The sequence below is a fragment of the Phodopus roborovskii genome, unplaced genomic scaffold, assembly GCF_943737965.1.
Source record: "Phodopus roborovskii unplaced genomic scaffold, PHOROB, whole genome shotgun sequence".
NCBI lineage: Eukaryota > Metazoa > Chordata > Mammalia > Rodentia > Cricetidae > Phodopus > Phodopus roborovskii.
This window is the reverse complement of record NW_026126480.1, coordinates 48,665,510-48,804,236: the sequence shown is the minus strand read 5'-3', so window position 1 is coordinate 48,804,236 and position 138,727 is coordinate 48,665,510. Positions and strand designations below refer to the sequence as shown.

The following is a 138,727-nucleotide window of genomic DNA, read 5'->3' as shown; positions in this document are numbered from 1 at the left end:
AAGTGATCAGGAGTTGTAAGACATGTTAAGTATAAAGTCTTTTTTAAAAACTTATTAATTTCAGGTGGGCAGTGGTGGAGCATGCCTTTAGTCTCAGCATTTAGGAGACAGAGGCAGGTGGATCTCTGAGTTCAAGGCTAGCCTAGTCTACAGAGAGTGCCAGGATAGGCTCTAAAGCTACACAGAGAAACCGTGTCTCAAAAAAAAAAAAAAAAAAAAGATTATTTAATTTTTATTTCCTTATTTTTTTATATGCATTGGTGTTTTGCCTGTAGGTACCTCTGTGTGAATGTCAGATCTTGGAGTTACAGTGTTGAATTGCATATGGGTGCTAGGATTTGAACCAGGGACCATCTGAAAGAGCAATCAGAGCTCTTAATACTGGGCTATCTCTCCATGCCCATAAAAAGTCTTTTCAAACAAGATTTATTTTTATGTGAATGGGTGTTTTGCCTGCATGTATGTCTGTGTATCACATGCATGCCTGGTGGCCATGGGAGTCAGAAAAGAGTGTCTGTAACTGTGTTACAGAGAGTTGTGAGCCACCAGATGGGTCCTGGGAATTGAACCTACGTCCTCTGGAAGAGCAGCCAGTGCTGTTAACCACTGAGCAATCTTTCTAGCCCCTTACATATGAGTATTTTCTTTCAAATATTGTAAAACTCGTGTGTAGGACAAGGAATTCAAATCTTTTACTCCCCACACTACCACCTTCTAAGACTTTTATGCAAATGTTTGAATACCTCCTTCCTGTGAAAACTTTGTTTACACAAAAGCCCCAGCCCATTCCAGGGATTTAATGGTTTGGAGCAGTGACCCCTTTCCCATTCCTGTCTTCAAACTCTTTTCAGACTAGCCCATCAAATAAGACTGTGAAGTGGGATCCTAGCCAGTGGGGAGAAGACAAGGTCACCCTTTGAGTTAGAATTAAAAAAAAAAAAAAAAATGCACTCTGTGTCAGCTCTTCTAAGCACACCCTTTTGATTGAGTGAGGCTGTCCTAGGACTCTCTCGTAAACCAGGCTGGCCTTGAACTCAGAGATCCAATTGCCTCTGCCTCCCAAGTGCTAGAATTAAAAGGTGTGCACCACCACCACCTCCCAGCCAGCAGCCCCAAACATTTCTAACGGAGATAAGCTCCTTCTGACTGGCACCTGGGCCCAGACTTTTTCTTCTCCCACCTTGGGATTCTAGGGGAAATGCCAGTTTCTTGGAGCCCACTGTTTCAATAGTGTAATAGACAAACGGGTAGACACAGGTATCCTTTTACAAATCTTCATTCTTTTCAGGGTGGTTATACCCTGTCCTTTAGTCTGTCTTCAGAGTGCTGATAGGAGCTTTAGGCTTTTAATCTCTGTCACTGTCATTCAAGGAGGGGACTAACCAGGTTCTGTAAGAAAGTCTGTGGTTCACGCCTTTAGTCCCAGCACTCTGGAGGCAGAGGCAGGTGGATCTCTGTGAGTTTGAGACCAACCTGGTCTTCAAGAGCTAGTTCCAGGACAGCCACAGAGGGACCCTGTCTTGAAAAACCAAAAAAAAAAAAAAAAAAAAAAAAAAAAAGGGGGGGGGGGCTGAGGAGATGGATCAGAGGTTAAGAGCATTGGCTGTGGGTTCAAATCCCAGTACCCACATGGCAGCTCACAACTGTCTGTAACTCCAAAAAAAACAAAACAAAAAAAGTCTGTCTCAGTTTGAACCTTGTCCTGCTGCGTACGGCTCCACCCCCATCCCGTTGTGCTTATTGTGTCCTCAGGCTGGCTGTTGCCTGAGAGGTCCTTTCAGTCCTAAGCGAAGGATTTTTTTTTAATCAGTCGGTTAGTCCTGAAATATCCAGAGTGACTCATGAGGAAGCATCATTCAGGACAATGGCTTCCACCTTGAAGAGGGATGGGGCATGTCAGGGACAGTCCCTTGTGATTAACAAGCCTGTGCAGAGACCAGCAGGAGTCTGAGTCAATGTTAAGAAGCCAGACACAAAATGAAGGTGGAATTGTAACCAGGCGCTTTGATCGGTAAATCCCATTGCCTTACTTTCCTTTAATTATGTAGGGAGGCTGAGGAGAGCAAGGAGGCACACGTGTGGGGAGGCCAGAAGTCAACTTGGAGTGTGTGCCTGGTGCAGTGAAGAATCTGCTGAACTGAAGGTGCCCTTAGGGGAAGGTTTTCACTGTGGGCTAGAGAGAGAATATCCAGAGGCCAGAGCAGAGGGAAGGGAAGACTGGTCACAGCCAGGGCTGTGTGAGAGCAGAGAAGAGCAAGAACAATGAGGACAGCTGGAGAGCGCAGGATGGAGAGATCGTGCCAGTTACAAGTGTCAGATCCAAAGGAAACTCCAATTCCCCAAACTCCAAAAGGCACTCCAAATATCCAGATGAGCCCAGTGCACACTCACTGTAGGAAGATTTCTGGTGGTTAGATAAAAGCCAGCATTCTTCAGGGATTTGTGAGACTGATTCCCATCTACGGAAAGTCAGTTCCCATAGCCTGGCAGAAGGGACAAATGGCTACCTGTGGTGCCTATCGGCACATGCTGGCTCCCTCAGTATCACAAACACCGTTACACACTTCATAGTCCTGCTAACATCCCTGTCATTCTCACCTCCTCCCTACCCTAAACCCCCTCCAGCTCATAGGCTTCCCTCCCCTTTCCAGCTACCTACGCCTTTTAAAAGGCTGCTATCTCAGCCGCTCCCTGCCCTCCTGCTTCTACTTCAGCTGCGCTGTTGGCCACTCCTGCTTCTTTCATTGTTTTCTCCTCTATTCTCTGTCCCCTGCTGATCTCTCCTCTCCCCTGGTCTAGTCTGCTGATCATGTTTGTCTCCCTCTCTTTCTCCCTAGACCCTGTCCCCTCAGAAGAAAGCCTGCCAAACAGGGGCCCCTCCCCTCAGAAGCTCACCAAGTGTTGACACACACACACCCAGAGATGCTCAAGACCTCTCCCACAGGGTATTTAAACTTGCCCCCAGAAAACAGACCTGTGCTTTTCTGGTCTCTCTGGTCTTTTTCCTGTCTCCTCTCTGGAGGCTGGAAGGCCTTCCGGGAGTGTTGTATCCATTAAACATGGGCTTTTTAATTGGGTTTGATTGGGTCTGATTTGGATTGCTGCATTGATGTAGAGGCTTATCGGGGGTACAGAAATTTTTCAATAAGGACTAGTATTCGGGGGAGGATTTTTTTTCGGGGATGGAAACCCCATTTCCCAAGTTACTGAGAAATGCTGGTTTTATCTAACGACCAGAAATCCTTTTATAGTCCAGCTTTAGTTTATTCCTAGACATAGCTTGGTCTATAGAACTAGTTGCAGGACATCCAGAGTTACATAAAGAGAAACCCTGTCTTGAAATAAACAACAAAAAAGATCTGATCATTTCTTTGTTACTACTAAAGACTTTTTTTTCCTAGACAGTGTTTCTCTGTGTAACCTTGGCTGTCCTGGAACTTGCTCTGTAAACCAGACTAGCCTGGAATGCACAGAGATCTGCCTGCCTCTGCCTCTTTAGTGCTGGGATTAAAGGTGTGTGCCACCACCACCTGGCTCTAAAGACTTACTTTTGATTGGATTTAGCAGTAAAAGTTCTCAGCCTACTTCTGTCTTTTGTCAGTCTGTTCCTGATGTTTCAAAATTTTAGCATATTCTGCAGCCTTCACCATATTTTTCTTAGTACATTTCTTCTCACTGGTATTTTTTGCATGATCTGTGAACTAACAGAATGAGGAGCCTTGAGTGTGCTGGAAACAGGCCAAAGCACCTTGTTCTAAGTTCTGCCATTTTGATTTCAGACTCCAATTTACCTCTAAGGTGAAACACAGTTCAAGTTCCCAGGCACTGGTATCCTTGTAGCTCAAATGGAAAGGTATCCTGACAATCAGGAGCCAAGGAATACCACAAAGTCACTGTAGGTATAGGGGCTTACACCCTGCTCCAGGGTAAGATTTCTCCAGTGCAAATGTAATAGGGCTGCCCGATGCAAATGTAGCAATGCTACCACAGGGGAGGACTTCCACACAGAAGCTCAAGAAGCCTGAGAACCTAGAGGAGAGTAAGACTGCAGGGGAGTGCTACTGCCACTGTGTGGCCCTTCAGGAGGATCTGGTATCTAGTTGATGATGTAGTGTTCAAAGCCAGCCTAGGCTACATGAGACCTGAGACAGAAAAAGCATGGCTGTTTCTTTTTTCTGTCTATCTTTTATATTCTGCCAGAACCTAATTATGTTTTTCCCTCTGATTCTGTGGGCTTCCTGACTACCTCTCAAACTTCTGTACTAGCCATGGGTCTGACCTCTTCTCCTCTACCCTCCTCCAGACAGCTGCTGAGGTTTGCAGCTGGCCTGCCCTGGTGTTTTTCTCTTAAGCTCTAATAAAGTTATTCCTGAGCTTCTGTGTGAGTCCATTCTTTTTGTTTGTTTTGTTTTCAAGAGACAGGGTTTCTTTGTTTAGCTCTGCATGTCCTGGAACTCATTCTGTAGACCAGGCTGGCCTTGAACTCACGGAGATCTGCCTGCCTCTTCCTGAGTGCTGGGACTAAAGGCATGAGACACCTGAAGGAAGGGTTTAAATGAATTCACCAGACCCAAGATAAGTGACAAATAGATGTTTTATTGGAGATGAACTTACACAGGTAACAGTAAGTAACTGTTGCGGTGTCCCTGCTCGAAGGATGCAGACCTTACTTCTCTGATGCTCTCCATGACCTAGGGGGGCTTCCATCCCCAGCTTCTCTACCTTAAAAGGGAAACATCCACAACTGAAACCACTCCCAAAGGGTATGGGCACTGTTACACTTTCACAGACAAGATGCAGTTACAGCCACCACTATCCAGTGTGAGTCCATTCTTAAATTCTTTTATTGAGACTAAGAGGAGCCCAAGAGGGGGCTCTGATTTCTCCTGTGCCATCTGTGTAAGATACCGAATGTGAACTAACCTCTGGTCTATGTATATACATTCAAGCAAACCCATATTGCACAACTGTGTACACACATACACAAACACATGAACACCATTCATACATACAAAGTAAATAAAATAAAATTCTGGTAGAGAGGATCAACAAAAAACAAATTATGTTTGAAAGTACCATAGTGAAGTCAATAACTTTACATAAAATACTAAATAAATAAAACTATTTTTAAAAAGATTTATTTATTATGTATACAGTGTTCTGTCTGCATGTGTGCCTGCAGGCCAGACAAGGACACCAGATCTTGTTATAGAAGGTTGTGAGCCATCATGTGGTTGCTGGGAATTGAACTCAGGACCTCTGGAAGAGTAGCCATCTCTCCAGCCCTAAATAAAAATATTTTTAAAAGGTCTTAATTTTTGATGGATTGTCTCAGGGGTCTTCCATGAAATATTCTTATGACTTGAACAGAGAATTGAGGCATGACATAGAATAACTATGAAAAGTGAAGGTGTGACAGGGCAAAAAAGTGCAGCGGTTCCTGTTTGGTTGGAGCTTTTTCAAGGGCCATTCCAGAAAGCATCACTTCTGCCTCTCTCTCCAAACCCCACCACCTCAGAGAGTCTCCAAACAAAAGGAAGGCACCATAAGTCCCATTCTGTATTCTTGGTGACTCCTGCAACTTCCTTCCCTGATGACACTAGCTTCACAAAGTCCCTGACCAAGCACTCAGCTTTTGGCCATACTTGTGTACAAACCCAGTTTGTGTCAAGTATGTTGTCACTACTGGACTACAATCTATAAACTCTCCCTGCCTTAGTTCAGCATGCAACTTCTCTGGCCTCAATCTCTGAGACCAGTGAATCTGTCCAGGAGTTGCTTTGCTCAATACACCTGTTGTTATAGTTTTCCAGTTTGGTTTGATCTGGGTTATTGCATTAGAGGAGAAACTAACTGGGGAGAAGGGGGCAGAAAACCTATTAGTCCCTCTGTGGTGATATATTGTTTATGACTTATTAAAGCCACTGGAAATCAAAATAGCAAAGCAGCCACACTAATTATAGAAGCTGTGGGAATTAGACCTTGGCTGAGAATTCACTTCCCTCTGCTGCCCTCAGGGCAAGCAGCTGTAACTGCAGAGAAACATGTTTACTAAGGCAAAATGTTCCTTTGGTTTCCAGAATCCTGGGACAGGCCCCTGAGAACCCCCTAACCGTTCCTTGAAACCTGAGATGACTAGCCGCCCTCCTCTGCTTCCTCCTCTTCCATCTGGTGCCAGGGTATAAAAAATAGCCCCAAGAGCAAAATAAAGAACCTTCTTAATATCAAGTAAAATTCCTGTGTTGTTAATCCTGACACTCTCTGCAGATTTTCAGTCCCAGGCCATGAAGGTGTGGCAATTGGAGGTCCCACCAAGACCTGAAAGCGAGGTAAGTGGACAGGGTTGTCCCTTGTGCCGGCCAGGACATATTGGGGTAAATAGTAAAAAGAGAGATGGGGAATTCACCCGGAAAAGTCGATTTAGAATTTAAATTAAAGGAATTCATAGAGGAACAGGAAACTGCAGTAAAGACAAAAACTCTTGAAGGCTTTTTAAAATCCATTCAACAGGGCTAGTCCATGGTTCATTATAGGCAGAGGCCTAAATGTGCCTGATTGGGAGGAGGTCTGATGCAACCTGCAGAAATTGCTAGAGAAAGAGGGGCCTGACAGTTTGCCCCTCTGCACCTTCTCCTTATGGAGACTGGTAAAGGATGCACTTCTAACAGATAAGGTCCCCCTGAGACAGGTGGTACAAGCCAGTAAAGAGATTTTAAAAGAGATATAGGAGACAGAGACTCGGCAGTCATGTTCTGAGTTGGAAAGTGAGGATTATGAGCCCAAGAGGCTTTCCAAGAAACCACAGGGTGCCTGTACAGATCAGAGAAAGACCCTATCTTCAGGGGAGGACAGGGCCTTTCATAAGGACCTTGGAGAGCGGCCCAAGGAGAGGCGCCCTCCCGAAAGCTGCCTATACCCCTCCTTGTCAGATATAAAAAATGAAAGTAATTAAGATCCCGACTCAGAGTCGGAGGAAGAACAATTGCTCGTGGAGATCTCTGCTCTTAAAAAGGAATTGAGGAAGGCCAGAATCAGAAATCGGACAAAATGGGTAGAGTCCCCCTCCATACTCAGAACAGAGAGACCCCTCCTACCCCATGGACCAGTCCCTCCCACGCCCTGAAGGGAGGCCTAGGGGAGGAGTTCAATGCCGCCTAGTAGTGGCTCCAGTAATGGAGGTTCCAAACCCAAACAACCCTGGGCAGGTTATCCACCAACACGATCCTCTTAGTTTCAAAGACATGAAACAACTTAAGGAGGCCACCCTGAATTATGGGTCACAAGCTCCTTTCACTGTGTCTTTGGTGGAGTCCTTTATGGTTCTTAATCTGACACCCAGTGATTGGCAACAGCTTTGCCACGCAGCTCTTTCTGGGGGGGGGGATTACTTGATTTGGCGAGGAGAGTTTCAAGAGAGATGTTCCCAAATAGCACAGAGAAATGCACAGGCAGGACAACTCCAGAGAAATCTTTACATGCTCACCGGGAGCGGACAATATGCCACCATCCAGCAAAAGATTCAATATGATATTGCTGTTTATGCCCAGTAGCCACTGCGGCACTTGGCGCCTGGAAGGCACTACCCTCTAAAGAAGGGGAGGAGGGGGGGACCAATTGTCCAAAATTATCCAGGGGGCTTCTGAACCCTTCCATAAGTTTGTAGATCGTCTTACCCAGGTGACAGAGAGGATTTTTGGAGGATTTGGTCGTACAATGCCTATGATCAAACAGATGGCCTTTAAAAATGCTAACAAATATTGTAAGAAGGTCCTTCGCTCTCAGCATAATAAAAGTCTAAATGATTACATTCGCATGTGCAGGGACATTGATGGCAACTTCATATAGGGGCAAATACTGGCTGCTGCTATTAGACCCCCAAGAGGGAAAGGGAAAATCCAGCCAGAGGGAGGGAACAAGGACATTTTCTGGCTGTGGGAAGGAGAGACATTTCCGTAGGGAATGCCCTCAAAATAATATCACCGGTCCTAAGAGACCAGGACTATGTCTCCGCTGTCAGCGGGGGCACCATTGGGCCAATGACTGTCGTTCCAAAACTGATTCGGAGGGCAATTCTCTTCCCCCCAATGCCAACCAGGGAAACTGGAGAAGGGCCCTGCCTCAGGACCCCAAAGCCAATGTGTATGGGGCAATGACCCCGGCCCCAGGCAGTGGCAGGATTCTTTTCCTTCCTCAAAGCAAACCCTTCACCTCTCAGTCCTCCTCAGAGCCACTCCAGGGAGCGCAGGATCGGACCTCGGTCCCTCCTCCCGAGCGATTTAACACCCAAGATGAGGGTTCAGGCCCTCCCTACAGGGATATATGGGTCTTTGCCTCAAGGCGCGGTCGGATTAATCTTGGGGTGCTCTAGTACCCCAAGTACTCTGTGGCATCCAGCTACATCCTGGAGTTATAGATCAGGATAGTGAGGGGGAGATTAAGATAATGACATCAGTGGCCCACGGAGTTGTTGCCATACCAGCCAGGGAACGAATTGCTCAACTGCTCCTCCTCCCTGTGGTTCCACATGAGGCTCAAAGCATTAGAGAAAAAAAGGGAAACCAGGGCTCCGGTCAAGCTGTTTTCTTGGGTTGCTTCTATGATGGACCACCCCCAACTTACACTAAAAATAGAGGATAAAACCTTTAAAGGTTTATTGGACATTGGGGCAGATGTTTCTGTCCTCTTGGAGAATTTCTGGCCCTCGACCTGGCCTAAGCAGAGCAAAACTGCCACCCTTCAGGGGATTGGACAAGCAATCCCTCAAAAGAGCCTAAAAAATTTAAAATGGAGGGACACTGAGGGACATTCAGGTTACTCCCAGCCCAATATCCTGGCCGGTCTCCCCACTAATTTATGGGGACGAGATCTCTTATAAGAGATGGGAGTTGTCCTTACTACCCAAAACCTTGCCCAAGGCACTCAGCCAAAAAACAAAGCTCTCCAAATGATGGATAAAATGGGCTGGGGCAAGGGACGAGGACTAGGTAAGCTGGAGCAAGGAGAAGTTCGCCCTGTGGCCACTCTCCCATTAGATACCTGGGCTCTAGGGGATATAAAAGGATTTAGACATTTTTAATGAGGGTCGCTGTTGCGCCGCCAGCCCCCATTCCCATTACATGGCTTTCTGATGATCCAATATGGGTGGAACAGTGGCCCTTACCAGCAGAGAAGCTTCAGGCATCTCACCAACTAGTACAAGAGCAATTGGAGGCAGGACATGTGATCCCCTCCACCTCCCCCTGGAACACTCTATATTTATGATTAAAAAGGCTTCAGGGAAATGGAGATTGCTCCAGGATTTGAAGGCCATTAATGCAACAATGCAGCCTATGGGAACTCTTCAGCCAGGCTTGCCCTCACCCGTGGCTATCCCTAAAAATTGGCATCTAATTGTTATTGATTTGAAGGTTGCTTCTTCTCCATTCCGCTGCATTCCCGAGATAGCCCCAGGTTTGCATTTAGCCTTCCTTCGATTAATTTTTGGGAACCCGCCCTTGGCTTTTAATGGGTGGTGCTCACCCAGGGAATGGCTAATAGTTCCACAATATGCCAGGCTTATGTGGCTGTCTGCCTGGATCCTATAAGGCACAAGTTTTCTGATCTCTACATTATCCATTATATGGACGATATTCTATTGGCAGCACCCACTGAGGAGAGATGTCTTAAAGCGTTTGCTACATTACAGGAGCTTCTGGAGGTTCACGGATTTATTTTGGCCCCCAAAAAGGTTCAAAAAAACCTCCTTACACCTACCGGGGCCATCAAATCCAAAAGACTGGCCTCCAGCCTCAAAGGCTCCAAATTGATTGTTTAAATTTAAAATCTCTTCATGATTGGCAAAAGTTTTTGGGAGATGTTCAATGGACCAGTCCCTCTCTTTCCATTAAAACAGGAGAGCTTAGATCCTTTTATGATAATCTTCTGGGGGATCCAGCTCAAACCTCTCCCAGACAGACTACCCCGGAGGCCAGCGAGGCCATCCAATTCTTCCCTTTGATAAGAAAGAGGTTAAACATTTACAGACCTCTCATGATGGATGGATGCTCTTTATCACATCTATGGGAACTGAATTTGATAACCACTACCCAAATAGCCCATTGCTGTCCTTTTTTAGGTAGCACCCCGTAATTTTTCCCAGGATTATAAAGGAGGCCCCCCCTTCAAGGGGCATGCTCAGTGTTTACAGATGGGTCCTCTAAAGGTTTTGCGGTGGTGGTTTCTTCCCAACTACAAAGGAAATTATCTATGGGGCAAGTATCTGCACAAGCTGTCAAATTAATGGCTTGCCTAATGGTCTTTCAGTTGTTTGATAAATAACCTTTTAATCTATATACTGATAACATTTTTGTTGCTAATATTGTAAAGCCATTAGAGACTTTTCCATATGTTCTTCCCACCTCTCAAGTTCATTCTCTTCTAGTTAAGTTTCAACATCTTATTTGGCAGCAGATACACCCTGCATTTGTGGGGTATGTACATGCCCATACAGGCCTCCCAGGACCCCTTGCCCAGGGCAATCAACTTGCTGATTCCTTAACTCGACCCCCAATAGTCATGTTCACAGAGGAACAACACACTCCCCAGCTTCATGAGTGGTATCACCTGAATGCATGCTCTCTTGAGTTTCATACTAATTCCTCTACCGCCCAAGAAGGGACTTTGGTATTACTACTGTAGGAATTAAGACCTTGACTAGGAATTCACTCCCCCTCCTGCTGCCCTCAGGGCAGTCAACTGTAACTGCTGGAAAACAGGAGACATGCTTTCTAATGCAAACTACTAATGCTCTTTTGGCTCTAGCAGCCCTGAAAGCACCCTAACCGGTCCTTGGAACCTGAGATGACTAACCGCCCCCTCTGCTTCCCCTCCTCCATCTGGTGCTGGGGTATATAAGCTAGCCCCCGGAGTAAAGGAGGATATATAATAAAGAGCCTTCTTAATATCAAGCAAGAGTCCTGTGTTATTAATCTCGACACCCTCCGCAGTTTCTCGGGCTTCTACAGCAGCGCAGGCACCGCAACTACTGCCATCATTTCTGCCATCGCTGCGTCAGTGACTGCTGCCGCTGTTGCAGGGATTGCTGTCGCTCAGTCTGCCACCAACGCAGAGACTGTTAACCAGCTGGCAGGCAGAATCAGTGAAGCTCTAGCTACGCAGAATGCACTGCCTGAATGCTCATATTCAGTTTGGACTCCTTAACTTACATCAGCAAACTGCCTTACTTCAAGAACAAATTAATGTATTATGGTTGGTGCAGCAGGCCTCCTGTTCACAGTTATCATTCCTCTTGTGTCACCTTGTTTGAAATGCAAATGTCTCTGTAGGGGTCAACTGCCTCAATGCATACTTGGTGGGGCCTTGGAATTCTTTTGTAAACTTTACCAATGTTTTGGCTCACCAGATAGTAGAGGTCAATAAGACTCAAGTTGCTCCTAATTCAGCAGAAGGCTGATAGAATGCCATGTCCCAGATCGGAGGTTGGATACAGCGTTGGGGTGTCTCTAGGGGTCTTGGGACTGGTAGCTTCTGGGGCAGGGATTCTTGAGCTATGCAAGATCCAACAGACCTTTTCACAAAAGGAACAGTTACATAGACTAGTGCTGCTCAGTCTGGCCCATGGCTCTCCAGGTAGTCATGAGGTCTGGTTACAGATGCTGCAGAAATGAGGATCTGTTAAATGAGCTTTTGTTAGACTGCCTGCTTGCACAAACCTTTCCTTGCAGAGGCTGAGGGAGATTCCAGGATATGGTTTTTAACTTTAAAAGCCTCTTGGTCTAAATGCTTGGGGTTACACTCAGATCCCAAATACCTGAGTATAAGCTAGGATAAAGACTTTGGTTGGTTGGTTGGTTTTTTGAGACAGGGTCTCTCTGTGTAGCCCTTGCTGTCCTAAAACTTGCTCCGTTGTCCAGGTTAGCTTCAAATTCAGAGATCCACCTTTTTCTGCCTCCCAAGTGCTGGGATTAAAGTTATATACCACCACCGCCCTGTGTGAAATTTATTCTTAATTATAAATAGATACTCTGGCTTGCAAAAATTTAACAGGAATTCTTCCTTCCTTCCTTCCTTCCTTCCTTCCTTCCTTCCTTCCTTCCTTCCTCTCTCTCTCTTTTTTTAAACAGTTCTAGCTGTCCTGGAACTTGGTTTGCAGACCAGCCTGTCCCTGAACTCACTGAGATCTTCCTGCCTCTGCCTCCCAAGAGCTGGGCTGAAAGACATGTGCCACCACTGCCCTGCTCAGGCTCAGAAACTTATTCTTTTTTTTTTTTTTTTTTTCAAGACAGGTTTCTCTATATTGCTTCGGAGCCTGTCCTGGAACTAGCTCTGTAGACCAGGCTGAACTCGAACTCACAGAGATCTGCCTGCCTTTGCTTCCTGAGTGCTGGGACTAAAGGCATGCACCACCAAGGCCTGGCTCAGAAATTTATTCTTAACTGTTTTATCTGCAAGCAGAACCCTTAACCTGCAAGGTGTATTGTTCCTGTTTTGGTCTCACATCCTCCCCCATCAATCACTAATATAGAAAATGCTCTTTGACGACTTGCCTACAGCCCCATGTTATTGAGGTATTTTCTCAATGGAGGCTCCCTCCTTTCAGATAACTATGCCTTGTATCAAGTTGACATAAGACTAGCCAGATCATGGCCCAGGGAACCTAAGGGAACCTCTGAAGTCCTGGTGTTAATCAGAGTGGAAGAGGTTCTCTGTCTTTCAGGAAGAGATTTCTACAGTTCTGACAATTTCTCAGACCATAGTTTGAACATAAACCTCCAGTCAGTTCCCTGAAGATGAAGATAGACTTGAGGGTCACTGATCTGCTTTACTTACAATTCTTAATGTAGCCATACTGAATTAAATCTCCTTTATCTGCTTTTTAACTAGTATTGTCTCTTTAATTGGTATATTTAGGTTCAGTGTCCAGGTCCAGCTTGTTGGGGCCAAGGCTCAGGCTTTGACCCTAAACATCCCAGTAACAAGGAAGCAAAACAGAGTTAAATAGTTGTTTTGAATTTACATTCCTTGCAAGCATACAGAGAAACTGGAGGCTTCCAGTTACTTTTGTGCAAGAGCCATCTTCCTCTTCCTGCCCCAGAGTTGGCCTGACTGGTAGTGCAACCAACTTTCTCTGATCCTGGTTCCTAACAGGCCCAATGTGAACATTAGCTAAGTGGGCACATTTGAACATTTAGCTTGGTTTCTTGCAGCCCAGTGTAGGATGTTTTCCCCCATCACTGTCCTATTCTTTGTTGTGTTTACTAGGAGGAAAAGCCTAGGGCTGTAGGAAGCAGGGAGCTATGTTGAGGAGGAAGGAGGAAGGGAGGGAGGGAGAACCGAGGACTTGCCTGCCTGACCTGTGTCCTTGATCACAGATGCTGCAATATGCTCTGCTCAGCCTGCCCACGTACCATCTCCTTCAGGGCACCTTAAACTTCAACCTTGGCTGCTAGTTCATTGAATAGCTGGGACTTTATTACATAAGTCAGCTGGGAGGTCACATAAGGAATGAGAAGCCTCAGAAGTTGAGAGGACTGTCCTGGTGGGCAGATGGGCAGGCAGAGGGAGGGTTATCCAGTTTCAAGAGCCCAAGATGTTGTCTACCTTCAGGAATGCACAGGGGCCCCCATCCTGACAAGAGTTCTGACTGGGCTGAGGATGTAGCTCAGTTGGTAGAGTGCCTGCTTAGCATGCAGGATGACTTGGGTTTGAGCTGCAGAATTCACAAAATCCATGAGGACCCAAGTTCTGATCCTTAGCATCCATGTAAAAACCTGGCGAGGCAGCAGCCAGGCATGGTGGCGCATGCCTTTAACTCCAGCACTCTGGAGGCAGAAGCAAGCAGATTTCTGTGAATTCAAGGCCAGCCTGGTCTACAAAGTGAGTTCCAGGACAGTCAGAGATACACAGAGAAACCCTGTTTCAAAACACCAAACCAAAACAGAACGGAGGAGGCATCTGTAACCAGGGCTTACCTGTAAGTCCAGGAAGGGGATGGTGGATCCCAAGGTAAGTGGACCCCAAGGGCTCATTGCCTATCCAATAGCCAACAAAATGAGTTTTAGTGAGAGATCCAAACTCAAAAGAAAAGAAAAGAGGTCTGGGGAGAGTTCTGAATTAGTGTGTTAGGTTTATTTTTTTTTAATATTTTTATTTATTTATTATGTATACAGTATTATGTCTGCATATTTGCCTGCAGGCCAGAAGAGGGTGCCAGATCTCATTACAGATGCTAGTGAGTCACCATGTGTTTTCTGTGAACTGAACTCAGGACCTCTAGGAAGAGCCGCCAAAGCTCTTATCTTAACTGCTGAGCCATCTTCCCAGCCCATGCCTTGGGTTTCTAACTGCTGTGATAAAACATCATGACCAAAAGCAACTTCAATAGGAGAGGGCGAAATTGGCTTCCAGGTTATGATCCATGATCAGGGTAGCTAAGTGTCTTTTGTTGTTTTTAGTTTTTCCAGATAGGATTTCTCTGTGTAACAGCTCTGGCTGTCCTAGAACTAGCTCTGCAATCCAGGCTGGCCTTGAATTTACAGAAATCTACCTGCTCTGCCTCCTAAGTGTTGGTATTAAAGGCGTGGACCACCATACCCTGCCACAACAACTCTTATAAAGGAAAAAATGTAATTGGGGCTGGCTTACAGTTTCAGAAGTTTAGTCCATTAGCTTCATGGCAGGAAGTATGGTCCTCCACAGCAGCTGGGTCTGGATGTCACCACGGCCCCACTAGCAGTATGACCCTAAGACACTAACATAGCCTTTGTCTCTCTCAGGTGTCCGTATGACATTCCATGGTAACGGGTGCATCAGACATCAGCAGAGACCCTGGCTGCAGTAGGGCCATGGACCCTGACATGGCTCTCAGCTGCAGCTCTGGCCCAGATGTCACCATGGCATTGAGTAGCAGTGTAGGTCACTTAGATCTGGATGCATCCTGGCCCTTGGACACCAACCTGGACTCAGGTGGCTGATCTGACCCAGGGCATCCTCATGGTTCATGGTGGCAACAGGAGCCACATAAGTCAATCTGGATCCTGGCTGCTATAGGACATCCAGAAGACACCATGGCCCCAGGTGGCAGCACAGGTCACAGGATATCCCAGAGAAATTCAGCTGAGGATTCAGTAATGGTGGTATACCAGAAACCAGAGTCCTTGAACCAGATCAATGACTCATTGCAATTGAACATTTGCCAGTAAGACTGATGGGACAAAGGTATATTTGTACATCACACTGAAGCCTCCATTACCACAAGGACTAATGAAGAAGTGTTGGAGAAGTAGGAAAGGAAAAGCAAAGAGATTTATCTATTATAGTTTTTGTTTTGCTTTGGTTTTGGGTTTTTGTTGTTTTGCTTTTGTTTGCTTGCTTGCTTACTTTGATATGTTTCCAATTGGGGGCAGGATAAGGGTAGGGTATGGGAGAGTAGGAGGTGAGAATTGGGGTGCATGATGTGAAACTCCCAAAGAGTTAAAAGAAAGAAGTTAAATATAAAAAAGAAAAAAAAATCCCATCAGTGGTGGGACATTTTTATCCGTACTAGAGAGGCAGAGGCCGGCAGATATCTGTGAATTCAAGGCCAACCTGGTCTATAGAGCGAGTTCTAGGATAGCCAGACATTACACAGAGAAACGGTCTCAAAAAACCAGCCCTCCCCGAAGAAAATTAAAAAAGAAGAAGAAGGAAGAAAGAAAAGAAAGAAAGGAAAGGAAAGGGAAGGAAAGAAAAGGGAAGAAAGGAAGTGTCTTACAAGATTGCCTACAGGCCAACCTGGTGGAGCACTTTCTCAATTGAGGTTTTATCTTCCCAAATGACTCTAGCTGTGGTCAACTTGACAAAAAAAGGCTAAGTAGTCACTTAGTGTGCACAAGGGCCTAGGTTCAATCTCCAGTGCCATTGCCACAAATGTAAGATAGAAGAAATCAATGACCTCTGCTTCCACATGTGAGCTTCACACACACACACACACACACACACACCTATGTTGCACTCATAGCAGGAAGATGGTTTCAAAAACTTTGGGAAGTTATAGGAAGTTGCTCGTTTTTGTTTTTGAGGCAGTTGTGAGCTGCCATGTGGGTGCTGGAAACTGAACCTGGATCCTCTGGAAGAACAGCCAATGCTCTCAACCACTGAGCCATCTCTCCAGCCCCTCCGAATGTTCTTGTTGAGGACCTGTAGGTGAATAGCTAAGCAGGGCTCCCTGAGTTTTGAAACTCACTTTATTTATGTGCCCATTGTACATGAACAAATTGTGCTTCCTATATGCTTAGTCCTGACCAAGCAAACAAAAATCTTCCTTGAACTAGACTTCACCCTTCTCCACCTCCACTACTTCCCATTCCTTTAAACCCTGAAGAAACTCTTTAAGCAGATATGTTCCCAAAATACCAGCCACAGCGAAGTGTGCATTCCAGGCCACTCAGTGGGTAATCTGTCTCTTGATAGCACTTGAAGGAATGGTGATTAACAAAAGTTTATGTTTTGGTTGTTTTTAAAGATTTTCATTTTATTTCATGTGTGTTGGTGTTTTGCCTGCATGTGCATCTGTGTGAGTGTGCAGGAACCCCTGGGACTGGAGTTATAGACAATTGTGAGCTGCCACATGGATGCTGGGAATAGTACCTGGGTCCTCTGGAAGAGTAGCCAGTGTTCTTAACTTCTGAGCCATCTCTCCAGCCCCTGGTTTAAGGTTGGTTTTTGAGGCAGGGTATCACTACAAGCCCTTGCTGGCCTCAAATTCATGGTAAACCTTTTGCTTCAGCATGCCACGTGCTAAAATTACAGGTGTGTGTCACCATGCCTAGTAAAGGACTCTATTTTTGTTCAGAGCTGTACAGCTTACTTATAGTGCCTGTAGTGTCACTTTGGCTAAGCATCACTGTCCTCAGGTGACATATACATTGTGTGCTGGCTCATGAAGGGCATCTCACTTTCTGTGGCATTTCCCCAAATATATATCTTGAGAAGGCAAAGGCAACTTTTTTTTTTTTTTTAGATAGCCTTGTGTAATAGCCCTGGAGAGGAGGTAACTATTTTATAATTCATTTTCTAAGAAAGAAGAGAAAAGCCCTTTCTGAGTGGTGTGGGAAGCCCGGTGTCTTGAATGGCTTCAGTGGCCACAGGCATCCATGGCCTGCTGTGGGTGGTTGGGGGTTGGTAGATCACAAAGACATGCTTGTCCCTGGACAGACACAGGCCTTGTTTTTGGAAATACGTGCTGGTGGTGGAGCTAGGCACAGAGCAGTAGCTACCAGCAGCCTCATACAGACAGCTTATTGGCTGAGTAGCTCAGAAACAAACTGTCCCTGGGTCTTTTTTTTTTTTTTTTTTTTTTTTTTGTAGAGACAGGGTTTCTGTGTAGTTCTGGAGGCTGCCCTCAAACTCACAGAGATCCACCTGCCTCTGCCTCCCGAATGTTGGGATCAAAGGCATGCACCTCCACGTTCAGGCTGGCTTTGGGAGTCTTAAGTTCATTCCCCAACCTATTGCCATCTTCAGCTGGGATCCCACAGGGAGTACCAACCTTCCTTCTCCCCTGCTGACTTGTTGGATAGGGATCAGGGTATGTTACAATTAGGAAGGTTGCACTTGAACCCAGAGGCTTGAGCAGGCTGTCTAGTTGGGGCCAGAGCACATGGGAGTGAGGAGCTGGCAGCTTCTGGGGCAGGAGGCTGCTTTAGAGGTCTGGGCCTCTTCAGCTATCCAGAAGCAGCATTAAATGGCGGAGGAGGAGAGGTGCCTTAGGGATGGGGAAATAGGGCTAGCTGAGGAGGTAGATACAGGATCTGGAGACCCCCAAGGGTGGCACCAACCAACTTGAAGGCAAGACTGTTGGAAAGCATGGTTGTGAGCGTGTCTGAGCTGAGCGGCCAAGCCCGGCTGGGTGGTGGACTAGCTGAAGAACAGTCTCCACAGCTCAGTCTCTGCACAGTGCACTGAGGACTCAGATGACCCTGGTTAGGGTTTGGTTCACCTGCAGTATTGGAACACAGAACAATCCCCACACCAGGTGCCAGGTACCCAGCAGTCACCCAAAGATGCATAAACAGCTGCCAGCAGATGGCACCAAAAGCCTGCTCCAAAGGCTGGTCCCTGGCCAGTCAGGCAGGTGCCCTTAAAGAGCAAACACGGGAGTAGCCTGATGTCCCCACTAACTTGCCAGTGGGGTCTTTCAGGGCCAAGCCCTCCTTTTGGCACCTCCTTCATCTTGGAGCAAAGTTCTCTGAATTGTGCCTCTACTTCCCCTCTGGCTTGTGCTCGCTCCCAGGTGTGTTGGATGTTGCTTCTGTTCAGAACAGGCTCCTTGAAAGCCAGCTGATTGGAAGACTTTGGGCCATCTAGATACCCTCTGGAGTCTCTCTCAGAAACACCCTTAGGGCCATTTTGGGTGAGTGTGGAGGTGAGAGGTGCACCCTGGCTTGGCTACAGCGCCACCTGTGGGTGGACTACTCTCTTCGAGACAGGGCTCTGAAGGGCCATGCCAGGCTTGGTGATATACACATGGAAGCCCATCACAGGAGGCTGTGGCAGGGTGACTCAGCGTTCAAGGCCAATGCACTATCTCAGAAGAGGAGGAGGAAGGAGAGGCAGTGTGAGGCCTGGGGTCAGAGCACTGCTACCCCAAGAGACAGACATGTGAGTTGCTAGGAGACAACTGGTTTATTGATATAGCTGTGGAGTCCCCACTCTCATCTCTGGGTCTGAGGCTTCATCCAGCGCTGGGAACCTCACCAGCCACCAGCACAGAGGCTGGTGGAAACAGCCAGAAACAACTGTTGACCCAGGCTCTTTAGGTGGGATGGGACATCTGAAGTCAGTACCTACGTCTAGTCCATTCTTACATCTTGAAAGAATAAAGAATACAGCATACTCTACACCAGCAGGGCACCCAAAGCCTCCTGCCCTGGAGCCCCTGACCAGGTGGTTCTTGGGGTGCAGTGTGAAGGGAGTGGGCAAGGTCATCAAGCTGGCCGGCCGGGAGTTCAGGCCCATCCTGCAGGTGGTGCACAGTGGATGCAGGGGCACGAGAATGTTGAAGCCAGTAACACAAGGGAGAGGTGTGGAGTTGGGCCCAGAATCATGGGACAGGAGCCCCAGTGTGCATAGGGAAGGCCAGGAAAGAGGCCTTGCCCACCTGGAGAGTCTTGGGGCCTTGGCAGCAGGTTGAGGGGGGACTGGCACTGCCAGGTACAGGTTTGGCTGAGGCTGGCCTTGGTTTGGAGAGGAGAGTATGGGTTGGGGCTGGGGTTGTGGTGGCAAAGGAGCCACCCACAGGTGTAGCTGGGCCCATGCACAGGACCCTGCCTGGAGGCAGGTGAGCCAGCTACACTCAGCCCATCCGTGTCCTTGGTATAAAATAATACACATATAAAAATAATACTCCATGCATTAGGGTTGGGCCTGCTACAGATGCAGCCTCCCCTCTGCCTCTGGTGAAGTGTGCAGGTTGGTCTAGCTGTCCTCTGCCCTCTTCTGGTTCTTGGGATGAATCTTGTTCATAAGCTCCTCCAGCTCCGACTCACTTTGCTGTTTTTAGGAAAGAGATTTTGCACCTCAGCGGGGAGGTGGGGGGATAGGGTGTATAGGTCAGGGCTGTGACCCCAGTGACCGAAGAAGGAAATGAGGAGGCTAGAGCTGCTCACCTCCAGGAAGGCCCTCTGAACCATGAGCTGGCTGTACACACGGCTGCCCTCTTCTCCACACACCTTCTTCAGCTCCTCCTTGTTGAGGGAGAAGAGCTGGGGCCCATTCAAGACTCCCAGGTTCTCCACAATCCTAGGGGCAGGGGGGTATGAGGGCAGGGCCGAGGGTCTGGTAGTATCCTGGCCCTGCCCGGCTGGCTGTGTATACCGGGCTCACCTGCTGCTGAAGCCCTTGGCTGCCAGCCAGGCACGGACTTCCTCAGGCTCTGACTGGAAGGTGAGCGGCAGGTGCACCGGCTGGCTGCGCTCCACGCGGAAGTGGCGCTGCGGCTGTCCCTTGTTGTGGGTGATCTTTTTTATGAGTTCCTCGTTGACTTCGTCCATTTGTTGGATTAGCTCTATGGGGCACATGCTCTCAGTCCCTCCAGATATTCTCACCTCTCCACAACCCCTGCACTGACCCCAAAATGGTTCTACTTACCTTCCTTGTTCCCTGCGAAAATTGGGGGCACTTTGTGGGTGGGGCTGGTAGGACCCCAATATTTCTGGCCAGACTGCAAAGGGTGGGGAAGAAGTGAGGGGTAAGGTGAGGGGCTATTAGGGCTAACCCAAGACCCCAGGTGTGTGGGCCAGCCCTTCCTTCCCTGAGTCAGGCCCCAGGAGCCCACACCAGCCCTGGGCCCAGCTTGGGGGCAGCAGGTTAGCAGGTTTCCAGGGCTCAGGTTCAGATGTCACATTGAGACCAGAGCACCTGACCTTAGGGGCTCTGGCTGTATTGCAGACAGAATGGAGCCATGACAGGAGATCACCTGTTCCAAGGAGGCACCCATGTCCTCCAGCCGAGCCTCAGTCAGGATGTTACAAGGCACATAGCCAGCCTGGCCACTGCGATTTCGAAGCTTCCACCACTGCCGGTCATCCTCCAGCACCTGCCAAGGTATCAAAATGACTGTGACACCCACCAACACCCTTGCACAGACCTCCAGGGTCAGAGGCTGGGACCACTGGCCAAACCCTTTACAGAGGGGCAGAGTCCTCCAGGTGTCTCCTCAAGCCCATCTCTCCATCCTCTGGGCACCGTCTTGGCCTAGTGGGCTACCCATTGCCTGCCTGGCCTCCCCAGTCCTGGGGATAGGGTGCCTCTTAACCTGATTCTGAATGTAGATCTTCCCTCATCCTGCTCCACTTTCTGTCCCTCAGTGGTTGGCCTGGATTCAGGTTTGGCACAAAGAAGCTGGTCTAGGGTAGTGGTCCTGGGTAGGCATGAGTGACAAGACCCTGCTGGCTTTTATTGCAAGGCCACCCACCATTGTAGACCTTCATGGATTCCCCAGACATCAGAAGGCAGTTTAGTGGCTCAGACAGACTGTGGTGGGGGTCAGAGAGGCCCCTGTGGGCCCAGGCCAAGCACCCTGGGAAGATGGGTGGATTATACAACCTGGCCCCAGCACACACCCCACTTCCCCTGGAGAGTAGCCCAAGTCCTCACCTCCAGGACCTCATCCTTGAGCACGGACAGCTCATTGGCGTTGTGTGCTGTGAAGTCATAGAGGATCTTCACATATTTGGCCATGGGTGGTGTCGGCTGGTAGCCCCTGCAGGACCAGAAGGGTTGAAGCCCAGGGCTGGACTGGGGTCTCTTCCTGCTTTCCAGCTGAGCTGCCTCTCGCTCTGCTGCCCAGGTTGCAGTGGAGAGAGGCTGTGCTCATCAGCTGGGAATGGAAACTGTGACACCCCAGCAGGCAGGAGGGGGCAGAACAGACTCCAAGAGGCTGGCCCAGCCCAAACTGTCTCAGGGAGTCTCTTGCCCTGCTCCTCAGAGCCAGAGGTGTGCCTGGGGAGTAACAGGGTCATACTTTCCCAGCTAACCACAAGACTAAAGGATATTTTCAGAGTCATAGCCTCTTAGAGGCAACTAACTATGTGTCCCCTGGAAGCCCCTCAGCATTCCTGGAGCAGGTGTGAACTCTGGCTATTAGTTTACCCCCCAAACCAGGTAACATTCCTGGTTAGTATGGCCCTGATACAGGGCAATGCCCTATTCAGGAGCACTGGAGAGGGAGGAGGAATGGGGGTCTAGGTGTGTGCCCTGTGTACTGACAGGCTGAGAATGATCTTTAAATGTGGTCCTAGTAGGGACACTGGGTACCAAGTTAAAGAAGGCCAAGGAAAGGGGCTTGCTTGCTGGAAATTTTTGTGTCTAGCCCTTGAAAGGGAGCCCTAGGATCGATCACCAGGTAGACCCTGGATAGGAGAATGAAGCAGAGGAGGGAGAAACAGGAGGGGCATCCCCATTTCTTGGGCTTGTGTTTTATTCACTGTGAGATGTAGGTTGCACAGCATGGAGGGGCCAGCCTGGGACCCCTGATCTCATCCCAGCAGCACCACAGTGCCAGTGCTTGGTAGAGCTGCTGGTATTCAGTACATTTGTTTGTTTCGTTTCTTTTTTGGTCCAGTAAGTTTCTAACCTTGATTCTAATTAATTTGTTTGAGACAGAAAGTCTCACTATGCAGCCATTGGCTGCCTGGGACTCACAGAGAGTCCCACTACCTACCTCTGCCTCTGAGTGCTGTGACTAAAGGTGTGCACCATCATGCCTGGTCTGTATTTAGGGGAGGAAAGGACAGGCCTTGGAGTCTGAGCAATTCTCTTGCTTCAGTCTGCCAAATATCAGGAACAGTCATCACACCTGGCTTTTTTGCTATTTGTTTTTTGAGACAGGGTCTCATAAAGTAGCCTTGGCTGGCCTGGAGCTCACTATGTAGACTCAGAAATCTGCCTGCTTCTGCTTTTCGAGTGCTGGGACTAAAGGTATACATCAACACACCCAGCCTCTATCCCTTTCTAACCTTGATTGTAAAACAAGAAAGAACTGATGTGTATTAATGTTGTAAAAGTATATTTAACTTGAATTTTTTTTCTTCAATTGTATGTTACAAAGTTAAGAAGAAAATTGGTGGCTAACACAAAACAAACTCAGTGGTAGTTTTGGAGGGGTTTTGTTATGTAAGGCTTTGCCTGTTTTTTGTTTGCTTTTTTAACCTTACAAGTCTTTTGCTTATGTATTATGGTTTCCGATTTTGTGTTTTTATGGGATTTCTGTGTGTGTGAGTTTGTGTGTTTCTGTGTCTGTATGTTTCTTCTTGTGCCTTTTCTTTTTCCTGCCCATTTCTTTGCTTTGTCCTACTCTGGTTTGTTTGTGTTTGTTGTTGTTGTTACAAGAGAGAGAAATAAGGTTATGGATTTGGGTGCATGGGGAGGATCTGAGAAGAATTAGGGGAGGGGAAATCATGATCAGAATACGTTAAAATTATATATAAAAAGAATAACATTGGATTCTTATTTGGAAAATAACTATTTTACATGAGAACAAGGCATTTGCCACACTTGCCACCGCATGTGGCTCTCACTCTGTAGGACTTACCTGTTAGTATGTGGGGAGCTGCCTGGTGGTACAATGTCTTCTGGGGCTGAGGACTCAGAAGAGAGGCTGTGCTTCGGGGAGTTTCGTATGGATAGTCGGCTCTTGGGGGTCAGCTGTGGGGAAAACAGGGAGCTTGGGCTTGATGTGGGATGCAGACTGGGCTAGAGGGACCATGATGAGCCTCAGGACAAGGGACACAGGGGAGACACTTAGTGAATGTGTTGTGACCTAATTGTGACCTAGGACAAAGGGTCAAATACCTAGGTGAGCCAAAGTGGCCTGGCATTGCAGGGTAGACTGTACTGTTGCTTTAGGGGCCTTGAAGGCGGTAGCCTAGGTGGGCCAGAGAGGTGAGCTCTGGGGAGGGGTGGACATGGGCTGGGCTGAGGCTGGGCTGGAGGTCTGACCTGATCGCTGGGCACAGATGCTAGTCCCTCTACTTCCCAGGGAGCTTCTTGTAGGACATCCAGAGGTGGTTCCCAGCCGCTGTGGAACTTAGGTACATAAAGCGGTACCTGTGGCTCCCGGGGCCACTCAGAGCTGTGGTTGGGAGTCCAGAAGGTCAATCACATACCCTGCTGGAACCAACCCACCAGAGCTCTCCATCTTAGTTTATATCTAGTCCCTCCTCCATACCGAGGCCTCATCCAGGTCTCCCCCAATGATTCCCACAGTGTCATCTCTTTGGGGACCAGGTGGCCACGCAGGAAGCCCACAGCTTCAGTGGACAGCAAAGGGCTGGAGACAGAGCGTGCAATGTCTGGGCCACCACAGGTGTTGACAATCTAGACACATAGTGAATTTCAGTGGGGGGCTCAGCCTACCAAACCCACCAAATCCAGCTTACCACCCACCTACCACAGCTCTACAGGCTGGCCCTCAGGGAGGGAACCTAGAATAGCCTAAATATGCTAAGGTGGGCACTTGTTTCCACCACCCCAAACCCATGGTGTGTCCTTCTGTTTTTCCTGATCCCACCCTGCCCCAGCCCTAGTCACCAGATCCAGAGGCCCGAAGAGGAAGTGCACCAGCTCAGCCGCACTGGGGTTTTGGATATGCTTCTGTAGCTTTGCCTGGGGGTGGGAAGAACAAGCAGGTGACAGATGGCGTGTGCATGTGTGAGCCTGTGTGACAAGCCACCCTTACTACCAGCACAGGGCAGGGCTGACTCACCAGCAGGTTGATGGCTAGCTTGGTTTTTTGGAAACAGTCAACAAACTCTCCTTCTGAGGGGGGGCGTGCTCGAAGCGTGAGGACACCCTCTGGCAAAAAGTAGAAAGCTGTGAGCCTTGGAGCCCACTGAGTGGCTGATGGGTCCCGCCTGGTGTTAGACTTGCCATGTCTTGGGTTGTCCATCCCTTCCCTCTGATTCCTGTCAGTACCTGCCGGCCCCTTCTTGTTCTTCTTCTTCCCCTTCTTCCGCTGGTTCAATTGCTTGAAGGCCTCAGCTGCCTTCTGCAGCCGAGCCACAAACCATTCAATGTCATCCAAGGCACAGTTGAGGATTTGCTGAGGTTAGAAGGGGGATCAGGGATCAACCATTGTCATCCCCACCTGCTCTGGGGACACTTTGGCAACAGAAGGGGCCAAGCCCAGTGCCAACGGGAAGCGGGCAAGGATGGAAAGGGGTCTTGGAAAGCTGGCCACCCACCGTTTCCTTTTCTATTCTCTGAGCCAGCACGGCCCGTGGCTCCTCATCCTGGGATTCCCGACGGCGATAACCTACTGGGGGACAGAGCAGCTGCTGAAGGGTTCTCCATAAACCCCTAGGGGAGTCCCCACCCACCCCTCAGCCTACCTGGCTCACTGAATGGCATTGGCACTGGCAGGCCTACCCGGTTCTTGGCCTGAGGGGAATCTCCAGGCTGTCGCTGGAAGGGAATGGGGGCTGGGCTCTGAGGAGGAGGCAGGATAGACTGCCGCTGACGGATCTTTTCCTGGTGTCCCCTAGACGGGAGAGGAAGGTACAGCTCAGCCTGGCCATGGCTCTCCTGCTGGGTGCTGGCACCCTGCAGCCCTCACTATCCATACTATATGCCCCAAGCAAAAGGGCAAGACCCCTCACTTTCCACACCCCGAGGGCAGGGCCCTACTTTAAGGTCTGTGGCCGCATCTTCTTCCCCAGCCGGTGGTCAGCCAGGGCACTCTCAATGTCCTCGTGTACCAGCTCTGCCTGGGGACACAGTGGTGTCAAGTCAGCTTGGCAAGCTGGCATCACGCCCACGCCTGGCTATCTGTCTGCCTTACCTCCACCTCATCGCAGTGGAAGAAGTGAATATCAGGCTTGCTCTGGTCCGAGTCCTGGCACACCAGCAGCAACACAGAGGGGTAGCGGAGCTGGTTTAGCACTGTCTGGCTGTGCTGCACAGTGGGCAGTGGGAAGTTCTCCAGCTCCTCCTGTGGGAGGGTATTTGAGGGGTCAGCCATGCTGGATGGGCCATGGATATGGATGCAGGCTGCCATTATGAGCATAGATAACACCATGCATTCAGCAGAGAAATGCCATGTATGACACCCCAGCCATGCATAGACAGTTCTGGCCATGGTATGTGGAATATGCTCCACAGATAGGAACACGTGTGTAACTCACGGGTGCAAAACAGGGCTCATAGGCAGGGACTAGACACTAATGAGGATACCCCAGAGCACAGGCCCCTGGGGCACAGCCAGGTCTGGTTGGATATAGATGGCCAGGCTCTTGCAGAGAACAGTGCTGCCCTGGGTGCTCAGCAACTTAGCAGGTGCAGATCAAAGCCAGCCTAGGTTGCCAAAAGTAGCCCAGAGTCTCAGCTAGATCCATTTTTTTCCCTACTCATCCTTGGCTCCATTCCCTTCCACAGACCAGCATGGCCACACAGATCTGGCCCTGCCAGTGCCCATCAAATCCCTGCACCTGCTGTTGCCAACTGGTACCTGAGACTCCACATCCAGAAGACGCAGTGACTTGTCGTTCACCTGCAGCAGCACTTCCTGGGCCCAGACCTTCTCCTTGGAGCTCAGCTGCACCAGCTTCCGGATAGCATCATCCACTGTTGAAATAGCCTCACTCTTGTCCATGATGAATGTGGCCAGGTGCTAAGGAAAGGGCCAGAGGTCATCGCTGGGCACAGCCCTTCTATTACTTAAACTCTGGGCGGAAGAGAAGGCCTCAGCCAACTAGGGATCCTGAGGAGTCACAGCTACACCTTCTGCTCTTGTGTGTGTCTTTGTTGCTGACTAAATTCATGATTGCTGAATAAAGTCCTCAAAAACTTTCAGACTGGGGCAGAGAGATTGCTCAGTGGTTAAGAACAATAGCTGCTCTTCCCAGGAGACTGGGGTTCAATTCTCAGCACCCACATGGCTGTTCACAACCCTCTGTAACTCCAGTTCCAGGGGCTCTGATGCCCTCTTTAAACCTCTAAAGCTATGAGTCACACATGTGGTGTACAGGCACATACATGCAGGCAAAACACATGAAAAAAAAATAAAATTAAATCATTTTCCAGACTGTCTGGATATGGTGATACATGCTTTTAATCCCAGCACTCAGAAGTAGAGGCAGGCAGATAGATCTTTGTGAGGTTGAGGCCAGACTGGTCAACAAAGCAAGTTTCAGCCACCCACAGTGAGACCCTGCCTCAAAAAACATACATAAACAAACAAACTATTGCATAGCCTTTGTATCTCCACATTTTTGATACCATGGTACAGGGACAGTGGCATTTAGGAGCCTCGGCCTTTACCCCACTGTCCTGGCCAGCCTCCCTTCCTTGACAGATGTCACTTTTCCTGCTGCTTTTGTTTTTATTTCTTGTCTTTTTGAGACAAGGTATGATTTATCCCAGGCTGCTCTCAAACTGAAACTTGCTATGTAGTTTAGGATGACACTGAACTCCTGATTCTCCTACCCCTATCTCCCAAGTGCTGTGATTGTAGGTTTGTGCTACTGTATCTGTGTGAATCTGTGGTGCCAAGGTTCAAACCCAAGCCTTTGTGCTTAACACACTGAGCCACACCCCCCAAGCTCCTCATCTTTTTTTTTAAACTTCCTGAGTGCTGGGATCACAAACCTGTGGCACTTCTTGCTTTTGGCTAGTTTCATTTTATTTTATGTATATGTTGTGCCTGTATGTATGTATGTATGTATGTATGTATGTATGTGTACCATGTAAGTACCCGGTGTCAGAGGAACCCAGAAGAGGGTGGCAGAGCCCATAGAGCTGGAGTTACAGGGCGTTGTGAGCTGCCTGATGTGGGTGCTGGGGACCAAACTTGGGTCCTCTGTAAAAGCCATTTCTTCATCCCCTGCTTAGTTTTCTTTATATACATAAAGAGTAGTGGGGCATGCCTTTGATCCCAGCACTTGGGAGGCAGAGGCAGGCAGATCTCTGTGAGTTTGAGGCCAGCCTGGTCTACAGATCAAGTTTCAGGTCCCCACCCCCCCACACACACACACACAAAAAAAAAAACCCTCTAAAAGCCAAAAAAGATAACACCCAACCAAACAACCAAGGAAGGACAGGAGCACAAAGTCTATGGAAAAATAAACTTCTTTTTAGTTTTGTTACAGGCTTGTTGCTGAGATTACAGGGTCTCATTTGCCCTGGCTAGCCTGGAACTCAGAGATCCATGTGCCTCTGCCTGCCAGTGCTGGAATGAAAGGTGTGTACCACCACACCCAGTTATTTTATTTTATTTAGTTTTGGAGACAGAGTGTCACTATGTACCTCTGGCTTTCCTGGAATCCATTATATAGACCAAGCTGGCCTTGAACTCACAGAGATCTGCCTGCTTCTGCCTATGGAGCTCTGGGATTAAACGTATGTAACACCATGCCAAGCCTTATTTTTTATTTTTACTTTTCAGCAGAATGAATGGAGCTTTACTAAGGGAAAGTGAGAAAAAAAATTCTGGTTCTAAAGAAGAAATAATCTCTTTTTTGTTGTTTTTGATTGTTTTGACAGGGTGTTGCTATGTAGTCCAGGCTAGCTTAACTCTTAACTCTTATTTTCCAAGTGCTGCTGGCATGAGACACAACATACACACATACATGCTATGTGTGTGTATATATATGTTCGTGTTACAGACATACGACACAACACTATTTGTATACATATATATGCACACATATATAATGTATGAGTGCAGTGCCTGCTGCCCATGGATTTCAGAAGACAGCATCAGATCTCCTGGAAGTAGAATTAGGGTAGTTGCAAATCACCATGTGAATACTGGGAATCAAACCCAGGTCCTCTATAAGAGAGAAGGCTCTTAACTCTAAGCCATCTCTCCAGTCCCTGATGTAACTTAAAAAAAAATTGTGTGAGTGTTTTTCTGGACATGTGTGTGTGCATAGTGTGCATGCGGTGCCCGAAGAGTTTAGAGGAGGGCACCTGATCCCCCAGAACTGGCTCACAGTGTGCGTGCTGGGAATCAAACCTGAGTCCCTTTATTTTTCTTTTCTGAGACAGGGTTTCTCTGTAGCTTTTGGAGCCTGTCCTGGAATTTGCTCTGTAGACCAGGTTGACCTCCAACTCACAGAGACCTGACTGCCTCTGCCTCCAAGTGCTGAGATTAAAAGTATGTGACACCACCAGCTGGCTAAACTTGAGTCCTTTTCAAGAGTAGCCAGTGCTCTTAACTAATGAACTGTTTCTCTAGTCCCTCAACGTAACTTTTTTGTTGTTGTTCTGTTTTTCAATACATGCTTTCTCCTTACAACCCTGCTGTCCAGGAACTAGCTCTGAAGACCAGGCTAGCCTTGAACTCACAAAGATCCTCCTGCCTCTGTCCCCACTCCTCTAGTGCTAGGATTAAAGGCATGTGCCACCGCTCCCCAACCCAATGCTATTTTTTTAAAAAGTGAACTAGATGAAGTCTGACTACATTAAAAAATGCCAATTGACACTCTTAAGAAACTATTACTTCAGGAATGAGATGACTATTGACTTTTACCTATTTCACTGGCTGACGCTGAAAGTCCCTGGGAGCTACACTTGTTCCTTCAGACACAGAGAACCAGTCACTCTCATCCTGCCAAGCCTCTCTACTGACAAGTTGGTGACACCTTGAAAAGCATATATTTGCATCTTCCCCACCCAAGTCTATTGCAGGTAACCGGTACAGATACAAGATTCAGTTCAGGCTGGTGGCTGCAGACAGGTTCAACAATGACTGAGCAGCAACAGTGGATAGGAGACAAGCCTTCCATTTCTGTGAAGCAGGGTAAACACAGAAACAAAATGCCACACAACTAACCAAACAAAATCATGCTTCTAGGTGATGAAGCAAGACTCAGGAAACGCCAGAAGACTGAAACCACAGAGTCCATTGACCTCAAGGAAATGACAGTAGAAATCAGGACAGAAACTTAGTAGGGTGTGGTGGTATAAGGCTGTAGTCTCAACCTTTGGGAGGTACAGGACAGGAGAAGCAGGGGTCAAGGTCCGCTTCATCTGCATAGTATTCAAGGCTAACTGGTCTCAAAACAAGCAAATAAATTCAAACTGAGCTGGGCATGGTGATAGATTCCAGTAATCCCAGCACTTGAGAAGTAGAAGCAGGGGGATAGGAGTTTCAGGCCAGCCTGGGATACAGAGTGAAACCCTGCCTCAAAACATATGAACGAATAAATACATCAGTGACCTATAATAAATAACTTACAGGTCAAAAATGAAGCCACACCCAGGCAAATGGCAGTGGCTCACACCTTTAATCCCAGTACTCAGAAGGCAAAGGGAGGTGGCTCTCTGTGAATTCCAGGCCAGCCTGGTCTATGAGTTGCAGGTCAGCCAGGGATACAAAGTATGACATTGTCTTAAAAATAAAAAAGAAAAACAAAGAAGAAAAGAGAGAGAGAGAGAGAGAGAGAAACAAACAAAACCAAAAATAAAGTCAAAGAGAAAATATAAAAAGATTAAAAATTATTTGGAGCTGAATAAAAAATTTACATATCACAATTTGTAAGATAAACTCATATTTCAGCAAATTTTTTAGCTTTCAATGAATATATTAGTCTTCTTTTTTTAAAAAGTACTTAAGATCAATTATCTAAGCTTTTACCTTAATAAGCTAGAAAAACCTGCTGGGTGTGTGGGTCAGAATCTTGTCTAGCATGTACACGGCCCTGGTTCCCATCACTAGCACTGAAACTAAACAAACAAAGCTAGCAAAACATAATACAAGACCCAAAGTATATAGAAGGAAATGAAGGACAAAAATCTACAAACTAGAAAGAAGTTAAAAATGTAATAAAGCCCAAAGTTAACCCCTCAGCAAGGGTTATGAGAGGCAATTCTGATAGCTGAGTGGGATGTGGTGGTGGTGTATGCCTAAAAAACAGCACTATGGGAACTGCCATGTGGGTGCTGGGAATTGAACCCAGGTCCTCTACAAGAGCAGCCAGTGCTCTTAACCACGGAGCCATCACTCTCAGCCCATTTTTAAAGATTTTTAAAATTATTTTTAATTATGTGTGGGTATGTGTGCCTGCATGTGTGTCTGTGTGCAGGTGCCTGTGGGGGCTGTAATTAAAGTTAGCTGGCCTTGAACTCCTAATTTGCCCATTTCTACCTGCTAAGTGCTAAATGCTAAGAGATTATAGGCTTGTGCCACCATATCCAGTAGTAAACATTTTGTTTGCTTCTTCTCCTCCTTCGAAGAGACAAGGTCTCTCTGTATAGCCCAAGCTGTCATGAAACTCACTATGTGGGCCCGGCTGGCCTTGAACTCACAGAAATCCTCCTACCTCTTCCTCCTAAGTGAGCCACCATACCCAGCTATTTGTTCATTTATTATTTGTTTATTTGTTTTTTTGAGACAGGATTTCTCTGTGTAGACTTAGCTGTCCTGAAACTTGCTCTGTAGACCAGGCTAGCCTGGAACTCAAAGATTAAAGGTGTGCACCACCACCTTCTGGCAAATTTGCTTCATTTTTTGAGACAGGTTTTTTTTCTATAATCTAGGCTGGCCTGGAACTTGCTATGTAGCTTTATATTTGTGGTGATCCTTCTGGCTCTGCCTCTGAGTGCTGGGTAATAATTGTGTGTCAATGCACCTGGAAGATACCTCAGATAAATGAATGTATCCCAGATATCAAAGTTTATTCAGCATTAAAAAAAAAATGAGTGTGGTTCTTTACATTACCAGTAGTAAACAAATCAAAATAGCTTCAGAAAAAACATTTGACAGAATCCCATTTGTGATAAAGGGAATGTCTCCAAAAGTATATGATAGATAAACTATGGAATAATTTTTCTTTAATTGGATGTAAGGCAGGGGACATGTATTCTCTTATTTCATTCAGCATTGTGCTGGTTGTCTTAACCAGAGAATGGAGACAAGAAAAATAAATGACACAAAAATAAGAAATAAAGAATGGGCTTTCATTCATTTAATAATACATTTATTCACTAATATATTTTTTGACTTATTTGTTTTTCTCAAGACAGAATTTCTCAGTGTAGCCTTGGCTGTTCTGGAACTAGCTCTGTAGGAGAGACTGGCCTCGACCTCAAAGAGATCCGTCTGCCTCTGCCTCTGAGTGCTGGGATTAAAGGCATGTGCTACCACAGCTGGCTTTCTAAAAATCTGTGTGCTGTGGAGCAATCCCTTTCCTACACTGTGAATATGTATTATTCTCATTGGTTAATAAAATGCTGACAGGCCAGTAGCTGAGCAGGAAGTTAAGTGGGAAAGCCAAACTGAGGGTGGAGTGAGAGGAGATGCCAGCCAGCTGCTCAGGAAGCAATACATGCCAGAGGACAGGTAAAGCCACAAGCCACCTGGCAATACATAGATTAGTAGAAATGGGTTAATTTAAATGTAAGAGTTAGCTAGTAACAAGCCTGAGCTATCAGCCCAGCATTTGTAATTAACATAAGCCTCTGTGTGGTAATTTGGGAAGTGGCTGCTGGGTATTTGGGAACAGGTGGTTGGGAATGGAAACATTAATTTTACATGTGTGTGATGCATGTTGTTAATCCCAGCCCTTGGGAGGCAGGAAAACCTCTGAGTTGGAAGCCAGCTTGGTCGACAGAGTGAATTCCAAAACAGCTAGGACTGTTACACAGAGAAACCCTGTCTTGAAAAGTAAAAACAACAAAAAGAAAGGGAGGGAGGGAAGGAGGAAGGAAGGAAGGAAGAAGAAAGTCTTGTCTACAAGGGAATCTCTAAATTCATCAAAGTCAGTACATTTTGACAACCATACTAAAATTCCATTCTTTATATAAGCAGCAGATAATTGGAAGACAAATTTTCCATGTGAAGTGTACATTCCTTGGTGGCCACCAAAGTTCTCTACTCAGACTTAAAAGATCCTATTAGCATGAGGAAAATCATGGGTAGTGAAAACCTAACCATTTACCTAGGACTAGTAAAGTCATGGATCTTGGAGGAGAAACTACAGCTGCCACTTTATATTACATCAGCATAATCCTTTATTACATTCTAAATATTTGTCCTTATACCCACAGATAAGTGTACTCCTCGCCCTACAATGAGGAAAATTCTCTTTGCAACAAAAGGAGACCATTACGGAAAACCACAACCAATCAAAATGCAGAGCTGTGGCGCTCGGTCCAGTGACACATCTACAGAATAACCCCCACATCTAAAGCTCAGGGACCATTGCAGAAGAAGGGGTAGAAAGATTGAATAAGAGCTGGAAGATCAAGGAGTTTGCTCTTGTTTCCTAGGAATGTCAGAAGCTATACTCCTAAAGTCTCACCAACATGACTGCCCAAGCATGAGCTAAACAAGGATGACAAGAGTAACATGCTAAAGTAGATGGGGGGAGCCCATGAGACCAACCTCAATCCTACACAAAGAACTGCAGGCAACTGAGGAAAGCTGAGAATAGGAGAAATAGCCTTCCTCAGGGAAGAACAACCAACTGGCTATCCAACACTGAAATCCTACATACAAGTAACATTGTACAGACTGAGCAGGTCTTATATTTAGGTATATATATGCATATACATGTGAAAAAAAGTCCTGAATTTGAAAGAGAGCTAGAAGGGGTATATGAGAAAGTTTGGAGGAAGGGGAAGGGGGAAATGATGTAATTACATTATAATTTCAAAATATAAAAGAGGCTGGCGCGATTGCTCAGTTATTGAGGGTACTGTTTGTTCTTGCAGAGGACCCTGGTTCAGTTCCCAGCACCCAGGGCAGCTCACAACTGTCTGAAACTACAGTCCTAGGGAATTTGACACCCTCCAATGGGTGTCATATACAAACACAGGCAAAACACTCATAAAAAAATATAAAAAATTAAAACAACAAAAAAGTTAAAAACAAAACAAAATAAATAATACCACTTGTGCCAGATGTGGTGGCACATGCCTTCTAACCCAGCACTAGGAGAGCTGAGCAAGGTGGATCTCTATAAAAAACCACCATGGTCTGAATAACAAGCTCCAGATCAATCAGGGCTATATAGTGAAACCCTGTTCCAAACCAAACCAAAACAACAATAAAACCCCACAGGACAATTTATGTGGTGAACCATTGCACTGGGGAAGCCTCTCACAATACCATTTGTAAACCAAAAATAATTTAAAAACAAATATGACATCCACAATGAAAGCCATAAAACATTGTTAAAAAACAAAACAAAACAAATATGGAACACTCCTTTAATCCTAATACTCAGAGGCAGAAGCAGGCAGATCTCTGAGATCAAGACCAGCCTGGTCTACAGAGTGAGTTTCAGGACAGCCAGGGCTGTTACACAGAGAAATCCTGTCTTGAAAAAATGAAAAAAAAAAAAATTAAAGATACCTTAATAAATGGAGAAACAAGCCAGGCATTGGTAGTGCATGCCTTTAATCTCAGCACTCAGGAGACAGAAGCAGGTGGATCTCTGTGAGTTCAAGGCCAGCCTGGTTTACAGTGCTAGTTCCAGGACAGGCTCCAAAGCAATACAGAGAAACCCTGTCTCAAAAAACAAACAAAACAAAACAAACAAACAAAAATGGAGAAACATCCCATGTTTGTGGATGGGAACTCAGGGTGGTGGTGGCTCATGGGTGGCTCATCCCAGCACTTGGGAGGCAGAGACAGGCAGACCTCTGTGTCTTCGAGGCCAGCCTAGTCCTTAGCCAGGGCTACACAGAGAAATCATATCTCAAAAAACAAAAACAAACAAACAAAAGATGGCAATTCTCCCTAAACTGAAAATAGATTTGACTCAATGCCAATCAAATGCTAGCAATGTACCTATTTATTGAGACAGGGTCTCAAAAATTAAAATAAATCTGATCATGAGCCTAGATGCAAAAGGCCACCCTACCATGAAAACACAGGAAATTTTCTTCATTGTTAAGCAACAACTTCTTGGAGGTTAAAAAATAACCAGAAAAGAAAAATGGGCATATGACTAGATGTCTCCCAAATCAAATATGTCTACCCATCAAAAGACAATGATACACATTAGCTAACAAATTACCTAATACAGGAAGTTTTTTTGTTTCATTTTTTGAGACAGGGTCTCTCTATGTAAGCCTGGCTGTTCTGGAACTCTCTGTGTAAATCAGGCTGGTCTTGAACTCACAGCAATCCCACTGCCTCTGCCTCCCAAAGGCTGAGATTAAAGGCATGTGCCACTATGCCCAGCATAGAAGAAGTTATTTCTAATCTACATGCTAGCCATATGCACAAAATACTTCTATAAAGCCAGGGAACCCCAGTATAACTGAAGAGGAAAGCCTGAATTGGGCTGTGGAAGAGATGATTGGAAAGTCCTAGCGTCCTCTGTACATGGTTTTCTTAAAATAAGCTCATGAGGCAAGAAACAAAGGTGGCCACAAACTGCAGTATCTCCCGTATAGGACAATAGTCTCAAAAAGACAAGTAAGTGTTGGGGATGCTAGATGGACCAGCATTTGCTACTTACATCCGAGTTTGGGAACTGCCCTATGTTCTACTATGATAGCAACAGAGTTGCACCTCACTTTAATTTATGGTGTAAAAAGTCAAAAGCAAGCACAACCTGAGTGTCCCCTACTGTTTCTCAGTCTTCTTCCCCCCTTCTCTCTTGTCTCTCTCTCTGTCTGGGTCTCAGTCTTTTCATCAGAAAGGGGGCAGAAACACCTTAGTGATAGCCCTGCTCCACTGGTCTCTGAGCAGGCAGGAAAGGACCCTACAACAGCTGGGCAGAGTTAAGCAGTATGGACCAAAGTCCAGGAGCCAGGCTGGATGCCCCAGGCAGTTCCTCACTAAGGAGGGCAAAGTTCCACTTCTGAGAAGGGCGGTACACTGTCTGCAAAGGAAGAGGTCAGAGGTGACCCATCTGTGCCTCCATGCCCTGTCCTTGGAACCTGAGTTGCTGTGATCACCATGTCATGACCCATTGGTCCATTTGGGTGATCAGAACCTTGACCACCCAAGATAGTAGGATTGAGGAGCCATGGGGATTCCTGATGGTTCTTATGGTCCATTCTACAGACAAGGAGGCAAGGTTCTGAGGATAGCAACTTGCCTCATTTCTGGGGTTTGAGTCTCGTGTGGTGAGGAGACAGGAGAGAGTCGGCAACACAGGGGACCCACTGCCAGTGCTGGCTACTCAGGGGATCCTCCTTGTACTTGTCTATCATTCTTAAACATTGTCTTACAAGCTCAGCTAAGTCTATGGCTAGGATATTTTAAAAGAAAGGTTTTGAATTCTCAGTGCAAATTAAAAGTGGCTAGGAGAAGGGCCACTCTGGCAGCTGGTCAAAGGGCACAGGTTATGTCTAGACTCAGCAGTGCCATCCAAGCTCCCTGTAGCTCTCAATAAAGGGTGTCTTTGTTCCAACATGTTCCTCCCAGTGCAGTTCCTTGTTTTAGGGCCAAGATGACAACTTCCTTCCATGGTCTTTTCTGAGCTACACAGTGACATGGGTGGTGTGGGCCATGGGCACCATCTTCCAGCGCAGGCTCCACGTAGGCCCCACTGTGAACTCCTTAAGCCTTGAGGAGAGCTGTTTCCCCACTGTCGCTGTGTCCAAGACCAGCATGGGGCAGTCCTTTGCTCTCCCTTCCCACTTCTTCCCGAGCCTCAGCTTCTCTACCTGTCCCTGGAACAAAGGGAAGAGGGACGAGTTTCCTGGTCCTCACCTGGACATGGTACTGTGATGTCTCATGCATGATGATGTTGGAGTTGGAGTACTTCTTCCTCTGCTCTGGATGGAGAGATAGATGTCATGCACTCCAAAGAGTAAAACCCAGTCTAGTGGGACTTGAACCCCAGGGGCCACAGAGGAGAGGAGAATTGAGATTAGGGTTCTGCTCTCTGAACCCCTCACAGCCATTAGGGAGGACGGCAGGCTGGAAAGTAGCAAGGAAGCTCCTGTGGAGACAAGAGGGAACCACGAGGAGGCCCTCTGGCTTGGTCCTATGACCGCCCCCACTGGCGACCTGTGGCTCCAGAAGATAGAGTCTTATTCAGAGTGTGTTGAGGGCGGGCAGCCCCTCACTGAGGGTTTGTTTGGGTAGGAGCAGGAAACTCAAGCTTACACAATGGAGGCTGCCCACTTCCCTAGGGAAGGAGACCAGGCCAGGGCTTTCCTATCCTTCAAGCTACTACAGCAGAAATATGCCCATTCTCTGGAACTCTTGCTTTCCAGGCCTCCAGCTTCTAGCATCTAGCCCCCAGCCTCCAGAGGCACAAAGGAGGGGCATGGCTGGAAGGGGTATGGCTGGGCAGAAGGAGCCTGGTCCCCTGGAGCAGATACCTGGCAGCTGGGTCCCATCTGACCCCACCTACTCGATCAGGTTGCAGGGCTGCACAGAAGAATCAATATTAATGCTCCTTGAATTATTCGTAAAGGCCTCTCCCCTTACAGCATAACAGAGAGCAGTCAGTGGCCAGGGAGCTTTGCAGATAGACATCCAAAGTTCTCAATGGATTAGGGTCCAAAGGCCTCCTCTGGGCACTTTGAACTATGCCAGGCTAGAGCTTGGCCTTGGGGCAAGCAGGGATGAAATCACCATGGTCCCATTCATCTTCCTTAAGTCTATACCATTCTTAAAACTTCACTCACCAAACAAGTCCTTTGCGCTCATCTTGGGCACACCGTCAGACCGGCCCAGGCTGCCACTGGAGGGGGAGAGGCAGGTGAGAGCAAGGCTCAAGTCACCAACCTCTCTGTGTGTATGTGTGTGTGTGTGGGGGGGGTGGGACTTGATGGGAGGGACAGCACTTACTTGGCAGCTCCTGGGCAGCAGCTCATGGACCCTGATTGGCTCATGCTGTCCCCAGTGGTGGCCAGCGTCAAGTAGGACAGACCTCAGTCTGGCTGGAGTCTAGGGCCCAGTGCCTGGTTTCCACCTAAGGACAGAGGAGCCCAGCTGACACATTCTCCTGGCCAGGCTATGCCTTGGGCTCCTCTCTTATTCCTGGTCCAGGGCCTAGAACCTTAGTGTGTGGTCAGTCCCATGCTGTTGCTGGTGGCAATGGAGTCCCCATCTGGCCTCTGACCTTTGCTTCTCTGCAGGGATGCTCCTAGAAGTTGTCAGGGAGGCTTTGAAGGAGGGACTGGGTAAAGAGTACTCTGAGGAGAGAGGACAGCTCCCTCAAAAACCCTGAGGCAGTGAGACAAGTCAGCAGCAGAGGGTAAGGCTGGAGATCTAGGGGGGCACAGAGTTTAGAGGGACCCCAATACTCCTTTCCTACCCCCAGCTTCACTCCATGGTATCTCTACATGTACATATGGACATGCCCACAGAGGGGCCGGCTCCTCTACATCCAGCAAGGAGTCCAACTCTTAGCTCCCTCTTGGGAGATCCTGTAAAGGGTGGGTGGTTATGGGGCAGAGGTTTTGGGGGTGTTTGGCTCAGTACAAACACAGGTGACCATATGCAAGGCCCCTCCACAAATAGGCTTCCCAGCCATGACCTCCCTGAGCTACATTTTAGAGAAATTGAGGCATGGCCATCAATGTGGTCAAACTTTCCTTACAGCCTAGACCTGCACCCTTCTCTGACTATTACAGAAGCTGGTGACCTGGGCCAGCCTGACATCAAATGAGGGCTGGAGAAACCTTCAGTGATAGGCTGCATTCGTGGCCCTGGAGAGACAGGTAGACAGCATTTCTGGCTGTCCGTCTGGGGCTCTGTAGCCAGCTCTCCCTGAGGTCTTGGGTCTACATACCATCTACCTCTGGCTGATGTTATTAATAAGACCACCATTTCTCCTAACTTTAGCATTTGAGTATGCTAGGGTAAGGCCACAAGCCAGGGTGCTGGTATGAAAGTTCAGGCATAGGCCTGTAATATTCTAGTGCTTTCTGGTTTGAGCAGGTCTTGAGGGGTGGGCTCCCAGGAGGTAAGGCCTTAGCTATTACCTTGACCAGCTCTCCTACTGCACTCCTACCCTTCACCCCAGGTTCTGGCTTGTGAGAAGAGGCTGGGCCAGATTTTTAGGTCCACCTATCCATGGAGAATGTCCGGAATGCTCATGACCTCAGTAGGTGAGTCCTGGTGTTTGCTTAATGTGATTCCTGGCTAGCTCAGCCAAGGGCGCCAGGCACGTGGGGCCAGGAATACACACACCAGGGCAAAACAAACTGCTAGAGACCCAGGCCTGAAGGCACACAGACTCTGAACAGGCTTGGACATGCAGCCCTGCCCTTGGGGAAATCTAGGCCAGGACCTTAGGCCTAGGTAGGAGGGATGACACTGGGGCTACCTCTAGCCTGCAAAAGGCTCACTCCCAGGAGGCTCCTACAGCTGAAGGGGGGTAAGGAGCAGGAATCTATAGAATCCATTGCTGGTGGAACACCCAGGCTCAGTAGGTGATTTACTGTAGCCATTTTCCGGGTTGAAGGGAGGCCCAGCATGCTAGTGTTTGGTAGGTTTGGTAGTGGAAGGGGAGGAGGCCCTGGCAGGACAAGGAGGGCGGAAGAACTGGCTCCAAGTTCAAATTCCAGCTCTACATGCTGAGTGACCCTGGGAGGGGTCAGCTTAATCACCTGGGCTCTTAGCTGTCCTCGTGGGAGCTGGGTGTGGCCCTGGGATGGGATGGGGGAGTCCCTTGGGTCCTGGCTAGGTCCTACTCTGGGAGCAAAGTTCAGGGATCATGCTGTGGGAGCAATAGAGGCTGAGATGAGCTGGAAAGCTATTGGTGAGAGGGATGGGTTCACCTGAAGAGACCCAGGCAGGCTGGGTGGGCATGATGGGCTAACCAGCCCTGGATAACAGACAGGTCTAGTAGAGGTCTATGTACAGGTAGGGCCGCATAGTCTAGGGTGGGAGGGGCTCCTGCAGTGTCCTGCCTCCCTCAACAGCTAAGGAAGGCTGCACAGGGAGACAGTTCAGACATGCCTACCTTCATGTAGTAGCACAAACTTGTCAGTCCTAGGGACCTCGGACAACTAAGCTGTGGATGTCAGTAGGCCCTTCCATTAGCTGATCTCCCTCAACTATAGATCTACTTCCAGCTTCTACCGGTTCCTCCACACCCCAGCTTTGACCTAGAGACTGACCCAGCCTGATGTTTCCCTGGCTCTGGGTTTCTTTTGGGCTCAGACGGGCAGGAAACGCCAACCTTCAGGCATTGGGTGGTATGCCCATGGTAGTTAGAGTCAGACCCTGAAGGAGGTCCAGCCTGCTGCATGGAATGACAGCCCTCCCTTCCTCACAACCTCTCTTGTCAACTGCCAGGTTCCCCTCGTCCGCCCCAGGGCTGGGAGGGGGCCGGGACTGGGGCGAGTGAGTCACACACACCACTGGCTTAAAAATATCACTGAACACTGACCGCCGCCCGCTGGACCGACGGGGCCCTCAGCTGAGCGGTTCTTGGGCTAAAAGTCCAAGGAAAGCTCAGGCCAGGCCTCTCTCCCAAGTTCCTACGCCCCACGCCCCACCCGCAGCCCCCAAACTCCGGCTTAGTTGTCTCCAGAGTCCCATGATCTACATCATCCCAAATCTCACACTCAGCGGTGCTGGTTGCCCTCCAAACCCAGCGTCTGACCCAGAGTCTCAGGCCAGAGATCTGCATCCCATGGCTACTCTGGGAAACTGAGGCCCAGATTGGCAAACTCCCTGGCTGAAGCGCTCACCTGCTCTCCGGCAGCCAGCGACTGCGCTTGGCTAGTCCCCTAGGTCAGTTTGTCCGCCTGGCCGTCTGTCAGAGCCTCAGCGGCTGTGGAGCTCCCTCTCCCCGGACAGGCGGGACCTCTGCTGGACCGGATAGGCCGGGGCGGGGCTGTGAGAGGAGGAACCTGAGCGACAGGTTACCGAGTCACCCGGGAGTGGGCACCAGGGAGGCTGAAGGAAGGGGGCGGGCCTGGGGCACCACTCCCCCACCTCCCACCCCCCCACCCCCGCACAGCACAGTTCCTCCTCCCTCGCCTCCATCTGTCCTCCCAGCGGTCCCCAAAGCACCTGGGGCCCCTTCGCAGCTGGCCCTGAAGTGCAGGGCGCGGCCCCAGCTGCTCTTACAGGCTAAGCTGCAGTAGCAGGTGGAGATCTGGACCGGCCTGCAGGAGCAGTACTGGAAGAAGCCTATGAGGGTTGCAGGGATGCCGAGCTCTCAACCAAGCACCTATCAGGTGCCCTCCACCCCCAAGTTGCACTGGGGCAGAGCTCTTTAGTGCTTCAATCTGGGGTCTGGGTTCAAGGATATTGGGTGGGGACCATTCTTCACATACAAAGCTTCTAACGTCCCTGTCCAGCTTGAGCATCCCCTGAGGGATAGGCTATTTATGGAGAGGGTACCTGTCCCCACCATGTTGACCCCCAGAATACTCTGCCCCTTCTGCTGACAGCTCAGGCCAGGGTTGGGTGAATTTAGAATGGCCAACTAGCTGGCTGAGAGGAAATTAAAATAGAGTTATGGGCTGCTAGCCAAGGGCACTGCCCTTATGTGAACAAGGGACCCTAAGGACCCGGCTATTGTTCCCAGAGTTGGGACAGAGGAAATGGGTGCTGCCAGGAAGTCAGGGTCCCAGGCTACAGTCCCAGAAGGCAGGGCCCTGGCATGTTTGTCCTGGGCAGGCAGGAAGCACTTCCTAGGGCACTGAGTGCTCTGCCCCATAGGGCCCCAGCACTGTCTGATCCACCTGACACACTCTGGGACACCACAAGTAAGCTGGGTCCTCCAGACCCGGCTCCTGACCAACACCAGAGAGGCTTCCTGGTCCTCAGCTCTTATGCTGATCTCATAGAACTGGCCCAATCTTGCTCTGCCTGTGACCTTGCCCTGGCACAGCAAGCAGAGGTCAAGTGCTCAGCTGTGTAAAGGGAGGGGTAGGTGCATGTGTTGGCCTTGACATTCCTGGGCAGAGCTGGGAATGGGTAAAGTGTGGGGAATGTAATGCAGCTCAGGTGGGGCTCCCTAGTGCTGCTACCAGTGCGAAAGCACTTTGTTGTGAGGCGGCCTAAGCTGGTGTCCACCTGAAATACTACCTCCATGTGGCCAGTAAGAGTAGAGGTGTTAAAAGGCTTGAAACTGGCTTACTATGTGTGAAAAAGTGACAAGCTCCCTTCCCAACAGAGGTCCTGACTTGATCTGCAGGGAGTGGCTGAGCTTCCCCCTTCCCCCCAGATAGTTACTGGGGTAGAGAGAAGACAGTGGAGGCTACAGGGCAAGTCCCAGGACAGGGTTGAGAAGCAGCATCAGGATGGGCTCCTCTATGCTGGACCCTGGGGGAAATTAGGTAGCTTAATTAAGACAAAATCATGACAGCATAATAATTTATTTTTTTAAAGAGAGACTAGATATTTGAACATAGTATCACAAATAGAAAAACATAACAGAAAAAAATGAAAGAACCTGTTTTTTTTTTTAAGCCTGCTTATATACTTTTTAGGAAAACATGGGCTAGGAACAGAAAAGAGATGAGATGGAACTCACTTGGCACTTGAAAAAAGCCACAGTTTAGTGGACTATGACTGTGACAGACTCCTAGAAAGCTGTTCTTCCTTTCTGTCTGCCCCCCATAGTTCCTCTCTCCCCCCCAACACCTGAGGTGAACATCACAATACACCGATCTCTGACCTGTTTACTTTAAAAAAATAATTTATTTTTATTTTATGTGCATTGGTGTCTTGCCTGCATGCATGTCTGTGTAAGGATGTCAGATCCACTGGAACTGGAGGTATAGATAGATGTGAGCTGCCGTGTAGCTGCAGGGACCTGCACCTGGGTCCTCTGGGAAAGCAGCCAGTGCTCTTAACTGCTGAGCCATCTCTCCAGCCCCCCTACTTTTTTCTCCTTTTAATAAAATGTGTAGCCTAGGCTGGCCTCGAACTGAACTCATGATCCTCCTGTTTCTGCCTCTTTCAGCAAATCCTACCAGTGTGTACCACTACAGCCAGCCTACTTTTTTTTTTTTTTTTTTTTTAAAGACAAGGTCCCACTATGTAAGCCTGGCTGACCTACAATTTACTATGTAGACTGGCTTTGAACTTACAAAGATTTGCTTGCCTTTGCCTCCTGGGTGCTGGAATTAAAGGTGTTTGTGTGCCACCACACCACACTCGGCATACATTTGCTTTTGTTTCCTTTTGGAAATCAGTTTTATTCAGGTCTGGCCTTATGGGGAGCCAAACTGGGGGGACACTGGAACACAAGGCCTGCCACCCTGAAGCTCCAGAGGGATTCCAGGCTTGGACTAAGGCCTGGGAATAGAGTACAGGTTCTGAGAACAAGAACCAGGGCAGTGTGGGAAGCATGGAAGTCAGTGATTCCTGTGTGAGAAAACACATGGTGACACACCAGCACAGCCAAGTCCTCCTGCCAGAGTGCTGCGTTTCTGGGGCTGAGACAGGGTGGAGCTGCTGGGCTGCCCCCAGCTACTGACTTCCTGAAAGGTTTTGCCTTCCACTGGCCTGGTGATTATTGGTGGTCCTGCTGCTGCAGTCAGGACCCCAGCCACATGACATGAGTGGACATCTCTCCATGACGGCTATCTTCAACATCTAGGTTCCTAACAGTTTTCCCTCCCTGGTTTCTGTACCCACCTCACTAAAAAAGATTTATGAGCCATCTAAATCCATCTATAGACAATCCATAAAAAAGGTACCCTTTGTGTCTGGGAGCAAAGGAGTTGGCTGGAGGCTGAGGAGCACTGCTGTGTAGGCTTATCCTGGTCTGTCTACCTGATGAAGTCAGCAATGACCACCACCTGCAAGCCAGCCTCCAGCCCGTGCAACACCAGGAGAATGGTGCTGAGGACTGAGTCCATCCACAGTACCAGGGTCTGCCAGAGCAGGAAGTGAACAGAAAGGAGGCCACTGACTGCCGTGAATGCCAGGCTAGCAGCCAGTGGCCCTTCAGCCTCCGTCAGGTTGCCTTTTGTGCCTGGAAAAGAGAGCAAACATGAGAGTGAGGCAGGGGCTACAGGACATCCCCCCAACCGCCCACTAGGGCCACTCCATGTCAGAGAGTACCAACAGGTAAATGTCAGCTGAGACACAAACAGTGTGGCTTTAAAACTGTGGGCATTTGCCACCTTTTTCCAAATCCAAGTGGGATCAAAAGGATTTTGTTGAAAATAGCTAAAAATATGTTACTCTGGGTTAAGGCAGGCTGGCTCTGGAAAATTTCATGAATACTTATGAAAAACATTACAAACAAATGGGTCAGTCATGGAAAATGCCAACTTGGAGCTGCCAATAGCTGGCCAGCTGCCAGAGGTACCCAAGGGTCTGCTGACCCCAGCTGCTGGGGGAGTCTGAAGGTCCACTGACTCTAACCCTGGGCGGCTGATTATGCCGACTTTAGTGGATGGGGGGTACATAAGGGCCTGCTGAGTGCCAAGTGCTTGGAGAGGGCCAATGCTGACAGAAACTGTAAACTCCTCATAGATGCAGCAACCATCTCTGCACCCCATAGGCAACACTGCCTACTGAGAAAGCTGTGAAGCTCTAGCACAATCCATGGCAGCAGACACTGGGTCTCTGTCTAAGATGATACTTGTTACTCCCAGCAGAGGGAGAGGGGAGGTACCAAATCTGATATACCCACATGAGGTGCCTTATTTACACATGCCTGTGACCGAGTATAGGAAAGAACAGGGGCAGAGACAGAAATCTAGGCATGTGCTCATCACTGCAGCTAGTTCTGGGAGGAAGACTTCCATGTTTTACTTTTGGACTCCTTGTCTATTACAAGAACCTACCTGCTCTGACCTTAACTCTGATCTAAATGAACTGTGTGACTTAGAGAAAAAGGAAGGGGTGAGAATACAGTGCTTGCCTAGCATGTTTGAGTCCTGGGTTTGATCCTACCAATACATAAAAACTGGACATGCCTAAAATTTCAATACTCAGGAGGAAGAGATAGAAGGATCAGGAGTTCAAGACCAGCATTAGTTACATAAGATGGTCTAAGTAAATAAATTAATAAATAAAAAGAAGCAACCGGCTAAGAGTAGCCTCAAGGATAACTGATGTGACACTGAGTAGGCTTGGGATGGCAGGGTTCCCTGTCCTGGCACACACTCCAGACCCCCTCTCTACCAGACTTTCTCCTGACTGCTGAAACCAGTAGGGATGAGAGGTGCTTAGGGAAGCAGTCTGGAGCTCTAGCTTTAGGCTGAGCATAGCTATAACACACATATCTGTTCAGACAGGAGGCTGTCACCAATGTCAGTTATCCTTGGAGCAAAGCTTCTGAACAAATGCATAATTCTTAATGACTCTATAAGGTGATGCCGCAAAGCACCTGGTAAAGCTGCCTGAATGGAGATGTCTCCAAAACCCACACTATAAATAAAACGATTAATATTTAAAGGTTTAGAAAGTTTGAAAGAATACCTATGGGGCCACAAGAACTTTATGCTTTCATAGCCAACTCACCTAAGTATAGCCGAGCTACTTCGAGAATCCCCATCAGAAGCAAGAGAACCAGATCCAGGACCAGACAGTTATAAGGATAGCTGAAAACCTGACCTAGGGAACACACACACAGCCAAAACTCAGATCAGCATATTATCAGCACATTAGGCCCACAATTCCTTTGACAGGCCTGGCACTCATAACTTACTTTTATATGCAATCATCAGGAATGTAGCTAGGAAGTACAGAGCATAATACAGCCCACTGAGGTGAAACAGCATCTGAAGAGGGACTGACGAGATCTGGCAAGAAGTCAAGGGTCCTCAAACTCACCAATGGGGTACACCCACTCAGTGGCCAAGCAAAGGGGCCTACCTGCCACCCATAGCCATAAATCAGCAAGTCTGGGTAAATTCCAACAGAGTACTTACAGATGGCCATGGAACCCAGCCATTGGCTCCTGCCTACCTAGGGCCTCTACTGCTACAAGGGCTCCTGGAGCGCTCACCTGAGGGCACCTAGGGGTCACAAGAATGATGCTGGATCCCTCCCACCCTGGCAGGGCATGGCCTAAGCACCCCAGTCCTCAGCTGATGCAGGCAGAACAGAGGGAGTTTGTCATCCTGATTCAAGTTGTGAGTTACAGAGAGGATCCTTTTCATTTTCTTTAGAAAAACTGTATTACTTGGCCATTCAAAGTAAGGGGTGTTTGTCTCCTGTCACGTTGATTTGGTTGGTGGCAGGCAAGTGGCCATTCCCATAACATACAAGCCCTGTGAAGGGAACAGGGCTGAGCTGGTGGGTAACAGAACCAGCACACCAGGGAACACTTCTCTTACAAATCACTAGTCAGAATTTAAGAAAGAATGGGGGGTGGAGGGCATGAAAGGCACAAAAAGGCAAGTAGCTGAGTGTGCCAGGCCATCTAATCAGCATGGTAGTGCCTGCCCTAAAGGGGCAATGCTTGGTCAAGGCCTTGGGGAACAGCAGCAGGATACCACCTTGAAGGAGCCTCTCCCTGGAAGACAAAGGATTGCCAGTAAGACATCAACAGCAACATGACAGTCATTTAGTTCTCCGATTTCATGCTTATAAATGGAAGTGAACAATGGCCACAGCTAGGTTCTTGTATCATCTCTACATCCATCCCTCCTAGGGCACTGCTTTCTGTTGGAATTTTATTCACTTCTCCAAAATAACTGTGTGTTCGGGGAGGCAGCTATGCAGCCTCTTAGAACATCTCACATTCCAGCCAGGTGTTATTCTCCCTCATCTTGTAAGAGTCAGCTCTCGGGTGTAACGGAGCCTCCCCTGTGTCTGTGCATCGTAAGTTTTGTACTTGAAAATCTGCCTGGCCCATCCCTAGATGGAATGTGACCTGGGTCAGGCTGTCTGTCTGGAGGTTCACACCAGCTGCACACTTACACGGTGCACGTCTCTACATGTATACACACACCATAAAAACTTCGAATTTGGACAAAGCCTCCCATAAAAGAGGCTGCCTTCTGAGCAGCACTTTAACCCAAGCTGTGCACTTCTTCTGCTCTGTCCTGTGTCCCCTGTGTTGCAGCAGAAAAGGAAGTGGTGCCTTGGTGAGATTCTGTGGGTCACTTGACTTCGAAGGCCAGCTTGAAGCTGCCTATCCTGGAGATGTGCACTCTTGCATGAGCAAGTCATAAACTGGTAAACACAGAACATTAGTAACAGCCTTTGGACAGTCTCCTAGCAGGCACACGTGTGGGAGCAGGAAGCCAAGTGAGTGTGACTGGAGAGGTATCATGTTTCCACAGGGTGCTCTAGTAAACCCGATCTGTTCTTTTCCAGGCCCCAGCTAAACTAGGCTACCTAGATAGCTGTCATTATTTGGGTTGGTTTTACATTAATTGGGGGTTTTCTTTCCTTTGAATCCTTTTTTAGTATTTAAAGTTTCCCCCTTTAGTTTTACATGTATGTGTGTTTTGCCTGTATGTATATCTGTGGACTTCATGTATGAAGTGCCAGCAGAGGCCAGAAGAGGGTGTCAGATATCCTGGGAGTAGAGTTACGCATGTGGGTACTGGGAATCAAACTTGAGTCCACTGGAAGAGCAACCAACCGGTGCTCTTAACAGTTGAGCTCTTCCTCCAGGCTCCCTTTGGATCCTTATAACACCTAGTATCAGGATTATAACACCTAGTATCAGGATTGGAATGTATGTAAAAGGCACTTGTGTAACATGCAAGTACTGGATCCAATCCCTGGCACTGCCACACACCCTCAAAAGGTGGCAAAGACATTTAAATTGTATCTGCTGGATGTTTATTGCTTTTTGTTTTGTTTTGTTTTTCGAGACGGGGTTTCTCTGTGTAGCTTTCGGGCCTGTCCTGGCATTCAACTCTGTAGACCAGGCTGGCCTTGAACTCATCTAACTGCCTCTGCCTTCTGAGTAGTGCTGGAATGAAAGGTGTGTGCCACCACTGCCCAGCAGATATTTGTTAAAGATCAAAATTGTGAGACTTAGGAAAAAGCACTGTATAGGAAGGGGGCTGGTAAAAGGACATACTGCTCTTGTGGAAGACCCAAGTTTGGTTCCCAATACCCACATCAGGCAGTCACAAATGTCTTTAACTTCGGCTGCAGGAAATCTAATGCCTTCTTCTGGCTTCTGTGGGCACCTTGCATTCAAGTGCTCCCTTCCACATACACATAATGAAAAAATTTAAAAATATTGTATACAACCCTCAAATGGCAGAATATTTATTTATTTACTTACTCATTTATTTTCCAAGACAGTGTCTCAGTATGTAGCCCTGGCTTTCCTGGAACTCACTATGTAGACCAGGCTGGCTTCTAACTAGGAGATCTGCCTGCCTCTACCTCCCGAGTGCTAGAATTAAAGGTATGCCCCACTATGTCCAGCTTAAACAGCATTTTAAAATACCTTTAAAATACCACAGGAGTTCATTTGGCTGAAGTGCTGTCTGACTTCTGGGACTTAATACTTTTCTTATTAATGATTTTTGGTAATCACTGTGTGGCTATCAACAGATACAAGGCAGAAGTTTATTGTGGAAGTAAAAGAATGTTTTCTTGGTGTGACAAAGGCTACAGACACCATCTTCTGGTAGAAGCTCTTTGTCTTCTTTCTTTTGGGACAAGTCTCCTATGTAGCTCATGTTGCCTTGAATTTGTACCCCTGCCTAAGTCTCAGTCTCCCAGTGTTGGGATTATACTTTTTTTTTTTTTTTTTTTTTTTTAATTTGAGACAGGGCTTCACTATGTAGCTCTGAACTCTCTTCCCTACAACTCACAGCCATCTTCCTGATTCAGCCTCTCAACTGCTGGATTAGAGGAATGGGCCAACAGCCCAGCCTGGAAACTGGGCCTTTTATGTGACTTAATTCCAAGTCCACTTTCTCACCTGAAAATTTCTTTTTACTATAAACACAACATATACTATATACACACAACAATTTACTATATACTATATAGTAATATTTACTATATACACACAACAATACCACTTCCAAGTTTGTGGTAGGTATTAAAGCAGTGTGGTAGTAAGTGCTGGGCAGCCTAGGCTGAACATGTAGTACAATCACATTCCTGAAATTTGTTCCATTAAGCAACACTTGGGAGAATGGATGGATGGATGGACACGCATAAGTCTGAGTTGTCTATGACTAGCTTCTGACCCACATTGCTGGCACCTGGCCCTGTCTGCTCATATCCCATCTGTGCCCAGACCTCCTCATTATGCCAGGGACTCTATGCTAAAATGTGGGCTATAAGCAGCTTCTGGCTGCCTATGACTCAAGTAAGCCACAAGGGCACGAGTGTGAGTGTGTGTGTGTGTGTACAGGTGTGCATTCACTCAGGGTAAGTTAACATTATGCTGTGGATGTGTCTGTTATGTACCAGGTGTGCCAGAAGTGTACCTCAGGTATGCCATGAATGACAGGGAGTACTATAGGTGTGCTTGGGGTGAACTGAACGTATGCTATAAATATCTTGACTGTGTCCCAGAGAAAGACACATACCATCAATAAATATGTGGTGAGCTGCAGGTGTGCCACAGTGTATCCTAGGGCAAAGAGCAGGTGTGTCATGCTATACCTGGTAAAAGAATCCCACCAAAAGCCAAGGCCCCAAGACTTAGCTCAAAGTTCCAGGAAGCCAGCTATTTGGGTAGTGCAGAGAAAAGCAGCTGACCCTGACTCCAGATATGCTGAGTCCAGAAGAAAAGCAGTTGACCCCTACCCTAGATACTCCATGGTTGCAAAAAGAGATAACAGACCCTGAAGTTCCAAAACCATTTTGTCTAAGGAAAAAAGCTAACTTACTTAATAAGCGCCTCTTCCCTACATAACATTAGCTACAAAAACCCAGCCAAAGAATGTAATCTGTTGCCTTGAACTCTGGTCAATGAGTGATTGGATCCCATGTCGTGATCACCAAGTGGCCAGAACTTGATAGTCATGTTTCTCTGGCACAAGCCTGCTCTAGTTGTCTGAGGTAGTCTAAATCATCTTTTATTTCTTTCCACAAACTTAATTCTCACTTATCTTTACATCTGGGGTGAGCTGAAAATGAGGTATGGTTGTGGGTAACCTCGGTATGCTAATCCGTTGCGCCAAGGGTGTAGCGCATGGTGAGAAACGGGTCAAGGGTGTGCACGGGGTGAGCAGCCGGTATGCACAGATGAGCCCTAGGAATGCCATGTGTGGCAGCTGTGGTGAGCTATGGTTGTGTCGTCGGTGTGCCACGGTAGTGTACCCTGGATGGTATGGTATGGTTGCATACGGGGGGGGGTCCCCACCGTGTACCTCAGTTATGTCAGTGGTATACTGAGACGAGCTTCAGAGAAGCCGCTGGATCCCCGAAGTACCTCACGCCCACGCCCAGCCGGAAGACATGCTCCTCCCCAACTCCAGCGCAGAAATCCGGACTAGTGGGCTTCAGCCACCAGAGCCCGAAATTGCGATGTGACAATTAGAGGAGTTGCTGATCCAGTACAAATGGCCTCTCATCGCGACAGCACGACCACACTATTTCGACGCCGGTATAGCCCCGCCCGCCTCACCTGGCCGAACGGCCGCCATTTTGCCGCTGGTCCGCAACAATCCCAGCAGCCTCTTGGCCGCACCCTCCCGCCATCTTCACTCCTCCCGCCGCGCGGTGCTACGGGCGTCCGACCGCGGCCGAGGCCCGATTCTCCCGTCCGGCAACACTCGGGAGCTTTCGGACAGGAGGAGGCGGGCACTGAGGCTCCGGAGAACTCTGCTCGGAGACATTCGGCGGAGTTCGGGTACTCCTCGTGTGGGCTCGGCTTCCGCCGCCGACAGAGGGGGTTAGAAAAATCCCGTGGCGACAGGGTAGGTTGGCGAACCCAAACTTAGTTGGAAGCCGGCGAGAAACTGCCCAGAGCCGACCAGCCCTATCGGCCGGTGACCACAATCAGACCAGCCTTCTAGGTAGCGAGGAAGAAACGCTCGTAAGCCTTCGTGAAACTTCGGGACTATTCGTACTGACGCGACTCTTCACTTCGGGAGACATCGGAACTTGTCGGTTCTACACTCGGGACATCGGCTCTCCTCGGCGGGCGGCTTCGGCTTCGCTCGGCGGGCGTCAGCCTGCCTCTTCGGTCGCTGCTCGGGCGGTGGCTTCGGGCGGCCTCGGCCCAACTCGGGCGGCCTCTTCGGGCCCTGCTTCGGGCTCGGCGCTTGGCGCTTCGGGCGGTCCCGGACGGCGCCTTCGGGCGGACTCGGTGGAGTCCGTATGGAGGACTCGGACTCGGCGGCAAAACAGCTGGGCCTGGCCGAGGCGGCAGCGGTGGCGGCCGCGGCCGCTGTGGCGGCGGCGGCCGCGGCCGCAGCAGAAAGCGAGGCGGAGGAGCCGGTGTTAAGCAGAGACGAGGACTCGGAAGAGGACGCGGACTCCGAGGCGGAGCGCGAGACGCGGCGGGTCACGGCTGTGGCGGTGATGGCGGCCGAATCTGGGCACATGGATATGGGTACCGAGGCTCTGCCCAGCCCCGATGAAGCTGCCGCCGCCGCCGCCTTCGCAGGCAAGTGCGCCCGCCGGCCTCGCGCCTCACCGGGTTCTCGCGTACAAGCCCTGAACATATGCACCACGAACAGGCCCCTTCCCATATGCTTTATGCATCTGTCATGCGCATCTGTCTCACAGGAAAGGCTTTCTTCCACCTGTCCTGCACATCTGCCCAGCACCTGCCCTGCCAGTGCACCTCACAATGTCCTGCACACCTGCTCTGCTCTGTCCATGCACTTCACACCTGCCCATGCACCTCACAATGCCCTGAAAACCTACTCTGCACCTGCCCATGCACTGCATAAATGCCTTGGACACTTGCTCTGTCCCTGCCCTGCATCTCACAATGCCCTGTATACCCATCTTGCGCACTCCACTAGCCTGGTTCAACACTGTATACATATTTGTTCCCTTGTATGTGGCTCTCTGTGCTTTTTTCTTCTCTTTCCTTTTTTTTTTTTTTTATCCTTTTGTTTTGGAACTTTCTCAATACCTACCTACTACCTGCCTTGTCCGCTCTTGCTGCTTCCTGGCAGATGATAGTACAGATTGGGTCAGATATAAATTCTGTCTGAAGCTGCTTCAGGACTCCAGGTTTGGTCAGCAGCATTACTGCTGGTAGATCTACCTGTCTGACCCAAAGGCCAGTTCAAGTGTGACCTGAGCACAAGGGCCTAGGAGAGTCCTCCAAGGCAGGCAGCTTTTCATCACATTTTGCAGTGCTTTTTAGATTGTTAGGTGTTTTCCAGTATGAAGCTTTGCAGGTTTGCATTGGGATTCTGTTCAGGGTACATCAGAGCTTAGGTACATCAACTATGGGTGTTTGTTCAGAGAATTAGGACTGGAGCACAGTGGTGGAGGAGAGACCTTGGTTCCTCTTGTCTGCCTGAAGTCTAGATCCAGTTAAGGAAGTGAAGGAAGCCTCCTGGAGCTTTTCTTTTCTTTTTTTTTTTTAAGATAATATTTTTATGTGTGTATGTGGATATGTGTATGTGATTACAAGTGCCTGTGTTATCAGATTCTTCCTGGAGATGGAGTTACACTTGGCTATGAGCACCCAACATGGGTGATAAGAGTCGAACTTGGGTCTTTTGCAAGTACAATATGCATTCAACTTCTGAACCATCTCTCTCTGGTCCCTTCCTGGACCTGGCTTTTGTTGTTTTAAATGAATTTCAGCTGGGCTGTAATGGTGTAAGCCTTTAATCCCAGCATTCAGGAGGCAGAGGCAATCCGATCTCTGTTAGTTCTAGGCCAGTGTGGCTTATATAGTGAGTTCCAGGAGATCCTGGACTATACAAAACAAACAAACAAGTAAGTTTATTCATTTAATATGTGTGACTGCATGTATATCTGTGTACCTGTGCTTGGAGATATAGACAGTTGTAAGCCATCATGTGGGTGCTGGGAATGGAACCCAGGTTCTTTGGAAAAGCAGCTAGTACTGTTAATTGCTGAGCCATTTCTGGTCCCTTTTCTAGAGCTTTTTTTTGTTTGTTTCAAGACAGGGTTCTCTGTGTAGCCCTGGCAGTCCTGAAATTCTGTAGATCAGGTAGGCTTAAATTCAGAGATCCACCCGTCTGTGTGTCCCAAACGCTGGCTCTACCACTGACCAGCTCTTTTCGGAGTTTTTAGTGCTTTTTTTTCATCCATGAATTTTGGGTTGATAGTGGGATTTGGGACCTTGAAGTTTTTGTCCTTTTTGTATATATTTTTCTGAGTTCAGGAAAGAAATAAGATATTGTCTATGGTGACATTAGAGAATTGCATCTGTGGGGTGTATGTGTATCAGAATTTTAGTTGTATATTTATGTATCAGAACATTCCTACTTTTTTGTTCTAAGTTTCTGGAGGCAGATAATGTACAGGTGGCTCAGTGCTACCAGAGTTGAGGATGAATTAGGTGTGCCCACATATAGACTGGTAATTGATATGAACTAAACAGGTACAGAGGTACAGGTTGGTCAGGGCTGGGTTAATGGGGCTGGCAAGATTCCAATTTGCATCTTTGAGTACTTCCCATATGCCAGAAGCTTTCCTGGGTACCAGACAGAACCTATAGTAGAGCTTGGGAAGACCAACTGCAAAGGATACATAGTTGCAGGTTGCAGGATACAGAAGAACCTAGTGGCATTTATGCTGGGAAGCCTCAGGGACATGACACATCTTTGTGGAGCTGCTCTGTGAAGTTACTGCTGATAGACCTGTCCTGTCTGCCCCACAGAGTTAAGTTCAATTGCAGGAGTGGCTGGCTGTGGTAGTGTGACATGTTTTTCAGGAGGAAGAGTTCCTGGGGAAGGATGGCTTGGAGATCTCAGACAGTGGACACACAATACTAGGATGGCCTTGAGCTATGGCAGTGGAGAGGGATGAGGCTGGACTGGAGTTTGCTGTGTCTTGATCATCAAGGTGGTGTCGCAGGCCTATGACTTGCTGCTTTGCAAAGGGAGAAAGGCCAGTGGTGAAATAGGCATGAGAGGTTATGGTGGATATCTCTGCAGCATGTGAAAAGCTTTAGTGGGAAAGAGTAGATTGTCCCCCTTTTCTGGGAAAAGCAAGTACTTTAGACTGGACCGGAGGAGATGTCAGCAGAACATCAACAGAAGTGTTTAGATATGTGTGCGGAGTGCTTGTTCCCATGGGGAGCACTTCAGAGCTCACAAGACCTCTGCCTTTTGTGCTCTTCCTTCATCCATGTGTGAAGTTCTGTTCTGTTCCACTCTGTTGTAGAAGTGACCACGGTCACTGTGGCGAATGTGGGGTCCTCTGCAGATAACGTCTTCACAACATCAGTGGCAAATGCGGCATCAATATCAGGACATGTCCTGGTAAGCTGTTCTCAGGTGTCACTCAGGGTGCCTGGCAACTGTCCTCAGAGCCTTTGACTTTATACAGCCCACCAGGGTAGTCCTTGTTCTCAAGACCCTCTCAGTGTTTAGATATGGGTGAGCATCTGCTGTTCTGGGAGCCCGGGTGGGTGGGAAATGTGCCTCCCTGTGCTCTCAGGGCCGGACTAGGCAAAGCAGGAGACCCAATTTGAGTTAGGATGTTGTCCTCACTTTGGGTCACCAACATGAAAGGTGCTGTATAAACCTAGGCAGGGAGCTATGAGGAGCACATAGGCTGTGGTCAGGCCATCCTCCATGCCAGCTAGCCTTGCAGCTTGTGTTCCACCAAGCTCAGGGTGCTCTCAGCACCTAATGGAGCTTCTCAGTGCCTGGCTTTGCTTGCAGTATGCTGAGATCCATAGACACGGGAAGAGTCACTACTTTCGACCTCCCTGCCCCTTTCTCCTAGGCTTACAGTCCATTAGTCCTTTCCTCCTGTCCACTCCTGTAGGCATTAGCATCCAAGATTCTTTCAATAGCACCTGTGTCCATAACCAGACTTTTTGGGGTCTGTCACACCACCCTGCTTTCTATGTGAAGCCTTCATAAAGTGGGCACATTCTTTAGACAAAGCACACTTGCTCAGTGTCCAGAAAGGAGCTGTGTGTATGAATATTTCAGCTTTGACGGTGTGCAGACACTTAGTAGCCTTTGTGCTTTTCTTGGTTCTGCCCTTGTGTGCCTTGGGGATGTCTGTGGAGAGGATGTGTGGACTTGGGTAAACATCCTATCTTGTTGATAAGTGGTGAGAGTCTTCCAGTAGGGCCACATTCCATTGGGTCAAGTAATGTGCCTCTGGCTATCCTAGAGCTGACAAGAGTCTTTCCTTCTAGTCTGGAAGGACAGCCCTGCAGATCGGGGACAGCCTGAACACTGAGAAAGCCACGCTAATAGTTGTACACACAGATGGGAGCATTGTGGAGACCACTGGGCTGAAGGGCCCAACAGCACCTCTCACCCCAGGTACCCGCAGCACCTGACCCCAGGCTTTTTTTTTTTTTTTCTCCTCCCCTTAGTGGTAAATTTGAAAACAAAATAGAAGTTTGTAGAAAAGGCAAAAATTATTTCCAGGCAGAGAAGGAATGCTGCCCACAGTTGAAGGGTGGCAGTACCCTTCAGGGCTCTCCTTTATACCTGTGAGGGGCTCTGTGTTTGGGGATGGAACATCCTGGGCTGTTTGGGTCACTATGCTCTAATCCTCATAGCCTCTCTTTTTGCCCAGGTCCTCAGTCTCCTCCTACCCCACTAGCACCTGGCCAGGAGAAAGGTGGCACCAAGTACAACTGGGACCCTTCAGTGTATGACAGTGAGTTACCAGTACGCTGTCGGAACATCAGTGGCACGCTCTACAAGAGCAGGCTTGGCTCAGGTGAGGCGGCATTTGCCTACCAGCATTCCGTGTTAAGACTTTGTTCTTTTGTGTGACCTTCTTAGTAAACTGGGGCCAAGGAAGCCTGCCATGTGTAAATATGTTAGAAGAAATTTATATGTGAGTGACTTCCAGCCCTGGCCACTGGAGTCTAGGCCATAGAGGACACAAGGCAGGGACAGGCCTAAGGACAAGGTCAGGGTCATAGTTGTCCCTAAAATGGGGGAGGGAGTAGGAGAGAGGCAGAACTTAACCATATTCCCCAGTCATCTCAGACAACTCAGGTGACAGAGACCTCCTGAAGTGAGTTGATGCTTGTAGTGACCATGGACGGTTGATTTGATATGACTTGCCCGACAGCCCTATTGGGTGACCATAGGGTAGGTGAGATCAAGCCAAGCAGTGCAGAGAAAGAAAAAAAGCAGTAGGAGGAACCTGTGTCAGCAAGACGTAAGCCAGCAGCAGGCCTTGATGAATTCTAAAGACCAGCCCCCTTCATTCTAGGTGGGCGGGGTCGGTGTATCAAGCAGGGAGAAAACTGGTACAGCCCAACTGAGTTTGAAGCCATGGCAGGAAGAGCCAGCAGCAAGGATTGGAAGAGAAGCATCCGCTATGCAGGCAGACCCCTGCAGTGCCTCATCCAGGTATGTACTGGGTCCATGGAGCCTTAGGATAAGCAGTAAGAAGTGCCCAGAACACGGCACCAGAGAGGGTCTGATGACGTGTACTCACTGTATGACCGGAATGGTTTACCTGCCCTCTTGATGTTCTTGGGTGTGTGCTGGCCTTGACTCAGAGCATTGCTATGGGGACACAGTAGGCACAGAAAAGGGATACATCAGACACATGAGAATAAAGACAGAGGAAGTCAGACTGACAGCACCTGACCACACTGCCTTCCTTTTGCTCCATTTTCCTTACAAGGAAGAAATGTTTTTCCTTTAGTTTCATTGTTTTATGTATATGATGTTTTGCCTGCATGTAAGTGAGAAAATAAAACCTACTGTGAGAGAATAAAGCCTACTGGCAATGGGGCATTGTGTAGACAAGAAGTTTCCAGAAATGATTGTGTTCTATGCTCAGATTTTTTTGTCTTGGCGTTGGGGGTGCAATCTAGCACTGAACAACTCCTGGTATGGTGACTCCCTAATTTCTACCTATATAATCTTATACCTGTATAATACCTCTAGCACCTTCTATATTTCAGGATGGTATTTTGAACCCCCATGCTGCCTCCTGTACCTGTGCTGCCTGTTGTGATGACATGACTCTAGTAAGTCACTAGGTATTGTGTGCCTCCTGCCTGTGGAAGCTCTGTCCCTCCTTCTCTCAGGTACTTTCATCTGTGAAGGCTGCTGCCTTCACTGGGGAGAAGGTGACTGTAGGAAGTCCAGGACACCGAAATGGGAAAGCATCCCCTTTTAATTAAAGTGGTCATAGTGAACATGCATGTGCCACCCTGTCCTGTGTTTTCAATGTTGTGTCATAATAGTGACCAGCCAGGCCTGGTAGCATAAACTTAAATTGCAGCTACTGGGTGACTGAAGCAAGAAGACTGACAGTTCAAGACCTGCCTGGGTTATAGATTGAGTTCAAAGCCAGCCTGGGTTTGAACTGAGTGGAACACTTCAAATAAAAACTAAAAGATAAACAAGACCATGGTGGCATATACTTTTAATCCCCCAAACTAAAAGAGGGTGGGGATGTAGCTTAGTGATAGAGTACTTACCTGGCATGTGAGGGATCCTAGATTCAGTCCCCAACACCAAGAAACAAAAACCTCTACCTTGTGAATAGATCGTTTAATATCCTTGAAATAGCTCCTCATTCTTGTTTTGGTTTTTCAAGACAAGGTTTCTCTTTGTAGCTGTGGAGCCTGTCCTGGCACTTGAACTGGTCTTGAACTCACAGAGAGAGATGCTATATTCTTGCCTTTAAATACCAAGTATATTTAAGCCTTTTTTTTTTTTTTTGAGATGCACTCTGTGTAGCCTTGGCTATGGCTATCCTGGAACTCACTATGTAGACCAGGCTGGCCTCAAACTCAGAGATCTGCCTGGCTTTGCCTCCTGAGTGCTGGGATTAAAAGCTTTGCATCATGCCCAATTTATCTAATTTTACTATGATTCTACAATAAAAAAGTTAATGAAAATAATATAATTGTAAACATCATGAAAACAAAAATTAGTAGATGGGACTATCAGAGGTCCTGTGGGGTCACAGAGCAGTGTGAGGGGATTAGTCTTTCAAGAGCTTCAGGACATGAGTCTGAAGTCGCCAAGCCCCTGCCATAGGCTGATAAGAGCTCTGTGTTGCTGTGGTAATCAGTACAGTGTGTCAGCAGGACCTGAGACCTCTTGGGAACTGATCAGAGTCCAGCTGCCAACCCCAAGTTTCCAACATGTAGTGCTGAACCATTGGATGTTCCTGGGCAAGGAGTGAGCTTTGACCCAAACTACACTGTGGCTAAAAGTGAATTCAAGTTGTAGCAAAGGTCTAAACATGAAAGCAAAAGATGTGACGTCTTAGAAGGAAATGCATGGGGCTGTCTTTGTGACCTAGGGTTAGACCCAGAGCTTCTAAGATGTGGAACAAAGCTGCAATGTTTAAATGCCACTCAGCAGACTGGACTCTGTTGGATTTTAAGCTTTAGTTTCCACTAAGGCAGCGGTTCTCAACCTGTGGGTCACAGCCCCTTTTGGGAGTGTTGGATGATCCTCTCACAGGAGTCACATATCAGGTATCCTGCATATCAGATATTTTACATTATGACTCATAACACTGTTATGAGCGAAATTAAGTCATGAAGTAGCAATGAAATAATTTTATGGTTGGTTACCATAACATGAGGAACTGTGTTAGAAAGTTCCTAACTCCAGTAGGAAGGTTGAGAACCATTACACTAGGGGATGTGAGGTGCTCCACTAGTCTACGCCCCCCCCCCAAAGAAGTAAGTGGTGAAAAATGGAAGACAGCAATTTGACATCTTTGGAGATTGTCCCCAGGGACCCATCAAGTCCAAAGAAAAAAACAACTGTAAGAGGCAGGCCAGGTATTCTCTGGCTCAAGTTGAGAGAGGCTCCTCTCAAGATTGGTCCTTCTCCCTCAGCTCCCTATCAAGAAATAGGTTTCCTCATAGAGGGGTAGGCTATAGCCTTGCTCACCTAACAGCTGTGGGTTATAGTGACTTCCCAACCAGTGCTAGGGTAAGAACCCTTACCTCAGCTCTCTGTATCAGGCTGGCTAAGCCTGTTGCTTGGTACCTTCAGCTGAGCTTGTTTCTAGGGCTAGTTTCTAAATTGTGACGGGTCCTGCCTTAACCCCTCTTCACACAGCTGGGCTACCATGCTGATAGTGAACTATGGTCCTCTAATGAACTGACTATGTTTTAGAGATTATAGGAATGTCCAAAGCCAAGAATGTTCTGGGAGCAGTGGGAAGACTGGTAGCCACATCAGAGAAAGAAGCTGTTGATCAGCTAGAGAGAGTCAAGAAAAGCAGCAGCCAGGAAAAGCCTGCTCAAACTGAGAGCAGGCCCCAGAGGGTTGCCTTCCAAGAGCTGTAGATTGACCTGTCAAATAATTGACCTAGGGATCTGTCAGGGACTCCCGAACCCTGCTGTAGCCCTACTGTAGACAACAGCTTAGCAGAGAAGCCAATAGAACCAGCCAGTCAGAGGCCTACTTTTATCTGAGGCAATTGCATACCCAGGTTGAATTCTCAGAGACTACAACACCCTGCACGTGACACTTCAGCCAGACAGTCTGGCCTCCAACAAACAGGAGAGCAGAAAGCCAGGGATGATGGCTGTCAATACCCACTGCTGCCACAGTGTGTCGCCCATAAGGTCTGGTTCTCAACTAAACTAAGACATGGAGATGAGCAAGAAGCATAGACCACACAACATAACAGCAAATAACAGCCGTAGCCAGGGGAAGTGCCGCATAAAGGAGGAGGGAAGGGTTGGGGCTTTAGCTCAGTTGGTAGAATGTCCTCCCAGCATGCACAAAGCCTCTGGGTTCGAGCCCTGGTACCACATAAATTACACACACCTGTGACGACGACAGGGCTCACCAGGTGGAGGCATATGCTGGATAATTTTTGTTAACAAACGTAGAAGAGTGAATCTCAGTTGAAGAAGTACCTTGGCCAGATTGTCTTGTGTGCATGTCATAGTTAATGATTCATGTGGGAGGGAGTCAGGGATCAAACTCAGGTTTTCAGTCCTGGTAGGTTTGGTGGCAAATCCTGTCATCCACCACTGAGTTTTGTTTTGTTTTTTTTTTTTTTTTTTTTTTTTATTTCTTTTGGTTTCTTTAGTCAGAGTTGCTCTTTGTAGCATTGGTTGTCCTGTAACACTTTCTGTAGACCAGGCTGGCCTCAAATGCATAGTAATCTGCCTGCCTTAGCCTCCCAAGTACTGGGATTAAAGTTGTGTGCCACCACTGCCCAGCATTCATTTTCATTTATGTATTTATTTTTTTCAGGGCAGGATCTCACTATGTAGCTTTGGATATCATGGAACACACTATATAGATAAGGATAGTCTTGAACTCACAGAGATCCACGTGCCTCTACCTCCTGAATGCTGGGGTTAATGGCATGTGCCATTACTCCTTGCCCTGAGCTTGCTATTTATTTATTTGTTTGGTTGGTTGGTTGGTTGGTTTGGGTTTTTGAGACAGGGTTTCTCTGTAGCTTTGTAGGCTGCCCTGGAACTCACTCAGTGAACCATGCTGGCCTCGAACTCACAGAGATTCACCTGCTTCTGCCTCCCTAGTGCTGGGGTTAAAGCCCTGTGCCACCACTACCCAGCTTGAGCTTTTTATTTTTGACATAGGGTCTCACACTATAATCCAGGCTGGACTTGAACTCATGGCATCATCTTGCCTCTGACTCTTGGTTGCTGAGACTACAGGCCTGTACCATGCCAACTTGCCAGTGCTCCTTGTGTCTACAGATGGCTCTGAGTGACTCTCCTCTCTGCGGATGGTTTTTATTTCAGGCCGTGGTTTTCCTTGTTCTCCTTTACTTGGTCCCACTTCCTTCCGTCTAAGAAACTAAAGCTCCAGATGTGAAGGTCATATTCTTGCTTGGCAGCATTTCTTCTGAAAATGTCTTCTCTGCCATTTTGAGGGCTCAAGGGGGCTTCTGCATTCTGCAGTACCAATAGACTCATTTGATAAAGTGTGGGAAGCAGGCACTGTCAATCCTCAAACGTTGTCCTTGGTCAGCTTTACTTTTCTCCCCAGAGTGGCCCAGTCAGGCTCTTCGTCCCTTACAAAAGGCGTAAGAAAGAAAATGAGCTGCCCACAACTCCTGTCAAGAAGGATTCCCCCAAGAATATCACGCTGCTTCCTGCCACAGCAGCCACCACCTGTGAGTGCTAGCAAAGCAATGCTTTGCTGAGGTCCTGTTTTCCACCTTAGCCCAACGGAGGGACTCTCATTTGAGACAGTCTGACAAAATCTCTTTCTTTGATTCAAACTGCCATGTATTTCAAAGTTAATTTACATTTTGGGTTTTGGCTGAAGTGCTATTCCCTGACCCCACAGTTAAACTTGGCAGTGTGGATACAGGCCTGAGTCCTGCCATGTCTGGCGCCCTCCCCTAGGTGCCAATGTCACGGGCTTCCTGGTGTCATACCACGTGTGGGGGGGTATGTCACTGTGTCTGCTTTGGCCTAGTTTCTGGGATCTTTCTGAAGCTTGCACCTTGGCAAAGAGCAGTGCATGCTTCAGGCCCAGTTGCGTGGCCTGGACATGAGTAAAATGCCTTTTGCCTTCCCAGTCACTGTGACACCCTCAGGACAGATCACTACCTCTGGAGCACTAACCTTTGACCGAGCATCCACTGTAGAGGCCACTGCTGTCATCTCTGAGAGCCCGGCCCAAGGTGATGTCTTTGCAGGAGCCACAGGTAAGTTGTCTCAGTATCTGCCTGATACGTCCCCATGCCTGTTGCAGTCCCTGTCACCTGGCTTCTCAACACAGCCCTTGGTGGGAGATTGGTGGGTAATGGAGAATAGCACTGTGACCAACACACAGAGCTGGTTTTTGGGGGTTTGTTTGTTTGTTTTTATTTTTGTTTTGGTTTGGTTTGGTTTTTTTGCTTTGGAGCCTGTTCTGGAACTAGCTCTGTAGACCAGGCTGGACCCAAACTCACAGAGATCCACTGCTTCTGCATCCCAAGTGCTGGGATTAAAGGCGTGCGCCACCAACACCCTGCTGGTAGCATTTGTTGATGTTGCTTTAAGCTGATGCCAGCCACTAGAAACAATTCCAGTCATGTGTAGTTTTAAATAGTTTAAGAGTCTTGTTAGCAAAGTGCATGATGTTATCTTTTGTTTCATCCAATTAATTCCCAATATGCCATTATCTCAAAGTGCACAGGGATAGTATCTCTGTATTGAGTGTGCAGTTATAGGCACCTGGAATTAAACCTGGTGTGGTAATGGCAAGGTGCTGAGGATGTCTGCCTCTCTCTCACTAACAGTGCAAGAGGCAGGTGTGCAGCCCCCCTGCAGGGTTGGCCACCCTGAACCGCACTACCCTGGTTATCAGGACAGCTGCCAGATTGCCCCGTTTCCAGAAGCTGCATTGCCAACATCACATCCCAAAATTGGTGAGTATAAAAGAATCCATGTGTGTGCAAGCTGTTGTCCTCAGAATTGTGGTTTGGTCTGATTTTTATTCTTTGTCATGCTACAGATGGAACCCAGGGTTTCATACATGCTAGGCAAATGCTCTACCTCTGATCCATGCCCCAGCCTCAGAAATGCTTCCTGTGAGTGAAGTAGGGCTTGTGCTGATGTGTTCATTTTTTCTCTTGAAGTGCTGGGTTAGGGCTGGCAAGGTCCAGGCTTCTGCCTGTTTGTAAATAAAGTTTTATTGGACACAACCATGCTGTTCATGTATGTGTAAGGCTTCTTTTGTTTGTATCAGACTACTTCCATATTGTCTGAAATGACCTGATGTTGCTCTTGTCATGTCCATCCCAGCAGAAATGTGTGAGCAGGCTGTCTCCTTGCCTTGACAAACCATGGAATTGGATCAAGCTGATATCTGATGTGAGGGACTGTCTTATTTAGGGTTTCTATTGCTGTGAAGAGACATGATGATTCTTATAAGGGAAACATGTAATTGGGGTGGGTCACTTACAGTTCAGAGGTTTAGTCCATTATTGTCATGGTGGGAAGCAAGGCAGCATTCAGGAAGACATGGTGCTGGAGCTGAGAGTCCTTAAATCTCCATTCAAAGGCAACAGGAAGTGAACTGTCTCAGTGGGTGTGGCTTGAGCATATATGAGACCTCAAAGCCCGCCTCCACAGTGACGCACTTCCTCCAACAAGACCATACCCACTCAAATAAGGCCACACCACCTATTTGGGAGCCATGTTCTTTCAAACCACCACAGGAACTGTGCCAGTATCTGTGTTCCGTTCTTTTAGCTGAGAGCAGAGATGGCCTCTCTGTGTGGGCAGCTTGACCTTGGGTTTTCACTTAGCAGCACATTTTGGGCAAATTTTATGTCAGTGTACTTTTTAAAGGTACATTTTATGGATAAAATATTACTTGAATTGTCTCCTGCTGATGAACATTTGTTTTTTATACTCATCATGTTCTCCAGCATGAAAAACTTGTCTATTAAGAGCTAAAACTAAAATAAAATAAAATTCCTTCCCCGCTCTTGCTTGCTTGCTTCATTATCTTTCTCTCCACCCCACCTCCCCAGACAGTTTTTCTGTGTAACAGCCCTGGCCATCCTGACACTAGTAGGATTTGCAGACCAGGCTGGCCTTGAACTCACAGATATACACCTGCCTCTGCCTCCTGAGTGCTGGAATTAATGGAGTGTGCCACCAGGCAGGCATGTGCCTGGCTTGCATTATCTTCCCTTTTGTGTATCTGAGCTCCTCTATCCTTTAAGACACATTCCACTTCTTCCAACTGGTTTCAGTCTCCTCAAATGCCTCTGCTGCAGGCTGGACTCTGTCCTGCCCTGGGTAGACTGTGTCCTTTCCTGCTCATCTCGGCACTCAGCTTGCAGGAAACCACAGGCTTTTTATAACATTAAAATAATGTTTTGGCTGGGTGGTAATGGCACATGCCTTTAATCCTGGCACTCAGGAGGCAAAGGCAAGCAGATCTCTATGAGTTTGAGGCCAGTCTCGTCCGTCCACAGAGCAAGTTCTAGGACAGCCAAGGCTACACAGAAAAACCCTGTCTCAGAAAAACCAAAAACAAAACAAAAAAATTGAAAATGAAGTCAAATATTCAAAAAAGTTAGAAATAAAACCCAAAGAACTTTATCCTCTTAAATATTTTTGATGTAATGTTTTGAGGCAGTTTCTCTGTCGTTTTCAAACCTGTCTTGGAACTCATTCTGTAGATCAGGCTGACTTCAAACTCACAGAGATCTGCCTGCCTCTGTCTCCCAAATGCTTGAACCAAGGGTGTGTACCAACGCCCACACAGCGTTTTCACAAGATGGTATGGCCAACCTGTGGGAGGCCATGCCTTTAATTGAAGCACCTGTCTGAAACTCAAGAATGAAGTAAGTGGGCATTTACTAGTCACCCATGAGCTGGTGACTGGTGGTCCCCAGTGACTTGCTTCCTGAATTTTGTCCCTTTAACACTTGGCGTATCACCTACCTTGTTGGAGGTTACCAACAGCTGTCATGTAGAATGTCCCTTACCCTGGTACTGTGGCTCTTGTGGCACCGGCTGTTGTGTCTTTGTCAGTGGTGGTGCAGACCTGGGATAGGGGCTGCTGTGTCTTCCCAGCCCTGTCCTCTTCTTGCTGAGTGTAACCATGACACCTGAGTGAGGACCGGGAAGTCACATGGGAGTTCCTGAGTCCACAAAGGTCTACAGTGCCTCACCACACTTTGCACAGGGTTGGACATGGGGCTTCCTGATTTAACCTGTGGGTCATGACTGCTGCCCTTCTGATTGCTGCTCATATGCCCTGACTTGGAGTCCTGTAGCAGGCAGCAGGAGCCCATAGGTGGCCCGTGTTCACCTGCCCCTCATCACAGAGACTTTCTTACTTTCTGCCTTACCAGACACTTGAGGATCATCCCAAGTTTTCATTTCTCTCTTTCTTTTGTTCTCTCTCTCTCTCTCTCTCTCTCTCTCTCTCTCTCTCTCTCTCTCTCTCTCTCTGTGTGTGTGTGTGCGCGCGCGTGCGTGCGTGTGTGTGTGTGTGTGTGTGTGTGTGTGTGTGTTCCTTCTTGTTGTTACTTTGAGATAGGGTCTGGATAGCTCTGGCTAGCATGGTCTGAACTTGCTGGCTTCAAACTCACAGATCCACCTGCCTCCTGAGTGCTGGAGTTGTATGTATGTGAGTTTGGACATATGATGTCTTGGTGCACTGTAACATGTGCATGTGGAGGTCAGAGACCAGCCTTGGGTATCAGTCCTCATCTTCCACCTTATTTGACACAAGGTCTCTTGTTTTCCCACTACCTATGCCAGGATAGCTTACACTCCAGGGTGGAATCTCCTGCCTTAACCTCACATCCCGACTTAGGCATGCTGGGGTTGCAGGTGTACACTATCACATCTAGCCTCTACAGAGTTCCTAGGATTTGAGCTCAGGTTCTTGTGCTTGTGTGCAAGTGCTTTACTCACTGAGCAATCTTACCAGCCCTCATGCCAAGTTTTGCATTCCTCTTACCTTTCAGAAGCCAAAGGTGCACCAGGCCTAAGTCACCGTGGCCTGGAACTGTTGAGTGCTGGCTTTGTGATGACTGTGTGCCTTATACAGTTCACAGTGAGGACTGGAAAGAAGCTTTGTGCAGTAGAAACAGCAACCCACAGAAGCCATGTCATGTTGGTATTCATGGTTCTTAAGAGTGTGTCTACTAGGTATACTAAGGTAGAAAGCACTTTGCATGTACACACATGTCTATATTCTAGGCCTACCTGCAGGGGGAGTTCACGGTGTCTAGTGAGTATAAAATCACAGTACGCTCTGGTCCCTTCTCTCTGTCTTGGTGGCTTTCTGTCCAGTCATGAAAATCGTGACTCCCACTGTCCTTATTAACCCCCATATTGACTGAAGACTCCAGAGAGACCTTCCAGGTGACCCTTGCTTTTCCTGTATGTGGTGGTGGTTGAGTCTCCTTTCCCTGTCCTTCGAGTGCTTGTCCTGTGGCTGTTTCCTTCCATGTTTCCTGGCTAACCCTCCTGAGTGTCTTGCTTGCTCTAGGTCTCATATTGGAAGTGACTGGCCCTTGGGGAGGGCTTTTGGCTGACAACGTTAGGCATGTGGGGATGTGAACAAGGAGTAGAGACAGGGCCCTTTCCTCTTTCTCTTCACTTTTTTCGTCACCAGTGTGTCCCTCGCTGCCTGCCTGTCCTTACACCGGAGGCTGGAATGAAGCTGGAAGTCACTAACCCCTTGTTCCTCTCGTATTCTACATTCTAGTCCTGACATCCCTTCCTGCCCTGGCTGTGCCACCCTCCACCCCCACCAAAGCTGTCTCTCCCACCGTGGTCAGTGGGCTGGAGATGTCAGAACAGCGGAGCTGGCTGTACCTGGAAGAGATGGTCAACTCCTTGCTCAGCACAGCCCAGCAGCTGAAGACACTGTTCGAACAAGCCAAGCAGGCGAGCTCTTGCAGGGAGGCTGCTGTGACACAGGCGAGAATGCAGGTTGATGCAGAACGGAAAGAGGTAATGTGAGCTCAGACCTGTAGCTGTTTCCATTATCCTCCCCTGTCCCTGGGATTACATGACTCCTGTGCTGGTTCACCAACATCACTACCCCACTGTCCCTGACAAGGGAGATCTGAAAAATAATAGCAAATGAAGGTAGCAGACACTAATAAAACAGTTTGTGTAAGATTGGCACATTTCACCAGGGAAGACATTTTTATATATGCCAGCCATTATTTTGAATGCATGCTATTCATAGATGTTTCTACATTCAGTAGTAAGACATGTCTCATATTTGAACTTTGGAAAAGTGTCATTTGGTGTGGCTTTGATGCATAAGTACACACAGTTTCCATCTGTTGCAATGCCCTGCCTCCTGTTGACCATGGAGGGTGGTGTGACCTTGTGACTACTATGTTTCCCTGCAGCTTCCTCTACCACGAGGGTCTGATGTATCCCATACATCGGTTTCCCAAAGATAAATGACAATTAACATTTTCTGTGTGCTTTGGATTTTTGTTTTTAAATGAAGGTAAAATTCAACCACAGTACAAAGGGTCCATGAGCTTTGGCAAACGTTATCACACTGAGGATGGCCACCCCAGTGGCTCCCAGTGCCATCCTGGCCGGCGTTCTTACACTGGTTCTGATTTTTGTTGTCTGAGGTCAGTACTGACCTGTGATGCTGCACACCAGCACAGAGGCCGAGCAGTGTGCCTCCTTCATGTCTTGTTTCTGTTCCTCAACACAGCACTTGTGGGTTTTGAGGCTTGTCTTTCTCCAGTTATTCCAGCAGCAATTATGGAAAAGAGTTTCCTCTCACCACTCAGAGATCTGCTGGAAACTAGTTGACAGCTTAATATGGGTCAGCTTCTACACTTAATCTAGGTCACTTAGAAATATGTGTGATTCTCAAATAGCTGAAGATTTTCTATGTTTTGTTTTGTTTTTTTTGGTTTTTTTTTTTTTGTTTTTTTGGCATTGGTGTTTTTACCTGCATGCATGTCTGTGAGAAGGTGTCAGATTTTAGAGTTACAGACAGTTGTGAGGTGCCATGCTCTGTAGACCAGTCTGGCCACGAACTCAGAGATCTGCCTGCCTCTGCCTCTGCCTCTACCTCCTGAGTACTTGGCCCACCACCGCCCAGCTAAATGTGAATTTTCTTGAAAGATTGGCTGAAACCTTAACACCTAAACACACCAAGTGGCATTAAAATGAGTTTGCATTCCTTGAGCCTATACTCTCTGAAAAAACATTCTCATGCCATCAAAGTCTTATTTGCAAATAGTCTGCTGGATTACAAGGTAGGAAACTGAGGTTCAGAGGTCAAACAATGTGCTTGAGTGGAAATACCAATGTTGGAAGCCTTTCAACTTGGGGCACATGGACTAGGACAAGCTGAAAAGCCTCCCTGAGGGGCTCTCAGGGGAGAATGCAGAGTTAACACAGCTGGAGGGGTCCTAAGGCTGGCAGTTTTCACATTTTATTCGGAATTTTAAAAGAAATCAAATTTAGTCTAGCTGAAGCAAGTCATTCCAGGATTTTGTGTGTATGTGTGTATGAGAAATTTGCATGCGTGTGTCTGTAATTAGATCTACAGAGACTAAACAGGCAGAAAAGCAGATGCCCTTGCCTGTTGAGGGCACTGCATCCAACAGAAGCCAAGCTGGCTGAGTACCTGCAGGGTGTTATATCAACCACTGCATCCAAGAGCCCTTGCCCACTTGCTGAGCAGTTCATAGGTACAAGTACAAGAGTGGCCCCGGTGAAGGCCCGTCTGCTCACTCCGACGAGGGAGGGCTGTTCTTGCCTTGTACAGAATGAACTTAATATTCACTTGAGTAGACAGTCCCAGAGTAGGAGCAGGGCCCTCCACTACTGTCTTCCTAGCTGCCCACCAGAGATGCCATTGCTCACCCCTGAGTCCCCAAGAAGCTCCTGTCCCTGAAGGGACCTGGCTGTACAGCAGTGGGACAGCCTGGAAATGTTGGCCTCGGCCTCAGGAAGGAGCTGTCCATAGGGACTAACTAGGTAGTGAGACAATTAATGCGTATACCTGCCCAGGGGATAGACCAGCACAGACAAAAGGCTAGGTGTGGTGGTGGTGCACACATTTAATCCCAACAGGGAATGAGTTAAAGGCAAGCCAGGGCTACATAGCAAGTTCAGCTCAGCCAGCCATGGTCTTTGCCAGTGGTTTCAATTTGGTATCTAGTAGGCAGCAGCTGGGGAGAGAAATACATGGTGCTTTCACTTGCCCTTGCCGTCAATTAAATGCTCTTAATCCAACCCCTTGGTCTGTGCCTGCTGGCAGTCCTGCTTTCTGATAAACTTGTGGATTTGAGGCTGCCCTCTTATCTCAGTTGCTTTGTCTAGGAACAGTCTCCTATTCTGTGACTGTTGCTTCACTTGTTGGGCCCCTGCTCCTTGGAACATGCCCTATCAGTGGTGCTGAGAGGGCATGTGCATGACCAACACTGTAGGAACAACCTCTAGGCTTCTACCCATTCAGGATGAGTGTCCACTGGCCCATTCACCCATCCGTTAGAGCCTGCAGCCTGCATGCAGCTGTCCTGCTCTCGGTTCCCAGGCTTCAGGCATACATGTAGGCCAGGCTCTGGCAGGTCCTTCCAATGCCCAGGTGCCAGCCACTGCTTCCCTCTCATCCTCTGTGTAACCTGTGGAGGCCAAGCCTGCAGAAGTAGAGCTGCTGCCTTAAAGGAATGGGCCATGGTGCTGGACAAGGAGCCTTTGGAATCCTGCCTGCATGTGTCTGAAAGGAAGAGTGTACTCTACCCCGGTCTGACGCATACTGCACTTCTGAAGCTGGTGGGGGTGGGGGGTGCAGCATCCTATCTGTGTCCTCTGAGGACAATTGGAAGTGCTCCTCCTGAGATTCACCATGTTACCTGCAGCTTGTCCCATGGTGAGGGGTCGTTCACAAGCAGGAGAGGTGAGATGGGGTGCTGCACTGGGGTGCTGTGAGCAGATATATCTGAGGGTCTAAGCAGAAGCAGGGCTGGTCAGAGATCCGAGGGGTGCATGAGGTTTGCGGAGACTTGCACTGGAGGGAAGTGTCTTTTTTCTCTGGGCCATCATCTATATCTTAGTTGTAAGACCTTGGGATCAAGGTGTGAGAAACAAATAAGTTCTGATTGCATTTCTCTGCTCCTGATAATGTGGATGTCTCTGTGGGTGTGACTTCACACAGGTCTGTGGGAAAGAAAACGCAGAGATATTTTAATAATGAGTTTAGCCATTTCGGCTGCAGGGGACCTCAGCTTCAAGGAACTGAAATACCTGTCCCTATGCCCAGGGCATTTTTATTTTTCTCTATATTTACACTTTAGCTAGTTGATTACGATATGCTGAGAGCAACTTGAATGAGACTTCTAAAAGGACAGTGCCATGTGCAAAGACTCAACTAATAGGTACCACAGGTTTCCAGGTTTCCCTGAACCAAGTTTTTCCTAGACCTTTGTCTTCTTGGGAAATTCCCAAACAAAGTTCACTTTGGAGGATGGGAGAGGGACATGACAGGTATCTGGTCAGTCAAAGGATGGATTAAGCTAGGTGCTATCACTGCATTGCCAGGCAGCAGGATACCACTACACCCTGAACTAATCATTAGCTGGGCCCTCCGTGGAGATACACTCTTTCTAGTGTCTGGTGTTGCTTCCCTCTAAATTGCCTAGTTGCTCCCCAGCTAGGTGGTTGTGGTGGTGCATACCATTAGTCTCAGCACTTGGGAGGCAGAGGCAGGTGGATCTCAGTGAGTTTGAGGCCAGCCTGGTCTACAAATAGACAAATAGAGTTCCAGGACAGCTAGAGCTGTTACACAGGAAACCCTGTCTTAAAAAAAAAAAAAAAAAAAAAAAAAGCCTTATCTAGTATAAGTCCTGGGGTTCAAGATTCCCTCCTTTATGATCCATGGACTCAGTCCCATAGCAGACTGCTTGTGACTTTTTAAGCCTAGGATGAACTGAGAACCTAGACAGTCGGGCAGCAGCTGCCAGCTAGGGATGACAGGGTCCTAGTGCCTCCTGCTTATCTGCTGAGCCCAATGCATCTCACACTGAAAATGGACTGGAATTACTTACTTTTTAAAAGAGGTAAAGTAGCTAGTAAGGTTAACACAGGTGCTTGCTGCCAAGTCTGACCTGAGTTTGATCCCTGAGACCCACAAGGTGGAAGGAGAGAACCAACTCCTGTGAGTTGTTCTGACCTCCACATGCTCAGACACACACATAAAAATAAATGTAATAAAAAACTGAAAGCCTTCAAAGAAGTCGAGAACAAAGAGACAGGTGGCTTTCCGAGTTTGAGGCAAGCCTGGTCTGTGAAGTGAGTTCCAGGCTAGCTACAAATAGTTGTGTTTAGGGACGAGGCATTGAACCACCCCACACATGTGCAGCTCCTGCGTTCAAGTCAGACTTAATTTGCAGAACCAATGGCAAATACATTATTGATATTATTCCTTGAATGATTCAGAATTAGTGAGCATTTCATAGGTAGTCTTTTCATTTTGTTTGGATCTTTTGTTAGAAATTGCTCAGTTACTTGTGATGTGCAATCTGTAGAATTTAGAAATGAGTGGTGCCTAGAGCCATTGGTGGCATAGCTGCTCATTATTTATATTCCTGCCATATTGTAAGTGACACTGGAGCTGGCCTGGGTGCTGTGCCAGTGGACACGGAGCCTAGGTACTCATTCTTTCTGAGGCAGAGGCCAAGAACTCCCTGCCTGTTGGCAGTTGGTATCCATGCCGCTGGGGCCATGATGCCCTAGATACGTACTACAGCCTCATATGTGGGCCTGCTCTTGGACCACATGCCCCAGAGGCAGTATTGTGGCCTCTACTGAAGATCACTGTGATGGTCCTTTTCTGCTGAGGTCATTCATGGAAAGCCACTCACTGGTTCTAAGGCTTTCCATAGCTTTCTGGGAAGGGGCTTTTCCAGGTCACTCTGGCAAAACAGGTATGTATCACTGGGGTGTATGTGTACTTCTCCTGGCCTGGCGGGAGGTTGTTTCTGAGGAAGCAAACTGATCTTGGGGGTCATCTTCCATTATTTCAGAAATGCTGCAGAATTAGTTCAAAGGGTCCCTGTGACGGTCACAGGCTGTCCTCCATGAGTGTGTCAATCATAACCCCTTTGTCATCACTCTGAACGCAACTGCCAGCTCTGCACTGAGTTTCTTTGTCACTGCCGTTCTCATTTTTGTGCTCAGGGCTGTCTGGGAGGTTGTGTTCAGTACCTCAGTTTAGTAGCTGTCCCCCACTAATGTAGCTTTAAAAATATATATATCAAACAATGGGCAATTAGTATTGTTTTAATGAAATGACTCTGAATGTCAGTATGGAGGAAGCCTGGGCCACCACTGGGGATGCTAGGATCCAAACTCCATACCTTAGTTGATACACTCGAGGGAGCCCAGAGAGACCCTGACATGCTCAACGTTGGCTCGGCTGCATGTTTGTAGACTGGTCCTCAAGCACTCACGAAGTGTGCCCAAGGGTTGAGAACGTCCTCAAATGAGGCTTTCTATACCCACATGGCTGCAAGACAATCTCCTTGGAGCTTAGACACCGATGCTCTGGTACATGGTACAGGGAAAACTCAGATAAAGGGAGGAGGCCAGTTCTATACAACTGAACAATATGGAGAGGGACATGTCCCATGAGGGTGTGCCTAGTGTTTCTTTTAGTCTTGGTAGCTGCCATGGAGACTAGCACCTGCTGTGACACTGATATTGGTTTGTCCCTTCTTGCAGCAGTCATGTGTCAACTGTGGCCGGGAGGCCATGAGTGAGTGTACCGGCTGCCACAAGGTTAACTACTGCTCCACATTCTGCCAACGCAAGGTACTGTACCTGCTTACTTACATGCCTACATTATCTCAGCCTTTTCCTTCTGTCCAATGTCCTGTACAATGCCCTGACAGGTGGACTCACTCCAAGTACCTATGGGCCAGATTGCTGGCTTCAGGGCTGTCATCTGTCTAGAGTGTCCAGGGCAGTGGCTTGCCTGGAGCTACCTGCTGGATTTTCTGAAAAAGGACAGAGTCTCTTCAGAGTCCCCATACCCTCCCTCACCCATCCATACACCTTGTTGGGTCTGGGACTATACCTTCCTCTTTCTGCAGGCTCCCAGCTGCATTTGTGCGGTGAGCAGGCACTTGTGTATCTGTGTGCCCATGGTAAGACCTGCTCCACTGATAGGGTCTCCATTTCTGAGAGCCTCTCACCATGTTGTAGTGCAGCAGGCCTCCCAGAGCATTGTAAGAATGTGTCCACAGTGTCTTTGATTATATTATCTTGGAGGGCTTTTCCTTTTTTTTCTTTGAGACAGCCTGAATTTCAGGCTGGCCTAGAACACCATATGTAGTCAAGAATGAGCTTAAACTAGGCAGGCACTCTATCACTTGAACCACACCTCCAGCCCCCAGCCCTCTTTTTTTTTTTTTTTTTTTTTTTTTTTTTTTAGACAGGGTTTCATGTAGCCTAAGATGACCTTGAACTCCTGATCCTGTTGCCTCCTTTACTCTAGTGCTTAGATTTTAGGCATTAAAGAGGGGTTTTTGTATACCTAATTTTTTTTTTTTTAATTGGGACATGACATTTTCAACTACAAAGTGCGCACTCAAGAACTATATAATCAAGTTACCAAAATGGGAGTGATGCAAAAAAATTTTCATGATGTTTTAAATAAGTTTATGGTTTGTGTCAGGCTGCATTCCTAGTTATCACAGGGCACAGATGGCCCGTGGACTGTCAGTCAAATACTTAGGACATCGGATGCCTAACACTTCTTACCAAAAGCACTTTGGAACAGTTAGTAACCTCATTATTTTTCCAGTTATCAGCTCATGGTTATCCTAGAAAGTGCCATGGAGCGTGTGGCACTCTGGCCACCATTCTGGCCTCTCCTCTCTCCGAGTGGTGATTTCTGTCTTTTGTGCTCTACTGACTTAGACACTTCTTTTTTTGCCTAGTGCACCTTTTGAAGATGTGGGAACCTTGAGTTCCACTGTGGAGCAAATGGGTCTTGTCTGTGATATTTAAGAGTAGATGGGCATGTTAGAGTGGCTCTCAACCTGCTGGGGGCCTGAGCCTGCACTGTCTCATCTATACAGCTGCAACAGTGTTCTTGTCCTTCGTGTGTCTTTCTAAGGAATGGCCATGCTTCAAAAGCAGTGTGTGCTCTTTGACTCAGTCTCATTTTTATTATCTGGGGCTGCTGTGAGGAGGACGAGATGCTGGCATCCAGGCTGGGCAAGGGACTCCTGTAATCTCTGACCCAACGCTCAGAATGGCAGGAAGCTGGGGCCCTCAATTTCACACTCTAGAACATAAACAGAAGGAACCAACTTGTCCTCAGGGATGAGGAGGGTGTCTCAGTCACCTGGAGTCCATGGCACGGGTTCTGAGTAATAGTCTTGAACCCTTGGGTGGGTCTAGGTGTGTGACTAGGGAAGCAGACTGACTCACATGCTCAGTAGCCACTGCAGGTTCAAGGTGGTCTGATGACAGAATCTCCCACAAGGACCCATGGCTTTGCGGCTTGCCAAAACCTGACAGGCTAACAACAGAATGGATATGGGAAGATAGCCATAAAGGGAAGCTTATGAAGTGGACATTTCCCCCAGCCTGAGGTCCAAAAGTATCTCAGAGAGCTTCTCATGGCACAAGGAAGGAGTGATGTCCTCACCCTGGTGGATTCCTGGTGAGCACACAGGAGCCATTGCCTCTAGGGTTTAAAGAGACAATACGGCCTGTGTTCTCTGGTCATCTCTGCAGCTGCCCTTGTCTCCAAGGTGCCAGAGATCTGGGGAGCAAAATTACAATTTTGCCTCCTAAACTCTACTAACAAGCTTTTACACTGAGAAAAGTTCAGCCAAGTTGTTCCACTGTTACTTGGGGGTGCTGGGACATGAGCCAGGGCCACTGGGAGAGAGAGATCATAGCACACAGGTTACCAACAAACTTCCTCAAGTGTTGGCACAGGCTTAATAGAGACCTTGTCTCGTGCAGGGTTTTGATTCTAGAACTATCTAGATGAGAGATTCTATTTTTTGGAGCCACATTGCTAAGTCAGCAACCCCCTGACCCCCCCTCCCCCAACACACACATACACAGGGTTTTTCTGCATACCAGCAAGTCCTGGAACTTGCTTTTTAGACTGTCCCTGGAACCCACAGAGATCCACTTGTTTCTGGCTTCCAAATGCTGGGATTTCAGCCCTCTTTTGATGTCCTCATCAATAAAGACAAACACTCCAGCTTTCTTTCTTTTTGTTTTTGTTTTTTGCTTTGTTTGTTTGTTTTGGGTGGGACAGCATTTCTCTGTGTAGCCCTGGCTGTCCTGGAACTCATTCTCTATACCAGGCTGGTCTCAAACTCAGAAATCCACCTGCCTCTGCCTCCCAAGTGCTGGGATAAAGGCCTGTGCAACTTCTTCATTTGGATTGCTATAAAATGAATATAGGGGACTGGAGAGATGGTTCGGTGGTTAAAAACACTTCTGTTCTTGCAGAAGACCTGAGTTCAATTGGAAGCACCCATATGATGGCTCACAACCATCCTAACTCCAGTACCAGGGATCTGACACCCTCCTCTGCCCTCTGCCCTCCATGAACACAACGCACAAACAGTACACAGACATATGTTCAGGGAAAATACCCATATACATAAAATAAAAATGATGAATAAATCTTTTTTTTTTTTTTTCCTTGAGGGGGGGGGGTTCAAGACAGGGTTTCTCTGTGTAGCCTTGGCTGCCCTGGAACTCGCTATGTAGATCAGGTTGGCTTCAAACTCACAGAGATCCACCTGCCTCTGCCTCTGCAGTGCTGAGATTAAAGGTATATGCTGCTATGGCAGGCTGTTTTTTTCTTTTTTGATACAGTGTTTCCTATGTGTCCCAGGCTGGCCTTTAACTTGTGTTCCTGTTTGTCATGGTATCCTAAGTGCTGAGGTCATAGGCTTTCACCACCATTCCCAGTGTGACATCTTAACTTTCGGAAAGCATGTTAATTTTGAAGTTTGAGTTATATTGAGCTTGGCATATACAGGAAAGAACGTGTGTAAATCTGCAGATTGTGTACAGAAACTATGCAGGCACCTTCAGGAGCCACAGGATGCACCTGAAGCCACCAGCTGAGAGGGTTAGGAGAAGCTTGCACCCTCAGCACATACATCTGCACATTGCCCACACAATAGGACCTGTCTCCGTGAACTAGAATGTGGTGTGTCTGTTTCCCGCTACATATACTTTTAAAACAATGATTAAAAATTTCCATTATAGCTGGGTGTTGGTGGCGCACACCTTTAATCCCGCACTCGGTAGACAGAGGCAGGAGGATCTCTGTGAGTTTGAGGGCAACCTGGTCTACATTTCCATGACAGGCTCCAAAGCAATATAGAGAAATCCTGTCTCGAAAAACAAAAAGCAAACAAACAAAAAAATTTAAAAATAATAAAAAATAAAAGTATATGATGTTGGTGCCAGGTATGGTGGCGTCCACTTTTAATCCCAGCACTTAGGAAATAGATCTCTATGAGTTCAAAGCCAGCCTGGTAAGGCTTTGAACATAGTAAGTCCCAGGCCAGCCAAGGCTACATACATAGAGAAGTCTTGTTTTTTTTTTTTAAAGGCAACAAAAAGTTTATTGTTTGTTGTATGTGTATCTATGAGTATGCACATATGTGTGCTGGTGCATGTTGAGAGACCAGAGGGCCTGTCTTCCTTTACTCTCTACCTATTCTTTTCAGACAGGGCCTTTCCCTGCACTTTTCCTTGGTTAACTGGAAGCCAGCAAGCCCAGCTATCCTCCAGCCTTTACTTCCCATGAAACTGAGGTTGCAGATGTATAAGGATACCTGGGTTGTTACACAGATGCTGTGATCCAAACTCTGGTCCTCACTGTTTCACAACACCATCACCACACCAACCATCTCTCCAGCAACTGTGTAGCCCTGGCCAAGCTGACCTCATATTCATAGCTCAGCCTGCCTCTGCCTCCAAACTGCTATCGTATTGGAGTGTGTACGTGGGGGTGTGTAAGTGGTACCCACAGAGACCATAAGAAAGTCTTGAATCCTTTGGAAATGGAATAACAAGCAGCTATACCCAGTATAGGTACTTGAAATTGAACTTGGGTCTTCTAGAAGAACAACAAGTACTCTTAACCATTTAGGCATCTCTCCAGCCTCTCCCTTTTTTTTTTTTTTTTTTTTTTTTTTTTTTTTTGAGAAATTTCTTTTTTTGTATAGCCCTTACTGTCCTGGAATTCTCTCTGTAGACCAGACTGGACTACAACTCACAGAGATTCACCTGCCTCTGCCTCCCAAGCGCTGGGATTAAAGACATGAGCCACCACCACCAGGCTAATTCTGGCTTTTCAAACAATGAGTTTAAGATAGAATAGTTTATATTTGTTTTATTTTTGTTTTTTATTCAGAATTTGAGGTTTCAAGAATCAGTCTTGCTGGGTGGCGGTGGTACATACCTTTAGGCAAGCAGATCTCTGAGTTCTAGGTCAGCCTGGTCTACAAAGCATGTTCCAGGACAGCCAAAGCTGTTACACAGAGACACTGTGTCTCAAAACACTAAAACAACAACAAAGAATCAGTCTTGGATATTGGCAGTTTTGCTAAAAGACCTAGATGGAGGCTTGCTTGCTGCTTAGGGTAGACACTGTCATGGGCATTGAGCTTCCTCATCTATGGGGAACTTATTTGTTCACCTCACAGAAGAAAGCATCTAGAATTCCCTGGGTCCATTGCTCCAAGGCACCATGCCAGTTCATACCAGTTATGGGGAACAGAGTCTGGTTTTGTAGGTGGCTGCCAGGGTCTGGTGTTTGTCTGGGTCTGATGCACACAGTTTGCTGACCCACATTGCTACAGCTATGTGGATTTTATCACTTGGGGCTTTTTCTGAGGTAACCCCTCACTTTCAGGATATGCTTGTTTCTGCTTTCCTAGGCATCTCTGTCTCTCTCTCTCCCTCTGTGTCATTGTCACAGTTATGAATACCACTATGGATGACAATATCACATATAAATATATTTATTTCTTTGTTTATATTGTTAGCCTAGGCTGGTCTCACTTGTGGCTGTTCTCATGCCTCAGCCTCCCACATGCTGGGATTACAGGCGTGAACTACTGTGTCCAACTTGTCATTTAAATTCTAACAGCAGCAGGGTGTGGTGGCGCACACCTTTAATCCCAGCACTCAGGAGGCAGAGGCAGGAAGATCGCTGAGTTTGAGACTAACTTGCTCTGTGTAGTGAATTCCAGGAAAGCCAGAGCCTCATAATAGCGAGATCCTGTCTCCAAAAAAAAAAAAAAAAAAAAAAAAAAAAATCTACCAACAGCAGAAATACATGGATGCATGACCATGTTCAGTCTCCTTATATAAGCTCATTCCTTTTGTTCTGCTCTCCAGCGGCCCCAGAGGGTGACACACAGGCCCTGACAGGAATCTTCCTTCACTCTGACAGTCCACAGCCACCTCACAGTGAAGTCCAGGGCCCATCCACAGGTGACGTGTTGCTCTGTGGGTCCCTTTGCTCCTTCTGCTAACATGGGTACCTTTCCTTCCAGGACTGGAAAGACCATCAGCATATCTGTGGCCAGTCAACAGCTGTCACTGTCCAGGCTGATGAAGTCCATGTTGAAGAAAGTGTAATAGAAAAAGTTGCTGTTTGAGCCAGGCTGCTTCCTGCTCTACTGTGAAGCCATCACAAGCTTAGGCCCTCTGATGACTATGGGGGTTTCTGAGAAGTGGGGCCATGGGAAACTTGCCGGACAAGTTATTAACAAAGAGACTATGCCCTTGGAAATGAACTCCTGTCAGAGACCAAGGAATGCTGGGGTACTCTGCCACAGCCCAGGGCCCTTGACCTATCACGGTGCTCTTTCACCCCTGGACCCATGGGGGTGCCCTATGCCACTTGTACATATCTGTTGTATCTGTTAATAAGGTTGTAAATAAAGCCCCCATCCCCTACCTGGACGGCACCCTGACAAAGCCCACTTTATATTCAAATGGCCAGAGGGTCTCTGCTGTGTCCTGATTGAGTGTGAGCTGTACATTCCTTGTGTCCTGCTGTAGGGATATAGACCTGCCACAATCCTCTTGTTGATCTGCCTTCAAAGTCTTCATGGCCAAGGAGCTTCCAACCTATCTTTCTCTAGTGGAAGTGGTTTCAGGAGAGCCCGAGGCAGCTTAGCAAGGTTTGGCTCCATAGCCTCTCCACTCTGCCTTAAGCAGCTGAAGGACTCCCATGAATCTCCCAGGGCATCCTGTTTGATGTCCATTGAAATGTCTGTTTGGTCTGTGACCAGGGCTTCTTCATGCAAAGTCCTGGTTGTCTTTGTTTTTCTTCACTTTCCCTTCTCATCGCCCAGGACTATCCTCAACACTGTGTCTGGGAGCAGCTAAGGGGGCAGAGACCCTTGGGGGAGACTCATACTTAGGTACTAAACTTGGCTGATCTTAAAATGAGACCTGATGTTCCTACCACATGCCACCTAGAATTGATTCAATGTATTCTTTCCATTTCCTCTAAGGAAGAAACCCAAAGGGTCTCAGGGCATGGGCACTTAGGGCTCAGTTTCCCAAGCTGTTTCAAGCTTCCAGTGACTTCTGCCCACTCACATCAGTTTCAGCAGTACATTTCTATCTGCAGAACTTTTCAGTAAGAGTCAGTGCAGGCCAGGCACATTGGTATCCTAGGGACTCTGGGGATAAAACTTAAGGGATCCCCAATTCCATTAACACATATGATGGTGTGGACACATATGAACCCATGACTTTATTGACCCACTAGAATACTATTCCCGGGAGATCAACAGAGGCCATAGTGCCCTCAGTACTGGGGAATTGCTGGTTATCCAACAAGGACCGCTTTAACATGTGAGGGGTCTGCACACTGGTAGAACTCATAGCTCATCATTTCTTAATACTGAGAACAGAAACAACTTGTGCCTGTTGCTGTTGATGTGGATCCCCAACCTAAAATCCCCCTCCCTCAGCAGTCCTGACTTACCTCTCCTATGACAGGGTGAGGGAGGGGGAAATGTTAGGGTATGCTGTCCCTTCCAGGAGTTATCTCTTCTTGCTGGGCTAGACCTTGACCAAGGGGCTTTAGGGCAGGAGCTGCTTGCATCCCACCTTGAACCCTGCCATTGAGCATCCATGGGGTAAAGATGGCCTGGGTGGGTCTGAGCGTAGGGCTTCCTCTCAGTGGGCACCTTAGTGGAATTTTGTGAATTTGGTGTATCTTCTGGAGAGCCGTCCCTCCCTAGCTTTCCAAGGAGCTAAAGCTGTCCTGGACAGGGTTCTGGGAACCCAGGAGCCCCAGGAAATTCCCTAGCTCTTCTCCCAGCTAGACACTTGGTCACTTTATGTGTTGAAGGAAAGCTAAGCCAGCTGAAGTAGTTCTACTCTTTCTGGGCAGAAGAGACTTCAGAAGCCTCCTGGAACTGAGCCCACAACATCCTCAAAGGCAGAAGGAGTTAACCAGGCCCCATCATCTAGGCAAAACAAACAAACAAAAAAACAAAACAAAACCTGTTTTCCTTACTTCTCCCCAACCCCCAGTCTTCCGTAAATGGTTAAGAAATAATTCCTTTAATTAGACGCGCCAGCGCACTCCGCGCACAGGCTTGGATCTTCTTGACCTCAGAACATCAGTGTCCTTTTCAGCAGCAGAGACGAAGAGACTTGCGGAAGACGCTGCGGAACTCGGCGTTGAAGACTGTGTAGATTATGGGGTTGAGGGCACTGTTGACATAGCCTAGCCAGGTGACTGCACTGACAAGGTGAGGGGGCATGAAACAAGCCGGACAAAGCGCCCGCGTGATGTGCACCACGAAGAAAGGCGTCCAACACACGAGGAAGGCCCCTAGGGGTGGGTGGTATGAGCCTGGACTCCTGCACTTGAGGTCCCTCACCCGGGACACACACCGCCACCCCCCACTCCTCGTGCCACCCTTCACAATTACTTAAAATCGACACCTCCCTCCTCGGAGCCCGGGACCCCTCCACCTGGGACCCCTCTCTACTATTAGCTCTTGCCCCAGGGCAGGAACCCACCGACTACCACTGGCAGGACTCTCATTGCCTTGCGCTCCCTTCCTGTGATCTTGACTCCGCTTCTGCGGGAAGGCAGTGCTGGCGCTTGTGGGAGCTCTGCTTTGGGGAGCAAACACTCCAGGCCGCAGGGTCTCTGAGAGAGCTCTGACTCAGGCTGGCTGGAGCCTCTGGGGTTCTGCAAGAGGCTGGGTGAGGAGGGCAGACAGTTTGGGAGGAAGGGGCCCTGAGCACTGTCCGACATTGGCGGACCAGGTCCGCTAGGTCTGCGCGGAGCGCGGCTGTGCAGCTTGGTGTGCCGGGCTGCCTCCCAGCGTCGTAGGCTGCGAAATGTGGCCCAATAAAGCAGTAGCATGAGCGGACAGGGCAGGAAGAAGGAGCAAATGGACGAGTAGACTACGTAGTCGCGGTCCTCGAGGCGGCACACGGCTGGATCGCGGTCGGGCACATCGTTGAGGCCGCACAGGACCGGCGCAGCCACCGCGGCTGATAGCAGCCATGTGGCTGCGATAAGAAGCAGCTGACGCTGGCCCTGCCGGTTGTAGCGCAGAGGCACCGTGACGGCCACGAACCTAGAGAGACACAGAGGGCGCCAAGTTGGGCGGGTGACTGGGAAGTAGGGGTGGGAGAGGAGTCGTCCGGGTACTCACCTATCCACGCTGATAGCGCACAGGTTGAAGATGGAGGCAGTACATAGCATGACATCCATGGCCATGAGGGTGTCACAGAGGCGGAGGCTCAGCAGCCACACTCCACCTTGGACCTAGACACGAAGAGGTTGCGGAAAAGAAACACAAGACCTGGCCTTTCAGCTGCTGACTTTCTGACCCCCATTCTTGTTTGGGGAAAGCAATAGCATACCAGCCCAATGTGAGCCTGAGGCAGTTGGGGACACTTGTGTTAGAGCGAGAGAGGAGGCAAACAGACCTGCCTCTTTTCTCAGGCGAAAGCTTGGGGAGGACCCCAGGGGGATTGATAGCATCTGCTGGAAGGGAGCTTAGGTCTTACCCTCTGCCCACTAAACATAAATCCTACCCACCTCCAGGACTCATACACACATAACAGTTGTCCCGAGGACAAATGTGTTCTAAAAGTACAAAGACTTCAGAGGGCCCTCTGTGAATCTGCATGGAGTATTCATCTTCAAGGGCAAAGGCGAATAGAGCCATCTCAACCCACCCATCCCCAAATCCCTGGGACGATTAAGAGCTTAGGAATCATCACAGTGACGTCTGTCCCTTGGGGAGGACCTGGGGTCAAGTGTGGCTGCAGGTCCCTGTCCTAGCTCCAGAACTCAGTGTCTTCCTTAGAAATCACAAGCATCCCATCCTCCCCTCCCTGCTCCCCATAGTTCAGGCTACTATGTCCCCATTCCTGTCCTAAGCAGCTTTTCTTTGATCAAACCTCTGGCAGAAAGAAGAGTTGGCTACATAACAAACACACCAAAGAACCAGACCTGGTCTGGAGTAACTCTGTCCCAGGAGTCTACAAAAGCTTTTGACCCACTCCCTTTAGCCACCCCCAGCTCACCATCCTGCCCAGGCCTTCTGCCTACACCCTTCACTGTTCCAAGCTCTTGACAGTTGAGTGGCTGAAGGCTTTGGGCTTCTTCCACAAGATGAGCTGGCACAGACTGGCAAGTCTCTCTCTGTCTTTCTTTCTCTCTCTCTCTCTCTGTCTTCTCTCTGTGTCTCTCTGTCTTCTCTCTCTGTCTCTCTCCGTCTCTGTCTCTGTCTCTGTCTCTGTCTCTCTCTCTCTCTCTCTGTGTGTGTGTGTGTGTGTGTGTGTGTGTGTGGTCCCAAAGGCAGTGGTCATTGGCAGTGATGTGTGTCTGCACACTTGCCTGTTGGTCTGGCTGTTTTTTTTTTTTTTTTTTTTTTTTTTTTTTAGCCTGGGTTAGGTGTTCAGTATTTCTGGAGTAGAAGCCAGGACTTAAATGGGAAAGACAATGTCTGCAATCCTTGGTTCCAGGGCCACAAGCCCTCTCTGGGTCAGCAGATCACAGACAGAGAATAAATAGGAAGGGATCCAGAAGACTGACAGACAAAACTGGCGATGGATTTTGAAGAGCAGAGACGGCGGCAGTCAGAAGTGAGGAGAGCTGGAGCCCCTGCAAACGCGCTGGCTCAAGGTTGCTGAAGGTCCAAGAGGCTCAGAGGCCTGGGGTCAGCGTGAGGGTGTTTGTTAGTGGAGCAAGGGTGAGGGGATGGGGAAAGAGCGCACGAGACTCACCTCGGAGTAGACAAAGAGTGGCAGCACTAGTATTGCAAGGAGGAGGTCTGCAGCCGCCAGGCTCACGATGAAGTAGTTGGTGGGTGTCTGCAGGGTGCGCTCGGACGCCACGCTCAAGCACACGAGCGAATTCCCGGCCAACACCATGCTGATAAGCAGCACGCCCCCCACCAACGCCGCCACACCCGCGCCCCCAAGCCCAGCGCCAGTCCCCAGGGTCTCTGGTCCACGCCCGGCCAACAGTCCACCGTCGGCCGCGTTGTTGTTGCCCATGGCGGCAACAGCTGAACGCACTCCTGCAAGGCGCTGAGCCCGGGATTTGCAGGCAAGGGCTGCCCTGATTCCCGCAGCACGCCCAGCCCCGCCCCGTCCCGGCTTGGATTTCGGCACTCCAGGAAACAGGCAAAGGAAGGAATGCTTCATTTCAACATGAGAATTGAGTGAAGTGACTCGCATAATACAGGCGCAGCAGCAGCTGTTTTGCGTGATCTGGGCTAATTTGTGCTTCGAAAAACTTACGCGGAGGGCAGGTTGTTGGGACCAGACTTCTCAGAGCCAGCCAACCAGGCCAGGAGACACTTAGTACCTTCCAGGCCGAAAAAAGAGGGAGGACTTGGCAGAAATTATATTCCTGCATTGGGACAGTGTCCTTCCCATGCAGGAAGACACCAACGCTGGGTTCTGCAACAGGCTGTGGGCGCCTCACCTCTTTCTCAGATGGTTCTAGGACTGCCCTTACCCTAAGGCTTAGCAATACTGAACAATCTGGCGCCTCGAGCTCACCCTCCATCAGACACCCACACATGGGCAGATGTGCAGCAGTGCCTCCCACCCAGGCCTTGGATGACCCTAATTTCTCACCACCTCTCTTCCCAAGTCTCTAGTATTGCCATCTCCATCAGTCACTGCTGAACTGGACCATGGTGAAAATGACATGTGGCCACCTCCCAGGCCTAGCCTTAAGTTTTTCTTTTCTTTGCTTTTTTCTTTCTTTTCTTGTGTGTATGTGGGTTGGGCAGGGGCTTTTTGAGGCAGTGTTTCTCTGTGTAGCCCTGGCTGTCCTAGAACTTGTTCTGTAGACCAGGCTACCACCAAACTCAGAGATCCTCTAGTCTCTGCTTTGGCCTCTAGAGTGCTGGACCACCACACATAGCTCAACCCTAACCCGTAGGCAGCTGAGTGGTTGCCCCATTCCCACCTTTCAGTATGCACTTGATCCTCAGCTTTCTTGCCTTTGACATTGTATGAACAACAGGCTACCTGTGATATCTGACAAGGGATGTCTGAGCTAAGAGTGCTCTCACACGGGGCTCACTCTGTCTCCCTCCTTCCCCAGGCCACATCTGGAGGTCACACTCTTTGCCCTGTGCCAACACTGGACTACAGGAACCTAGGCTGGAACAGGACAGCACAGGTAGAGATGACACTAGAGGATCATGATGAAGAGACATCAGCAAGGACAGTCCCTAGAAGGCTGTGTGTGTACGCAGTGAAAGAATATGGGGACTGTGCTGATGAAAGAATGTTTGTATGTGATCTCAATAAGGCTGAGAGATAGTTCCTGGAATCCTGTGACAAGGGCTATTCTCCAAGTAGATCTGGACTGAATACCCCCTGACCAATATACAGGCCTCTGTCAGGAAGGCAGAGAGCTCCCAGGTGCGTGGCTGCTGGGGGTTCTTTCAAGACAAAAGGAACTGAATTCAAACTATTTCAGGGGAACTGGGCCAGCCCTCTCAGAGCATGTACAGATTGTTCATTCTTCTGGACATCTGAATATCTCCTGCCCAGAGCACCTAAATCCCTCTAACCATCCTTGGCAGGTCGATCACAGGGGCAGGTAGACTTTCCTCCCTGCTGAAACCTTCAGCAGGGGTGCTTGGAACCAATGACACACATGGGACCTGAGTTTGAGCCTCAGAGTCTATGACAGAAAAGTTGTCCTCTGAATTCTATACAAATTTTGTGACATGTATGTGCTCATATTCACATGTGTGCACGAATATGCATGTGCACTTGAGGACACACACACTAATAATAACAATAATACTAAAACTAAAAAGCAAACAACTTTCCACACACATAACTTGTTAGAGTGTGGCAACAAACTGGGAAGCTGACGCAGGAGAATTCTTGTGAGTTTAAGTCAGTCTGGACTACAAAGTGAGGTTCTGTCTCAAAAAACCTAGGTGGCAGTGCACACTTAATGGGGGATATCCTTCTGAATGTTGTAAATATATGTTTCTCTTCTTGGTTGATGAATAAAGCTGTTTAGGTATATGGACAGGCAGGATGTAGCCAGGCAAAAAGTATAGGCAGGGCTACCAGACTAGAATTCTGGGAAGAGGAAGATAGAGAGCAAGTCACAAGAGAGATGCCATGTAGCTGCCGAAGGAGTAAGAGGTCCAGACATCACAGGTAAGCCAAGAGCATGTGGAGATATATAAAATAATAGAAATGGATTAATTATTAAGAGAGAGCTAGTGAATAAGTGCCATTGACCAAACAGTTTATACTTAACATGAGGCTCTGTGTGTTTGTTTGGAACTAAAGGGCTGTGAGACCAGCCAGGACAGAAACTTCCTACTACACATACTTGTAATCCCAGCATGGAGAAGGTGTAGAACAGGATTAGGAATTCAAAGTCATTCTTGGCTATGTAGCTAGTTTGAAGCTAACTTGGGCTCCAGGAGACCCTATCCAAAACAAAAGCAAAAACAAAAATTTTCAAATGAATTGTGTGTGCGTATGTCTATGCTTTTGTGTGTGTGTATGTGTGTGTGTGTGTGTGTGTGTGCATGTGGAGGCTAGAGGTCAACATCAGATGTCTCCCTAATTGCTTTTCACTATATTTTTTGAGGAAGGGTCTTCTACTGAACCTGGAGCTCCCTGAATAGGAGAAACTGTCTGGCCAGCAAGCTCCAGGACCCTCCTATTTCCTCATCCCTCCTGGAATTACAAATATGGGCCTCAGCATCCCTTGTTCCCCCCCCCCCCCGTGACAAGCACTTTACTGATTGAGCCATCTCCCCAGACCAGGCTGACCTCAAAGTTTTTTCATAGCTCATAGCTGAGGATGATGTTGATTTTATGACCCTTCTGTCACCACTTCCAGAGTCCCAGAGTAGAGATGTCTATACCATCAGCTTCTGGTGCTGGAGACTAAACTCAGGCTCGAATATGCAAGGCAAGGGCTCTACCAACTTAGCTGCATTCTCAGACCTAACTCAGATTTAATGTAAAACTTAAAGCTAAAAACTTCAGAAGAAAAGATGGGAAAAAAATCTTTGTGACCTGAGATTAGACAAATGAGGAAGTAAGTGAGGTGAATTTGGTCCAAATTAAAAACTCCTTGAACTGGATGGTGGTGGTGCATGCCTTTAATCGCAGCACTCAGAAGGCAGAGACAGGTGGATCTCTGTGAGTTCAAGACCAGCCTGGTCTACAAGAGCTAGTCCCAGGACAAGCTCCAAAGCTACACAGAGAAACCTGTCTGAAAAAAAAAAAAAAAAAAAAAAAAAAAAAAAAAAAAAAAGAAAGAAAGAAAGGAAGAAAAGAAAAGAAAAGAAAAGAGAAGGATACCAGTGTTATCATGCTTGACCCTAAAGAGCAATACACCCATTACAACCCTTAACCAGAGGAAAACAGGTTCTGGTCAGCTTTGCCTTTGTTTTGTTGTTGTTGTTGATTTGAGACGGGCTTTCTCTGTGTAGCTTTGTATCCTTGTGCATAGGAACACTGTGTAAGCATTGGGGAAGGGAATGGATGTGGATAACAGGTGTGACCTTCCTGACAACTGGGAGTTCTGTGGTCCCAGAACTGGTGGAATTAATGTACCAGGGTTCAGTTCCCCTTGCTCAAAGCTGGTTTGTTTGTTAGTTGGTTTTTTTGAGACAGAGTTTCTCTGTATAACGGCCCTGATTGTCCTGGAATTTGCTTTGTAGACCAGGCTGGCCTAGAACTCACAGAGATTCACCTACCTTTGCCTCTTGAGGGTTGGGACTAAAATTGTGCGCCACCACCGCCCAGCTCCAAGCTATTTTGAAGTGGTCAAGAGTTAAAACTGCAGACGGAAGACATCCCATCCCTGGAATTGATGGCTTCAGGAGGACACTGAGTTGGTGACTAGAACTGTGAGGCTTCATAAGCCCACAGGAGAGATGCCATCTTTATCTGTAGGAGAGATTGGAAGCTAAATCTGGTAAGAAAATTCATTTGAATGGCTAGTTTTCAGGTGATGAGCAAGTTTTTAACACCTGTTACTGCCACCTGCAGACTTCTGCTTCAAGGCTGTGTGACCCTTACACATCGCTAGACACTGCTGGCAAGAGTGAAGGTTTTGTGCCCTTCAGACCACAGACACTGACCATCCCCAGTGCTGCTGAATTGTTATAACTCCAACAACATGGCCCAGAGTGTACTCTGGCTCAGCATGGGCTGAGACTGACATTCTCAAGCAGGATGTGCAGGAGTCTGTGGCCCAATTCAAGACCAGGCCTAGAGCCAAGGGCTCCCTTCCTTGGCTGCACAGAGCCTTGGCAGAGCTCATTCAGAGGAGGTCTCCCAAAAGGTACCCACCCTTAGCCTGTCCTTTACTTTTTCAGATGACATCAGATATGTAGCCCAAGCTGGCCTTTTCCCTCTATCTGGGTTTACAGGCATTTCGTCACCATACCTAGCCACCCTGCTCTTCTTAAGGGGTGTGTTGAGATGGCAGAGCACTGCTTTGGGTGCATAGTTCTGCTCCAGGAGGCTAATTGCTAGGAGCATCTGTGTGCCTTCTCAAGCAAGGGTCTTCTGGGAGCATAGACCTCACCTCTGCTCCCCATCCTTGCAGGCCTCAGATTCCAGTACCTTCGGATGACTGTTCTGTCATCAACTGCTGCCAAATGCCACCTGGAAATAGACATGTTTGAGGAAAGTAATTACTCCCTCTGGTAATTGAGCCAGCATGTTAGCAATATAGAAAAAAATGTCTAGGGCATTCCCCCACCCCTGATTTTTTGTTCTTGTTGATTGTTTTTGTTTTAAGACAATCTCTCTATGTAGCCCTAGCTAGCCTAGAACTCTCTATATTGAGCAGGCTGGCCTTAATCTAACAGAGACTCACAGGCCTGTCTCCTGAGTGCTAGCATTAAAGGCATATACCACCATGCCAAGCCATATTAGGTTTCTTTTTGTTTTTGTTTGTTTGCTTGCTTTTTGTTTATTTGTTTGTTTGTTTTTTGTTTTTGAAACATGGTCTCATTAGATAGCCTGCCTTAGTTTGCTTCTCTATGTTGCTGTAAACACCATGACCAAAACCATGGGATGGAAATGGTTTATTCAGTATACAGGTTATACTTCATCATAGAAAGAAGTCCAGGTAAGAACCAGAGACAGCAACGTTATAAAATCCAAGTCATTGTAGCCCATCACGAGTGGCTCTCATGCAACCAAAGTGCACAAGATTTTGCTTTTCTCCTGGTCTCAATTGTGCATTGACAAAGCAATCTCTCCAGGACCATTATTTTTGTTTGTTGATTGATTAGGTTTTCAAGGCAGGGTCTCTTTCTGTAGCCTTGGCTGTCCTGGAACTCTCTATATAGATCAGGCTGGCCTCAAATTCACAGAGATCCTCTTGCCTCTGCCTCCTATGTGCTGGTATTAGAAGCATATGCCACCATACCTGGCTGACAGAATCTTTCTTCTTCTTCTCCTCCTCCTTCTCCTCCTCCTTCTTCTTCTTTCTCAAGACAGGGTTTCTATGTGTAGCTTTGGAGCCTGTCCTGGCACTCACTCTGTAGACCAGGCTGGCCTTGAACTCACAGAGATCTGCCTGCCTCTGCCTCTCGAGTGCTGGAATTAAAGCCATGTGCCACCAACTCCCAGCTGTCAGGATCTTTCTTAAGTCCTTTCCAAATACAACCTCAACCAGGTATGTCATCTTCCTCTGACCTCAGTGTATAGTGGTCCCTGCAGGGCAGTGGCCATTGTCCTACTACCTCCACCTCCCCCTGGCCTGACTATCTTCCTGATGAGGCCCTGTGCACATCCGGATGCCTGGTTGGAAGAGGACTACCTCCTGCCCACCACTGTTCTTGTAGGTCACTGCTCACTAACCACCTGTCTTCTCCCTTCTGCTTATTTACTCAGGGATTTGATTCTAGCGTAATTTCTATGGTTCCATTGGACAAGACTGACATATGTTTTCCTGCCCCCTGCAGTCCTGAGTATTGAGCCTAGGCCTCATGCACACTAGGCAAGCACTCTACCACTGAGCTGTGTCTGTGGCTCACACACACACACACACACACAGAGTTTATAGCAGATTTATAGTTGCCTGAACGTGGAAACAACACAAATGTCCTTCACTGGTGAATGGATAAACACACTGGTCCATTCAGACAGTGGAACATTGCTAAGCCCTGGAAAGATCTGAGCTACTGAGCCATGAAAAGACTGAAAGGATGTGTAAATGATTATTGCCAAGTGAAAGAAGCCAGTGTGGGATTGCCAAGGCGGTTCAGTGGGCACAAGCTCTTGCTGTCAAGCTTGCCCACCTGAGTTTCATCACGGAACCCACAAGGAAGGACAAATCCAACTCCTACAAGCTGTTCTCTGACTTCCCTGCACCCATCCACACAAACAGGCCAATGTCATCTTTAAGATTTAGGAGCCACTGTAAAAATGAAGCCACCTCTGCTACCAGCCCTGACACTCTGAACAGGCAACACTAGCAGGCAGGAAGAAAAAGTTTTACAAGGAATTTTCAGGGCTGTCACATTATTCTCTTCGATACTATAGAGCTGGATCCACACCAGTTTCCATTGTCCAAACTGACAGAATGTACAACCCCTGACGTGGTCCCTGGTGAGAATTGCAGGCCTTGATGGTACAGCTGTGTTGATCATGGTTCAAGCCAGGCATTGGTAGCAGAGGCAGATTGATCTCTGTGAGTTTGAGGCCAGCCTGGTCTAGAGAGCCACTTCAAGGACAGCCAGGGCTACACAGGGAAACTGTGACAAATGCATCTCTGCACTGCCAGAGCATTTTGTTTACTGTTAAAGCTCTCATCATGTTACCCGTGTTGGCTTGAAGCTTGCTGTTGTAATCTTCTTGCCTCTGCCTCCCAAAAGCTAGGCTATAAGTGTGTGTGACACTAGTATCTCCCCCCCCCACCAACTACTTCTGTTCTGTTTTGTTTTTTTTACAGCATTCCTCTGTATAGCTCTGGCTATACTGTAACCCACTTTGTAGATCAAGCTGACCTTGAACTCAGAAATTTGCTTGCTTGTGTTTCCTGAGTACTGGGATCTGGCTGCTCTACACGGCAATCTCCAACCCCCACCCAGAACTTTTTTTTAACAGTTGGGCAGTGTTGACACATGCCTTTAATCTCAGCACTCAGGAGGCAGAGGCAAGCAAATCTCTGAGTTAGATGCCAGCCTGGTCTACACAGTGAATTCAGGATAGCCAGAGCGGTACAAAGAAACACTGTCTCGAGAAAAAAAAAAAAAAAAAAAGTTGCTTGTTTCTGTGTATACTTGTGTGTCTGTGGGGAACATTACTGCAGTACCTGCAGAGGCTAGAAGGCATCAGAAGCCCAGAAGTGGGAGTTACAGGCAACAGAGAGCCACCCTGTGTGGGTGTGGGAACTCTGAAAGAGCAGTTCACTCTTAACCACAGAACTGATACTCACTACTCCCCCTTCTTAATAAAAGGGAATTCTGGGTGGAAGGCGAATGTGAGGGGCATTAGGGAACTGAATGCCATGCTTTCAGTTCAGTTTCTCTGTAAACTGAAAACTTCTCTAAAGTCTCCTATGGAAGGATAGGGGTGGGAAGTCATTTAATGGAGAGCTAGCCTAGCATGTGTGAAGCCCCAAGTTCCGTTCTTAGCACTGCATAAAACCAGGCATGTTAGCACACCCCTGTAACATCAGTACTCCGGAGGTACTGTCAGGAAGATCTGAAGTTCAAGGTTATCCTAAACAATATAACAAATTTGAGACCAGTCTGGCGTGCATAAGACCTGTCTCTAAGATTCAAAACAAAGAACTCCAAAGTTCAAACCTAACCCCTCCCATCAAAATACAAGCAGAGCTGGGCTTGGAGACCTGACCCTGGCTGCAATCTCTGCTTTTGAGAGGCTAAGGCAAGGAGATTGCTGAGGGTTCCAGACCAACAACCAACATGGGCTACATAGTGAGTTCAAAGGCAGCCTGAGCTATGTACTCTTTCTCCAAAAACCAAGTCAAGCTATTCCCAATAACAAAAAAAAACACACAATTTTTACTCAAGAGCTAGTTCATAACAGTTTGATAGGTTTGTAATTTGATTTTGGGTTTCGGTGCTGGGTGGAAGTAAGGTTCCAAACTCCAGGGATGAAGATGTTTTGCAAGCCTATTTGTCATCAATCCCCATTCATAATTCATCCTCCACACTCCCCTATAACCTCTAAGACCTGCTTTTCTCTTGTTTTAATCCATCTCTGCTTTCTGCTTCCAAGATGAATAGACTGTTTTCTCTCATCCAAAAATGCAACCTCGGGGCCTAAGAGTATTCCCATTTTTGCTTCGGGTGCTGGGCTGCCCTTACAGGCGATTCTCTGCATCTGTCTCCCCTGGCTTCTCTAGAGAGAACCCTGGTCTCCTTTCTCCCTCAGTCATCCACTGGCCTCTCCTAGGCTTCTCAAGACACCTACAGCCCCTTCAGGGGAAGAGTGCTCCAGGGCCTTGGTCTAGGCTAGGCGCCAATATGAACTGATGCCTGGCAGTGAGGTTCCCTCTGCCTGTCCTGAACTGCCAAACCCTGTTCCCTGCTCCTGGTCCCAGACGAAGGTGTCCATTTCGCTACCTGGTAGCATTATCCCCTTTACTCCCCCCGCCCAGCCAGCTGAGGGGCGCCAACGCGGCGGTGGGGACGGGAGGTGGCCGGACGACAGCTGGGGGGGCGGCCCTGACCTTCCCGCAATCGATGGGGCGCGGCCGGCCGCGTGGAGCCGGGGCGGTGCCGGAGCCCCCCGCCTGCCGCAGAGGCAGCTATAAAGCAGGGGCACGGGGCTCAGCCTGCAATTGCACACATAGAGCCCGACTATGGAGCCTCCACTTCACACGCCGCTGCCGCTGCTGATGCTGATGCTGCTGTTGCTGCTCATGGGCTCCGCCGCGCTCCCTGCGCCCCCCAGGTGAGTCTGGTAGGGGAACGCCACTTCACCACGGCCACGCCCAGAGGCCCATAAGGTCGTACTCTGACCCTCCTCGCCCCGCCCCTTGCCAGGATCCCAAGACATTCAGACGGGACGTTCACCAGCGAGCTCAGCCGCCTGCAGGATAGTGCCAGGCTGCAGCGCCTGCTGCAGGGTCTGGTGGGGAAACGCAGGTGAGCTGCTGTAGGTAGAACTCTCCAGACTTGCTGGTATGGGACAGGCCTGACTTGGTCCCCTATCAGCAATCTGCCACATCCCAGTACTACCACTAATTCTCATTTGGGCTTGGGTGGGGGACAGTGAGCAGGACACAGAAAATTTCCCAGAGACCAGCCTGGCTCGGTCCAAGCCTTCAGAGGACCAGCTCTGCTTGCTGTGGTCGAACACTCAGGCCCTACAGGACTGGTGAGCATTCCACCCTCAGCTAAACTCCTAAAGCGCCCTTGCTGTTCCCTAGTCATGTGGGTGCATCCTAATCCCCTAACCACTCATCTCCCTCCACAGGCTACTCCCCAGGCTTCCTCTGGATGGGTCCTGGTCTCCCTGGCTGCCTCCTGGACCAAAGCCTGCTGTAGATGTTTCAGAGTGGACTGAAGCAACCAGGCAGCCCTGATGAGGGAGGAGGGGGAGCCTCAAGGAGCCTGGCTGGAGCTAGGGTTTGGTTGACCTTGGCATCAATAAAGAAGGAATTTAGACCCTAGTCTTTCAGCTCATGGTGTGTCATATCTTACAAAATCAAGGCAACCCCTGCTCAGTGAGCCTGGCAGGTGTGGGTAGTTCCAACCACCATTCAATGGCTAGGACCACACCCAGTTGGTCTTTGAACTTGGGAGGTCAGCTGGGACATTTCTTCCTTATCTCTGGCATCAACTGTACTTCTCTTTTCCCAGTTGAACTGCCCAGTGTCCCACCCTGCCCTGGGATCCCAGGGATCCCAGCCCTGGTCCAGCCATGTTGTCGGGGGTGCATGGAGTGGCGAGGAGGCACAGGCAAGACAGATAGGCGTCACTCGTGAGCGGAAGGACCTGTGTGCATGTCTGTGGAAGGAAGGACCTGTGTGCATGTCTATGTGGTCTTGGCACAATCCTGAGTCTGGATAGTGATGTCATCTCCCAGTAGACAGCTGTGGGATCACTGAAGGCTCATGAGACAAAGTGCTCAGTCCTGACAGAATCCTGGAGCCTCGGGCATCCAGAGCAGCCCAGCAGGTGAGGGCTCTGCAGGCCCTTTCAACACAACACCCTTACCACCCTCCTGGCTCCACCTAGATGCGCCCCCCAGCTCTGAGGGCTTATAGGGGAGAGAGGGGCAAGCAGGAAAGACTGGAGCAGGTCTAATGGAGGCCTGGGCTGTCTTCACCAGGATTCCTGTCTCCCAGCAGATACTGCCCCACCCCCACCCCGCCCCCACTCCAGCTCCCCTCTGTGGCTGGAAGGTTTCATTTGCATCCTATTACCAAGGCCCTGCCCGGTCCTGCCAGGCCCTACACTGGGGGAACTGCTTGCTGAGTTTCCCAGACAAGCAGGAGCAGCAGGCTGGCACAATCTTCCTTTGGGAGTCAAACAGAGTAGGGAGGCAACGTAATGTGGCTTCAGGAATTTTGCTGAAGGACACTGGAGAGAAAGAGACAAGATGAGGGTTATCCTGATGCGGGTTACAGTAGACACAAGACCAATGGCTCAGCCCACATCCCTGCCCTTGCCCCCAGCTCCCCAGCCCTTCCCAGGGCTCCAGCCCTGCCCCAGCTCCGCCCCCAGACCTCTGATTCAGCACCCCCCCCCCACACACACACACCCCTCCTCAGCTCCCTAGACCTATCAACAGTTTTCACCTCCAGGCGTGTTTCAGCACCTCGGCCCTGACTCAGCCTCCTTTGGCCTGTGGCCCCAGTCTTGTCCTGTATTCCCCACTCCCAGTGGTTCTCATGTTTTTTATACCTCGTGTGTAATGTCTATGGGTTGAGTCCCCGCTTAACTTCCTGGAAGTCCAGGCTGGAATATGACCTCACGCCCCCTCTTAGCTACGGCCAGCTGGAACCCCCTTGGTAGAGGCCATCATTAAGGGTCATAAAATGAGGCGGTGCCTGGCAGGGGCAAAGGTCGCCAAGGCAGGAACTGTACCAGCCCTGGAACAAGGCAGCTGGACCTTTCTTTCAGCTGACAGCCGCCACCATGGGGGCTCCGGCCCTCCTGTGGCCTACACTGCTGCCATTGCTCATGGTGCTGTTTGGCCAACCTCCAGGGACCTCTGCCCAGGATCAAGGTATGTGCTGGACAGGGGCAGGATGGGTAGGCAGCAGAGCTGGGGTGGAAGGCACCAACTTCTCCTTTATAATTTTCTAGTCTGCTCTATGAACAAGACCTTTTTTGAAGTTGAGGAGAACAGCAATGTTCCTAAGCTGCTGGCAAACATTTCAGTTCCAGAAGGCCTGAGGGTGACCCTGGGACCCTCGCCTAACCCTTTCGCATTTAAGATCGTGGAGAATCAGCTATTTCTCAACATGACTCCAGATTATGAGGTACAGTGTACTGGCTGGATGGAATGTGCCACCATGGGGACATACATGAGCATTCACTCCCCTAGCCTGGAGAAGACTCAGGGGAACAGGGGTTAATGGCTCTATGTCCCCCAGATACTGAAAAACCCTTTGGGCCCAGTCCTTGGTGGGTTTGTACTGAGGGGTGTGACCATTGAGGAACAAAGTTGCCAGATACCCCCTACACCCAGGATTTGCTACTGATGGCCCTGGAGAAGTACTGGCCTTCCTAGCCACACTCTCCTAGCCTAGGGCACTGACTTCCTACTGGGCGGGTGATTCATAGGGCACTGACTTCATCCTCAGGAAAACTCAGTGCTGGAGACAGATCTGCAATGCAAGAGAAAAGACTCAGACTCTGTGGTAAGTCAACCCCGTTATCTGCCCACACCTGCCCTCTGTCAGAGTACCCCAAGACCACTCCTCTAGGACCTCACCACAGGGAGTCTAGGACCTCTACTGGCTACTCCCACACTTCTTTGAGTTCAGACTGCCCTGAACTCGAGACTCAAATTCAGCTAACTTAGAGCCATGTACAAGTCAACACCCTGAGACCCCAAGTCTGCCCCTTACCCCTCACCTGGGAGACACCTTCACAGGCCACTCATCTGACTTTTGCTGTCACCCCACCCAAGGTGCCCTGTTGGCTGTGCCTCAGTTAGAGTCGGAACTACACTTCCTACCTGAGTCCTATGGGCTTGGATCCACAGGTCCTCTAACTGACCTTTCTGGAAGATTCACTTGCTGCTCTCTTGTCACTGGCCCCACCCAGTCCCTTTGCCATGCATCAAGCCCCCAGAGGGTCATAACCAGGCTCTGCCCAGCCTCACACAGAAACCCACATTTTCTTATTGGAATTCAAAGCTAATTTCTCAGCTGGGCAGGCAAGGCTAGGGTATGCAGACACTGGCTTACTGTAGACAGTCCTTATATCTGCCTGTTCAGGTCAGCATGGGAAAGTCATCTCAGAGGATGCCTAACCCTCCTAATCTGCTCTGTCCACCTCCCTACCCTGTACATCTTCGCCCTCATCCCTCAGCCTACACCACATTACAGCCTTTTACTGAAGGAAGCTCGAAGAAGCAATAGGCCCCACACACTTTCTGCTCCACCAAGAGCAACTCTCACACCCTGAGCTCCTACCCTGTCCCATGTCGTGTTACCCACACATATCAGCCCATGTCTCTGATAGATAACAATTAAAAATAAACTTCATTTTTAGGTATAGTTTAGTGGTAGAATACCTGCCTAGTATGGTTGAGGCCCTGGACTCCACCCTCAATGCACAAAAACACAACACATAGAGAAACAGAGACACAGACAGATAGAGGGACAGAGGAGACAGAGACAGCGGCCATGGCCTTGATATCTGTCACTGGAGAATACCTTTTCCGCTCTGTCCTCTAGCACTTGTCTGTGTTCACCCCTCCTGGGTCTCAGGAACATCGCTGTCATGGAATACAGCTGGTTGATTTTAACCCGAAGGCTCCTTTGTCTGCTTTGCTTGGAGACCTGTTTCTGGGGCTGTGAGGCTGCTCACAGTCTTCTTCCTTTGATATTTTGCCCTTATTTGCCTTCAGCACACTGAACACACACATGCTGCCACACTCTAAAATGTGCTTTAGCTTTGTTTTTATAGTCTGAGTTCCTCCTAGCATGGGAGCCCACAGGCCACTACACTGTTGATGCCACCAATGTCTGTTGAATGAAAGAGCAAAAAAGTGACTGAATGAACTGATAAAGAAGGAAGGAATTAATGATGGGGGCATCAGAGTGTAGTTCCTTACCCAGGGCTTGGCTTGGTGACTTTCCTGCAGGTGACAGTGTTGAAGGTGTTGGTGATTATCAAGGATGTCAATGACAATGCCCCAGAGTTCCCCTTTACAATCAAGAAATATGATGTAGCAGAGGTGAGTTCAGCCGGGCCAGAGAAGGAGCCTTCTGAGTGTGGACACCATCAGGGAGATTTATACACAACTTCTTCTCCATCCCCAGGACACCAGAGTGGGTACAATCATCATCCCTGGGACAGAACTGGAAGCCAAAGATGCTGACAAAGAGGACACCCTAATTTACACTCTCCAGGAAGTAACCCCTGTCAGTGCTCCCCCGTCCCCACTCATTACCTACCCCTCCCTTCTGATGCTTCCAGGCCTCAGTCCCTCCACCTTCCAGAGTCTCAGGTTCTACCCTCTTCCCCCTTGTCAGAACGCCAGCAGCTTCTTTTCCCTGATGGGGCAAAACAACCCTTCTCTGAGGCTGCAGAAGACCCTGGATTTCTACAAGAATCAGAACATGACCTTCAAGCTGCTGGCACGGGTAAGCAGACCACAGCTAAGAGTCCTGGATGTTCAGGCCCTGTCCAAGTCATTGTGGGCCTGACCTGTCCGGGCTGGCTGTTACTACAGGATACCTTGGAAGAAGGTGTAAAGCTCAGCCACACAGCCACTGCCACCCTGGTCTTGAATGTGCTTCCAGCTGACTTACGGAACCCCTGGTTCCTGCCTTGCTCCTTCTCAGATGGCTACTTCTGCATCCAGGCCCAGTACCATGGGGTGATCCCCACAGGACACATACTGGTAATGGGAGTAAGAAAGCCCAGGGTCTCACTTGAATCCAGATTCAAGTCATAGGGGTTCGGGGTAGGGATCCAGCAGTGGTCCTGTGATCCCTGAGAGGCTTAGGCAGTTTTGTGATTTTTTTTTTTTGAAACTACTATGAATGAATAATCATTTGTTAACTATCCTAGCCTCAGGTGGAGGACACGCAGACAAAAATGAGTGAGGAATGTGGAGCCTGCAATGTTAGCTGGGATGTGAGGACTTCAGGGGCTGGGCTGATGCTAATAGAGTACTGCTACCTCTTTGCCCAGCTGACAATCTCCTCTAAGGCCAGAGGGACTACTGGGCAGGGGGGTCCAGCCAAGGCTACCCCAGCCTCCACTGTGCAGAGAGGCACACATAGAGGCTGCAAGTCTTCTTTCTTAAGTTCTTGTTGCCACTGAGTCCTGCTGTGGTTGAAGCTCTGTCCCAAGCAGGTGCTGCTCCGTTCATGTTTCAAGCCTTGAGGGACAACAACAGAATAAGAACTGGGGTGGTTCAACCTCAAGATGTCCCTATCCCTACAGCCATCCCCGCTCATCTTGAGTCCTGGTCCCATCTATGCTGTGGACGGAGATCAGGGCATTAACCAGCCAGTCATCTACAGCATTGTGGGAGGTGAGTGAGAGCTAGCCCTGTAGCACCTTGACCCGGCAACAGAGGGACCAGACACTAAACTCCATTCCAAATTCTCCCAGGAAACACGAATGACATATTTATCATCAACAAAAACTCTGGCAACCTCACGATGGCCAAAAGTGTCCCCAGCTCCATGAACTTCACCTTGCTGGTCAGGGTGGGTACCAGCACTGGATGACAGATGTGTCTCCTGTATACCCTTGAGCCTGCAGCCCCAGCTCCAGTAAATCTCATTGCTTACTCCTATTTCCAATGACTCCCCAGGCTGATCAGGATGATATGGCCCGCTACTCAATAACCCAGGCCATCGTGGAGGCTCGTAGTATCACTGGGATCCCACTCCAGTTCTCTCAGAGCAGGTACCAAGGCACAGTGGTGCTTGGTTCTAAGGCTGGCACAGAAGTGAAGGACAGGACCTCCCCTTCTGAGATCCTGAGGATCCAGGCTCAGTACCCAGGCTTCCCGGTATGCAGTCCCTTCCTGGCCACTTAGGAACTCTAAGTATGATTGAACTCTGGTGTGGGCAACTTGGGATGGACAGTAGGGCCCTCAGGCCCAGGTCTCACTGCAGTCTCGCCTAGGACCTCAACTTGGCCATGACGTACCGAATCACCAACTCCTCAGATTTCAATATGGACGCGGATGTCATACTGACCACAGTGGCTATGGAGCATGCAGACACCTTCTATGTAGAGGTGGAGTGGGGAATAAGGGGACCAAAGGTACGGGGTAAAGAGGGACCCAAAAGGAACAAGTTCCTTTCCTGATCCAGGTAGAAGCTACCAATACTGTGACTAAGGACACAGCCACCACTGTTGTTGAGATCCAAGTGTCAGAGCAGGAGCCCCCTACCACAGGTGAGCCCCGGGGCCCCCAAGCAGGGTGGAACAGGCATATTTGGGGACAGAGGCCAACCCAAATTCTGTCCATGCCACCGCCAGAGTCCCCCACACCCCCAGAAGCTGGAGGAACAACTGGGCCTTCAAGTAGCACCACTTTGGAAGCCCCCACGACCTCTGGGACCTCTCAAGGACCTGCCACAACCAGCTCTGGGGGAAGTGCTGGCCCATTCCCACCCTCAGGCACAACTCTAAGTCCACCTGCCTCTGCCTCATCCACACCTACTCTTGGAATCAGCACCTCCCCCCAGACAGCCACTCCTGGTGGGGGCTCAACACAGACCCCCAAGCCAGGAACCTCTCAGCCAGTGCTCCCCATTACAGGAACCAGTACCACCACTTCTCAGCCAGCCACACCCAGTGGAGGCTCAACACAGACCCCCAAGCCAGGAACCTCTCAGCCAGTGCTCCCCATTACAGGAACCAGTACCACCACTTCTCAGCCAGCCACACCCAGTGGAGGCTCAACACAGACTCCCAAGCCAGGAACCTCTCAGCCAGTGCTCCCCATTACAGGAACCAGTACCACCACTTCTCAGCCAGCCACACCCAGTGGGGGCTCAACACAGACCCCCAAGCCAGGAACCTCTCAGCTGACAGCCATTGTGCCCACCAGGAGCCCCTCATCCTTAGGTAATCCACACATTGTTTGCCCTGGAGTCACCATCACCCTTCTTAACTCAGGGGGCCCAGGGATGTATGTGCTGTAGAACAGGGTCTACCCAGGTAGCCTGGCCTGACCACACTGACCACCTCCAGAAGTATGTGTCTAGTTCCAGACAGATGGCCTGGGGTGGGGGGCCGAATAGGGTGAGCTGAAGAAAGTATGGGGATACAGGAGAAGATTTTGGAGCCGGTGAGTCCCATAAGCCCAAGGACAATCTATATTTAAGGTTTAAGGGTACGAGCACTACTCCAATAATTAGGGAGGCAGGTACAAGATAAAAATTAAGATTTTATGGCTGTCAGGGTGTACTAATGCATCCCTAATTCCAGCACTAGGGAGGTAGTGAAAGGCAGATCTCTGTGAGTGCAAGGCTACCTGGTCTATATAGTGAATTCCAATCCAACCATAGCTACACACAGAGAGCCTGGAAAGCCTGTCTTTAAAAACATAATGAGCCAGTGGTGGTGACACAAACTTTTATCCCAGCACTTGGGAGGCAGAAACAGGTGGATCTCTGAATTTGAGGCTAGCCTGGTCTACAGAAAGAGTTACAGGATAATAGCCAGGTCTACTCAGAGAAACCCTGTCTCAAAAAAAAAAAAAAAAAAAAGTACTTGCTTTCCAGACACAAGGATATGAATTGGGCTCCATAACCCACAAAAAACAGCTGAGCATGGGGGAGTGTACTTAACAATTCCAGTCTTGGGAAGCCAGAGGCAGGAATAACCCTGGAGGTCACTGGCCACATAGCTTAGCTATGGCCAGTGCTAGGTCAGTAAGAGACTGGTCCTGCCTTAAAACATAAGATGGGAACTGGCAGGGGGGTCAGCAGGTGAAGGGCCTGACAACCTGAGTTGGATTCCTGGGTCCCATATACATAGTGGAAGAACACTGACTTCTGTAAGCTATGCTCTGATCACTCCATACCATACCATACCATACCATACCATACCATACCATACCATACCATACCATACCATACCACGCAGCACCAGCACAAATACAAATACACACAATACACACAACTACATAAATAAACTTAAAACATACATACACACACACACTCACACATATACATATACACACACATTCACACACATACATACACTCTCACACACATTCATAGGCACACACTAACACACACACTCACACACCACACACACACACTCAAAAACCACACACACACATACCACATATACTCACACACACACCACACACACACTCCCATACACACTCTCACACATACACACACTCATACCCATACAACACACACACTCACATACCATACACAAACTCATATACCACACACTCACACACACCACACAAATACTCACACATACACACTCTCACGACACACTCACAGACTCTCACACACACATTCACGCATTCTCACTCACACACACACCACACACATACTTTTCACATACACACTCACACACCACACACACTTTTACACACACTCACATACCACACACACTCACACACAAAAACACACATACCACACACTCACACACACCACACATACACACCACACACACTCACATACCACACACACCACACACACACAAACACACTCACACACTACACACACTCACACACCACACACACACACTCACATACCACACACACTCACACACCACATACACTCACACACACCACACACTCACATACCACACACACACTCACACACCACACACACCACTCACATTATACACACTCACACACCACACACACAAAAACACAATCACATACCACACACACTCACACACTCACACACCACACATACTCACACACCACACACACTCACACACAAAAACACACTCACATACCACACACACTCACACACCACTCACACACTACACATACTCTCATACCACACACACTCACACACCACACACACTCACACACCACTCACACACACCACTCACACACTACACACACTCACACCACACACACTCACACCACACACACTCACACACCACACACACATACACCACACACACACACTCAAGGTTCCTATTTAAAGATTTTTGTACTAGTCATTTATCTGTACCCAGAGCCCTTCAGGGTACAGGGGACCACAAGGGGCCAGACACAGTTAAGGTCCCACAGGAATGGTCACCAGTGGTGGTGGTTTTACATGGCAGACTTCTCTTTAGTGAGTTCTCTAAAAACTGTGTCAAGTGTCATTGAGCCCTGCTTCTGGTCTAAGTGCAACATGTATTCAAAATTGGAGTTGAAGCCACATAAGACAAAGTTCACATTCAGTTATTCATAGCATGCCCTTGAAGGCCATCCTGGTGTATCAGAAGCTGGTGGCCATGCCACCAGGGGCCTTGTGATCCCCAGGCAGCCTCCCTGGTGGAGTTAGCACCCATTCTCAGAACCTCAGCTCTAGGAGGTGGGCCAGGCCATGTCTGTCTTGTTTTCATGGTACCTGAGGTTGGCCCAGGTCAGAAAGGGGAGTACTTGGGAATGTTCCAATAGTAAGAGCTCATGTGTCTTGGACAGAGTCACAAGAAGGCCAGCGATTTTCAACGGTGGACATGGCAGTGCTGGGCGGGGTGCTAGGAGCACTCTTGTTGCTGGCCCTCATCTGCCTGGTCATCCTCATCCACAAGCACTACCGGCACCGGTTCAATTGTTGCTCTGGCAAGGTTTCGGTAAGGGCCTCGGTGGGGAACTGGACAAGACAGAGTAGGATCGGCTCTAACCCAGGGTGGAGGAGTCACAGAAGTGGGACAATGGAGGGATGAACCGGAACAGCTGGGGAAAGGAAGCAGAGGTGGGCTGGGATAGGTGTGCTAACACCAGGCAGGGGAAGAGTGGGAGCCAAGCCTAGGAAGAGGGCAGTGGGGGAGTAACTGCTCTGTCACTAATGCCTCTCTGCTCTTGCTGCTCCTGTAGAAGCCACCACCTCAGAGTGTCTATGACAACCTGACCTTCTTCCCAGACCACAAGGCCAGCTGGTCGTCCACCTCAAACCCGCAGCCACAGCCGGGTCTGAAGACGGCCGAGTCTCCCTCCGGGCCACTTAGCCCCATGTCCTCCAGTCCCACGCCCCCCAGCTCCGGGCCTCCTACTCCTGAGCTCAGAGCTCCCGGGTCTCCTAAGACCGTCCAGGCTGGGGACAGTCCTTTAGCCGTGAGATCTATCCTGACTAAGGAGCGGCGGCCCGAGGGAGAGGGCGGCTACAAGGCCGTGTGGTTCGGCAAGGACATCCGGGAGGAGGCTGACGTGGTGGTCCTCAACGAGCCCGCAGCAGACATGGACAGCCCCAGTGCCACGGAAAGTGAGGACAGCGATGATGATGACCCTGACCAGAGTAAGGGTTCTCATCTTGGTGCAGATGCCAACACCAGTTATATCTAGTGCAGCACCCCCACCCTCCACTCCAAGACACTCCCTTTTTCTCTGCAAATTAAAGTAGCACTTTCGAATTCTGGAGTCATAAAGCGGGTGTGGGAAAGGACTTTCAAGGAAGCCCAATCGCTCATGCCCCCTCTTTTAGAGTCCAGCTATTCCGATACCCCACCCCCACCTCATCCCACCCCCCCCGCCCGCCCTCCCCTACTCTCTCAGCTCTGTCCCCCCTGTTCCCCCTCCCCCATCCAAGCGCGGGAGGGAGGGAGCGCTCGGGGGTAAAACAGCTGCTGTGAGCGGCCAGCCGCCGGCTTCCGAACAGCCTCTCTCACGGTAGCAGACAGGGAAGAGGGAAGTCCTCGCTGGAGATCTTCAGAGCTTGGCCCAATGTGGACCGCTTCGCTTGAGCGAAGTGAAAGAAACAGAATCGCCATGCCACACATAAGTTCACCTGGTAGAGGGTGCTCTCTGGGACCTTCCTGAGGGTCACAACCTGGTTCAAAAGGCACGGTTGAGCACTTATTTAAAGTCAGCATTCGGGAAGCAGAGGCAGGCGGATCTCTGTGAATTTGAGGCCAACCGGGTTTCCAGAGTGAGTTCCAGTACAGTCAAGGCTTTCTCAAAAAACAAAACAAAACAAAACAAAACAAAAAACAAAACAAAAAAAAAAACGAAAACAAAAACAAAAAGAACCTAAACCAATAGAAAGGCTGTTCTGGCAATGAACACTGCACTCTGCTCCACACAGAAACCTTAGTTATGAGAAGCAGGGGCCTGCATGTCATGTCAGTAGGTGGAGGTTACACACAGGTCTCCAGGAGGAGGGGGTACATCATAATCTGGGCTTCTCCCAGCAGTCATGGCATATTTCCTAAGAAAAATCACCCGAATAATATATAATATTTCCAAAAGTTTTTATTTCCTTCCAGTATTTGAATATCAAAAAAAAAAAAAAAAGAAAGAAAGAAAGAAAAGAAAAAGAAAAGAGAGAGCGTTATCTGTTTATACAATGATTTTTTTTTTTTTTTTTTTTTTGGTTTCATTTAAACTGGTGGTTTTTATGGCCTATTCCCTTCCCCATACCCCGTTGGAGCCCTTCTCAACAATACTCTCATATTTTCTGAGCAGACCTCTGTGTTTGATTACTTTCTTGATTCAGCTGGAACAAGGACGGGATAAATGACACCCCCTACCTTAAAGCTTGCCAATAATGGGGGAGGGGCCCCTCCCATATCCATGATGAACTGTTGATGAGACCAATCTTATAGAGGTCATGACAGCAATGGCTATGTCATACTCGGAAGGCATTTTCTTTTCTGCACATCTCTCCACCCTCTGGCTCTTTGTACCCACTTTTGGGAGATGCTCCCTGAGCCTTGGAGGGGGTGACAGAGATGTCTCATTCAGGGTGAACACTCCACCAACACTCATTTTCTGTTCTTGGGCCAGTTACAGGATTCTGCTCATTGCAATTAGAAGCTTCTGTAATGAAGGCTGGATGCAACTCTAATCAGCAGTTATATTTTACATTTCGAGACAGGGTCTTACTCTTTAACCTAGGATTAATCTGGAGATAGTATTACAAGTAGCAGCTTTGGAATATTCTTGTGTGTGTGTGTTTGGTTTTTTTGAGACAGGGTTTCTGTCACCACCCTCTGAAATAATCTTATTTTTTTAAGATTTATTTATTTATTCTTTTTTTAAGATTTATTTATTTATTATATATACAGTGTTTTGCCTGCATGTATACCTGCAGAACCAGATCTCATTATTGATGGTTGCGAGCCACCATGTGGTTGCTGGGGATTGAACTCAGGACCTCTGGAAGAGCTGCCAGTGCTCTTAACCTCTGAGCCATCTCTCCAGCCCCGAAATACTCTTATTCTTATCATCCTCAATGTGAAGCCTCTCTTTAGACAACACTTCCCAATACTTTATTGAGAGTTAAACAAAACAAACAAAAGCTGCTGACTTTGTTTGAGATCCTTGTGGGTATCCTGCCTTCTCCCGCTGTGTTTTCCTGAGGAGCTGCAGAGGGAAAGACTTCTCCCACATTCCCACCTGGGCAGCCTGGCAGGTAGACTAGGCTACTACTTCCAGTGTCCCTCCGGAATCTTGACTGTGCTGTCCAAAGCAGAGTCAGTCTCTCACTGAATCTACAAAGGGCTTGGACGACTGTGATTCCGAGAGTGTTGTGCCACCGGCCTGGCACGTGACACCCTAGTGGCGTCAGGAGCCCTTAGGCCACACCCAGCTGCACTCCGCCCCGCCCCTTACCCGGGTCCTATAAAAGTATTGGCTGCCTCCTTCTCACTGAGATAAAACCGTCCCGGCGGCTCCGGCACCAGGTATGCGGGACCCTGGGACCCTGATCCCACGCAGGGAGGGAGCGAGCCAGTGCCCAGAGGAGGGAGAGATTCTTGAACCCTCCACAGAGTAGGGGGCGATCAGGGAAAAGCAGTGTAGAGAATCAGGGACACCGGAGGGCGGTGGGCCTGGCGGGATCTGTGATCTGAAGATCTGCAGGTGGGATATGTGTAAGGGTAGGATGGAGGTCCAGGACTGGGGTTCCCGTAGCCATTGAGACAGAGGGAAGCCCGCGGTTGCCCACGAGCTGTTTAGGCTATTTAGGTTTCATTTTCCCGGGATGCAGTTTCGCTTTACTCGCCTGGGCCCGCCCCCTTTTTCCATCGTGTCTTTGCAGGGTCCAGCCTGCGACAGCCCATCCAGGCTTGGACGCTGGATTAACACCTGTGACTTCACGTGTGCGTTCTCGCTACATCTGTAGTCACATCTATAGCCACCCTGGCAGAAGAATCCACACTTCAGTGCGGAACCTAGGTGGCTACAAGTTCTCAAACCTCATCTGTGACCCTCAGTACCCTACACCTGGGTCACACTTGTGACACTTAATTTCCATCTGAGACCAACACATAACCACATTTTCGACACTTAGTCACACTATCCGTGGCTACACCCCGAAACTTTAGTGAAATCCAAGGGACTCTTACTTCCTTTGTAATACCTGTCTGCTCCAGTGACTACAACACATCAGAGTAGGAGGACCTACTCTTGATTCTCCCAAGCAGCCCTTGTAGAGAAGGAGCAATGGCCACAGAGAGGTGAGAACATGCCCACCCAGGTTATGTTGGGTCCTGTATTCCTCGCCTTTGGCCTTGATCATAGCCTTGCTACCCTGCTTGCAGGGGGCCCCAGCGCATGCTCTTCGGAGAGTGGCTACTGGGTGAGATCAGTAGCGGCCAGTATGAGGGCCTTCGGTGGCTGGACGAGGCTCACACACTCTTCCGTGTGCCCTGGAAGCATTTCGGTCGAAGGGATCTGGATGAAGCTGATGCACGTATCTTTAAGGTGGTACCCAGTCCTGCCCTCTGTATAAATCTGTGGGAACTCCCAGAGAATCCATCCTCAACCCATGTTCAATGTCCTCTCCTTCAGGCTTGGGCTGTAGCCAGAGGGAGGTGGCCACCTAGTGGAAGTAACCTGCCAACCCCAGAGGCTGAGGCTGCCGAGAGAGCAGGCTGGAAAACCAACTTCCGCTGTGCACTCCATAGTACTGGGCGCTTTATCTTGCATCAAGACAATTCAGGGGACCCTGCTGACCCCCACAAGGTGTATAAACTTAGCCAGGAGCTTGGATGTTCTGGTGAGGAATGTCATAAATAGGGATGGGTAAGGGAGGTACATGGACTGCTGTCCTGGTGGCTTCCTGACTGGATTTGAGGTTTTAAAAACTGGTTAGGGAAAGGCTGGTAGTATTCCCCAGTTGCTCTCCTAAGGTGTATGGGGTGAGGGTGGGGCACATTTCCTCCTGAATCAGAGCCTTGGGCTGAGTATGATGCCTGGTGGTTTGGGGACAAAGAGTACGGACAGGTAGAGCTTTTCATAACCAGGTCAGTCTCAGATCCAAATTTTCCCCTCTCTCCTTCAGAAGGCCCAGCCATGGAAAATAGGGAAGTGACCTTCAGCAATGCCTTACCTACACAGGTACAGTCTAGTTCGCTTCTTCTAGGTGTGTGTGTGTGGGGGGGGGTGGGAAGCTGCCTACTGCTACACTTTTTCTTGAAGGACGTGTCCCTAGAACCATTGTCAGCAAGAGGAAATGCTGGGCTCCAAACCCCAAGCCCTCGGCTTTCTGGTGATACTGGGGACCTCTTGCTTCAGGTTCTGCAGTATAGCCTCCTGAAGGACCACATACTGGGATGTGACTCAGTCCCATTACAGGACCCTGGTAAGTGGCAGAAGAACGGTTACTGATCTGAGGCTGAACTAGAGAACCCTACCTACTCCAGGCTGTATGAGAGCCCTTGGGAGGAGGAAAGATAAGGATGCTAGCAAGACAGGAGCGAGGAAACTAGCACACCTCGAAGGGCAAGATGAACAGACAGCTTCAACTTGTCCTCAGGCCAGGAGCAAGAACCTGCTTCTGAGGGTCCTCATGCAGCGTGGCAGGTGGAAGCTGTCCCGAGCCCGAGGCGTCAACACCCAGCTCTGATAACTGGTGAGAACCTGGGGAACTGCTGATGTGGGATAGATCTGTGGTGCTGGCAAAGGTCTTCCCCAGTATACACCTACTGCCCCTGGCAGAACACTGCACCACTCACCCACCCCTCAGGTCTACCTCAGTGGGAGGTGAATGGGTCCTAGGGTGTGGGACCACCACTCATAGCTTGGTCTGCACAGAGCCCAATCTAGGATACCTGGATGTGACCATCATGTACAAGGGCCGCACAGTGCTACAGGCAATGGTGGGACACCCTAGCTGCGTGTTCCTGTACAGCCCCATGAGCTCAGCAGTAAGAAACTCAGAGCCCCAGCCAGTGATTTTTCCCAGCCCTGCTGAGCTCCCTGATCAGAAGCAGCTGCATTACACAGAGACACTTCTACAGCACGTGTCTCCAGGCCTTCAACTGGAGCTGCAGGGCCTATCACTGTGGGCTCTGCGCATGGGCAAGTGCAAGGTATATTGGGAGGTGGGCAGCCCCATGGGCTCCACCAGCTCCTCCACCCCAGCCCAGCTCTTGGAGCGCAACTGCCGTACTCCAATCTTTGACTTCAGCACTTTCTTCCGAGGTCAGTGACGTGTCTGTAGGGGGTGATATCCTTGTGGGTTTCTGGAACTTTTCTTAACTGCTTACCAGAGCTACCTCCTAACAGAATTGGAAGAGTTTCGAGCCCGGAGGCGACAAGGATCACCACACTATACCATCTACCTGGGTTTTGGGCAAGACTTGTCAGCAGGGAGGCCCAAGGAGAAGAGCCTGATTCTGGTCAAGGTAAAGCCTGGGCTGGCAAGTAAAGGTGGGTGTGGGCTGCTGGGCAGAGGCCCTAACAGATGTTCTTCCCACAGTTGGAGCCATGGTTATGCAAAGCACACCTGGAGGGTGTGCAGCGCGAGGGTGTGTCCTCCTTGGACAGCAGCAGTCTTGGCCTGTGCCTTTCTAGCACCAACAGTCTCTATGATGACATCGAGCACTTCCTCATGGACCTGGGTCAGTGGGCCTAGCCCAGAACGGCAACTCCCAATAAAGAGAGTCCAGAATCAGTGCTGTCCTGAGTCAGGTTTACTCCCCGGCTGTGTGTTATCTCTTTACTGGACTTGTGGGGTCCCAAGAAAGGAGGTGAGTCCCCATGCCTGCTCACTAAGCCTCCTTTGCAGCACTCATCTTTACAATTGGCTTGAGTTAGCACACTCCTTACCGGATCCAAATGCTTAAGATAGGGATCAGGGAGCACCCTTACAGTGCCAGGTGTACTGGAGAAAGTGGGGTATGTGTCTGAGTCCCTGAGACCCACAGCACCATGGAGGAACAGAAGCAAAAGCAACTAGAGTAACAAAACTGAGTGCGTGCTGGCAGGTAGCTTTGTGGCAGATATAGGAACTTCCCACTGGGCCACCAGGCTGTCTGAAACCAAAAAAGCTTCACTTTCCAAGCACTGAGTACACAGAAAGGTTTCTAAAGATAAGCCATTTTTGATAAATTAGAACACAATGGAAACAGTGTATCTATAATATACATATAAAAAAAAGTCCAGTTTTCAATTGTAAGCAAGACAGGTGCAGACAGGTGTCATGGGAAGCTCAGAGGCACAAGTACTGGTGGCCCCATTTTCCTACTGGGGACACCTCAGGTCTCAGGTGGCCAGTCTCAGGTCTCAGCACCCTGAGTGGGTGGCTCCTCCCCAGCTTCAGTCTTCTTGTGCTTGCGCATATGCCTGTATTTGTCCACATAGGCCTTCACCAGGTTGGCCACCTTCACGGGGTTGATTTCGCCACTTTTGCTGTGGCAGATCTGATGAAAGAACATAATCACCCTGAATGTTCTCAACCAGGTGTTCTTGTCCTGGCCATCCACAATGGGCCCTTGGTCTTGTTTAGAGTACATGCACCTCCTCCTCCCTCCAACACACACACCTGTAACCACACTCAACAGAGTTGCTGAGGTTTCTCTACATGTGTCAAACAGAGGTCAGTGGGAAGCTACAGACTTGTTTCTGTAGAAAGATCTGCCTATCTCAGGGACTTAGTTCCTCCAAGAAACTGTATGGACTGGGGAATTTTAATTTTAGTTTTAACAAGCACTGTTTGAGGGGCACTTACTACGAGACAGGACTGATCTAAGGCTTCGGCCACTTGGCCCAGTTAGCCGACTCCATACTTACAGACCCAGGAGTCCATGTAAACAAGAAATGGCACATGTCTGCCTGCTGGCAGCCTACCTTCTGCACAGCTTTGCGCAGGATATCCTTGTATTCCTCCTTGGTCACTTCTCTCTTCTGGTAGAAGGGCTTAATGGCCAGCTTCACCTCCTCCACAGCCCGCTCCTGCATGTGCAGCTTCTTCATGTACTAGGAGTGAGGATATGTGTGACCCTGTGGCAAGATGGCCAGAACTGGCCTGTGGGCCCCTTGGTGGGAAGTTAGCAGTTTGGGGATGTCCCCTCACCCAGAACCCTACAGGCAATGGGCTTGCTGTGCTCTTACCACCCTGACTCAGCCCCCCAGGCCTGGCTGGATACTATAGCTAAAATCAGGCCCGAAAAAGATGGGCTGTGGAAAGACAGGCAACGCTCACCTCCTCCTTTTTGGTCTTCTCAGCAGCTGACTTGGGAGTAGCAGTTCTTTCCTCTGAGTTGTTGGTGGTGGTAGGATTAACTAGCTCTGAGGTTGTGGCTGGCATATTGGGCACTGGGGCCAGGCTCTGTGCTGCACCGCAGCCTGCTAGAGGGAGGGTCCCCTGCAGGATCAACTGGACCGAGGGCTGGCTGACCAGTGCATAGGGCAGGATGCTTGAAGGCTGAGCCAGGGGTGGTGGCATGTTGGGGCTGTAAACCTGGGCAAGAATACCCCCTGCTGAGTGTAGAGTCCCAACAGCTGGCAGCCCTCCTGCCCTGGGAGCACCAGGGGGCTGTATAGAAAGAAGTAGTGCCATGAGGTCTAAGCCCTAACCAGGGCAGCCCAAAACACCCAGCATAAGGACCATGCTCCTCTAGCCCAGCACCCACCTGAGAGGGATCTGCATCAGGTAACCCAGACTCCTGGAGCACGTGGATGGGAGGGGGCAGTTCGGAGAATGGTGCCTGCGGAACTCCTATGAGGGCCCTGTCCTCTGCATCCCAGACTCCTTCTTGGGGCCTCTGTGGCCTCTGAAGTGGTGTCCCTGAGGACCCAACAGACAGAGAAGATGGGTGCTTTGTGATCAACCCTGGCCAAAACACTTTCAGAGAACCAGCAGCGGGAACCAAGGCCAAGCTGCAGAGCTGTTCTAAGAGGCTGGACTCAGCTGGGGGGCCCCAAGAGTCAGGAGAGGCTCTTGGAGTGGCTGTCTCCCTACCTCATGCCTGCTCCACACCCCTGATCCACAAGGACAACCACCACCAGGGGCCCAGCCATTAGCAGGGCCAACTCACTTGGAACTCTGTCTGGAGCTGGGGTGTTGTCCTCTGCTTCCTGAAGGTTCCAGGTGACTCTTTTCACCAGAGTTCTGGACCGTAGCAGTGGGGCCTGGGCCACAGCATCCTTGGGCCTGACTGTTTCACATCCTCTCCCACTTAACAAAGGACTGTCCTTTCCCATGGGGACTACACCAGGGTTGCTAAGAGTTGCAGCAGTGGTCTCTACAGTGTCCTGCCTGAGCAGGCACTGGTTTGAAGGTGTCAATGCCTGGGGTGCAGGCTTTGAGATATCTTCACTATGAACCAATAATGCCTCCCTCTGGATGGTAGGTAGAGTAGTGTCCTGTGGAAGGCTGGCTGGGGGAACTGTGGGATTTGATGGGAAGGCTCGCTCAGGGGAGGAGTCCGTACTCTCAGGGGAAGGTGGTGAGCTCATGTCATCGAGCTGAATGAAGATGGCGTCATTTGAAAAGTCCTCAAAGACGTGGCCTGCCTCCACAGAATCACCATAGTCCAGGTCCTCAGGCACACATTCAACTGGCTCTGCCACGACAGGAGGGACATTTGGAGGGTTCAGGTCAGCCACAACCACCTCTGGCAGGACACTTACTTCTGGCACCGGAGGCTCAGCAGGGTAGTTTCCATCCTGCCCTGGTTCCTCCTGTGGAACAGGGGTTGGGGAAACCTCCCTCACAGGCCCCTTCTTCTCTGGGGAGTGAGGCCGCTTCTCATGGGAATGTGGCCTCCGTGGTCTATGCTCCAAGCTGGGTGACCGAGACCGCCACCTCCTTCTCTCTCGGGACCGAGTCATACTCTCCTTCTTGTCCATCCTCTCTCGACTCCGCTCCCGATGCTTGTGTCTCCGGTCCCTCTCTAGGCTGCTGTGAGGTGAGCAGTCCCTGCCTCGAGACCTAGACCCTGAATGACGCCTCTTCCGTCTCCTACTCTCGTGGTGCTCACAGGAAGAACTGCCAGGACTCCCTGAGCGGGACCTAGACTTCCTCCAGCACCTGCCATGACCCCATGGGCCCCTCCTCCATTCCCTGTCCCTGTCCCTCCTCCTCTTTGCTCTGTCCTGGCTGCTGGCACGGTCACTGGAAGACCTCCGGCTCTTAGCCTTGGCTCTGTGCCTCTTGGTGTGTTCCTCAGACACTGGAGATGCTGAGCGTGAGGTCCTGTCCCTGGAGCCAGACCGAGTGCTGGAGCGAGTCCTCTGGTGTTCTTTGGCAACCTTCTTCTTCTTAGTCTTCTTCCTGCTGCGGGAGCTGGAGGTGGAGCGGGAACGAGATGGGGTCCTGAGCTCCACAACCCTGTGGGTGGTTACCTGTGGAGCAGCTGGGCTTGTTGGAACGTCAGGCTCCACAACAGTCACACACGTCACTGTCCGTTCCTCAGAGCCAAAGAAGGGTGTACAAGACACTCCATCCTCATCATCCCAAGGGTCCGGTGGAGATGGCCGCTGAGTTCGGACTGTGGAGCCCTGGATCTCTGTAGGCTCCATCTCCCCAAGTCCTTCTTGTTCCATATCAGAGGTTCCCTCAGCAGGTCCCTTGCCCAGGAACTCTAGCATGCCAGACATAGGCTCACCAGGGGGTTGGGGCTCAGGTTCCACCTCAGTCCCAAAGTCACTTTCTACCCTGTAGGAGGTAACACAGCGCACAGTCTGGAATGTTGGGGCCTTTGGGCTGTTGATGGAGATAGTTCGTGTGATCTCAGAGGGCAGGAGGCCTGGGCCAAGACTCTCAGGGCTGCTGCTAGGAGGGCTGGAGTCTGAACCAGTGGGGTCAAAGGGGTCATAGATTTCGCTCTTGAGTTGTTTTGGCTTCTTGATAGAGAAGAGGGGTGAAGGGTTCTCCTTCCTTTGCACCTTGCTATCTACTGGCCGGAATGTGTTACAGAAGCCAGGGCTAGACAGCTGGCTGCAATGTGCGGTGTTCCCAGGGATGTTGATCCTGAAGCTTTCAAAGGTAGATCCAATACCCTTTCCTCTTGAGGGCCCTAGGGGGGCCACGCTGCCATGAGAGCTGGGGGCAGAAGGGCGAGAACTACCAGTGTGTGAGCCAGTCTCCTGGGGACCCCTGCTGCTGGGCTCATTCTCAGGCCGGCCTCGCCCTGGCTGCCCAGGACCTTCCCTGCCAGTCAGGCGGCTGATGCAAGTGCTGGGGAGCTCCACAGTCTGCCCACTGGCTGGGGCCTGGTCCTGTGTGTTGTCACTTCGGTCCCTGTGGATCTTTGGTATCCTGGGTAGCTTTGAGAAATCAGGTCTCCTGGGGTCTGCTTTCTGGGGATGCCCAGGAGTTCTATTTTTAGATGGAAAGTTAGAATGAGTAGTCATCTTAGAAGAGGCAGAACCAAGTGGCAATGTCCTTGTGTTGGAACCATTAAAACGTGGGCTGTTATTCTGTTTCAAGGTAGGCCTACTCTCATTTGAAAGGTTCCCAGCCTGACTTGAACGTGGGGTTATCAATGAGTCCAACCTTACACATGTCTCCACTGTGCAGCCAGGGATATGGCGTAGGGCTGCCCTGTCCCCATAGCTCAGCCCTGAGCTCTGTCGCCTGTCTCCCATGAGTCCATTGGATACGCTCCCTGAGGATAGTGCCCTAGGCTGCAGGTTGTCTCTGGACCTGGACTCTTCTCTGGATTGAGTCATAGAATTTCGCTGAAGAGAAACAGGAGCTAAAAAACAAAAGTCAGATAGTAACCCTTCCCACCTCCTATAAGAAGTTCAATGATTTGTCACAAAAGACCAGAGGTGACACCGAAACTGTTGTTTCTGGAGTGGACACTTCTTGTCACTCCACAAGTGTCATGGGCTCAGCTGTATCATACATAAATGCCCTTCCTGCAATGTAGTCTTTCTCTTTTCAGACATTAACTATGGTTCAAATGGGTCCCATTTAGTGTGACACAGACAAGAAGCTGCACTTGGAGGCAGTGCCCACTCTAGACCATGCTGACTCACGGGGTACTGGGCATTAAACTGTCCTGGAAATGCTACACTCACCTAACTATACCCAGGCAATGGAAGGACCCTGGCAGAATCTCATCCATTTCTAGGACTGTGATTTTACATTTCCAAACCCATAAGGAAGGGCAGCAAGCCCATGAATGCTCACCTGCCTTCTTGGCACTGAGAGAGCCATCCCGGTGGATAACAACATCAGCACTGCTCATCATCAGGAGACTCTGGCCAGACAAGATGCTCCCCAACAGGTCAGGAACGGGGGCCTCCTCCACATTGGGCTCCGGGGCCACAGCAGGGAGCTGCCTCCTGTAGACACAGACCAGAGAGTTCTGCTAGCTTGGTCCCTCTGCAATCCTCTGGCTGGAACCCCCACCCATCAGCCCCAACATGAAGTCACTATAATGTATGTCCACCCACTCTACCACTAAGCGAGAGCTGGCAGGAGGGTATCTCCACCAGTTGGTGACTGTGGATCAGGACTCCTGTCTGCCCAAGGACCCTTTCACTCTCAGACAGGGGTCAGTGTGGCCAGTAGCTGTGCTACTTGACTGTGAGACAACTGGCTTTGAGGCAGCACTCAGAGCCAACCTGAAACATCACAGCAAGAGGAGTTGCTCAGCCACACCACTATAGGGCACACAGAAAGGATAAGCAACTTGGGTGTCCTTACCCACCCACTCCAGATGCTTCTGCTGCCCCATACCTAGAGAGCCCCATGGCGACAGGTCTGGCCACAGGCTGGTGAGACTGCAGGGCTGAGCGGGACAGCACTCTCCTCTTGGCACTTAGAGGGGAAGGTGGATCTGCAGTAGGTTCTTCGTTGCTGGAGGGAACACTGACAAAGCATATCATTCTATCAATTACCATGCAGCCTAACCAAATCTGAGGATGAACTGAGGCACTGGGAGTTACCACTGTAGTTACCTGTCAAAAGGGTCCAGCTCATAGGGATCTCCAAACAGAGACAGAGAAGCTGCTCCAATATCTGCCCTCATTAGCCCCAGAGAGGGGTCCACTGGCTTGTACACGGATGGCATGCTGGTGCCATGGACAGGCCTACGGAGGCCTAGTGTTCGTGCAATGCGGGAACGAGATGTGACTTCATTCTAAATCAAAGTGACAGAAAAAATTTCAATGAATGACTAGCATTCTGCACATGGAACAGCCACACAAGGAACAGGATACTTTTAACAGTATCACAACTGTAAATTATTCCTAAGACAATCAAGGAGCCACATGCCACTTTCCCTACATTCTGAGCATGGGTGAGATAGAACAACACTCTCAGCTAGGACCTCTCCCCAAGGAGTGGATCTCTCCATACTTCTACTTTGGGCTATGACCCAGGGCAAAAAAGGAATCACAGCAATTGTAGCTGAAGAAGGCAAGCTCAGAATGGGATCTACAACATTCTAGAATTTTGTAGAAATTAGGAAGGAGGCACTGACATTGCCAGGCTCTTAGGACACAAATTGAGTGACCAACAGTATCTAACTAACTTGCTCATATTTAGTCACAGTCACAAGAATCTGTTCTGACTTTCCAGAACACATGTTCAAACTACTGTCTATACAAACTACTTTATATACAAGCATACACAACATAACATTTATCAGGCAACAGGTAACAAGTACAAGTTCACATAAAAACACAGGAAACACATGGCCAAGGGTTTTGTCTCATGGCAGCAGGGCTGAGTGAGAACACAGTAACTGATAGAGGTCCACTGGACAAAGGCATCTCACACAGGAAGCTCCTCAGGACAGAGAAGCGACTATGTCCAGCCAACAACTGTATATACCCACTAGGCACCAGGCTGTGTCCTGAGGACTTCAACTCAGTCTGTCCACACCTGCTCCTAGCATAGGAATGAAAGTTTTTTTGATTTAACTGGTGAGGAACTACAAGGTGACTGGGCCTTTGAGGCCCGCAGTCCTCCCTCTCTGACTTTATATTTCAGGGGTCATCATACACAACTTTGTTTTTTTGAGATTGGGTTTCTCTTATGTATCCCTGGAGCCTGTCCTGGAACTCACTCTGTAGTCTAGGCTGGCTTCGAACCCACAGAGATCTACCTGCTTCTGCCTCCCAAATACTAGGATTAAAGGCGTGCATGTGCCTCCACTGCCTGGCCATCACACACAACTCTTATCCATAGGACCTAGAAACATACCCACCCACCTCTGAACTGCACCACAGAGCAGCAGAAAAACAGCCATTTTGTTGCTTCCTGCCGCAGCGCCATATAGGGGAACAAGATTGGTTAAACCGGATACTACTGAAATAGCCCACCTTCAGTTTCCTCCCTTTGGTCTTCCTCACACGGTGCTGCCGTTTCTTGGTTCTTGTAGCCCCACTTTTACTTTTCACAGATGACCTGGACCGGATTTTCTTTCTTCCCAAGACTTTCTTCCGTCTCCCTAAAAAGACAACATCCAATGTCTATGATTCACTATCTACAGCACAACCAGGTCCTCCGGGTTTGGTGGGGGAATGCCCAGGAAGCTAAGGAGAGGGTCTGGGCACCTCAGGACTGTGTGCTGGCTTCAATTTTACATACAACACACACACACAGTTTGTGTGTGCTCACACATGTGCACACAATGAAAGCCTAAAGTGGAAGTGGAGTTATAGGTAGCTTTAAGCTGCCTAATGTTGTTACTGGGAACTGAACTCAGGTAGCAAGCACTTCTCCTCAGCTGAGCCATCTTTCTCTCTTTTATTTTTTTCCCCATTGAGACAGAGTTTCCCTATGTAGCTTTTAGAGCCTGTCCTGGTCTTATAGACTAGGCTGGCTTCAAACTCAGAGATCTGCCTGCCTCTGCCACCCAACTGCTGGGATTAAAGGCGTGTGGCACCGCCACCCGACTATTGAGCCATCTCTTTTACTTTATTTCTTGAAACATATTCTGGTCTTACGTAACCCAGACTGACAGAGACTCGTTTTGTAGTTACAGATGACCTCGAATTCTTAATCTTCCTACTGACACTTCACAAGTACTATATGCGTGGGTCCCTATTTTTTAACTTAAATTTTATTTACTGTTTTCTTTTAAAGGCATCTTTTTTCTTTCTTTCAAGGTTTTAAATTATTTGTTTTATATGCATTGTTTTGTCTGTGTGTGTATCCGTGTGTGTGGGTTACAGACAGTTGTGAGCTGCCATGAGGGTCTGTGTATTGAACACATATTCTCAAGAAGAACAATCAGTGATCTTAACTGCAAATCCATCTCTCTAGGCCCTAGTTACTTGTGTGTTATTGATCATCTCAGCCTGTATGTAGCTGGTCTGGAATTCATAGCAATTCTTTTACCTAGCTTCTCAAGGATTACAGATGTGGGTACATGCCTTGCTTTAAAAAAATCTTTTTTGAAGATTTTCTTTATTTTATGTGTGCGCATTTACTTTGTCTACATGTGCACACATGGGTACAATATCTAGACATTCAAAAGAGGATGTTGAATCGCCTAGAACTGGAGTAATAGGCAGTTATAAGAACTCGTGTGGGTTCTGGGAACCAATCTCAGGTCTTCTTGCAAAAGCAACAAGTGCTCTTTCTTAACTTTATTCAGCCATCTTCCCAGCACTCCTATCTTAGTTAAGGTTTCTATTGCTGTGAAGAAACACCATGACCATGGCAACTCTTACAAAGGAAAACATTAAAATTGAGGAGGCAGCTTACAGTTCCAGAGGTTTAGTCCATTATCTTGAAAGGAAGCATGGTGGTGTGCAAGCAGACATGGTGCTGGCTACATCTTGATCAGAAGGCAACAGGAAGTGGACTGTCTTACTGGGAATAGCTTGAGCATAGGCGACCTCAAAGCTCACCCCCACAGTGACACATTTCCTCTAACAAGATCATATCTACTCCAGCAAGGCCCTACCTCCTAATGGCGCCACTCCTTTTGTGGACATTCAAACACCACAACCCACCCTCTTTTTTTTTTTTAAATTATTCAATTGTGTGTTAGAGAAGTCACAGGGTAACTTGAAGGAATTAGTTCTTTCTTTCTGCCATGTAGGATCTGGATATTAAAATCAGGCTTGTTAGCTAGCATCTCCATCTGCTACAATATCTCACCTACCATTTTTTGAGACATGTTCTCACTATGTAGTGTAAAATGACTTTGAACTCTTAATACTCCTGCCTTCATCTGCAGAACATTGGAATTGCAGACATGTGCCAACTTGTTTGCAGCCTGGGCTACAAGCACTGGCTTGGCTTGGATTTTTCTTTTGGAGACAGGGTTTTCTCTGTAGCTTTGGAGGTTGTCTTAGAACTTGCTCTGTAGACCAGGCTGGCTTCAAACTCAGAGATCTGACTGCCTCTGCCTCCCGGGTGCTGGGATTAAAGGCTTGGATTTTTTAATCAGAGAAATAAACCTGTAACATTTTAAAGTAATGTGTTCCTGGGGGGGGGGGTATCCAAATAACAAGTAAGGATGGTTTCCACTACTCTTGAGTAGATCAGACTTTTAGAACCATTATATAAACTACATAAAAAACAAGACAACAACAACAACAAAAACCACACATGGTAAATTAAGTGCTGAAGACACAAGGACAATGACTATATTCATGGTCTAAACAGAGACTACCCAGAGACTGGATGTCAAGCAAGCGTTCTGAACCCTTTTGCAGGCACACACTCTAAAAACAGAAGTCAATTGCTAAAGGAGTTATGATTTGCTCTAAACCCATCCTCCCAGGTACTCTTCATTCTAGGATTCTGATAAGCTAGGACTGAATTCACCAGGATGTGGCAGGGTATGAAAGGAAAACCAGGTAATTGGAAACTCCTTCACTTTTGAGCTGATACGTAAGGAAAGGATGCTTGGTCCTGATGCCCCTGCAAACTACACTGTTACATATGAGAGCAGATCCAGGGCAGTTAGTTATCTTCCCTAGACACTCCCAGGAAGCAGAGAACACAGTGCTCCTTCTCCCCTGGTTGCTCTTTCTATGACTCCCACAATCCATGGTCAACCATAAATAAAAATACCAAGTGGGAACTTCAAGAAGAAAGAAATCATTACATTTGAACAATACATTTTAAATTGTATCGTTTGGAGTAATATGATGAAATCTCAAGCTATCCTAAGTCACCCTGTCTGGGTCAGGAGCTAATCTTTCCCTAGAGTGAATATGTGGTTATGAGTCAACCCCTAGGGCTCGCTTTGTGGTTCTTGATATTAGACAACCGTGGGCCTGCAAAGTTCATGTGACCCTTATGATGTAGCCTAGGCACTTGGGCCATCTACTGCCTCTCTTCTCATAGGCACTGCACCATCTCACGGCATCACAGTGGAAGAGATAACAGTACAGAAAGAAGACACTTGGAAGGAGAACGAACTTACCTAGTTTTTATTACATGGCTCTGACTGGCTATGTATATCAGGCTGGCCTCAAACTCACAAAGATATACTGACTTATGCCTCCCAAGTACTGAGAGTAAAGGCACAGATGCAGAACACTCTTGCAACACAAAAATCTACACACTGAACTCATGCCCAGGTCCCACATGTGTCTACATTCAAGCATACAGTCTGCAGTGTATGAGCCAGTGAAGAGCAAAGAGGAGGGGCTAACATACACAGTTCAACATGAATCTGACTTGGATCTTAATTCAAATAGCATTTTTAGTTTGAGACAGGATTTCAGTTGTAGCCAAGGATGGACTCAAACTCACAATGTAGCTCAGGATGGCCTGATCCTTCTGTCTCTAACCGCCCCCTTCCCCCTCATGCCCCCTCATGCCCCAAATAAACTATCCTAGCATCCAGGAAACTGAGGTGGGAAGATTATGATGTGAGTTCAAGGCTAGCCTGGGTTACAAGGAGAGAATCAGTTTAGAAAGAGAAAGGGGGAAAGAAAAGGAGGGGAAGTAGGAAACAAGTGCACAGAAATAAAACCCAAACCAAGGCTGAAGACTGGCTTAGTGGTAAAAGCACTGCATGTTCTTGCAGAAGACCGGTGTTAGGTTCCCAATACTGACATGGGGCTCACAACTGTAACTCCAGTCCAAGGGACCTAACATCTTCTTCTGAACTTTGTAGGCAATAAGCATGCATGTGGTATACAAACATATAGGAAGGTAAAACACTCATACATATAAAATAAAAAACCTTTAAGGAAGGGTGCCTGAGTTTATGTCGTTAATAGAATTAAAGAGGAAACAAACTTGTACCTCTAATCAAATGTTGGTCGCAATCTACAATGATGATGCAAATGTGTTGTTAATAATCAGCACTGAGAAACAGGATATGACACGAAGAGCATGAGACACAGATGCACAACACAAGAAATGAAAGCCTGACCTTAAACCTCAGCTGCAGATGTGAGACCTCAACAAGGGCCATGTCACTGACCTAGATAATGACCAATTGCTTACTCGGAACACAGAGAAGATTCTGGCTTCTAAACTCTGTTCTTGATGGAAGGAGGGGCTTCCTGAAGAGGATTCAAAGACAGTCAGACACACACCCACATCCACCTTCCGGTGAGCAGTAACTGAAACCCAACTAATGAGTGCTGAACGAGAATGCAGTCAACACGCAGAGTAGATAGGTCTTTCAGACATATGTAAGAGATAGTACTGAGTTGGAAAGTTTGGTACTTTTTTTTTTTTCTAAAGTTAAACATAAGATCAAGCTGATGATCTAACCTCTTCACTCTTCCATACTGCCAGAGAAAAAAATGAAAACATCTGCCCACAAGATAACCTGCATACATGATATGCATGATGTTTCCACCAGCTTTATTATTTTTTAATATATGAGAATTTCATATATGCACATAACATATTTTCATAAAATTCACACCTATACCTCCTAATGGATCCAACCCTTATCTTCCATACCTCTCAACTTTATGATTTCCTCCTCCTCTTTTTTTTTTTTTTTTTAAATAAACCACCAAGTCTAATTTGTGCTGCATGTGTGTGGGGCCATCTACTGGAGCAGTTGATCTCTCAGAGGCCACATCTTTAAAGAAATCTGATTCTCCTTCTCCCAGTATGGTTCCTAAACTATGGGTAGGGAGTTGTGACTTGCTTGCTTTTCTGCAGTTTTATTCGTTAGTTTTTTTTGTTTGTTTTGTTTTTTTTGTTTTTGAGACAGTGTCTCACTATTTAGCCATAGCTGGCCTGAAATTCACTGTGTACATCAGGAAGTCCTCAAATCCTAGAGATCCACTTGCCTTTATCTCCTAAATTCTGGGATTAAAAGCATGTGCTATCATACACAGCTGTAGCCTTCTCTTTAGGAGACCTAAACTGGAAATAACCCAAATGAGACCACCAACAAGAAGCAAACAAACTGAGCTGGGTGTGATGGCACACACCTTTAATCCCAACCTTAGAAAGGCAGAAGCAGGCAGATGTCTGTGAGTTCAAAGCCAGCCTGGTCTACAGAGTGAGTTCCTGGACAGGCTCCAACATGATGAAAAACCAAAACAAGGGGGAAAAAAAGAAAGAAAATTTAAGTGTGTGTGCACTTGCCACAAACACAACCTATCAAAAACAACTTGTGCATGTCAGTAGTTCTCTTTCCATCAGGCAGATTCCAAGGATCTTACTTGAGTCGCTGGGCTTGGCAACAAGGACCTTTAACTACCAAGTCAATTTGTCAGCCCAATAAAATATATTTTAAAGAGGCTACAGATTAATTATGATCCACTTAGGGAGGCAGGAGTCCCTAATCCACACTTAGTTGTGCCCACTAGGAGCACCAAACAGTATTCAGAAGCAGGGGGCAGGTCAGTAAGGTATTATCAGGATGCAGAGGTGTCTCAGGGTTCTAGGTTGTAAGGCGAACCCTTACAAAGCTACAACTGGTTCTAGTTTTCAGACTTTTGTGATTGCTACCCTGTCTCCACCTTATCTGAGAGTTTCCTAGGGGTTCAAAGCATAAGCAAACTTGGGTTTTAGAAAAACCTAGCAACATACAGTATTCCTTGATTTTTTATTTGGCATTGTCTCTTTGACTCGGATATGTTTGGGATATGGAAATGAACTTGCTAAAGGTGTAATTTGGATAATAATAAAAAGCTCTGAGCTAAAGGACAACATTTTGTTTTGTTTTGTTTTTTGTTTTTTGAGTCAGGGTTTCTCTGTGGCTTTGAAGGCTGTCCTGGAACTAGCTCTTATAGGCCAAGCTGGTCTAGAACTCAGAGATCCACCTGCCTCTGCCATCCTAGTGCTGGGATTAAAGGCATGCGCCACCAAAGCCTGGCTAAAGGAGACCATCTCAGTCCCTGAGAGGCTGAACCCCCACCCCAGCACTTAAGAGTGCTTCTGATTTCTCTCCAAGGACCCATATGAACACACAACCATGACACAACACTAGGTCCCCTCTAAAATGTGTCACAGTGTTTGCTTACAGTTTACACTAGCTCCAAGTATTTGTAGGTTAGGAAAATGCAGAAGCCAACTCAACAGCAAATAAAGAATCAATCAGGGAATGACAACAACACACCTGTCCCAATCAGTCCAGATGTGCTTCTTTCTCCTTAGTGTTCTCTATCTAGGTCTAGATGAGCTTGTCAGCATGGAACCCATAGATGTAAAGGGTATGTATGTTGGCTGAGAAAGTTGCAGGAACAATCGGAAATGACTATACAACTAGATTCCAGAACATAGCTGATGGTGAAAGGCAAGCCATCATGCCAGCTTACCTGCCTTCCTTTTCCGTTTTGCAGGGACACGAGGTGTCAAGGGACGCTGGTATACAGCAGTGCTCAGACCAGTGGCGACAGCCTCGATAGTTTCATCCAGCAGAGAAGACATGAGGTACCTTGGCACATGCTGCTGAATACAAAGGACAGTGCCACTCAGTGGATGACCACCCTTTACATGGATGGGACACTGAGCCGGATCATATGAGTAGATAGTATCAGTGCAGACTCCCTTTCAGATCCCTGAATATGGCTCATCAAATTGACAGAGACGTTTGACACTGGAACCACCTCCCTCCACTCCTACCAAGAATGGACAGCATGATCACAGTGGCAGTGTTTCCTGGCCATTTCTAAGAGGGAAGGTCAGGGCAAGAATGGACTAGCACATTCAACCACTATCAAGGATCAAATGTAGGTCCAGGCAGGAAGAAGGAAGGGAGCAGGTGTGAGTCAAGAGGAAAGCCCCAAATGAGGCAGGTATACAGTGATGAGGGTCTAGTAGGGAATAGGGAAGAGCCAACAGATAGAAGACAGAGCTAAGTGAGAAAGAGCAGCCCCCAACATTGTCCTGCATCCAGGGCACAAGGCAAAAGAGGAATGGCAAGCATGAGCTGAGACTCAAGTGCAAAAGTGGAGACTACAAGATAGGAGACAGTTCCCAGTCCTCCAACTGTTTTGAAACTTAAACCATGATATTACTATACTGACCATGGGAATATGACTTTATAGAAAGAACTTCTAAGCTCCCTCAGCATCCACAACAGAGGCCACAGACATCTAACATTAAGTGCCAGGAGCCAGGCATGAGGATGACAATCTCTTGTGCCTGGAAGGGGCAAAAAGCCAGCGAGTGGCCTTTTTCATACTAGAGGGTATTTCCCAAAATCACCATTCCTCCATCAAAGCTTTGAGAAGGTAGTCACACTGGTCCTGCTGACACATAGATGAAGTACAGTGTCATCAATATACTGACCTTCTCTTGCCAGGCTGATTGAATGTATACTATGCCTGGCATATGAGAATGTTATGGGCCCTTTACTATCAGCAAAACCTCTTACATCCAGTTCTCAAGCCTAGAGACCACCCTGCGTAGACCCAGCCTAGTGCCAACCACCTACCTGGACCCTTCTGGCAGAGGAGATTCGGTTCCGGTTCACAGTTGCCCTCACTCTCTCACTTTGTCGTGTCCTAGCGATGGCTCGGGTCCTGCCTACTCGAGGCCGAAGCCTGCTAGTAGTAGGCACTACATCAGCCAGAAGCAGGGAGACCTCCTCATCACTAACAGGAGCTGCATCTTAGAAGAGATTAAAAGGCTGCTGGGTCATACAGTCTACACATCACAGGCTTTCCCCAACTGAAAGCCACAAATTGACAATCTGTTAATCCCAGCGCTTATGAGGCAGAAGCAGGAGTTCAAGGCCAGCATGCTCTACAGAGCAAGTTCCAGGACAGCCAAAGCTGTCTTAAAACTCTGTCTTAGACAGACAGACAGACAGACAAACAAATAGATAGTAGCCTGCCATGGCCTCCAAAGGTTAAACTCCTCCAGCTCCTACACAGGAGTCTACAAAAAGCCCTCTCCCAGATGGAGGTTCTCCCTACATAACAAGTTCAAATTTTCTCCATGGTTTTTCTCTAAAACTGACAATAAGAAAGACCCAAGTGTTCTGCAGGAAAAAGAATAACACATTACCATGAGTGGGAGCAACACCAGGGGCTGCACACTCTGGGCAGAACCATTCATCCACAGGCACCTCCTGGAGGGGAGGGTCCAAACATTCCATGTGGTACCTATGGGAACAAGAGGTACAGTGTTAGCCCTACCTAACCTTGAACCTCAAGTCTTACAACAAAGTTGCAAAGATGGCAGGCATACAAATATACTCAGTCCATAGAGCACCCTGCCAACAACTAAACCACATTTCCACATTATGAGATGCTTAGTATATTCTGGTTTTCCAAGAGGGTATCCTAAGAAGCCCTGCACTTAGCCTCTACCTCATCATAGGCTTTTCTCTGTTCATATCCTTTGGTTCCCCCACCACCCTTCCTCAGACAGTAACTCACTATGTAGCCCTGGCTGGCCTGGAACTCACAAAGTAAACCAAGCTGGCCTTGAACTCATAGAGTATTGAGATAAAAGGTATGAGCCACCATGCCTGGCTTCAGGTTTTTTTCTTAAATTTTTTCCATTAAGCACTTTAAGCACTGAACCAATTCTCTCAAGTCCTAACCCTTTACCTTTATATAGCAGAGTACACAAGTGGCCCTGAGGTAAACACAAATACACAAGCCAGTTAAATTTTTTTTTCCTGAAATTTCAGCCCTGAATTCAGTGTGATGTAACTACCCTGTACTGACCACAAGACTGAGCCAGGAAAACCCACTTGTCTACCAACCCTACTCTACAACAGTCAGGAGTGAGACAATCACTGGGATATCACACATAGATAGGAGAGGTAGCCTATCTCCCCAGAATACATCATATACCAACACAAAGCCTGAAAAGCCACAAAGACAACTCAAGTAAATTCCATCCCAAGATCTTCTCCCATTTTCTCCTGTCTCCTTGTAAACATGGATCTTTAAATTGAGCCCTAATTCTTTAAAACTCAAAGACTAACTTATTTCATAAAATATCAAAGCACATGTGCGTCCACACACACATACCCCAAAGGATCTTTAGAAAGCCTTGTGGAAATTTTAGACTTGTGAGTTGAAAGACAGCTATGAAGATATAGAAAAGTGTAAAAGCCAACAGTATTTAGGTGTTTAGAAGTAGAACAATCACTAGTATGTGTTAATTTTAACATTTTAGATCTAACGGGACTTTAATGCTTGCACTGTGCTATCTGTTAAGTGAAATACATAAATCAATATGAGATTTACAAGTGTAACTCTTTCTAAAAAAGAATCTTAACGAAGACAGAAAAAATACCCAGAAACTCCTGGTAAAAGTTACTGCAACTAGGCAGGATGGTGGTGGTGCACGCCTTTAATCCCAGCACTTGGGGAGGCAGAGGCAGGTGGACCTCAGTGAGTTCAAGGTCAGTTTGGTCTACAGAGTGCTTACCAGTACAGCCAGAGGTATACAAAGAAACTGTCTCAGAAAACAAAATAACAAAAGAAAGTTACTACAACTAGAAACTAAAGGTTGATTTACAGAATTAACACAGGCATAATGATTCACACCTGCAGGTCCTGCAACAGAGAAAAGAACTGTTACACAGCCTGGCCCACACAGTTTAAGGTCAGTTTAAGTCCCTACCTCAAAAACAAAACAAAACAAACAACAACAGCAGCAAAAAATGAAATAAAACTTGACAAACAGAACGAATTAATAGAGCTAGTTGTGGGAGCACACCCTTGTAATCTCAGCACTAGAGAGCTAGTGTGGAAGGGGTGCTTAGTCTAATAGCTGGAGCCTGACCTGGGCAACAAAGAGGACCCTGTCTCATAAATAAAACAAGCCAGTCAAGGTGGCAGATGCTTTTAATTCCAGGACTCAAAGGCAGAGACAGGCAAGCCTGATCTATATAGCCAATCCCAGGCCAGCCATGTCTATACAGTTAGACCTTGTCTCAAAAATAAATAAATCCACAAAATAAGAGGGAAGAAGCCGTGGATGCTTGTAGGGCTCCTGAAGAGTTTAGTCAGTAAGGTAGAGACACTCAGTAAGTTGTGGGGAAACAAAGATTCAAACAAATTTTAGTAAGGAGGGAGACCAAATCTATGGGCAAGGGGAGAAGTCTGGAGCATCAACACTGGGGAAGGTGGAGGGAAGATCAATTCTACATCATCAGTACTGGGGAAGGAGGAGACCAAATCCACAGAGTATCAGCCATGAGGGCAGGCAGGCCTGAGAACTGCTATGAGGTATTTACTTTATCAACTGCATTTCCACAGGTGTGGGAGGGAACTCAGTTCCTGTGGTACATAACACACACACAAAATACTCAGCAGAGCCAGCACAAACAGCACTATGGAAGAACTCCACTGAAAACTGAGGGCAAGTTCAGAAAACAGCTCCCAGCTTCCAGCATGGATAGTAAAAACTCTCTTGCACAAACTGTGGAAATGCTATTCCTGCCCTAGGAAACATTTCAGATTTACCAGCCTCACTATTTCAGGAAGTGTATTTCTATAACTCTTTGGTTACAATTTTATAGTGGAAACAAACAAAGAAAACAAAACAAAAAAATTTCTAAACAACAGCCAAAGACCCAGCAAGTGGCCGAGGAGGCAATTCCATCTAACTCAAAGAGATCAAATAGTGAGTAAAGAACATCAGCAGGGTCCCAAAAGACAGGGCCATAAGCAAAGTAGATATTCTTGACTTTCCTGCTGTGCTGGGAGTGACAGAGTGACTTTAGGTATGTTGAAAAGGATAACAGAGAGGGCTAGAGAGATGGTTCAGCAGATAAAACCATATATTCTTCTTGTAGGGTACAAGGCTCTCACTTGAGGCAACTTACACCCATCTATAATTCCAGCTCCAGGATGATCCAATGCCTTCCACAGATACCTGCACTCACATGTACATACCTACATATAGATCATACACATAGTGAAAATAATAATAGTAGTAAAAAAGATGCAAGGATCCAGAGTAGCCAAGATAATATGGTCCCCAAAGCAACCTCTCAGCCTGCTCTCCTCTCTCCTAGGTAAACCCACCCTGTCTTTCTTTTCTTTGGTCTTGATATACTGCATAGTCTTTGAGTAGTCTCAAGGAAGTATAGATATAAGAGCTACGTGTATGAGAGGTATTTGTGTCACTGCTGATGAGTCACAGAGGCCCTACTAAGATGACTCTATACCACAGTGGAGTCCTCAGTACTCCCCTGTCCTGCTCTTCTAACCAGTTTAACAGTCTGGAAGGCAGGTGGAAGGCACCATTGCTCTTACCCAGCATCACAGCCATCACAGAGCAGAAGTCGGTCTTCACGGTCACTCCTGCCACACACCTCACAAAAGGTCGGGTCTTCCTCCTCGGCTTCCTCATCCTCACAAGCTCTAGTGTTTTCCACTGGAATCTGAAGACAGAATTGCTGATCACTGAAAGTACCCTCAGAATCTGAGTGGTCAATTTATAGGACAACACGCATCTAGAGTAAATCTATTGGTCCAAGATCTTCCTGAGCTCTATGCTGGCTGGTTTTATGTCATCTCGACTTAAGCTAACTTAAGGGAATCTCAGTTGAGAAAATACCCCTCCAGATTGGTCTATGGGCAAGCCTGGGTGGCATTTTCTTGCCAACCCACTGTAGGTAGTATCACCCACCCCTGGGCTAGTAGTGGTCCTAGGTTCTTATAAGAAAGTAGTCTGAGCAAGTCATGAGAAGCAAGCCAGTAGGCAATACCCTCCATGGCCTCTGCATGAGCTCTTGCTTCCAGGATCCTGCCCTGTTTCAGTTCCTGTCCTGACTTCCTTCAATAAATAATATGCAACAATATGAAAGTGTAAGCCTCTCCAATCTGTATTTTAGTCAAGGTGTTTTGTTGCAGTAATAGAAACCCTAACTAAGACATATGGTGACCTGCATGTGCGCTCCACTAGAGGGCAGGTAACAGAGAAAATAAAAGAGCTATATGAGGGATCAGGAGTGGTGGCACATGCCTTTAATTCCAGCACTAGGGAGGCAGAGGCCAGCCTGGTCTACACAGTGAGTTCCAAGACAGCTATGGTTAGCTACATGGAGACCCTGATTCAAAAACAAACAAACAAACAAACAAACAAGAATTACACACGATGAGGAGTCTAAGGCCTGTGATGTAAAGAACACTTCATGATACTGACTTGCCAATCTCTGCACACCAGTGCGCAAGTACCAGACATGAGTGGGGAGAGCACGTGACAACTTTAAAGCTGAAGCCACAGCAGCTCTGCAGAGACATCTCAGCAACACACCTGCCATGTAGCTCAGTGGCAGAGTGCTGACCCAGCATGTCTGGAGCCCTAAGTTCAATCACCAGGAAAGGATCACAAGGGGAAAGAACAAGAGAATTAAAAGCTCTTTTGTTATTGTTTGGGTTTTTGAGCCCAAGCCTTGGGCTTTGCTCAGGGCCAAAATGGGTGCCGGAGTTACTCCTTTTTGAGCCTAACTGAACTGACAATCTCCTCATTGAGAAAAGCAAGTCACCATTTAAGATCATGCTCCTTCCTACAAGGACACACACACAAACAGAGATAAGCAACAACTACACTTACCTTCTTTAAAATTTTACCATTAAACTGGGCTCGAATACAAATACATTTAAATATTGTTCGATCAACTGGACAGGAGTTGGCATTCTGTAAGAAATAAAGATTGCATCAGAATCCTGCAGAATCACCTTCACTCATCTTTATTGTCTTCAAAAATAATTTACTTAACCATCAACAATTTCAAGCTAAATGTTGGGACACCTGCCCATTATCCCAGCACCTGGGAAGCAGGAAGATTATGAATTTGAGGCCATTCTGATCTACAGGTTACATCTCCAAAAAAAAAAAAAAAAAAAAAAAAAAATGTTTTTAATTCCTTTTATTTGGGTGCTGAAGAGATGGTTCAGTGGTTAAGAGCACTGACTGTTCTTCCAGAGGACCTGGGTTCAATTCCCAGCACCAACATGGCAGCTCACAAGAGACCCAATACCCACACTCAGACATACATGCAGGGAAAACACCAATGGATATGAAATGAAAATAAAATTTAAAAAGTCTTTTATTAAGCAGACAGTGGTGGTGCACACCTTTAATAATCTCAGCACTTGTGAGGCAGAGGCAGGCAGATCTCTGAGTTTGAGGCCTGGTCTAGAGGGCAAGTTTCAGGACAGCCAGGGCTACACAAGAGAAATCCTGTCTCAAAAGCGCGCGCACACACGCACGCGCGCGCGCGCACACACACAAAAAGCAGAAAAACAAAAACAAATAGATAAATTGCTAACAATAATTCCTTTTATGTAGTAATCTTTACTGAAAGTCTTGGCTATGTTCCTATGATAAGATGTTAGAAATTGGTGAAGAAAACATCTTTTGAAGCCACCATGCTAACGAGAGAGAAAAGTCAGCAAGCTGGATGCATGTTCCCATATAGGTAGAATGTTGGTGAGGAGGAAAAGGAGAGGAGGAAGACCAAGCAGACAGCATTCCAGCCTGTCCACTGCTGTCCCACATCCTCTCTCAAGCCTCTATGAACTGCCCACAGGACCATGAACATCTCTAGTATATTTTCAGCATTTGTTTTCTGATATGCACACTATAAATACTTTCTACTTGTCTCTTCAGTTCAAGTTGCTTTTCCTGATGTATACGATACATGACAAAACATATCCACTAAATTCTGATAAATGTATAAATTAAAGGGCCACCCAGACGTGCCACCTCCCAGCTATGTCCTGCCACAACTGTGTGAGAATTAAGGAGTTATGTCTTCTCTAGGCAAGAGTATGCACAGACTTTTTAATGCCAATGCCATGGAGGATGAGAGAATTTCTGGGTTTACTGGCCGCCCATGTAGCTCTAGCTTTTCAGTAAAACGTCCTATCTCAAAAGGAGTAAGATGGAAATTGACAGAGCAGGATACATGGAATCCTTTATTATGTAAGTTCAGGCACACAACATGTACCTGTACATACATAAAGCCCTTGCCAGTGGGAGAAGAGACAGGCAATGCTCCTGAAAGTTCACTGTGAGGTAGGCAGCATGATGCAATTTGTCTCTTCATCACTGGCTGTCAGAACTGAGTAATAACACATAGTAATTCAGTAAATCAGTATCAACAGAGGCTGTTTCATACTATGTGAAGTTGCCTCAGGATTTGTGTCCTGATCCTCAGAAAATCCAGATGTGGCCTCTCTGGAGCTGTTACTCACAGACACATGCCCAAAGTAAGCCTTCCCAACAGTGAAGGCCTAGGACTCAGCCCTGTGTTCAGCTTTGCTGCAGAGAAGCAGGTCTAGTTATTACAGGTAGGAGTAGCCCAGTGAAAAGCAAACTCACCCTGGACCACTCAATGATGCAGTCCAAGCAGAAATAGTGGGCACAGGTCTCTGGGGTGCCCACAGCCTGGTCTCTGAATACATTGAGGCAAATGGGGCAGCTCTCTGCATCATCATCAGAATTGGGTGCACTGCTAGCTTTGAGCTTCCCTTGAGTCTCCAGTGCTGCTGTTGCCATTTCTATTCCGTCTTCGGAATCTTCAGAACCTTTGGTAAAGAGAAGTATATATATATTTGTAAGTATAGGAATGAGTGCATACTCAAAGACTGGCCTTGAGCAGACCCAAGATGTACTTAGGAAACCAGCCTCTAGCCAGAATCCCAGCTCCTCTTGGGACATGCTTCCCCATCTACCAGCAAGGCCACACTCATAAAATGACCGCTCTGAGTAGTCAAGCTTACCTGAAGCCTCTTTGACCACAGCTGCTCTGAGCTAAGGGGAAAGGGATGCTGGCTAAGTAATTATACTCAAGCCTCAGAGTAAAGACAGAGCATCTAAGAAGTTAGGTGTCAGGAGCTACCAAAGACTTCAGAGAAAACAGAGCACTTGTCTAGCAAGTGGGGCCCTGGGTTGAGGTGGGGGCATACAACATGACAAACTAATGACTAAGCCCAAGAATGTCATCTCTGAAGAACAACCCTTGCATGTTGCACAAATCTTTCAACACCGTGACAGCAAATATCTGCAATCAGATGAGACCTCCTTCTTGGGCCTCTCCTTCCTTATGAGATGTAGCCAGAAGATGCTAACTGGGAGAGTGTCTATAAAAAATGTGGTCAATTCCAGGCTAGCACCTACTGTACTGTTGGTACAGTTACTTGTTAGCATTTCCCTTGGATACTATCTTAGTTACTTTTTTTGTTTCTGTGATAAGATATCATATAGTTAACTCCTGTCCATTAGGCTGTGGCTTAGATGTGTTTTCTCTAAACACTTTTTACCTCCAGCTGTTGAAGCTCCTCGCCACCATCACCACCAATGTCACACTCTGGGCATCTATCCCTGGTTGCTACTCCACAGCTGGTTTCTACCACTAGACGATGAGCTCTGGAATACCAGGAAATTACTTTCTGGCATCTTAGTCTCCAAACTTCAGGAAAGGATGCCAGAGTCACCTAACAGTGCCTGCCATCTTTTGGCCCCTGCTCTGGCAGTATCAGCATTGTTCAGCCCTGCTGAAGACAAGACAAGCCTACCTCAATGCTGGAAACAGGTATAAGAGCCATATCTGTGACTTTAACCCAGGACAGACTTACTCTCTAATCCCCACTCAGAATTAAAACAAAACAAACACACACCTGGCCAGGCATAGTGGTAACATGCCTCTAATCCTAATTGTTAGGAGGCTGAGGTAGAAAAATTGCCAGGAATTCAAGGCTAGCTAGCTTTGGAAAACTGGGTAGTCAATATAATTACAAAGTTACTAACTCCCAATTAGTTCTACTGAAGTGAACAGAACCCCAAGTCCAATTAAACCCTTTGTGTACTATCTAGTTTTACATCAATTTACTCAAACTAGATTCATTTGAGAACGAACTTCAATTGAGAAAATGTCCTAGAGGCTGGAGAGATGGCTCAGTGGTTAAGAGCACTGGCTGCTCTTGCAGAGGACACAGTTAAGTATAAACACATGGCAGCTCATAACTGTCTGTAATTCCAGTTCCAGGGGATCTAACACCCTCACACAGACATCATGTAGGAAAAATACCAATGTGCACAAAACAAAAATAATTAAAAAAAAAAAAAAAAAAAAAAAGACAAAACGCCCCACCAGACTGTTCTATAGAAGAGACTGGGATATTTTCTCGACTGATAATGTGGGAGGGCTCAGCTCACTGTGGGCAGTGTCACTCCTAGGCTGGTTGCCTTAGGGGCTATAAGAAAGCAGAATGAACCAACTCCAGGGAACAAGCCAGTAAGCAGCACTCCTCCATGTCCTTTGTATAAGTTATTGCCTTGAGTTTCTGACCTGACAGCTTTAGATGATAGACTACAAACTATAAGAGGAAATCAACTTTTTCCTCCCCATGGTGGAGTTTTTTTTTGAGACAAGGTTTCTCTGTATTGCTTTGGAGCCTGTCCTGGAACTAGCTCTGGAGACCAAGTTGGCCTCGAACTAGCAGAAATCCTCCTGCCTCTGTCTCCCAAGTGCTGGGATTAAAGGCATGAGCTACCAAGGTGTTTTATCTCAGCAATAGAAATCCTAACAAAGGCACTTTGAGAAAGGTAGCCATAGGTAGGTGGGGCCAAGCCCTCATAGGCTGCCTATAGCCCAGGATGGCCACGAAGGTTTTTCAGAGTAGAGGTGTGCCATTCAAGCACCGTCCTTTGCAGAGTTTATAGTTACAAACTTTCACTAGAGCATTATAAGCCTTGAATTTATTTTTTTATTTATTATTTGTTTTTCAAGACAGAGTTTCTCTGTGTAGCTTTGGAACCTGTCCTGGAACTCACTCCTGTAGATCAGGCTGGCCTGGAACTCAGAGAGATCCATCTGCCTCTGCCTCCCAAGTGCTGGGATTAAAGGTGTGCGCCACCACCCAGCCTGGAATTTCTTAATAATGCTGCACAATGAGCTTGTTGAATAAGCAGAGAACGAGCCACAAGATGGGACCAACACCCTATGTCCTAAAGGAGGTCCCAGGCCACATACCCTTTGTGGCATGTTAAGTTGTCCTAAACCAGGATAATGCCAGCAGCTGGCCCTTGTAAGATGAATAGGGGCTACCAAGACCTCCCTCCTTATCCCTACATTCTACCCACAACGTCCCATATCTCATGTTCTGACTCTCCCCCGAAGAGATACCCACAGAAATCATATCACTAAACTTAACTATAAAACTAAACTATAAAACTATAAAACTAAAAACTGTGGCTGGGCAGTGGTGATGCATGCCTTTAATCCCAGCTCTCGGGAGGCAGAGGCAGGTGGATCTCTGAGTTTGTGGCCAGCCTGGTCTGCAGAGCAAGTACCAGGATAGCCAGGGCTACAAAGAGAAACCCTGTCTTGGGGCAGGGGAGCAACCACCAAAACTACAGCAGGAGTCAGTTGTTGCTCCAGTCTAGGTACAGCCAAGGTGGATAGCTGTGGATATTCTAACACAGGCTGTCTCCTCAGTAAGAAATCCAAGGCAATTGGCTCAAATGCCACTAATCTTACCGGATCTATCTTCTGGGTCTTCCTCCTCAGACAGCCCCTCTGTCTCCTCCCCATCTGTGTCATCTTCATGCTCACTGCCTGTATCATCTTCAGAGTCTCCACTGTGGCCATTGCTGCTTTCTTCTAGATCACAAGGTAAAAACCACAGGCCTGTGAGGGCATTGTCACAACCTAAGCATCAGTCACAACTGCTCTGGGAATGTACATGTAGCTATAAGGACTGACAGGCTCCCAGAGCTGGGGTGGGGAGGTTAGAGAGAGGCTTATGATGGAGAAAATGAGTCCTCAATCATTCTCAGCTACATATAAGTTAAAGGCCAGCATGAAATACATGAAACCCAACCAAAAACAAAACAAAACAAACAAACATGTAATCCCTACAGTCTGGAGATTTAGTCAGGTTGCTGTTCAAAGCCTGCCTACACTACACAGCAAGGCCCTGTTTCAAAAAACAGAGAATACAGCTCCCCCGCCCCAGACAGGGTTTTTCTGTGTTGCTTTGCAAACCAGGTTGGCCTCGAACTCATAGAGATCCGCCTGCCTCTGTCTCCCGAGTGCTGGGATTAAAGGCGTGTGCCCCCAAAGACCAGCTTTTTGTTGTTGTTGTTAAAAGTGAAAGCTGACATTTAAGCTTCCAAGAGGAGCTAGCAACCTGGAGAAAGCAGACACCCTGTCAGCAGTGGGGTGCTTACCAGCATCACTGGCCAGTTCTGAGGGGCCAACTTGTGGTGGTCCATCTGGCCCGGGGCTATGAGTCACAAGCTCATCCAAACTGTCATCATCCATGGCTGCACATTGGAGTTCAGCTCTGAAAGAGACCAGAGTCAAATAACTCCAAACTTCCTTGGCTACACAGCCCCCTGTGAAAGGTAACTTCCCTGGTGACGCAAGCATTGCCACACATGTAGACTGAGTTGTGAGACGCAACACACAGGACCCTAGCCATAAAGCCAGATGCAAACATAAAAAGTTAAAAAATATAGCTGGGCAGTGGTGGTGTACACCTTTAATCCCTGGTTTACAGAGCAAGTTCCAGGATGGCCAGGGATAAAGAGAGAAACCCTGTCTCAAAAACCAATAAATAAATAAATATATATATGTTAATATCCTCATAAAAAGACAATGACTCATTTCTAGAACCATATGCAAAACAGAATCTTAATTCCTAAAGACTAGCAACATTTCCACTTGGACATTCCTGGAGAGTCCCAATACCAAAGATGAGCCAAATGGTCATCTGAGCTGAGAGAGCAGTGCTTTTCAGCCTGAGAGCTGGTCATCACAAGGACTCCAGTGATAAGCAGACCACTTGCCTGCCACCGACAAGTGGGTATGTCACTCTTGGCCAGTGCTGGCCCTCTGGCATCTGCTCAGCTGGCTACCATCAGATTACAAAGCTCAGATGAAGTTCCTGGGGACTATGGCATTCCCAGGGCCCAGACTTAAAGGTAGAAAATGCTGGGGCTGTCCCTCTCCTGCTAGTCCTCCCTTGCAAGCCACTGTAAGGACAATGCGGAACACCTGCATAAAAGACCTCATAAATGTCACTGGACATTTACATCACCTTTCTTCTGTACCAATCTCTCAAACTTTGGTTCCACAAAGAAGAACCTAAACATGGTCTTTCCTCATCAGTGATACTCACCTCTTTTCCAGTTATTTCCAAAGGAAGCACTTTTCACAGGGAATTCATTCAAGAACTTACCAGCCTATGCTGTGGCACCATGTGCTTCCCACTAAGGCTAGTGTCCAGTCAGAGGGAAAAACGAAAGGGGGGGAGAAGCACTTTTCACAGGGAATTCATTCAAGAACTTACCAGCCTATGCTGTGGCACCATGTGCTTCCCACTAAGGCTAGTGTCCAGTCAGAGGGAAAAACGAAAGGGGGGGAAGAACCCCCCCAAACAGCATAAGGAAGCTGAAGGGTGGGGCTCCAGATCAGAGGCCTCACTTATGGTTCCTAGAGGTACTAGCTTACTTGTCTCCATCAACCTCAAGAGAATACATGGGCTGTATGCTCAAAGCTACTACAGGAGAAAAAAAAAAGTACAACCCTTCTCTATGTGACAAAGGTCAGCTCAGAGCCAGGACTGCCAAGGCCCAGTAGAAGAGTTGAAACAGTAAAGTGAGATTTTGATAAGCTATCATACTTTTATCTGATGCTTGCTAAATTTATTAAGTTGGAAAGGAGTTCTGGCCACAGACTACTGCAAAACACCATCTCTTATATAAAAAGGCAGATTGAATCACAGAGATACAGAGTATGGCTTGTCCAGGATGGTGGCCTCTTTCCTGTGGGGTGACCCAGAGCATGACTCCAGTTCTCAGAAGACAGGACCTATAACTAACTCTGTGAACCTCAGCATACAACTAACTCTAGGCTTCTCTCAGTGCTCAAAGAGCCACATGTTGCTGTTCTCACTCAACATTCTAACCAAAAGAATGAAAACCTAGGGGTCGATGGAAAGAAAGGAATGCTGAGCTACATGTCAAGCCGATCTCCAACTCAGCGGCCCAAATGACATTCACCACACACGTTACTGGTTTTTGTTGTGGAGTACTACTCGCGAAGATAGGGGCAACGCGGGTCTCATGGACTGCACAGAAGACAAAGGTTTAAAAGAGCAATGTTGGCTCTGCCACTGCAGCACTGTAACACTGACAGCTGACTTCACCTCACTGAACTCTGTAAAACCCCAACAAACAGCGGTGCCTGCTCCAGACTGATGCGAGGGCTCTTCGGACTAAGGACTATGATAACCGCGACACCAACCACAGTTTGGGCAAGTGCGGGTGGTGCTGACCCGGCCGAGGACCATCATGACATAGAACAAGGTAGCTAGGGGTCACACCTTTCTCATGCACCAGGCCAGGTTCCCGCACGACCATAGAGGTGGCCAGCACCACGCCCAGGAGCCTCCCGGCCGCACCCGGGCGTCCCGGGGCTCCGCTCGAGGCCTCGGCCGCCCTCCGGACCGACCCACGGCCAGCGCGACGTAGGCCTCGCCCGCCCCGAAGGCCTCAGACAAAGCGCACGGCCACCGTAGGTAACCCGCGCGGCCGGACGCGACGGGGATACCGGGCTAGAGCGACTACCATACGTACCCGGGAACCTCGCGCCTCCCAGACGCTCCTAGACGATCCCGCCTCTGTCCGAACGCCACCGCAACTAGGCCGGACAGCCGCCGCCGCCGCCGCGCGCTCCCCGACCCGGAAGTGCACCGACACTCTTCCGGAACTTTCCGCCCAGCCCGTTGGTGGAAACTACTGAGACCAAAACAGGGAGGAACCCGCGGCTGAGGATGTCGAGACGTCAGAACAGCCCTTTCCCCTCAAAAGAGTGACTGTCGCAGTACTACTGTCCGAGAGAAGAGACCGGTGTCTTGTAAGACATTTGCTGTCCACGCTATCACCAGTGTACTGGGCCACGCCGTGCCCTCCAACTCGGGGCAGTTGGTACGGTCCGACTCTCCATCCGCCGCCCGGATGAGTGTGAGCGGCACCAGGGCCACGCCCCCGACCGTCTCCGCCCCCGACTGTCTCGCCCGCCTTTGAGCGCCATCTTCTGGCTGCAGTGGTTAGATATTGTCGGCGGCTGCAGGAGCTCTGGAGGAAAGTTTCTGGATATCCCCTGGGGCTCCCTGTTTCCTTCCAGGAGTATGCTTCTAACTCAGGATGGATTGTGTATATACGCTCTCCTCCGTTCTTTTCAGCCGGGCAAAAGGAGGCACACTAAATCGTGAACACTGTAGAGAACTTAACTATATGGTACAGGTGATTAATAGATGGAATGGGGCTCGAGGTGCACTCGGTAGTACAACACCTTCTTGCTTAGCATGCTTAAGGCCCTAGGGAGAGGGGAGAAAGTATAGAGCACGGTAGGATTAGGGGCAGAAATACCGGGAGGACTGGCCAGTGTCAATAAATTGTTAATAGGACCATGGAGCAGAGGGGGAAATTCGAACCACAAAAATGAGACTGACCTAGAGGCTCAGAGGCACTGGGTTCCTGAACAGGTGGCAATATTGGCTCACTGGACCCCACTGTATATTTGGCGGCTCAGGACCACCTTTGGCCTTTGCTAGGAATAGAAGACAGAGATTGTGAGAAGGATGTGAATGGGCAGGGAGGAAGAGAAAAGGAAGAATATGAAGATGGGAAGATAGTCATCTGCTCAGAAGGGGGACAGCCAGGGAATCCTCAGAGAGCAGATGGTTGCCTCGGGGATAATGTGGTGGTGGGGATGACCAGCATCATCTGAATCTCATTGCTAAGGGTCCAGATCCTGCAAAAGAACTCAAGGGTGAAGGGCTGAAGAGAATAAGGAAAGTAAAAGCAAACACATATGTGGAGAAGGGACCTGGGGCAGGCATGGTGGCATACACCTTTAATCTCAGGAAGGGACAAGTGGATCTCTGTGAGTTCAAGGATAGCCTAATGTATATAGGAAGTGCCGGAACAGCCAGGGATACAGAGACCCTGTTTCAAAAAGCAAAATCAAAGACAAACAAACAAAAAACAGGATGAGAGGGAACTTAGGGCTTGGGGGTATGGATAGCTAGGAAGGTGCTTGACTGTCATACCGAAAGTCATGGTTGCATACCCAACACACACACACACACACACACACACACACACACACACAAAGAAAAAAAGAAAAAAAGAGAAAAACCAGGCATGTGCTTGTAATACACTTGGGAAGTAGAGGCAGGATTGTCAGAAATCCAAGGTTGTCCTTGGATACATAGGGAGTTCAAAAACATCCTGGGCTATGTAGCGTGAGACTCTTAACTCAAAAAAGATGGTGCTAGGATTAAGGTAGGAGCTACTGGGGCTCTGATAATATCAGTGCTATCAAGGGGCAGAGGTTGTCTGGAGAAACTATAGAGAAACTAGGAAAGACCAAACAGGGAAACTCAGTGCAGTAACTGCAGTAGATTTGGTGGGAAGGAAGAAATAAGTAGAAGTAGTTGAGAAGAGATGACTCAAATGAGTTTAAAATGTAAGAAGCTGGCTGGGGCTGGAAAGATCGCTACTGGCTGGGGCTGGAGAGATGGCTCAGTGGTTAAGAATACTTGCTGCTCTCTCAGAAGACCCAGAGTTCAATTCCCAGCATCCACATGGTGGCTTACAACCCTCTTCAACTCCAGCTCCAAGAGATTCAATGCCTCTGGTCTCTAAGGGCACCTGCACTCATGTGTATATATCCACATTACCCCCACACACAACTATACACAGCTAAAAGTAATACATAAAAAATATTGCTTCTGGCAAAGTACAAGGAAAAAAGGATGTTGTCAGAGAGGGTTCCCTTGGAACAAGTCTCCTCCTTTTTGTGGGCCATCCAGGTGTATCTGGATGGAAGGGGATCTGGCCTCAGTACGTTTGGCTATCCATTGCATAGCCTTGGGAGAACTTCTTACCCTCTTTGTGTCTTAGTGTCCTTTGCTGTAATAGGGATGTTGATCATACTTGTTGCAGAGGCCACTGTCAGGACTGGCTGGGTGAATACAGGGAGAAAGCTTCATTTGGGATCCAGCATGATAAAAAAAAGGGGGGGGGAGTTCTGGAGGCCACCCTCACTCTGAACCAAACACCTCATCCTCCCTCCCAGCTTGGCTCTCTAAATGTTTTGGTCCCTCTGTAGAAACACTGGGACCTAGTGCAGATCATCAGATATAAGAGCACCTGCAAACACCACTGAATCTCCTAGGAAGGGGTAAGACAGGCAGCCTATGAAGAACCTGGAGCTCCCTTAGACAAAAGCCTTTACCTCCTTCTGCAGCTGCCTTTGTTTGGGGGAGGCAGCTGCTAAAAAAGAAAAACTATGCAACCATAGTGAGACATAAAGAACTCTTCCTCAGCATTTTTGAGCAATACACAACCTATGCAGCCATGCCAACCCATGCTTATCATCAAGCATGGGAGAAGAGGTGTCTGCAGGGAACTGCCCATGGCCAAACTGGGCCAAACTCAGCATACATAGTACTTTTTCATTTGTTTGTTTGACACAAGGCCTCATGTAGTT

At 48.2% G+C, this 138,727-nt stretch overlaps 8 protein-coding genes across 18 annotated transcripts; 4 read left to right on the top strand and 4 right to left on the bottom strand.

Annotated features, from left to right (window-relative positions):
• Positions 1-18,644: 18,644 nt before the first annotated feature.
• Positions 18,645-40,288, bottom strand: Eps8l2 (EPS8 like 2). The gene is made up of 21 exons (XM_051193370.1): positions 40,096-40,288; positions 37,241-37,364; positions 37,078-37,133; positions 36,152-36,216; positions 25,985-26,146; positions 25,319-25,468; positions 25,165-25,244; positions 24,870-25,018; positions 24,723-24,793; positions 24,454-24,580; positions 24,245-24,333; positions 24,070-24,144; positions 23,708-23,856; positions 23,479-23,611; positions 23,072-23,184; positions 21,136-21,241; positions 20,456-20,575; positions 20,128-20,200; positions 19,864-20,044; positions 19,647-19,779; positions 18,645-19,530 (listed from the first exon to the last, which is right to left on the bottom strand). Exons 2-21 carry the CDS (start codon positions 37,282-37,284, stop codon positions 19,456-19,458), a joined length of 2,151 nt encoding a protein of 716 aa, XP_051049327.1. The 5' UTR covers positions 37,285-37,364; positions 40,096-40,288; the 3' UTR covers positions 18,645-19,455.
• Positions 40,289-42,919: 2,631 nt separating this feature from the next.
• On the bottom strand, positions 42,920-50,175 carry Tmem80 (transmembrane protein 80). 2 transcript variants are annotated; one of them, XM_051193369.1, is made up of 5 exons: positions 49,881-50,175; positions 45,820-45,836; positions 45,027-45,120; positions 44,840-44,932; positions 42,920-43,340 (listed from the first exon to the last, which is right to left on the bottom strand). In XM_051193369.1, the coding sequence occupies exons 1-5, from the start codon at positions 49,897-49,899 to the stop codon at positions 43,135-43,137; spliced, it is 429 nt and encodes a 142-aa protein (XP_051049326.1). In that variant the 5' UTR covers positions 49,900-50,175; the 3' UTR covers positions 42,920-43,134. The 2 variants fall into 2 exon arrangements, with proteins under 2 accessions (XP_051049326.1, XP_051049325.1); XM_051193368.1 differs by having other exon boundaries at positions 42,922-43,340; positions 45,817-45,836; positions 49,881-50,172.
• A 246-nt stretch (positions 50,176-50,421) lies between these two features.
• On the top strand, positions 50,422-77,807 carry Deaf1 (DEAF1 transcription factor). 5 transcript variants are annotated; one of them, XM_051193363.1, is made up of 12 exons: positions 50,422-50,864; positions 53,579-53,676; positions 54,570-54,699; positions 54,959-55,105; positions 55,610-55,749; positions 56,313-56,378; positions 60,340-60,484; positions 60,896-61,024; positions 61,601-61,729; positions 65,542-65,789; positions 71,550-71,636; positions 77,381-77,807. In XM_051193363.1, exons 1-12 carry the CDS (start codon positions 50,576-50,578, stop codon positions 77,483-77,485), a joined length of 1,713 nt encoding a protein of 570 aa, XP_051049320.1. In that variant the 5' UTR covers positions 50,422-50,575; the 3' UTR covers positions 77,486-77,807. The 5 variants fall into 5 exon arrangements, with proteins under 5 accessions (XP_051049320.1, XP_051049322.1, XP_051049319.1 ...); XM_051193362.1 differs by having other exon boundaries at positions 50,423-50,864; positions 71,547-71,636; XM_051193364.1 differs by having other exon boundaries at positions 50,425-50,864; positions 60,358-60,484; positions 71,547-71,636.
• A 1,623-nt stretch (positions 77,808-79,430) lies between these two features.
• On the bottom strand, positions 79,431-82,379 carry Drd4 (dopamine receptor D4). Its single transcript, XM_051192083.1, has 4 exons — positions 82,107-82,379; positions 80,525-80,637; positions 79,878-80,446; positions 79,431-79,686 (listed from the first exon to the last, which is right to left on the bottom strand). Exons 1-4 carry the CDS (start codon positions 82,377-82,379, stop codon positions 79,484-79,486), a joined length of 1,158 nt encoding a protein of 385 aa, XP_051048040.1. The 3' UTR covers positions 79,431-79,483.
• Positions 82,380-91,182: 8,803 nt separating this feature from the next.
• Sct (secretin) lies at positions 91,183-92,003 on the top strand. Its single transcript, XM_051192082.1, has 4 exons — positions 91,183-91,274; positions 91,367-91,468; positions 91,596-91,700; positions 91,800-92,003. Exons 1-4 carry the CDS (start codon positions 91,183-91,185, stop codon positions 91,906-91,908), a joined length of 408 nt encoding a protein of 135 aa, XP_051048039.1. The 3' UTR covers positions 91,909-92,003.
• A 1,406-nt stretch (positions 92,004-93,409) lies between these two features.
• Positions 93,410-102,076, top strand: Cdhr5 (cadherin related family member 5). Its single transcript, XM_051193361.1, has 15 exons — positions 93,410-93,557; positions 93,638-93,813; positions 94,138-94,194; positions 95,649-95,741; positions 95,827-96,150; positions 96,240-96,410; positions 96,959-97,049; positions 97,130-97,227; positions 97,335-97,535; positions 97,652-97,765; positions 97,843-97,927; positions 98,012-98,602; positions 101,035-101,037; positions 101,157-101,299; positions 101,544-102,076. Exons 1-15 carry the CDS (start codon positions 93,467-93,469, stop codon positions 102,006-102,008), a joined length of 2,703 nt encoding a protein of 900 aa, XP_051049318.1. The 5' UTR covers positions 93,410-93,466; the 3' UTR covers positions 102,009-102,076.
• A 2,187-nt stretch (positions 102,077-104,263) lies between these two features.
• Irf7 (interferon regulatory factor 7) lies at positions 104,264-107,567 on the top strand. 2 transcript variants are annotated; one of them, XM_051193360.1, is made up of 10 exons: positions 104,264-104,347; positions 104,704-105,121; positions 105,206-105,368; positions 105,456-105,663; positions 105,949-106,004; positions 106,182-106,248; positions 106,423-106,518; positions 106,701-107,090; positions 107,175-107,293; positions 107,368-107,567. In XM_051193360.1, exons 2-10 carry the CDS (start codon positions 105,108-105,110, stop codon positions 107,521-107,523), a joined length of 1,269 nt encoding a protein of 422 aa, XP_051049317.1. In that variant the 5' UTR covers positions 104,264-104,347; positions 104,704-105,107; the 3' UTR covers positions 107,524-107,567. The 2 variants fall into 2 exon arrangements, with proteins under 2 accessions (XP_051049317.1, XP_051049316.1); XM_051193359.1 differs by having other exon boundaries at positions 106,086-106,248.
• Positions 107,568-107,971: 404 nt separating this feature from the next.
• Phrf1 (PHD and ring finger domains 1) lies at positions 107,972-136,055 on the bottom strand. 5 transcript variants are annotated; one of them, XM_051193358.1, is made up of 18 exons: positions 135,805-136,055; positions 133,393-133,508; positions 132,701-132,820; positions 129,541-129,746; positions 127,768-127,851; positions 126,465-126,592; positions 123,250-123,347; positions 122,675-122,850; positions 121,554-121,683; positions 115,173-115,300; positions 113,805-113,986; positions 113,584-113,715; positions 113,032-113,186; positions 109,928-112,591; positions 109,523-109,677; positions 109,093-109,350; positions 108,738-108,866; positions 107,972-108,310 (listed from the first exon to the last, which is right to left on the bottom strand). In XM_051193358.1, exons 2-18 carry the CDS (start codon positions 133,484-133,486, stop codon positions 108,167-108,169), a joined length of 4,983 nt encoding a protein of 1,660 aa, XP_051049315.1. In that variant the 5' UTR covers positions 133,487-133,508; positions 135,805-136,055; the 3' UTR covers positions 107,972-108,166. The 5 variants fall into 5 exon arrangements, with proteins under 5 accessions (XP_051049315.1, XP_051049313.1, XP_051049312.1 ...); XM_051193356.1 differs by having other exon boundaries at positions 132,701-132,823; positions 135,805-136,054; XM_051193355.1 differs by having other exon boundaries at positions 109,093-109,425; positions 135,805-136,054.
• Between the last annotated feature and the right edge of the window lie 2,672 nt (positions 136,056-138,727).

Excerpts from the sequence above, each read along its gene's own strand:
- Eps8l2 (XM_051193370.1), bottom strand. The coding sequence starts at position 37,284 with ATGAGCCAATCAGGGTCCATGAGCTGCTGCCCAGGAGCTGCCAA. Across the intron at positions 23,612-23,707 it reads GAGACCTGGATGAGGCCTCG|CTCTGAGTGGCCCCGGGAGC; the intron begins GTATGGAGGAGG and ends TCCCAACCACAG. Across the intron at positions 19,531-19,646 it reads TTCAGAGGGCCTTCCTGGAG|CAAAGTGAGTCGGAGCTGGA; the intron begins GTGAGCAGCTCT and ends TCCTAAAAACAG.
- Tmem80 (XM_051193368.1), bottom strand. Across the intron at positions 45,121-45,816 it reads GGAGAGGCTCCTTCAAGGTG|ATCTCGTCAGTCCCTCTTCA; the intron begins GTATCCTGCTGC and ends ACTTCTTGCCAG. Across the intron at positions 43,341-44,839 it reads AGTAGCTCGGCTATACTTAG|GCACAAAAGGCAACCTGACG; the intron begins GTGAGTTGGCTA and ends TCTCTTTTCCAG.
- Deaf1 (XM_051193362.1), top strand. The coding sequence starts at position 50,576 with ATGGAGGACTCGGACTCGGCGGCAAAACAGCTGGGCCTGGCCGAGGCG. Across the intron at positions 61,025-61,600 it reads TGTCTTTGCAGGAGCCACAG|TGCAAGAGGCAGGTGTGCAG; the intron begins GTAAGTTGTCTC and ends TCTCACTAACAG. Across the intron at positions 61,730-65,541 it reads AACATCACATCCCAAAATTG|TCCTGACATCCCTTCCTGCC; the intron begins GTGAGTATAAAA and ends TCTACATTCTAG.
- Drd4 (XM_051192083.1), bottom strand. The coding sequence starts at position 82,379 with ATGGGCAACAACAACGCGGCCGACGGTGGACTGTTGGCCGGGCGTGGA. Across the intron at positions 80,638-82,106 it reads CACTCTTTGTCTACTCCGAG|GTCCAAGGTGGAGTGTGGCT; the intron begins GTGAGTCTCGTG and ends CTTCGTGTCTAG. Across the intron at positions 79,687-79,877 it reads AGTCCTGCCAGTGGTAGTCG|GGGCCTTCCTCGTGTGTTGG; the intron begins GTGGGTTCCTGC and ends ACCCACCCCTAG.
- Sct (XM_051192082.1), top strand. The coding sequence starts at position 91,183 with ATGGAGCCTCCACTTCACACGCCGCTGCCGCTGCTGATGCTGATGCTG. Across the intron at positions 91,469-91,595 it reads GGTCTGGTGGGGAAACGCAG|TGAGCAGGACACAGAAAATT; the intron begins GTGAGCTGCTGT and ends GGTGGGGGACAG. Across the intron at positions 91,701-91,799 it reads ACTCAGGCCCTACAGGACTG|GCTACTCCCCAGGCTTCCTC; the intron begins GTGAGCATTCCA and ends CTCCCTCCACAG.
- Cdhr5 (XM_051193361.1), top strand. The coding sequence starts at position 93,467 with ATGGGGGCTCCGGCCCTCCTGTGGCCTACACTGCTGCCATTGCTCATG. Across the intron at positions 93,814-94,137 it reads ACATGACTCCAGATTATGAG|GAAAACTCAGTGCTGGAGAC; the intron begins GTACAGTGTACT and ends CTTCATCCTCAG. Across the intron at positions 96,411-96,958 it reads TCCCCACAGGACACATACTG|CCATCCCCGCTCATCTTGAG; the intron begins GTAATGGGAGTA and ends CTATCCCTACAG.
- Irf7 (XM_051193359.1), top strand. Across the intron at positions 105,369-105,455 it reads CTGATGCACGTATCTTTAAG|GCTTGGGCTGTAGCCAGAGG; the intron begins GTGGTACCCAGT and ends CCTCTCCTTCAG. Across the intron at positions 107,091-107,174 it reads CTTCAGCACTTTCTTCCGAG|AATTGGAAGAGTTTCGAGCC; the intron begins GTCAGTGACGTG and ends ACCTCCTAACAG.
- Phrf1 (XM_051193354.1), bottom strand. The coding sequence starts at position 133,486 with ATGGATGATGACAGTTTGGATGAGCTTGTGACTCATAGCCCCGGGCCA. Across the intron at positions 129,747-132,700 it reads AGACCCAGAAGATAGATCCG|GTTCTGAAGATTCCGAAGAC; the intron begins GTAAGATTAGTG and ends TCTTTACCAAAG. Across the intron at positions 123,348-126,464 it reads TGTGATGGCTGTGATGCTGG|GTACCACATGGAATGTTTGG; the intron begins GTAAGAGCAATG and ends TTGTTCCCATAG.